The sequence below is a fragment of the Marmota flaviventris genome, chromosome 6, assembly GCF_047511675.1.
Source record: "Marmota flaviventris isolate mMarFla1 chromosome 6, mMarFla1.hap1, whole genome shotgun sequence".
NCBI classification, from domain to species: Eukaryota; Metazoa; Chordata; class Mammalia; order Rodentia; family Sciuridae; genus Marmota; species Marmota flaviventris.
Window position 1 is genome coordinate 100,882,215 of NC_092503.1, and position 144,179 is coordinate 101,026,393.

The 144,179-nt window shown below is 40.1% G+C and overlaps 1 protein-coding gene across 2 annotated transcripts; it reads left to right on the forward strand.

The window, feature by feature from the left end:
* Positions 1 to 19,417: 19,417 nt before the first annotated feature.
* Elovl5 (ELOVL fatty acid elongase 5) lies at positions 19,418 to 115,197 on the forward strand. 2 transcript variants are annotated; one of them, XM_071613309.1, is made up of 8 exons: positions 19,418 to 19,440; positions 89,634 to 89,699; positions 91,623 to 91,810; positions 106,644 to 106,721; positions 107,629 to 107,800; positions 109,628 to 109,752; positions 111,880 to 112,014; positions 113,311 to 115,197. In XM_071613309.1, the coding sequence occupies exons 2-8, from the start codon at positions 89,642 to 89,644 to the stop codon at positions 113,452 to 113,454; spliced, it is 900 nt and encodes a 299-aa protein (XP_071469410.1). In that variant the 5' UTR covers positions 19,418 to 19,440; positions 89,634 to 89,641; the 3' UTR covers positions 113,455 to 115,197. The 2 variants fall into 2 exon arrangements, with proteins under 2 accessions (XP_071469410.1, XP_027794015.2); XM_027938214.2 differs by lacking the exon at positions 19,418 to 19,440 and adding an exon at positions 28,559 to 28,731.
* Positions 115,198 to 144,179: the final 28,982 nt, after the last annotated feature.

Sequence of the window (144,179 nt, forward strand, 5' to 3'; positions counted from 1 at the left end):
AAAAGACACAGGAATTTTGTATATTTGTGCCTACAGAATCTTGAACTAAGAAGGAAAGAGGAATAAGAAAGATGAAGCTCATACGCTATACTTGAAATCTTGACTTAGTGTTTCTTTGTGAAAACATAAATGGACTTGAGCATGGTAAAATAAACTTCACCTTTGATTTAACAAGATATGAGGGCTAATCATTATAGCTAAGGGGTGGAGTGCTTGCCTAGCATGTGTGAGGTCCTGGTCCTATTCCCACTAGCAGGAGAATAAAAAAGGGCTAATCAAGTCATGCACAAAGCTCAACACAAGGTTACTTGTTTGTAGTCAAGTAGGTCTGAGTTCAAGTTTTGACTCTCCTGTTATGCTTCCATGACCTGGGAAAGCCATTAACCTCTTTGTGAACTAAAATATGGGAATGATCAATTTAACTGCTTAATAAGGTTGTGACAGAGATGAAATAAGAAACACATTAGTTAACACAGTACTCAGTATGTTGGATATGTTTAACCAATTTAGCTAATATTGATTAATAATTTGTTATTGCCACTCTTCTCTCAGAACCTTTTAAAGTAAAAGGACTCTGAGATCCATATGCTGTAAGTGATCCTAACCTGAAAAGCTTGTGTCCTCATTCTCTGACCCACTGTGATTAAGCATATCTTGAGTAGTAGGCAAACCTTGGTAAGGGTTCTGACTTAGAAAGTTTTCACACTTAGAGAACATTGACATTCTCTAAATTATTTGTCAGAAGTTGATGCACTTTTGATTCATGGCTACACAGCCAAATGTAAGTGATTAAAACAAGGAAAAATAATTAACAACATTATTTGGCCTGAATTCTTAAAATACATAATGCCTACCACGGTAACTGAGTTGATATATGAGATATGGATTTGGCAAAGATGATAGCTAACATCGTGGTAAGTTTCTGCCAACTAGATGTTCTTTGAGGGACTGAGACGAAAATGCAGTCTTTTCTGAGTTTTCAGATAGTTCTGTTTTTCCCACTGGCCCCGATAAAGCATTTGTTGTAGGGCCCACTAACTTATGGTTTCTAGAAACAAAATCAGACACTTGATACTCCAGGTCCAGGCTCCATTAAAGGAATCATGTGCAAAGTTCCAAAAAGAAAAATTGTGAAGATGGTGGAAGCTGATTCTCTCTCCTAATCCGCAACTCACTGAGTGCACTGATTTCCACCGACAGTTGTAGCCATTCATGGATCCTAGAGACCATCAAGTCATAAGTTTGGATAATTATGTCTGTGATAACTGGGGACTGTGATCACTTGATTAAATGGTAATAAATTCTTTAAAAATCGTTTTTAAAGGATTTTTGTATAGACCATTGTATGGGTATGTTTATTGGAATGGCCTCAGATAAGATCAGGTCCTACTTTCTATGTTGCATAAGAGTAATCAGACTCTGAGTTAGGCTGTTAAAATGGAAACATATGCCCTAAGATACTCTAATCAGAATGGGCAAGTGGTGTAATTCTCCCTCCTGGGCATTCATTGTATAAATGAAAAGTAGTCAAAGGTCCCATGCTGACCAGACACAAAGGTCCAGTGTCAAGTAAATGTGTAACAGAAGAAAACAAAGAGATAACTGGAATGCAAAGGATTTGTTGCTCAAAGTTAAAAAAAAAAAAAAAAATTTAGCCAGGGCAAAGTGGTGCACGTTTATAACCCCAGGGATCGGGAGGCTGAGGCAAAAGGATCGCAAATTTAAGGCCCGCTTCAGCAACTTAGTGAGACCCTGTCTCAAAATTAAAAAATGAAAAAGAGCTAGAGATGTGACGCAGTGGTAAAGTACCTCTGAGTTCAATTCCCAGTACCAATAAACAATAAATAAATAAATCATGCTCTATTAGACTCAACCAGTCATGAACTGCCAGACACCTATGAATGTGGAAGGGGTTGGACATCGACCAGTTTGCAGCAGCACAACGGCTATCCTGTATCACTTACTGTAAGAATTTACTAATGATGGTTTGGAAAAAAAGTGCTTAGTTGTTTTTATCAAACAAACAGAAAGAATTTAGTACTGAAAAATACACGAGTTTCAAAGAGATTTGTTCAAATGCTTACAAGGTTCACTGCAATGTTAAAGAAACAGCCTTACTTAATCATGTTGCCTGGGAACTAATCAGTCCACTGAAAGCCCAGGTTGTGCTCTCAGTCAGTGTCCAGTATTCACCAGAGTGTGTATGACTCAAGTCTATAATTAGAGTCTACAGTAAAATGAAGGATACCAAATTGTCTTTGCTAGTCTCTTTCAGCTGTTTTAAGGCACGAACTTCACATACATTCTCTTATGCCACCCCTTGCAAGGACTTCACTAAGATTTCCATAATATCCACTCTACTTGTATGCATACCAAGTCAACTTTTATTAGATATTTTTGAATTTAATTATTTCTATAGATATTTTTGAAGAAAATATTGTAAAAAACTTGTTTTTCTTTGGCTTTATAGGTAAGAAGAAATTAATCATACTGCTAATTTATACATCATTAATTTGTAACAGTCTTCTGTTGGAGCCAAATCCTGGTTAGTCTTGGGCAATTAAAGCATTTAACAAGTGAGTGCTAGTTCCACATGCCTCATTTATTTTCCTGGAAAACTGTGCAGTATTCATGTTTCCCCATTAAAATGGAAAGGGGTAAATGCTAGAATCATTACTGAGTTAAACTGATTGTTACTTAAGAGAGTCAGGCTAAAGTGGATCTTCTCATTTTTTCAAATAACTACCCTTAATTCCTACTTTGGCAAGGATAAACATTGCCATGGAATGCCTTAGGATATAGCGGAATACAGAAATAGCTTTCTTCCCAGAACTAACAATAAGGAGTAATATATTCTAGCAACTCAATTACTTGTAATACTTTGAAACTTATAGCAAAGTCCTGGCCATGATCAGGTCATCATACTAGCAGCTACAGATAAATTCCCATCAATGATACTACTCGACCACACAGGCGTAGTATGCAGGAATTTAAATGGTATTAAATATATAATTCACTCATCCAGGGATGAGCAGCAATGCTCTACACAGGTTGGGGCAGGAGCCAACTTTTGATAACTGTTAGAATTGTCAGACTGAGAAATAGTATCAGTCCTTCAGAGATATTTTTTAAAATGTTATACTTTAATCTAAAAATAGCAATAAAGATAATAGATCAATCAAATTATATGGTGCAAACTTTTCAACAGTTCTACCATGCTCCTAATTTCATTTGGGCAGAGAACTCTCCAGCCCTGTTTTATAGCCTTCTCCAGTACCTTTTATCCCTGGATCCAGTGCACATTCCTGAATTTGGGTCAGCACTTGCCTGGCTTATGGGTGGTTGGAAACTTCACATGAGAAGGATGTTGAACACTTGAAGATAATCATTATCTGAGAGTTACATTCTTAAAGTGGTTCATGGTACAATTTTGGAGGAGTGGGTTTCTATGTTGACATAGAAGGCATTCATAATAGATGATCCTTCAAAAGGTTTTACATGTAAGATAAAACTATTGGCTGTCTCATATCTACAATCTAAAATGTAGCTAAAATTGGGTTTACTACTGCTGGAAGTTGATTAATCAGGGAAAAGAATATAAGAAAGTCAGGAAAGTACATTAAGAAGCCTACATACGCTTGGTTCTTCCTATTTAAAAAGAAACATGACATTACAAAAAAATATGAAAATTACCCAGAGCAGGAGAAAATTATGTTCACAAAGGTATTCTTTGAATCACTATTTCTGACAATGGAAAATGGTGACTTTCCTACCTAGCAGCGGAAGAACTCCTGAGCCCCCTACTATCCTTCAATCTCAGGCTTTACCTTCAGTAAAGCAGAGAACATAGTTAATGGAAGAACTTGAGTTCAACCACTTGTTTTTTATTTCAGTAGGTTTGGTTCAAGACCTAGAAATTTTCTTTGAGCACCAATGACTAAAGCAATGATTGTGGTAGTAATCATTTAATTGACATTTTTTAAAAAAAAAAAAAAGGTTGTAGCACACAGAAAAATATTATACTTAATGGTTAAGAAAGCAGAAATGAAATTGCACAGCTGTGCAAAAGAGGTTTAAGGTAGACAAAAAGGTACAAAAGTTTTGAAAATGGTTTGATTTGTTCATCTAAAATGTCAGGAGTGAATTATTGTCTTCCTTTCATTTGAGGACTAGATACTATTTTATTGCTTAGATGATTTAAAAATCTTTCAGACCAAGCAATAGGTAGATTGGGGATTTTATGAACATTTCAGAAAAAAAAGTCAACAATGGTGGTTTCTGCCCTTCCCATAAAGACTTTTAATTAATGATAGTGAGAAAATACTTGGCTTTAAGAAAACAGCTTAAGCAAAGGAATAAGACACAATAAGAACCATCATTAGCCTCTCATAAAAAGGCAAACCCACAACTACAGCAACAACTGCCACAAATTTAGAACCCAGAAGTGCTCACATCATAATTTGGTGCACATGCATTATAACTGCATACATAAATGCCTCTGTGACTCCTAGACCCTCCCAGACATTGAAGAACTCTGACATTTATCTGACATAGGTGTTCCTAGACCCAACGTATCTTTTAATCCCTATCACCTTTAGCTGGGTGCGGTGGTGCATGCCTGTAATCCCAGTGGCTTGGGAGCCTGAGGCAAGAAGATCGTGGGTTAAAAGCCAGCCTCAGCAAAAGCGGGGCACTAAGCAACTCAGTGAGACTCTGTCTCTAAATAAAATACAAAACAGGCCTGGGGATGTGGCTTAGTGGTCAAGTGCCCCTGAGTTCAATCCCGGTACCCTTACCCCCCCCCCAAAAAAAAAGTAAAAAGAAACAAATTACATTAATTTAAAAATATTTTTATTGTGATAAATTGGGCATAACATAAAATTTACAACTTTAACCATTTTTAAGCATGCAGTTCAGTGACAATAAGTACATTGATAGTGTTATGCAACCATTACCACTATCCATTTCCAGAAACATTATTATCTTCCAGATGGAAATTCTGTTGTTAAACAATAACTTCTCATTCCTTCCTCCCCACACCCCCTTCCCTTTTTCCATTTTTTGTTAATGTGCCTTTCCTAGATAACTTATATATTATAATAAAAACATATGTGTCCTTTTGCATCTGACTTATTTCTCTTAGCATAACTTTTTCCTGGTTCATCCATGTTATACCATGTACAGGTTCAGCATCCCTGATCTGGAAATTTGAAATCTGAAATATTCCAAAATCATATACTTTTTTGGGGGGGGGGATGCTGAGGATTTAACTCAGGGAAACTCAACACTGAGCCACAACCCCAGCTCTATTTTGTATTTAGAGACAGGGTCTTACTGAGTTGCTTAGTGCCTCGCTATTGCTGAGGCTAGCTTTGAACTTGCAATCCTCCTGTCTCAACCTCCCGAGCTGCTGGGAAAATCAGAAACTTTTTGAGCATTGATATGACACTACAAGTGGAAAATTCCACACCATGATTCCTTGTTTCATGCACAAATTTATTTAAAATATTATTGTACAAACTCTGGGTGTGGTGGTGCATACATGTAATCCCCAGCTATTCAGAAGGCTAAGTAAGGCAGGAAGATTGCAAGTTCCAGGCCAGTCTGGGCAACTTAGCAAAACCCTGTCTCAAGATGAAATTTAAAAAGGTCTGGGAATGTAGTGTGATGATAGAGTGATTGCCTATCATATAAGAGACCCAGGTTTAATCTCCAGTATCACAGAAAAAGATTTAAAATTAATAAAATAAAATTACCTTTGGGTTATGTTTGTAAGGAGTTTATGAAATATAAGTGAATTTCATGTTTAGATTTGCGTCCCATCTCCAAGAAAGATATCTCATTTATGCAAATATTCACCCCCCCCAAAAAAAAAATTCAAACTCAGAAACATTTCTGGTCTCAAGCATTGTGGATAAAAGTTACTCAATCTGTATCAGAATTTCCATTGTTGTTAAGTCTGAATAGTATTCCTCTATATACTTATACCACATTTTGTTTATCTATTTATTAACTAATGGACATTTGGGTGTTACATCTTTGGGCTAATGAGTAATGTTACCACCTTTGGGCTAATGAATAATGTTATCACCTTTGGGCTAATGAATAATGAATAATGAACATTGGTGTATAAGTATCTGCTGATAGTAGGCCCGCCCTGGCCCCTGGGGACTCAACCCCCAGTTCTTTGTTATGCACGTCAATGTGGCCAGCTCACAAGGCCATGACGCAGGCTTGCGGTTCCCTGTTTATCTGCCTCGCACATATGTGTCTCTCGGGAACATCTTGACCTGTTCGAGCCTCCTGATAGGGGACGGTGACGTGATGATAACCCAAGGACGCAGTTATTACTCTTCCCTCCTCACTTTTGAGTAATTTCCCGCAGCTGTTAAAAAGATATATAAGGGGAACAAATCTGGCAATAAAGGGCGCACATGCCCCCTCCTGGATGAAGAACCTTGGTGTCCTGTGTATTTTTAACCCCGCCATCCCTCGCCGGACTCGGCTCCGTTAGCCGGACGCGGGATCTGGAGGTTCCCACCGAGATCCGGAAAGTAGGGGTAAGCGGACGGGGCTCACCTTCTAAAGGTAGAAGGGGGAGGATTGGTTTAAAGGTAATTTAAAGAGACTGCAACCGAATTCTTTGAAGTTATAGCCCAGGCTTGTCCTTGGTTTCTGACAGGAGGCTTTCTCAATAACAATGATTGGGATTTAATTTGGCAACAGCTTCGCAGGGCTGTGTTGTCAGGAGGGGATTTCTTGTTGTGGAAAAGTGAATATCATGAAAGGTGCCGCGAGCTGGCTCAGATTAACCTGATTGCGGGCCATCAACAGCGAAATGCTGAAATGTTAACAGGAACTGGGCAATATGCCACCATAGGCCAACAAATTAGTTACGACCCAGGTGTTTATGCTCAGATAGCCTCAGCTGCGGTCCATGCCTGGAAAGCCCAGCCCGTTTCTAAGACTGAAGCAAAAATTTCCAAGATCTCTCAAGGGCCCTCTGAACCTTATTCGGACTTTATAGCCCACCTAATGCAGGCGGCTGGAAAAATATTCCCTAATCTGGAACAGGCTATGCCACTTATTAGACAACTGGCATATGAAAATGCTAACACTTACTGCCAAAATGCTATTAAGTCCTCCCGGGCCAAAAGTATAGATGACATGATTCGAGCATGCAAAGATATAGATGGGCCTCATATTACTGGTCAGGTTCTGGCTGCAACCAAATAAGACTGTTTCCCTATCTTTGGTGCTATCTTAGGTGCCTTGCCTTGTCCGTCCCTACAACAATATAATTCTATGTACTTAAACATTGTTCATGTTTTCATGAAATAGTAAACAGATGTAATTAATTGTGCAAATAACAAAATATCTCTTATTGAAATGGAATAATTTGGAGAAGGAAGATGGCGGCGAGGGGAGTGCATTGTCCCCGTGTGCTGCTTCACTGTGTGGGAGTATGACAAGTCAGGACGGCTAAAGGATATTTTGTTAGGAATTTCCAGCAATAGTGGGGTGCTCCGGAACCTGGAGGAAGGATTTCCATCGCACGAGGATCGGCTACGGGGACTCAAACGCGAGAGGTTTGTCGCACGGAGGGTAACACTGCTTATTCAGCAAATCGCCCCGCGGCTAAAGTCTGGGATAGAGACGCAGGGTTACAGCGCTGCAGTTTCTGCCAGCCGCGCAAGCACCGTACTCAGAGCTGAATTCTGGGTTCGAGACGGGGGAAGGAAGCGGTCCATCTCGGTTCTCCACACCGGTCAGACCACAGAGGAGGCCAGCAGCCACCAGGTTGGTAAACTGACGTCACCACCCCTGTTTTTGACTGACCGCAGCTCATTCAGCCATAGAACAGGTAATTTCAGGCTGCAATTCGCCTGCAGCTTGCAGACAGATTGCTAGGGCTCAGCGCCTGGGTGCTTCTTAGAACCTGATCTTATCAGAGTGAATACCGAGCGCGGGGCGGCCGAGTTCCAGCTCCCGGAACTGAGCCCGCGGGGACTGCTTCTTGGAGCTTACATTTATAGGAGCTTACACCGAGCACGGAGTGGCCGAGTTCCGGCTCCCGGAACTTCCCTGGCCCGGGGCTAGGAGCCCGCGGAAACTGCTTCTCGGTCCGGGTCCTGCTGAGGGCCGGTCAGGACTCACCCGGTGCTTTGGTTGCCCGCCAAGGGGAACGAAATGCTGCCATTCGCATAGGATACCAACATGGCAGAGATCTGACGTCTGCAGAAAGCGGCGGAGGAGGGAACTTCATCAATACCAGTGGTGACATAAGCAGTTGGTCTCCTGGTAGGGGGGGTGAGGCACAGTCACCCGAGTCTCCTCAATTTGTCGTTGAGCCAGAGGGAAGGAGCCGGGCCGCCGCCAGCGCCCGGAGCAGGCCCAGCGGCTTGCCAGCGTGGTGACCGCGTGACCCCAATTGGAGAGGGGGCGGAGCGGAGCCGCCACCCGCAACCGCAAGGTGGGCAGACCCGCGACCCAGTGGTACATGGGCGTGGTAGGAGGGGCAGGGCAGAGCCGCGGTTCGCGCTTGCAAGGTAAACAGACCTGTGTCAGCCTGGCGGGTCAGGCCCAGTGGCCTGCCAGTGTGGTACACACGTCACCCCAACTGGAGTAGGGGCAGAGCAGATCCTTCTCCCACGCCCGGATCAGGCCCTGCCGGTGTGGTGGTCACGTGACCCCAATTGGAGTGGGGGCGGAGCGGAACTGCCACCCGTGCCCGCAGGGTGAGCAGACCAGTGATCAACCTGCAGATCAGGCCCAGGGGTCCGCAGGCGTGGTAGGAGGGGCAGGGCAGATCCGCCGCCCGCGCCTCCAAGGTAGGCAGACCTACAACAGACCGGCGGATCAGGCCCAGGAGCCTGCCGGCGTGGTACAAACACCACCCTAATTGGAGTAGTGGCAGAGCAGAGTCGCCGCCCGTGCCAGGAACAGGCCCAGCGTCCTGCAGGCGGGGTAGCCATGACACCCTAATTGGAATAGGGGCAGAGCAGAGCCTCCACCTGTGCCCGAAAGGTGGGCAGATCTGCGACCGACCAGCGGGACAGGCCCAGTGGCCTGCCGGTACGATAGACACGTCACCCCATTTGCAGTAGGGGCAGAGTAGAGCCGCCGCCCGTGCCTGCAGGGTAGGCAAACCTGCAACCGACCGGCGGATCAGGCCCGGTGGCCTGCCGGCGTGGTACACTCGTCACCCCAATTGGAGTAGGGGCAGAACAGAGCCGCCGCCAGCTCCCAGAACAGGCCCAGTGACCTGCCGGCGTGGTAGCCACGACACCCCAATTGGAATAAGGAGAGAGCAGAGCCGCCGCCCGCACCTGCAGGAAAGATACGCAAGCAGTATGAAAAGACAAGGAAAGAAAGGACCACAAGCAATGCAGGTCAACGCAACTTTAGAAGAGGTAACAGCTGCAGCAGATGGAATGTCAGATAAAGAATTCAGGATATACATGATTCAGATGATCTGGAGTATCAAAGAAGACATTAAACAGCAAAATCAGACAATGAAAGATCACTTCGACAACGAATTACGCAAACAAATCCAGGAAGCAAAGGATCAACTATACAGGGAGATAGAGGTTATAAAAAACAAACAAACAGAAATCCTAGAAATACAGGAAGCAATAAACCAACTTAAAAACTCAATGGAGAATACTACCAGCAGAGTAGAACACTTAGAAGATAGAACATCAGACAATGAAGACAAAGTATTTCAACTGGAAAAGAACATAGACAGCTCAGCAAGACTGTTAAGAAACCATGAGCAGAACATCCAAGAAATATGGGATAACATTAAGAGACCAAACTTAAGAGTCATTGGGATACAGGAAGGTACAGAGCTCCAAACCAAAGGAATGAGAAGTCTATTCAATGAAATAATACAAGAAAACTTCCCAGACTTGAAGAATGAGACAGAACCCCAAATCCTAGAAGCCTACAGGACGCCGAATGTGCAAAATCATAAGAGATCCACAACTAGACACATCATAATGAAGATGCCCAACATACAGAATAAGGAGAGAATTTTAAAAGCTACAAGAGAAAGGAAGCAGATTACATTTAGGGGTAAGCCAATCAGGATAACAGCTGATCTGTCAACACAGACTCTGAAAGCTAGAAGATCCTGGAATAACATATTTCAAACACTGAAAGAAAATGGGTTCCAACCAAGAATTGTGTTTCCAGTGAAATTAAGCTTCAGGATGGAGGATGAAATTAAAACCTTCCACGATAAACAAAAGTTTAAAGAATTCGCAGCTAGAAAACCATCTCTTCAAAACATCCTCGCCAAAGCATTACAGGAAGAGGAAATGGAAAATAACAATGAAAACCAACAGTGGGAGGTAGGACAGTAAAGGGGGGGGGGAATAATCAAAGAGGAAAACAAACCATGTTTAGTAACAGAAATAAACAAATATGGCTGGAAGAACAACCCATATCTCAATAATAACCCTAAATGTTAATGGCTTAAACTCACCAATTAAGAGACACAGGCTAGTAGAATGGATCACAAAACAAGACCCAACAATATGCTGCCTACAGGAGACGCATTTGATAGGAAAAGACATACATAGGCTGAAGGTGAAAGGTTGGGAAAAATCATATCACTCATATGGACTTCGGAAACAAGCAGGAGTGTCCATACTCATATCAAATAAAATAGATTTCAAGCCAAAGTTAATCAAAAGGGATAAAGAGGGACACTACATACTGCTTAAGGGAACCATACACCAACAAGACATAACAATCATAAATATTTATGCCCCAAACAATGGTGCAGCTATGTTCATCAAACAAACTCTTCTCAAGTTCAGGAGTCTAATAGACCACCATACCATAATCATGGGAGACTTCAACACACCTCTCTCGCCACTGGACAGATCTTCCAAACAAAAGTTGAATAAGGAAACTATAGAACTCAATAACACAATTAATAACCTAGACTTAATTGACATATATAGAGTATACCACCCAACATCAAGCAGTTACACTTTTTTCTCAGCAGCACATGGATCCTTCTCAAAAATAGATCATATATTATGTCACAGGGCAACTCTTAGACAATATAAAGGAGTAGAGATAATACCATGCATCTTATCTGATCATAATGGAATGAAACTGAAAATCAACGATAAAAGAAGGAAGGAAAAAGCATACATCACTTGGAGAATGAACAATAGGTTACTGAATGATCAATGGGTTATAGAAGACATCAAGGAGGAAATTAAAAAATTCTTAGAGATTAATGAAAACACAGACACAACATATCGGAATCTATGGGACACATTGAAAGCAGTTCTAAGAGGAAAATTCATTGCTTGGAGTTCATTCCTTAAAAAAAGAAAAAACCAACAAATAAATGATCTCATACTTCATCTCAAAATCCTTGAAAAAGAAGAGCAAAACAACAGCAAAAGAAGTAGAAGGCAAGAAATAATTAAAATCAGAGCTGAAATTAATGAAATCGAAACAAAAGAAACAATTGAAAAAATTGACAAAACTAAAAGTTGGTTCTTTGAAAAAATACACAAAATCGACAGACCCTTAGCGATGCTAGCGAAGAGAAGAAGAGAGAGAACTCAAATTACTAGCATACGGGATGAAAAAGGCAATATCACAACAGACACTTCAGAAATACAGAAGATAATCAAAAACTATTTTGAATCCTTATACTCCAACAAATTAGAAGATAGTGAAGGCATAGATAAATTTCTTAAGTCATATGATCTGCCCAGATTGAGTCAGGAGGATATAGAAAACCTAAACAGACCAATATCAATTGAGGAAATAGAAGAAACCATAAAAAGACTTCCAACTAAGAAAAGCCCAGGTCCAGATGGGTATACAGCAGAATTTTACAAAACCTTTAAAGAAGAAATAATACCAATACTTTTCAAGCTACTTCAGGAAATAGAAAAGGAGGGAGAACTTCCAAATTCATTCTATGAGGCCAACATCACCCTGATACCTAAACCAGACAAAGACACTTCAAAGAAAGAAAACTACAGACCAATATCTCTAATGAACCTAGATGCAAAAATCCTCAATAAAATTCTGGCGAATCGGATACAAAAACATATCAAAAAAATTGTACACCATGATCAAGTAGGATTCATCCCAGGGATGCAAGGCTGGTTCAATATACGGAAATCAATAAATGTTATTCACCACATCAATAGACTTAAAAATAAGAACCATATGATCATCTCGATAGATGCGGAAAAAGCATTTGACAAAGTACAGCATCCCTTTATGTTCAAAACTCTAGAAAAACTAGGGATAACAGGAACATACCTCAATATTGTAAAAGCAATCTATGCTAAGCCTCAGGCTAGCATCATTCTGAATGGAGAAAAACTGAAGGCATTCCCTCTAAAATCTGGAACTAGACAGGGATGCCCTCTCTCTCCACTTCTGTTCAACATAGTTCTCGAAACACTGGCCAGAGCAATTAGACAGACGAAAGAAATTAAAGGCATCAAAATAGGAAAAGAAGAACTTAAATTATCACTATTTGCAGATGATATGATTCTATACCTAGCAGACCCAAAAGGCTCTACAAAGAAACTATTAGAGCTAATAAATGAATTCAGCAAAGTGGCAGGATATAAAATCAACACGCATAAATCAAAGGCATTCCTGTATATCAGCGACAAATCCTCTGAAATGGAAATGAGGACAACCACTCCATTCAAAATATCTTCAAAAAAAATAAAATACTTGGGAATCAACCTAACAAAAGAGGTGAAAGACTTATACAATGAAAACTACAGAACCCTAAAGAGAGAAATAGAAGAAGATCTTAGAAGATGGAAAAATATACCCTGTTCATGGATAGGCAGAACTAACATCATCAAAATGGCGATATTACCAAAAGTTCTCTATAGGTTTAATGCAATGCCAATCAAAATCCCAACGGCATTTCTTGTAGAAATAGAGAAAGCAATCATGAAATTCATATGGAAAAATAAAAGACCCAGAATAGCAAAAACAATGCTAAGCATGAAGTGTGAATCAGGCGGTATAGCGATACCAGACTTCAAACTATACTACAGAGCAATAGTAACAAAAACAGCATGGTACTGGTACCAAAACAGGCGGGTGGACCAATGGTACAGAATAGAGGACACAGAAACCAATCCACAAAACTACAACTATCTTATATTTGATAAAGGGGCTAAAAGCATGCAATGGAGGAAGGATAGCATCTTCAACAAATGGTGCTGGGAAAACTGGAAATCCATATGCAACAAAATGAAACTGAATCCCTTTCTCTCGCCATGCACAAAAGTGAATTCAAAATGGATCAAGGAGCTTGATATCAAATCAGAGACACGGCGTCTGATAGAAGAAAAAGTTGGCTACGATCTACATACTGTGGGGTCGGGCTCCAAATTCCTCAATAGGACACCCATAGCACAAAAGTTAATAACTAGAATCAACAAATGGGACTTACTCAAACTAAAAAGTTTTTTCTCAGCAAAAGAAACAATAAGAGAGGTAAATAGGGAGCCTACACCCTGGGAACAAATCTTTACTCCTGACACTTCAGATAGAGCCCTAATATCCAGAGTATACAAAGAACTCAAAAAATTAGACAATAAGAAAACAAACAACCCAATCAACAAATGGGCCAAGGACCTGAACAGACACTTCTCAGAGGAGGACATACAGTCAATCAACAAGTACATGAAAAAATGCTCAACATCTCTAGCTGTCAGAGAAATGCAAATCAAAACCACCCTAAGATACCATCTCACTCCAGTAAGATTGGCAGCCATTAGGAAGTCAAACAACAACAAGTGCTGGCGAGGATGTGGGGAAAAGGGTACACTTGTACATTGCTGGTGGGACTGCAGATTGGTGCAGCCAATTTGGAAAGCAGTATGGAGATTTCGTGGAAAGCTGGGAATGGAGCCACCATTTGACCCAGCTATTCCCCTTCTTGGTCTATTCCCTAAAGACCTAAAAAGAGCATGCTACAGGGACACTGCTACATCGATGTTCATAGCAGCACAGTTCACAATAGCAAGACTGTGGAACCAACCTAGATGCCCTTCAATAGACGAATGGATAAAAAAAATGTGGCATTTATACACAATGGAGTATTACTCTGCATTAAAAAATGACAAAATCATAGAATTTACAGGGAAATGGATGGCATTAGAGCAGATTATGCTAAGTGAAGCTAGCCAATCCCTAAAAAACAAATGCCAAATGTCTTCTTTGATATAAGGAGAGTAACTAAGAACAGTGTAGGGACGAAGAGCAGGAGAAGAAGATTAACATTTAACAGGGATGAGAGGTGGGAGGGAAAGGGAGAGAGAAGGGAAATTGCATGGTAATGGAAGGAGACCCTCAGGGTTATACAGTGGAGGAGGTAGAGAGAGAGGAGGGGAGGGGAGGGGAGAGGTGGGGAGGGGGGAGGGTGGAGGATGGGAAAGGCAGTGGAGCACAACAGACACTAGTATGGCAATTTGTAAATCAATGGATGTGTAACTGATGTGATTCTGCAATCTGTGTATGGGGTGAAGGTGGGAGTTCATAACCCACTTGAATCAAAGTGTGGAATATGATATGTCAAGAAATTTGTAATGTTTTGAACAACCCACAATAAAAATTAAAAAAATAAAAAATAAAAAAAAAAAGAAATGGAATAATTTGCCTAAATTTAGAAATTTACACGGATTGGTTCAAAGTGTGAATAAAGAAGGAATTAACAGATGGGAAAGAGAAATTAGAAGGTTCTAGGTATGGATTTAATAGAGGGAAAATGTGTTTCTGGATAAGAGAGTCTATGTGATTAAGTAAATAAGAGGGTTTAAGCAAGTGATAAAGAAGGTCTGTGTATGTTGGTTATATATGTAAGTTTTTTGAGCAAGTAATCTTGAAGGAATTAAAAATTATACAACTATGGTTAAACAACAGCTGTTATTTTTCAATATTGTAATGTTGTTTATTTAGAAAGCTAACCTTGGTTAATAAAAATCATCAGTGTAATTATGGTGCTGTTAATGTGTTCATATCTTCCAGGTATACAAGTCTGTAAGGTAGAAGCTTCAAAAGAACATTGTATCAAGCTGGTGTTCTAAAGTTGTATGGTAATTTTAGGCTCAAAAGAAAAAACATGTTAGAGATTTATTTATATCATTTGTGTTCTACAACTGGACTGGGTACGGCTATACATTCTTATCGCCGTCTATCTCAGCAGCTTATAGATGTGCAGACCCTATCTGGCACTATTAGGGACCTTGTGTTGCAAATAGGATAACTCAATTCATTAAGGACCAGATTAACATTTTAACCTCCAAGCCAATACAGGTTCACTACCAACGCCTGGAGATGGACGACTCCGCCCACGAGGTGTACTTACGACCCATCCGGAGATGAGATGTAACTGGACAGGAGCCAATACCCGAGCCCTCCTATGTATGCCTGCTTTTGCCCAGGTCCCTAATTACCCTGCCGACTTGGTGCCGTCATCCCAGACCCTTACGTTCAGAAAGCTCCCTGGTCATAGCTATCCCACTGGCAAAGATGATGACTGGGATCTGCAGTTGTGTCCTGCTGGCCATGACATCCTTACTGAAAAGTGTCCGTTTACGTAGGACAAGAGCTGATCTTGTAGTACCCAGTGACGGGCAACTTCCACGCTTGCACTGCAACCTAAGCCAGGGGAATGGGGCCTCCCCAGAGACGGGTAAGCAGTGCAAGGGCGGTGGACGACCTAAGACAGGGGCTACTTGATTCCCATTGACATGCAAAAAACATAAAAGGGGGACTTGCTGATAGTAGGCCCGCCCTGGCCCCTGGGGACTCAACCCCCAGTTCTTTGTTATACATGTCAATGTGGCCAGCTCACAAGGCCATGACACAGGCTTGCGGTTCCCTGTTTATCTGCCTCGCACATATGTGTCTCTCGGGAACATCTTGACCTGTTCGAGCCTCCTGATAGGGGACGGTGACGTGATGGTAACCCAAGGACGCAGTTATTACTCTTCCCTCCTCACTTTTGAGTAATTTCCCGCAGCTGTTAAAAAGATATATAAGGGGAACAAATCTGGCAATAAAGGGCGCACATGCCCCCTCCTGGATGAAGAACCTTGGTGTCCTGTGTATTTTTAACCCCGCTGTCCCTCACCGGACTCGGCTCCGTTAGCCGGACGCGGCAAGTATCTATTTGTATACTTACTTTCAATTCTGGATAGAATATTCACCTAGAACAAATGAAATTAATTTTAATAATATTTCTTACTTAACCAATCAATGTATGCAAAAATATTAGCACTTCAACATGTAATCAATAGAAAAAATGAGATTTTTTACTTCTTTTATTTTGTATAAAATCTCAAACCCTACTACATTCACAGTGTCTCTCAATTTGGATGCTAAAACTTCACCAGAATTACTTGATCTATATTTAGATTTCATAAAATTTATAATTGGAAAAGCAAATTCACATTCACAAGTTGTTCCAAATATACTTTAGAACACACAAATTAATTACAATGTAAAATTCAGGGGCTGGAGTCATGGCTTAGTGGTAGTCATGGCTTAGTCTCACACACATTGCCTGGCATATGTGTGAGACCCTGGGTTCGATCCTCAGCACCACATATAAATAAATAAAAGATCCATTGACAATTAAAAAAATATTTTTAAAAAATTCAATTCAGTCACCTAGAATGAAATATGAAATACACAGATTATAAAGATGACTGACTGAAAGATGAGTAACTATTTAAGGCTTTTCCCTGAAACCCAGACGGGCCGAGCTGCCCACTGCACACCTTTTAAGTCACATTTCAAGGGCTCAGGAACCACACGAATTAACAGTTTCTGCCTAAAACAGCACAGGTCTCAACAACTGGGTAAAAATGCCTTTCTCTGATCCCTCACAATCTACTTCACTCAACCTGTCTCCCATTACTCCCTAACATATATCCTGGACCAACTGATCCTAGACATTAAATCAACAATCTACTGAGCATTGGCCATGTATCAAGCATTGTGTTAAGCACTGGATGTAATAGGAAACAAAACCAGGTCTTCATAGAGCACAAAAACATGTGGAATCAGCAAACATAAACACTGCCAATTGCATAAATAAATATAGGATGCATTATAAGTCCTATGGGGAAAAGGATGTGATAATAGGACAGGCAGATATAAAAGAGATAATCAATAATGACATCAATAACAGTTTCTTGTAAATTTTGATAAAAGTATGTTGGGAAGGATTTGATAAGAGTTATAGTAGTGTACCTTATTTATATGGAAAGCTTCTCAGAGGAAGCAACTTGAAGCTAAGATGAAAGGACCGATGAGATGAAAAAAGGGGTAGAGAAGGGTCAGGGTGGTAAAGTGACAAAGCAGAGGGAACAGCATGTGCAACGGGCCTGAAGAGAGAACAACTTGCGCTTCTGAGAAACAGAGATGAATAGCATAGTGCCCATGAATGGAGTGGTCCTTGGTGAAGATGGACAAGGGGGCAGGCCCTAGCTCATGTAAGCCTTACTGCATTCCTAAGGATTTTGTACAAGTGCATGTGATGAGAAACCTATTACAGGTGTTTAAGAATGTTGAGTTGGCATTTCTTTTTAAAAGCCAGTCTGTCTGCTTGTGTAGAAAAGCCCCAAGTCCTCAGCTTGGAGCCTTAAGGGACCTCCTTTCTTTTCTCTGAATTTTGACCTCTACTGTTCTAACAAAGTTCATTGCATCCACCATAATTTTTGCCTTGTACTTATCTATTGTCTCTTTATATGCTACCTTCCTCTACCAGTTATAGGTAGACTTGATCCATTGATAGACTCTACCCCAATTGTAATCTTTTTTCAGTGGACAGAAAAGTTTTCTCACCTATCTCTATGTGCCTGGAGCATTAAACATAGAGCAGATATACTTGGCCCATCTGTTCAACCAGATAGAGTTAACAGTTTGATCACAGTTTGGTACTTTCCCCCCCAAACTGTTGTCTCTAATCTCACTGATCTGTCCTCCATTTGTCACAAAGACTGAAGTCCCTAAACAAGCCTTGGGCAGCACTCCAGCATCTGGGCTGCCAATACTTAACCAAAGGGGTTTGTTTTAGGTCAGGCTGGGGTTACAAAAGGCATCAACCCATATGTAACCTGGCTTTTAAGAGCCTAAAGTAACTTTCCTTCTAACCCTCAAAGTTCTGGCATGGAAACTATGTATTTAACTGAGTTCTCAAGAAACAAATCCACCGAAGAGCTTGCACTTGGTCACAAGCTCCATCCTTACTAAGGATGCCAAGAGCATTAGATTCCCTTTCACCTTCCATTTATTGAAGACTGAAATTTCATGATCTGGAGAAGAAAGCAGGGAAAGGGCCTACATTCTGTAACTTAAATCGATGTCCTGGCTGGATGTATATGAGTTTGTTTGATCATCTAAAACTGGTGACACTTGCTCCTACAAACTTATCAGGAGGATTAAATGAGAAGTGAAAATATTTAGCAGCAGTTTATGATCAAACTATTTTCTGTGACTTTAAGATTTTTTTTTCCCCTGGGGGGAAGGGATAGGAAGGGAATGACCTTTGGCTACAACTGAAAAGCCAGTAAATTTCCTCCTATTATCCTCCCTGGTGAGGCTTTATAAAAGATAATCTAAGAAAAAGAAGCCTATTTATGAAATACACCAAGAGAAACATTTGCAATGTTATACATTTTTTGAGTTTACAAAAAACAAATTTAATGATTACTTCAGCAGCAGACTTTTTGTGTTTTATCCCCACCTTAGGCAGTCTGGACAAGCATTAACGAAGTCTACAATGCCAGTCACAGATTATAAAGATGACTGAAAGATGAGTAACTATTTAAGGCTTCTCTCCAGAGGCCTTTCCCTGAAACCAGACGGGCCGAGCTGCCCACTGCACACCTTTTCTTGCTTCCTCTTCTCCCCTCTTCTCTTTCACCCAAGTCAAGCATATCTTGAACCGAGAGCATCTTAAGCGTCAGTCTGGATGTTCTGGGCTTTGGATCCAGCCACCGGCAAACAGGGCCGCTTTGCTTTCTTGCCCCAAGGCCTCTACCAGCCTCCTATCGATCGCAGAGCTGGGCTGCCTAGACCGCACAGCTCGCTCAGCGCCACCCCCACCCGGTTCCACGTCCCCTTAGCAGGGTCATCGCCGGGACTTGGTCGGGTCATTGCCCGGGAATAACCCGGCCAGAGCGCCAGCTCGAGCCGGGAGGGGCGGAGAGCGCTCCTCGCAAGGCCCCGCCCCATCGCCAGATGCGGCGCCATTGGTACGCGGTGATTGGTGGGCGCGGCCGCCGGATGAATGGGGTGACCGAGGCGGGGAAGCGGGGCGGTGCCGCCGGGGGGCGCGGGGGCGACAGCGGCACCGCCCTACGCCGCGGGCGGTTAACGGTCCCCAGGCCCCGCGAGAAGAGAAGGGTCCAGGTGGGCGGGCTCCTGTTCTGGAGCCGCGGTCGGGCGCGGTTGTTGGGTAGGCCCTTCCGGGTTCCAGGGATCCGGAAGGTGGCCCCCGTGGGACCTCGGTCCGGATACCGGAGGGGGCGAGAGGGCTGGGTGCGAGGGAGGTTGTGTCCACCTCTGGGGCTAGCGACAAAGGGCGCCCCCACCCCTGAGGCGCCCTCCCGGTTGCTCGGTGCACGACGTGGAAAGGTGGCCTGGTTCCTTGGAGGGAGAACTAAGGTTGAAGTCCGTGGCTGGACATCCAGGCTTTTTCTATCCCTGCCGCAGTACCCCCTTTTTTATTCAGCATTTTAGTTTTAGTCATTCCAAACACACCTGTTGCGCGCGCATTGCTTATGCCAGCAGACCCTGGGGAACAAAGTCGACTATCGTTCTGAAACATTAATAATGGGGAAGATAGGGAGTAAAAATAAGCGAAACAGTGACAGATGGTGACAAGTGCTGTGAACGAAGTAGCCTAGTGGAAAGAGTAGATATCGATTATAGCTAGATTGATAGAAAAGACCTGTTTGAAAGATGTGCGAGACCTGGGAAGCGGGGAGGAGAGTGGTTTTAAGAGGATGGTGTATGGTTAGCCTTTGCAGAGGCCTGGTTGCTTCAGTGCCATGTTCCTCATCTTCTCAACATCTGAATTTCCATCACACCTTTATTATTATTATTATTACTACTACTATTATTTTTTACGTTTCCTAAAGCACAGCACTTTTCACCGTGTATTATATTATTTGAGTTACACACACATAAATACACACCAGTTCCCCCAAAGAATAGTCAGTAAATAGGTTCTTAGCATCCACTGGCTTCTAGATATTCTACTAGGTGCAGAGGGTAACTTAAAAAGTGAACAGAGCATTCATGAATGCTTTCTGAATATTGGTCCTGTCCTTTTATGCCCATCCTGTACATCCTCTGTGGCTCCCTTTATCCTTACTCCTTGGGAATTTTTCTTTAATATTTAACCACAACCCAACTTTCCAGGCTTTCTTCTGGCTTTCAGAACCTAGTTACTTAATTGGTGCATCCAATAAACTAATTGGGTCCACCCATTAGTGAAAAAAAGTACATGTATTATTCTTCCCATATGATGTTTGTGTTTGATTTTGTTTGTTTATAATAGTAACCTGCAAGGTCATAATTCACAATAATGAATGAAGTGAAAATTTGAGGCACTTGACTAGCTAAGTTGAGAAAATGTTTAATGATATTATGAATATGGACTAGAAAATGATGGTCTCTTCTAAGTCTTAAAATGAAGAAACTATTTGTTTAATGGCCTACCTTGATCTCCGCCTTATTTATTTATTTATTTATTTTGGACATTTGGCAATCAATATCTACACTTGCCACTGTTTTCCTGTGACATGAGAAGCCATATTGGGAAAGCCGAATTCTTCTAACTGGAATATTGATCTAATTATCAAAAATTAGATATACCTTGATTATTCTGAAAAGTAAGTAAACTTTAATTCAATTCTCCTGATTCTGTTTTAAAAAGTAAGAGTATTGATATTGTCTGTTCCTACATAACCAATTATCCCCAAATTTAGTGGCCTGACACACTTTTTAATTTCAAAGTTTTTGCAGGTAAGGAATCAGGGCAATTGTTTGCCTACCAGGGTTCTCTGCTTCAGAGTATCTCACAGACTGCAATGAAGTTATGGGCCAGGCTTATAATGATCTCAAGGCTTTCCTGGGGAAGGGTTCACTGTCAAGTTCTTTCATATTCATTGTCAGGATTCAGTTCTTTACAGGCTGTTAGACTGAGGACATCAGTTCCTAGCTGTCTGTTGGTAAGAGATCAACCTTAGTTCCTTGCCACATGGGTGTCTCCAATATGGATGGCACCTTGCTTGATCAAAGTGTACTGCTAAGAGGCTACAGAAAGAGTGCCAATAAGCTAGGCGTTACCTTCTTTTCTAACCTAATTAGGAAATAGGATTCCATTTTGTACCATTGCTGTATCTATTAAAAGCAAGGTACTGGGTCCAGCCCAGGTTCAGAGATTATTTGGAGCCATATCAGAAACTGTCTACCACATAAGCAAAGCACAATAAACTGATTATATGAATTTGAGGCTCTAAAAATTTTTCTTGAATGTCCTGAAACAGTCTTATTTGCTATCTTTATCATGAAGACAGTAAATGGTCTTCTGAGTGTATGGCTTAATAAACATTTGTTTTTTGCCTGCTGTGTTCTGGCACAGCACCGTGCTAGAGGTACAAAGATAAATGACACTTTTTTTTTTTTCCTGCCCTTGACTTACAGAAGAAAGATGTAAGAAACAATTACTAATTAATGTTATACATGATAAAATAAAAGCTTCACAGAGTGCTCTGGTCATAGGGAAAGGAGGAGAGAAACATTTGTTCTAGGTCACAGAGAAGTAAACAGAATAGGAAGATACGAGGAGAAAAAGGAAAAGATTATATGTGGATTAAGACTAAGTAGAAAATTAATCTTATGCATCAATAAAATATAAAAGTAATATATACTGTATTCTGTATTTTCTAGGCTTTAAACAATCTAAAATTGCCCCATTGTATGCTCATAGAGTATCTTTTACAACTTTTAAGTTTTATAACTGAATTCCTTCCATTGAAATATACCTGATAGAGCGTATCATGTCATTTTAACCACAAAAAATTAGAAAAAAGGTAGTTATTAAATGAAATAAAGCAATTATGAAGTGTATATTTTGATAACCAACACAGTAAAAAACACTTGAGACTCTGTCCTGGTTCCAATATCTTATCTTTAGCCTATTGTAGCATTTGAAGAAGTTGAGAACTGAAGCTGATTCAAATTTTAATTTTACACTAACTGGCTTTGTAGCCATGGGTAGTTCTCTCCAAATGTTCAATTTTCTCATCTCAATATGGTGTTGAAAGAATAAAATGAGAGTCTATTGGGGATTAACTTAGAACTTTATAAATAATAAAAAGGAGAAGATTTGGTTACAAATTTGATTCACTGAAATAAATATAATCACATTTTCTATTTCTAGAGGAAGTACTTCATATTCATAAGTACTTCATATTCATAATAATTGATTCACTTATATAGAGTAAGCTACCCTGAATAATACTAACTTAAGATTTAATATTTTTTTCATCATAACATCAGTTGTAAGCATGTTAACTTTTCAGATTTTAAAATATCAGCAAGTAGAAGGAGAAATTGATTATCATTGTAATAGGGAACAAAAAAGTGATACTTATATTTTTAAAATTTTAAAAATTATTGTAGTTGGTATTTTCTTTCTCTGACTTAATTTTTGACCAAATGGTACTTGAAAAAGTATATCCTGGTGATTTGCATTTCAATTTTCCATTCACTCATTTGTTCATTTATCCAATCAATAAATATTTATTTAGATCTTATCAGGTACCAGCCAATGTTCTAAGTGTTGGGGATACAATTGTGAACAAAGTCTGTGCCCTCAGTAAGCTTTTTGGGGGATGAGATAATAAATAAATATTAAAAAGGAAATCTAGGTATGTCAGACAATGATATACCCTAAAGGAGAAAATTAAGAAGAGAAAAAGGGTTTCTGAATGTGGGAAGCATAGGGAAGTGTTGCACATTTAAACAGAGTGGGTTTTTGCTCCCTAACAAGATGACATTTATGCATGAATGAATGAAACAAAAATGTAAGCCTTGGCAATTTCTGGGTTACATCATTTTAAGCATGGGGGAACAGTAAGTGCAAAGACCCTGAGGCAGTTTAGTGTTTGGTATATTCAAGGAATTAGGAGGAGGTTATTGTGGGTAGAAGGCAAGTAGCTTTAGAAAATCAGAGAAATGACAAGGCACTAAATCATGAAGGACATTATGGGCCACTGTAAGGACTTGGTTTTTCATTCTCTGGTGAGACATGATGTTGGTGGATGGTATTGAGCAAACATGTGATGTGATTTAGCTTTGGTTTTAACAGAAATCACTCTGGCAGCAGGGTTCCCAATAGACTATAAGAGACAAAGGCAGAACTAGAGGTCTAGTTAGGAGGTGCTCTGTTTTGAATAGGGCTTGTCCCTTCTGAAACACATGTTGAAATTTTTTGCTATATTGTGGTGGTGTTGGGAGGGGGGCCTTAAAGAGGTGGTTAGGTTGTTAAAAGGGATTAATGCCTTTATCACAAGAATGGGTTCTTATAAAGGGAACCCAGAACCCCTTGCTTTTCTTTTTCTTCCAAATGTGCTCACTTGCTCTTTAGCTTTTTCACCATGTTGTGGAAGAATACAAGATCCTCACTATATGCCTGATCTCCCTTCTCCAGAACCATAAGCTAAATAAACCTCTATTTATAAATCTCCCAGACTCAAGTATTCTGTGATAACCACTGAAAACAGACTAATACAGGAAACTATTGCAAAACTTTGGGGAATGATTGAGAGTAACTTAACGTAGATCATTGTAGTAGAGATAGTGAAAAGTGAACAGATTCTCAATATATTTTGAAGACTGAGTAATAAGATTTCATTGATGCATTGAGTGTAGAGGTGAGAGAGAGAGTTAAACATAACTGTAAGGGGATTGGCCTGAGAAACTTTATTGATAGAGTTATCATTTACACATCTGAGGAAGATCAGATATAGGGAGAAATCTAGAGATCATCTTTGATTACACTAAGTTTGAGGCACCTTCTAGACATTAATAGGCAGTTAAATATCTGAGTCTGGCATTCAGCTGAAAGATGTGAGCAGGAGAAATACATTTGGAAATCAGCAGTCTAGATGAATTCTGAAATTACCTTGAAGCCAATATAAACAGAGAAGACTGCAGACCCAGACCTCTTTCATTGCCAAGTCACTCCCAGAGTATTAAAAGGAAGTGGAAGTATTAAAAGGAAGCAGTATGGAGATTTCTTGGAAAGCTGGGAATGGAGCCACCATTTGACCCAGCTATTCCCCTTCTTGGTCTATTCCCTAAAGACCTAAAAAGAGCATGCTACAGGGACACTGCTACATCGATGTTCATAGCAGCACAATTCACAATAGCAAGACTGTGGAACCAACCTAGATGCCCTTCAATAGACGAATGGATTAAAAAAATGTGGCATTTATACACAATGGAGTATTACTCTGCATTAAAAAATGACAAAATCATAGAATTTGCAGGGAAATGGATGGCATTAGAGCAGATTATGCTAAGTGAAGCTAGCCAATCCCTAAAAAACAAATGCCAAATGTCTTCTTTGATATAAGGAGAGTAACTATGATCAGAGTAGGGACGAAGAGCAGGAGAAGAAGATTAACATTTAACAGGGATGAGAGGTGGGAGGGAAAGGGAGAGAGAAGGGAAATTGCATGGAACTGGAAGGAGACCCTCAGGGTTATACAGTGGAGGGGGTAGAGAGAGAGGAGGGGAGGGGAGGGGAGAGGTGGGGAGGGGGGAGGGTGGAGGATGGGAAAGGCAGCGGAGCACAACAGACACTAGTATGGCAATATGTAAATCAATGGATGTGTAACTGATGTGATTCTGCAATCTGTGTATGGGGTGAAGGTGGGAGTTCATAACCCACTTGAATCAAAGTGTGGAATATGATATGTCAAGAAATTTGTAATGTTTTGAACAACCAACAATAAAAAATTAAAATAAATAAATAAATAAATAAAAGATTAAAAAAAAAAGGAAGTGGAGAGGAAAAGGCTAGAGAATTCAGAAATAATACAAGTTGTTCATTCATTTGGTAGATATTTTTGAGCATCTGCCATTTGCCAAAAAATCCGCTGGGGAAACGACATGGCAGACCAGGTACAGGTAGGGCCTTTAAGTAACTGACATTCGTCAAGTTGAACACCAAAGGACAGGAAGAGAGATATACTATAGTACACATTGTTGAACAGAAGGAAGAGAAGGAGTGGCAAAGAAACAATGGAAGTGCAGAACAGATTCCAAGGTCTGAGAAGGAAAGGAAACTGTCTTTAATCTCCAGCTTATCCAAAGATATGCTGGGCCAATGGCAATCCCTGGCAGCAAGATAACAGAAAACAAAAATTATAAGAGAAGAAAGTAAGGTTACAGGAAGTGGCTGGGGGAAGGAGGAATGTAGGAACAACGGAGACTACATAGTGTCATCCTTAGCATAAAATAGTTTATACTTGGTCTATATTTTAGACAAACACAGGCTTAGCTCTTGTAAAAAGTTTGAAAGACAAACACAGGCTTAGCTCTTGTAAAAAGTTTCCTTACATCATGCAAATACTCCCAATAAAACAGCAGGTTTACTAAATAGATTGTATTCTAATGAAACTTTCAATTGTATTTTTTGTTGTTGTTGTTGTTCAACTGCAGCTGCTCTAACAATAGAATAATTTCCCCAGGATGATAAATACTTTCTTTCTCAAAAGCAACACTGAAGCAACCTTTAAATACACTTGGAGAAGTGTGTGCTGGAGGAGAGTTGAGCCTACTGATAAAAATTAAGAGTAAAAGGAAAAATGCTACCAGAATTTAAAAATAAGGAGAAAAAGAAAATAGTTACTTAATGAAGATAATTAACAATCATTTTCTGGGTTACTACCACAAAGATGCTATAAAGAAATAGAGAAGACTTACAGGGTTTTTTTCATTCACACTGCATCCTAGATCACATGATAGGTAGATTAAAATAACAGGGATGGCTTCAACTCTAGAATCACATGTCTTACAGTAACAAAAATACTTCCTTTGAACTCTATTATTTAGTGAGCATGGCATTAATTTGCAAAAAATGCAGTTAAAATTGAGGAGTCATTTGAATTGTCGTGTTTCTTGCAGTTTTACCCAATAATGCAAATTATGCTGAAATATGGAGTAACTCATACCATTGTCATGTTAGTTCACTCTGGTGTGTAAGATTAGTTATTGGGGCAGGGAAAATTTCCCACAAATTTCCGACTTGTGTATATTGGGAACTCTAGGTCTCTGATTAGAGGAAGAATGAGACCATGGCCTTACTAATTTATGTTCAAGAGGAACTAATAATCCTGGGATATGACTATCTGACAAAGGTTGGAACTATGGAGCAGGAAATGGAACCACCAGGGTGATGATGGAGTTGGGGAGAGGGAGTAAGAGTTAATTTACTTACCCAAAACATATTTATTGAGCTCTTATTATACACCAGGGATTATAATGTAGATCTGCAGATAAGTAACGTGCAAAATCTGAATTATTTTCCCTTCCAGTGGAGTTTACAACCTAAAGCAGTGGTCATTAAAGAGGAGTACATGTACCCCACGGACTGAGTGAGATGATATAGTCAGGAAATAGCTACAGTGAAGTGATAAATGCTGTAATGAATTCAAGGCTCATATCAGCTATCTGTGAAAGATATCTTTTAGGAGATGAGAAGAAAATATTAAAGCTTTATATCTATTTTAAAATAAAAACATTTAACACAATGTATAGTTTGATAGTTATATGATCTATAATTAAAAATAAAAAAATATATGTATTTTGATAGTATGGGCTTAAAACATGTTACTGATAGATAAAGACAAAAACAATTGAGTAGGGTGTTAAACTTGAGATTTTTGAAATCTTGTTAAATATAAGACTTATAGCCCAGCACAGAGTACATGCCTATAATCCCAGCAACTCTGGGCTAAGGCAGGAAGATCACAAGTTCAATGTCAGCCTCAGCAATTTAGCAAGGCCCTCTCTCCAAAAAAAAAAGCATATATATATGTGTATATGTATATATATATATATATATATATATATATATATATATATATATAGAGAGAGAGAGAGAGAGAGAGAGAGAGGGTGTAGCCCAATGGTAGAGTGTCTCTGGGTTTAATCTCCAGTACCACTGGAAAAAGAAAAAAAGTTTAAAAACCAGGAATTTAGTGTTACAGAAACTTAGTATGACACCTCTGGTCTTGTATTGTTGCACAGAGAGTGAAAAATACAGGAAATACCCAGAAATCTTTTATACCAACAAAATATGCCTTCAACATATCCCTTGAAAGAAACTTCTGTGTATTTGATTCCATTGTAGCATTTACCACTCTGTATTGTAGTTATTTTCTGACTCTATAATTTTAAAGGTCGGGGAATCCTTCCCCCAACCCCCCTTTTCCCCCTAATGCCTTGCGTAGTAGCTGGGAAGTTGCATTGAATGACTGTTAATAATCTCAATTATTTGTGTATGTTTGAATTACCTATTTGTAGGTAGTTTGTATACCAGTATTCCTATGGTAATGGTCCACTGTCTGAAGCACAGCTAGCAAAAGGTAATCATTAGTTTGTAAATATATAAAAGAATAAGTTTGCCTATATTAAACAATTGACTGTTTTGGGTCCTTGGACATGGAGTAGTAGAAATACAGCAAAAGGGGCACTAGAAGAAAGGCTAAATTTTGAAGGGTTGAAATGGGGGAAATTGTAGGACACTAGGATGATGAAGACCTTATATTACCCATACATCAATGAAAAACAGCCTGAGTATCTTTTAAGTGCTTAAATTTGCCCAGCTGAACAGCACCCCGCACACTACCATCATTCCTTCTTTTACAACGCCTTTGAAATAATTTTATACAGTAGACATAGGTGGCAGTACCTCTAAAAAAAAAAAAAAACTAAATCCGTAAGAAAAGCACGCAACAAATCTATCTAAAAGGAATTAAGGTTGTAACAAGAGTTTTGAATGGTTTTGTTATTGCTTTGTTAACTTCAGCCCTCTGCTCCAGTAGGTCTCCGTTGGCATTTAATTCTTTCAGCTAAAAACAAGAACTGGTTCCCATTCATAGTTGTAGAAAAGACCGTTATGAGGGTAGGCTTCTGCCGCTCAAATACTACCAAAGAATGTCACTGGCATTAAAAGAATCAGAGTTCAGGGCATTGGGAACTTCACTACTGCTATTGCGCAGACTCTGGGTTCCACGCAGGCTTATTAGGAAGAAAGAGGGCAAAATTGCCCGAAGACACGTGAACTAAGGGGGACCAACCCCGGCGTCTGCTCCCCACTGCATCAGATTCTGGAATTTACAATCACGAAAGTTCTATTGCCTGGGGATTGGCTCCGGAGCCCCATGACATCATAGCGCTTGATTCATTCTTTGGGCCCGGATTGGCTGGCCGCGCCATTGTGACGTCACTGTCAGCCCACGTTCTGATTGTAGATACCCGGCGCCTTCCTCTTCCCATCGCGGCGGATCCTCGCTACCGGCGCCTCCCTCCTACATCCTCTCTGCTTCAGCTGGCCAAGGGCTCTCCTGCCGCCGCCTTGCTGCTTCTCAAAGCTGCTGCTGTCCCTCAAGCCAAGAGGTAAGCCGTCAGCTCCAGGAAACTTCGCCGGGGCCAGCCGCTCGGCCATGACACCCTCGCGAGCGCGCGGCCGGAAAGCGGGCTGCAAACCGCTGTTAGGTCCCGAACCTAGTGCAGAGGAATAGCTGCCGGCTCGGCCAGAACTCCGCTCGCTCCGCCAGCCGGTCGCTCCTGGGGGCAGCCCGGCCCCTGGAGCGTGGACCCGGGGTGCGGGTACAGCGGTGGAGCGCACGGCAGCCCACCCAGCCACCCAGGTTGAGGTAGCGCGACTCGGGGGTTTCCACCGGGATGCTGTTGCACCTGTGTGGCCGTGCGAACCGCAGGCAGCCCCTTTTGCGTGCTGACAGACGCCGCGGAGGCTAGACACCGTGCAGGAGACCAGAGGCAGGATGGATATGTTTGTGCGCCCAGTTCTCCCTCCTTGTCAGACAGCGCTTTTCTTTAGGAGAAACAAAACCTGGATGATTCGCAGAGCCTATGCGGGGACGTGGGTCGGGTGAGCACCCTGCTGCCGGGTGCGTTTGCCCTAGCTTCGCGTGGGGCTCGCGGAGGGAGTGATGCTGATCCTCTCCGGCCTTTTTCTCTTCTTCCTTTGCCTCCGCCCCTCTGAGGAAAACCAGCTAGCTCGGGACCACTTCAGTTTTTATTAAAACCAGATAACTGCAGCCCTGGGATGAGGGTGATAGGAAAACCAGAGGGTGGGGACTCGCTGTCGACCTGGGCGGCCCTTTTAGGGAGTCCGGGCCTCGGAGAGGCGGGGAGGAAGGCGCGGGAGCGGCCCTCAGCCTGGGGAGCTGTGGGGTGCGTTTTGTTGTGAGTTATTAGGAAAAGTGCCCTTTTACTCCTTACATACCAGTGAGACTTCCCTCTTCTTTACTCGAGGTAGTAATGCCTAGAGCAAAAGTTGTTCTTTTTGAACTGTCTTGCAACCGTTCAGTGCTTTTGCACTTGGCAGTTTCCTCTCCTCCCAGTTAATTGTGAGTTAAAATCATCTTGCTCCTTGATTGCAAATTTAGAGAATGCATTTCGCCGAGTTTTGCAAGGGTCTCTGTGTGTCCTCTTTATTCGAATGTAGTGTATAACTTATGTGCTTGGCTGGATAACTGAGAGGTGTTTGATGGGGAACCAGCAGCCTTTTTTTTTTTTTTTTTTTTTTTTTTTAAAGCGGGACCCGTGGCAGGAAGCGTTTTATGGGGTTGTACGGAAAACCTAAGGTTGCTTGTTAGGTTTTGTAATTCGTTCCCCTAATTACTTGGCAGAAACCTGTTGGTTTGCACTTGTTTTGCTTGCACGTCTCAGCAGCACTTGGTGGTTCATCTACACATTCAAACAGATAGTTTTGCATTCGGTGGCTGTGTATAAACACTTTAGCTTTTATCTGCGAATGGGGACAAGTGGATCACTTTTCTAGTTAGCTCAGTCACTGACTGCTGGGGGTTCTCCAGGAAGGCTCTGCCCTTGGAAGAGAAACATTGCTCATTTTCCTTTTAGATTCTTAACCCAGTCATTGCCAGAAACTTTCTGTACTGTTACCTCTTTTTGTTTTTTCTATTCCATTCCTAACTTAAGATAAAAGGGAAAATATTATGGATATTAGATGGATAATTTTACAGAATCTGGGATAGAACTCTGCATAAAAGCGAAAGCAGAAAGCATATTAAAATTTGGTTGTCAAGATTTTTCAAGGAAAGTATCTCGTACCTTCAGACACTATCCTCATCCCTGTAACTCCATTTCTTTGTCTATCAGTGGGAGAGGGGGGTTCACATTGCATATTTATTATATGGATTTCAAGAGATGATACAAATGAAAGAGTCCAGCACAGGTCTGCCAAATGGTGATTTGATAAATGGTTCCTTTTCTTTCCTGGAGCTTTTGGTTAGAGACCTTAATTTTTGTACCGTTGATGTTTGAAAAAGTCTTTTTTTTTTTTTTTTCACTGCTTTCTCTTTTGCTCTCAGCATAATTGTTGCTTGTTCTCCTATTTTTAGAGGTGAGTACTTATCCTTGGATGTCTTAATTCTAACTTGAATTATACAAATCAAGGCAAAACTGTTTACCTTCCTTCAGGGTAACTGAGGAAGGTTGTAGAGTGTAAGTAGACACTTTTTTAAACTTTTTCCTTCCTGACATTATACTTTCCCTCTTCTGATACATTTTGTAATTATTTTTTTAAATTTCTTTGTATCTACCAATTCTTCTGTTACCAATAGTCTAACCCTCCTATTAGTTACCTATACTTTTCCTTGCATTTATTCTGTTTCTGGTACTACTGTGAAAATACTTACTAATGGTTTGTTTTCCACACATAATTTGTATAACCTCCCTGTGAGTTTTATCACCCCCCTGTTTTTCTTTTCTTCTTCTTTTTTTACACTTGAGAACTGAAGCCTAGAGATGTTAGCTGACTTTTCCATATTCACAGAACTTTGCCTCTTGCAATATACCTTCTCCTTCACCTGTCTAGGATTATTTGTTCAGTTTGCTATGTACCATTCACATACCTTGTTAAAAATCTAATTTTGGGCTTAAAGCTCCAACCTAAGCCATTCAAAATTAATATTTGTTGTCTCAGTTTTACCTAAAATCTGTTCCCCCTTTTAAAGCCCATACATGATTTCTTTTTTTATTAATCCATTAACTGTCAGTTATTTGTGTTTAGATACAAAGATGAATGACACAGTTCCTGATTCCAAAGGGCTTCCTGATTTAGCCTTTTTCACACACTTGGAACAAAGGGGTGTCAGAAGCATATTGCCTGGGGTACTTGTCTACGTGTATCTGGGAAAGCTTTATAGCAGAGCCATCCACATTAGGCATATCAGTTTCTTGAGCTGCTGAATTGGTCAGGATGCTTTTGGTGCAAGAGGTAGAAAGCCAAATTCAGTTAGGTTTAACCTCACACCTGCCCTGAAAAGTCCTTGAAGGCAGGACTTTGGCTTTGTATTTAAGAGTCCTCTTAGGTATTGGTTATGTTCTTAGGTTGATTTTATAAGATGACTGCCAGCAACTAACTGGACCTTCTTGGCATTACAGCAACACAAGAAGACTTTTCTTCCCAACATCTTCAAAGAGGGGCTTTGGCCTAGGTCTTGAAGAAACCTTTGGTTTCTTAAAGCAATAACTGGAATATATCTGATAATAGATTATCAGTAGATATCTGATAATCTGGGACCCATCCCAGAAGTGAGGTTGAATCTCACCTCACCTAGCTGGCTATTGTACCTTAAGGAAGAGCCTGAGGAAACAATAGAAAGTCAGCTACAGTGTCTTCTGTAAGGTCTTCCAGGATGTCAGTACCCAAACAGGTGACTGAATTGAATTAAACTGAAGTGAATGGACATTGAAATTTAACCTTGCATTTTGTAGAGGATCTTAGTTGGCAGGCATTGATAATGAGGACTTGTATTCTAAGCAAGAGGGAATTTGGAGAGCAAACAGGTACAGAATCATTGGGCAAGAAACAAGTAGCCCAGTTGGCTGAAGCTGAGAGGGCAGAAGTGGAAAAAAGGTTAGATAAGCAAGGTACTGGTGTAGTAATAATGGTTAACATTATTTACTGTGTGTGAGATCCTATATAGATCGTTTTGTGAGGACTTCTCAGTTATTTAATTGGTACTAGAACATTCCCACTTTACTGATGAAGATATGGAGACTCAGAAATTTTAGGTATTTGCCCAAGGTCACAAAGCATCCAGCCCAGATCATCTTGACTCCCTAGTCTGTTCCCTTTCCTGAGGTGTTTGCTAATTGAATATCACTAAACTTTTGAACCAGGAGGGTAAGTTATGAGTGGTGTGCTCCAGAAATAGGAGTTGTCAAAGTGTGTAAGATGGATCGGCAAGGACAGAGACTGGGAATGTAAAGAGGGGCAAGAGGCTGTTAGAAGTGACAAGGTCTAACCTGGAGCAATGGTCACACAGACTGTAGACAGGTGACTGTAGTAGATTGTGTTTAGGATAGGGCCTAGAGACCACTGGGACTCAAGGGCCAACCAGAGGAGGGGTATTCCAAGACTGGGTGGTGGAAGAGGCATGATATTTTAAGGATAGGAGTGACATTATAAAGACAGGAGAAAACTTTGAAACCAGATGGAAATATCCTAACAGCCCAGTTTAGATATTCAAAAAGGCCATTTCTTCTTCTTGAGTTTAGATTCCTCTTCTTTGTGGTTAGCTTCTGTCTTAAGAGGTTAGTTTTTTGGTGGTTCTTGTGTAAGTACACATTGATACTATATTTCATCAGTTCTTAAATGGTTTTCCACATTTTATCCTCTTGGTAGAGATGTAGCTTATAACCAACAGATCTTAAAATCACTGTAGGCATTTTCCAATGTTTTAATATTACTAAAAATGGGGTGCTTTTCACATCTTTGAGTTAAATGCCATTGGTGAGAAAAAGGAGAGCCCTAATATTATTGAAGTTTACACAAATAGTGTCTAGCAGAGCCAGGAGTAAGAATCAGTCTCCTGGGCTCCTTCCATCAAATGAGTTACCTCACATAATAGTCCATATAATAGATACTAAAGTACATACAGTCCCCTGATGCAGGATTACATAAAGCACATAGGTTAATCTTCTGCTTATTAAAACTGTAGTTGAAGAAGACTGCAAAACATGATTGTAGGTAGGGTGCCCTATTGTATAGAAACAGACTGTTGTTCTGGTTTCTTGTCCTAACTTGCTACCAACCATGAGAAAATCAACTCAGGGCATTGGTTTCTTTTCTTCAAAAATGGAAGATTAAAATTTCTTATTTTCATTTTCACCAAGAATAAATCCTTTGTTTCTGTTTGACGAGGGATAAAAAATGAAAATGGAGATCATTTAGGTCTTAGGTAGATGATGTCAGAGTTGGTGATGGAAATTGCAGTAGTAGAAGCAAACTGTCAATGTTTTTTACTATTAAGGGGTTAAAGCATAAGTGCTGAGGTTGATCTGGCATAGTGAAGCAAATTGTCACAGAAATATGAATCTGACCTAATTTTAAATTTCTGTAATGGGACCTCCCTACCCACCCAACCCCAATTTCAACCCATAAATGTTGCTGTTGCCAATTATTTTGGTTTCTTCTGGGCTCCCATTGACATATTTCCTCCATGGGGACATTTTTAGTTCATTTGTAGGCACTTGCTCTTAGAATTGTGTAGCCCCTAGATTTAAAATATTCATACTTGGTGATTTTTTTTTTATTTTAGAAAAACTAAGTTCCACTCTTGCCCCTTCCTCTTCCCTGCCAGTACATTTGTAATTGTTTTCAGGCAAAAGTATGTCTTAGTATTCCTTATATTTTAAGGGGCTGTGGCTGTGGCTCAGCAGTATTCCTTATATTTTAAGGTAGTCTTTTGTACCTTTTCTTTGATGTCCTTTTTTTACTGTCTGAGATTTAGGAAATTGTTTCAATTTTTAGTGCTGATACTGTTGTTTTTTCTGTAATTGAGAGAATAACTTTTTTTGGGGGGGTGGGGGGTGGGTAGTACTAGAAATGGAATGCAGAGGCACTCTACCACTGAGCTACACACCTCCTTGCCTTTTTAACATGTTTTTAAATTTCAAGAAAAGGTCTCACTAGGTTGCTGAAGCTGGCCTGGAACTTGTGATTCTCCTACCTCAGCCTCCTGAGTAGTTAGGATTACAGGCATGCACCTCTGTACTGCCTGAGAATAACCATTTTCTTGAAACATACATACAGTTTTAAACTATAATTCTTATAGTAGCTAACACACCCCTGTTAGCACATGCTGGTTATAAGTGCCATTTCTCCTAAGTTCTACCTTTGCCTTTTCCTTTTCTCCAAGTCAACAGTTTCATCCTGTCAGAACTAATCTTTTGTAAGCCCATACTAAACAGACCCTAATTAAAGCCTTGCTGCAGAATTGGCCTCTTAAGTACATATTTTTCTGAGTTTCTGAACCCCAGAGTGTACTGTTCCCCTTTTGCCTTGGCACAGCAAATGCTATTACAAAGTGATTGTTATGAATTTCTGCTTCCCCAAAGAATAGTTCTCAGGACACCAAATACAGTAATTATTCATTTGCTTCCTTGGGAGTTTGGGCAATGTGGTGTATGTCCCTAGGGGTGTGTTCAGGGTACCTCTGCTTCAGTCTGTGGCAGAAGAAACAAATTACTTTAATATTTACAGATCAGCTGTATTTGTTAGTTGATATGACCCCAGTGAGAATTTGAGTTTGCTTCTGATAGCACTTCTGAATATTTACCTGTTATGGATCTGAGTTGGATATAAGATACCAGCATCTATTCTTCTTTTAAGTAATGTAAGAAGTGGATTGAAGATGATGCCGTTCAGATTAGCAGCCACACATCTGTGTGGAGTTCCTCCTCTGCTACATAGGTCTGTGTAGACTTAGATAAATCATTCTTCTTCCTTGAGACTTCAGGCCATATCTAGAACTTGGAAATCATAGTACCTGTGCCCATTGGAGGATATTGATAGCATGAGTATTATGTATGACAGTTAAGTAGGGCATTGGCTAATTTCATTAACATGATAGAAGATACATCTTATATAAGATATTAAGTCATTATTTACAATAACGGAAGATTATAAGACTTAGAGAAGATATCCTTTAGAAGAATAAGTTGTGCTACACTTGGACAATGGAATACTTGGCAGATTTAGAAAAAAAATGAGACTGTTCTGTGGGATTCTGAATATAACTGTTCAGTGTCACATAGCAGGCACCTTTCCAAAGTACTCAACCTAAATTAATTCATTTTGTGCTCACAAAACCACATGTTGTAGGAATCACAGTTTTACAGATAAGGAAACTAAGGTGCAGAAAGGTTACATCACTTGTCCAAAGCTGCACAACTACTAAATGACAGAGTCAGGATTCAAACCCAGACAGGTGGGCTGAAGTCTGCTTATAGCCACCCTGCTCTTTTGTAGCCTGTCAGACCTAAGTAGTCATGTGCATGTGCAGCCTTGGGTTCAGAAATCAGAAGAAACAACTAAAAGTTGAGTTTCTTATTCATCATTACATTCTGAGAGGTTGATAGTACAAACAACACAGGGCTTTTGTGGATAGTAATTAAACAAACATTTAGACAAAGAGAGCTGGTAGAGAATAACATTTATGATCAGTCCTTGAAAGGGGTGACCTTTTGTTTCCTGCCTACTATTCTTTTGAATATTGTGAATATAAGCTGCCTCGTTTTTGGACATTAGAAATGCAGAGCTGGTGATATTAACTCTGTGATAGAGCACTTGCCTACCTTGTACAAAACCCTGGGTCCTATCCCCAGCACTGGGAGTGGGTGGGGGATACAAACATAGAACTCTATTGGTATGAGAAATCATGTTTAAAAGTCCTGCCTCCAGTTGAGTAGCCTATGGAATCTAGCATTGGTGTCCTTACGTGGCCCCAGCCCTATCTGGGTTTGATATATAAGGTGTGTAAAAGACCTAAGAGGTGTGGGAAGGGAGGGAAGGGTGTCCAAAGCTCCTAGGGAGAGCTTTCATCTCTAGGTCATCTAATTTCCTTTGGGTGGAGGCGTAAGTCATATGAGTATTTTGGAAACACCTACCAAGTCATTCTGATACAGACCCTGTTAAGGGCTGCCATGTTGGGCCACAGTGTTCAGGGTGTTGGATACCTTTCCTGCCTTTAGTTGTCTCAGGATTCTTAGACTCTTTCAGAACTGAGTTTTCTTTCTGGATAAGAGTAACTAGTTCTCATTAGATGGTGATGGCTAAAAATACCGTATTTTCTAAAATTAAAAAAAATTACAATATTTACATGATGTCTTATATATTAACATGGAATCTGACCAGGTGATTATACCCTGTTGACTTTAGCCACCTTGTCTAGAAAAGATGAATGTATGATTACTAGGTTGTGTTTGCTTTTAAAAAATTCCACATTTTTTTGGTACATTTTATTCATGCTTCTCCCTCCTCATTTACCTCCAGACCTAATCAACAATTATAAAATTTAAATTTTTAGATCCTGTTCAAAAAAAGAAATGTGTTTTTGTGTTATATTCCTTGTATTACACAGGCTTGAGTTAAAATCTTTTTAAGACATTTACACTGGGGGGAGGGTGCAAAACTATATATTAATTACATTTCTAAACCCTCTTTTAATTTCAGCCAAGGCTGTAATAATACTGCCTTTGTACATTTTGTTACAAATTAGTTTGGAGAACATGATAATTTATTTTGAATATTCAAGTGATCACATAGGTTATGAAACTGCAGTCAGATAAGAATTATAAGTAGCTGCCCATAGGAAAATATGTTGCTTAAAAGCCTCTTGACTATTTGTCTCCCAGCTATTTGCAGCTGCAATGTGTTGGTTCAGATGTTTAGAGTATGACGGAGATAGAGCCAGCATCTCCAAGCCAGTCTTTAAGGGAGCCATTAGAACATGTGTAGTATCTCCATGTCTATTATCTGCATTGTTTGTCAATTGTCTTCTCTACACAATGCTCCCTACAAGCAGGTAGTTGTCCTGTGAAACAGGTGGAAACTTCTCCAAAGAGCCCCATAAAGACAGAGTCTCAGGACCTCCATGTTTCTCCAGGACAATGCAGTGGTAGTTTCATTTTCAGAGCAGCTTTTGTTTGTTTGTTTCTTTTGCAAGGAGTAGGAGGGTTTGGAATGAGCTCAGTGACCCTGAAGAAAGTTGGCTCTGATTGTAGTGACAGTGAGATAGGTGATTGTCTTTTTTCTTTCTTGGTGCCAGGGATTGAACTCAGGGCTTTGTGCATTCTAGAATGGCAATGCACTTGACCACTGAGTACATCCCCAGCCTGACTAGGTGCTTTTTACTGAGCCATGGTAGAGAGTTCAGGCTTGAGTTTACCGTCTTTTTGAGAAATGAGACTGGCATATTTTAAAGGGACTCGCATAATTCAATACTAAGGTAAATAGTTGCAAAGTACAGTTGGAAGACCAAATTTCACTAGCTCTTCTGCTTACGACATCTGCAGGGTTCTATCCACTCACCCATTGTCCATATCAGATGTTTATTTCTGAGAAAGTAACCATATGTTCTTCTGAGTTCTAGATTCATAACTCCTCATTAGCTAGGTTTACCTGGATGCCCCACAGACCTTTCCTATTGGCCAACATGGTCAGGATCATCACTGTTGATCAGTTTGTTCAAACCATCATGCTGGAAGCAATGCTTTGGTCCTTTTCTTTCATCAATCATTTTCATTCTTCAAGTGAGAATGACCAGTGCTTTCATTTCCTTGATTCCTAAGAATTTGTCTGGCATGTTTATCTCTTATCTCAGTACCCACATACTGTCTAGCAGGTGGTGTAGGTATTTAGCAATTAATATGCATAATTAGTGCTCTAGATAAACATGTACCTTTCAGATATTATCGGTTTTGTAATCTGCACTAGTGGCTGTGTGAAATTGAATATGCCTTGATAGCCTGAGATATGTTATACTTCACGAGTAGCTTAACTGGGCAGTAGACTCTGGCAGGAGTTTCCATGCTTCCAGCCTGAAGGAGTAGAACGCTTTAGATTGCTAGATGCTCATTCCACCTACCCAGAAACAGAGAGTGATGTGCTTATTTGCATATTACCTTATAGAATTTTAAGGTAAAATGTGCCAGTGATAGACTACTCTGGTGGTACTATGCCCACGAAAGGAAATAAGTCAATTCTGGTGTCTAAGCACCCAAGTATTCCATGAGTAAAATAATAGTGGAAACCCACTCTTTAAATCTCATTTTGATTGAAAGCAACATTGAGCTTAAAGTAGATCACATACATGGAAAAAGCCTGTTTCAGTAGCCACTTGGCCATTAATTCATTGATGGCTTACAATTCTGTGTACTGCTTTCTGCTAAGGAACATAGATACTGCAGAGACATGACAGTACACTTAGCAACAAAAAGATGATTCAATAGAAAAGGTGACAGTTTTTACTTGAATCAGTAAATAACTAATTACTGATACTGCAGATGTTGACTATGTATGTTGCAGTTAGGTTTGGCAACAAATGATGGGGAATTCCCCAAATTAATAGTGGATCAATTATAGGATCCCCAAGTGTGTGGTAGTGTGCTGGTAAATGTTCTAGGGTTGGTTTAACCCTTCGTAAGCTGCTTCTAGCTCACTATACATCAGTCTTAGTGTGTGACTTCCATCTTACAGGTAGCAGAATGGGAAAAGAGACAGAAAGTAGAAGGAACATGAATGGCACTTCCTTAAAAGGGAAATTCCCTGAAACTCCTCCTGTGTACTTTTGCTTATGTCTTATTGGCTAGAACTTGAAAATGTGGCCACATGAAGCTGCAAGAGGCTAGAAAAATTCCATCTTTTCTTTCCCTTCTTTTTCCCTTTCTTTCCCTTTTTTTCCCCTCCTCTTTTGCAGTTCTGGGGATTGAACCTAGGACCTTTTGCATGTTAGGCAAGAGCTCTGCTACTGAGCTACATCCCCAGCTCCAAAATTTTGTCTTGATTCTGGGTATCCACGTACAGTTAACAGTTTTGCTGCTGTGTATATTGGGTAACAACCCATAGTCTGTACCACAGGCAGGGACAAGATCTGAGTCTCCACCCACCTGGAGTCTGGAGGAGGGTGCTGACAAAAGGAACAGATATGGATGATGAAGTGACTAAATTTGTGGTAGAGTAATGAGAAGTGCCATGGAGCAATCAGGAAGGATACTGCAGATTCAGGATACTGAATCTGTTTGGTGGAAAGAGGAAATGGGCAGGTGTGGGCGATTGAGGAGCACGTGAGGAACCTGACAGCCAGGGAGGAAAACAGAGAAGCAGGAGCCTTATGTAAGCATAGGGAACAACACTAAGGAGTCTGTACATTTTCCTAAGAGCCTTTAACTGGCTTTGGGCAGGTGAATAACCCAGAAATATGCTTTTGGGGTCAAAACAACAAAAGACTGAAGGCAGGAAAGATCCATTGGGATGGGAGTGTATGAATCCAATTGAGACATGATCGTAGCCTTAATTAGATAGTGTCTTTGGGGATTGAGAGAAGTAGATATAAATCCTATAAATCTCATAGATCTTAGGGACTGGGAAAGAATTTAGAAATAATTTGGTCTACCTTTTCACTTTACATATGATGAAACCAAGTTTAGAGTTTTAAATGGCTTGCTTAGGGTCACACAGCTAGCTACAGAGCAACACCAGAAACTCCTTCTCTTTCTAAAGTCTTTCCTTTACTGTCACTATCCAGTGATCTAAATTTGGGGAAGCGGCATTGTGGACATTTTGGAGAAAGCATAATTCACTTCTGGCAGGGAAAGCAAGACAGCTGTGGAAGGTGGGTGATGTTTAATTGGGATAGAATGGAGAGGGCAAATTACATGAGGATCCGTGGGGAAGAAGCTCAGGGTATTTTGGGTGCTCCTTAGATTTGTGATCTGTGTATAGTACTAGAGTACTTCTACGAAGCAGTGTAAGATAATGCTGTAGACATATTTTGAAACCGTGAAGGGCTTTACTATAACAGTAAGTGGTTAAGTGGGCTAAGGATGTACCCCAGGGGCAGAGCCCTTGCCTAGCATATGTAAGGCCCTGGGTTCAATAATCCCAGCACTGGGGGAAGCAGGGAAGAGGTAAATGATTTAAACTTAATTCTCTCTCTCTCTTTTTTTTTTTTTTTTTGGTACCGGGGATTGAACTCAGGGCACTCAACCACAGAGCCACATCCCAGCCCTATTTTGTATTTTATTTAGAGACAGGGTCTCACTGAGTTGCTTAGAGCCTTGCTGTTGCTGAGGCTGGCTTTGAACTTGCGATCCTTCCTTCTGTCTCAGACTCCCGAGCTGCAGAGCCACCGTGCCTGCCTAGACTTAATTCTTTAGCAACAGGAAGCCAGTTAATATTTGTTATGAAAGGACTAATGCAGACTTTTAAATAGTAAGATCTGTATTTATTAGGCAGTTGCCTTTCACAAGTTGGTGGCTGTGGTCATCAGAATAATCAGAATAAGCGCCCCCCCCCCCCCCCCAAGAAACCAAAAAACATACCCGTCTTCCCTAGCTTTTCTGTCTTGGAGCCAACCATAAAGAAATTCCCTGACCTGCCTCATCTGATAGCAGATCCTAAGTTGCTCATTTCCGAAGGGGTCCTGCCCCACACCTGAAAGGAAGGAATGCAGCAGAGGCAGGCCAAGAAGAATCTGAACAGACAGGCCTTGCTGGGTTTCCCCACTCAGCCTATTCACATGGACTATACTCTTTTTTGTCCAGTCACATTTCTACACTTGAAGCCTCCACAAATCCCAAAGAACAGGTTTCCAGGAGTTTTGCACAGCTGAACCCAAGGAGACTATATTATTATGTAACTAATATTATATTAATTATATTAGTCCATTTTCTGTGGCTTTATCAAAATACACAAAACTGGGTCATGTATAAAGAAAAGAGGTTTGGGGTAAGGATATATCTTAGCTTGCCTATTGTGCATGATGCTGTAGGTTTGATCCCCAGCATTATAAAAATAAGTAAAGAAAATTTAAAAGGAGAGTTTTTGTTGTTGTTGTTGTTTTTATAAGAGGTTTATTTATCTCACAGGTAGAAAATTCAAGATTGGGTGGCTACATTGGTTGTGCCTCTGGTTGAGGTTTCCCTTGGCTGCCTTGCAACATGGCACATGATATCATGGTGGGAACACATGCAAGAGGGTGAGATGAGAGGACAGAAAACCAGTTAGCAGGGAAGGGAATGCCCTGCTCTTTTTATAACAACCCATTTTCACAGGGTCCCTGAAAGAAGTGCATCAGTCCTTTCTGAAGGCAGTGCCCCCAACAACCTAATTACTTTCCCCTAGGCTTTACACTTCTCATATTGATACCCTGGAAACCAAGCTTCCAACACATGAACCCTTGGGAGACAAACCACATCCAAACCGTAGCCAATGTCTGTGTCCTAATCCCCAATACCTGTGAATGTGTCAAGTTATAGGCACAGAAAAATTAAGGCTGCATATGGAATCGTGTGTCCCCTGCCCCACATATGGATGAATTCTTGTTCACCTTCCAGTGAGCCTCCTTGGGTTCAGCTGTGCAGAAGCTCCTGGAAACCTGTTCTTTGGGATTTGTGGAGGCTTCAAGTGTAGAAATGTAATTGGACTAAAGAGTATGGTCCATATGAATAGGCTGAGTGGGGAAACCCAGCAAGACCTGTCTGTTCAGATTCTTCTTGGCCTTTCTGCATCATTCCTTCCTTCCAGGTGTGGGAGAGGACCTCTTTGTAAACTAAGGATCTGCTATCAGATGAGGCAGGTCAGGGAATTTCTTTATGGTTGGCTCCAAGACAGAAAAGCTAGGAAAGACGGGTTTGTTTTTTGGTTTCTGTGACCTGCTTTGAGAAAGAGAAATTGTCCTTGGGCAGGAAAAAAGGAACAGATGAAATGGTGTCAGGGGTGTGTCAGAGGGAGACTTTGCTTTCTGAGGCCTGAAGTGCCCCAACATTACAGCAAAAGACTGGCTGTCCTTTATCATTCTGAAGCTGCTTCAAGAACCAAGGGCAAAAAAACAAATACTTTAACCTCATTGTTCTAGTGATTTAGAAAGGGCAGTGGAACATATAAGCCAGGAATTACAGAGGAAAACCAAACTACATAGTCACAAATTGCTTAATGGTGATGCTTTTCAGAAATGCATCATTAGTGAATTATATAATTATGTGAACATCATAGAGTATACTCCCACAAACCTAGATAGTATAAGTCAATGAAGAGATACAGGAGATGTAGCCAAGAGATTGTAAGAGATGGAAGAGGCTGCTGCCAGTGTAACATAGTACATGCATTGCTTCATATTGTATGCAAAAGGGGTGTACTCTAAAATAATAAGTATAATGCAAATCTATAAACCAGTAATATAGTTATTTTCCTTACCAAGTGTTATGTACTTACATGATTGTGTGCTTTTACAAGACTGGCAGTACAGCAGGTGTGTTTATACCAGTATCAACCCAGATATGTGAGTCTAGAACTCACACATGGCACTAGGACTTTATGACAGCCATGATGTCACTGGGTGATTGGAAGTTTCTGGCTCTGTTATGTTTAGTTCCAGTATGTTCCTTTGGATGGACCCCCTTTGTATGTATGGTTTATCATTGACTGAACAACATTGTGGTAGTGCATGACTGTGTACCACAATATCACACCTACCTTTTTTCCTAGTGTTCAACCTAAATTACTTTTGCTGCAATTTTGAATTGTATACCCTTGAGCTTTTAATGCATAAAATATAGTAAGTTAATACTAATTAGTAAATTAAAATGAACTAAAAACAATTCTGTAGCTTTCCCTTGCCTATTTTTCCCAGTGCTACTGGTCTTCTTTCCAGAAACATCTCTGCTTCCAGTTCCTTTGTCACCTAGTCTCATCTGGTCACAGGCTCTGCTGAGGGTAGTGATGGTTGAAGCCCAAACTACACTTTATGGTGTACTGGAAAAGAGGAACTGGAAGCTACTTGATATAACATTTTTACATGTTTTGCAATTCCTGGGTTTTATAATTCCTTTCTTCTTCATAATTAACTTGGCTATAGTGATTAAAGTTAGACTCTGTATCCCTAGAAATGAGAAATGAAATTATTTTAGAGCAACTTTGGCACTGGAGATTTTTTTTTTTTTTTTCTGTGATGTCACCTTGCCCCTCTCCTTCTCCTACCTTTTCTTTTCTTTCATTTTTTTGGCACTGAGGTTTAAACCCAGGGAAGCTTTTCCACTGAGGTGTTTGCCAGCTCTTTTTTACATTTTTCATTTTGAGACAGGGAAGTTGCTAAGGCTGGCCTCAAGGTTGCACCCTTCCTCCTCAGCCTCTTGAGTAACCGGGATTACACCACCATGTGTGGCACTGCTTTGCCTCTCTATCTGTCTGTTGATGCTGTTTCTCTCTGTTTGATCATTGTCCTGCCTAAGGACATCTTCACCATGTAATTTGAATTTACAGGTGGAAAGGATTTTTCAGTGAAAGCTGTACTGCATGTAATTTAAAAAATTTAAATCCTATAAAGATGTGAGATATGACTAATAAATGAATGACTTCCATAGCCTTGCATGAAAACCACTTTAATTGCAATTATCTTTACTTATGTTTCACCCTCCAGGAAGGGAATAAGGATGAAACAAGAGGTCCCATTCATTCTGAGTTGACCAGCTAAACTTTCTATTCTCTTCCCTTTGACTTGTTGTGTGCTGAATTGTGGATTGTCATTTACATTAGTCACATCTCTATAAGACAAAGCCCCCAAAGCATAAGCCACATGCAGCATGACTGAGTCATGATATGGGGAGGAAAAGATGGGTCAGTTCTGTTCTTCAGTGTTTCAACTGTACTATCCACTGTGAATAGTCAAGATTGTTTTTTTTCTTTATTTAAATCAAGTTGTTTTAGATTGTATATATGGTTCATAAGCATTTCTCTGTATTGTTTTCCAATCTACAAAAGGCAAACAGAGAAAACATTTTGTAGGGAGAGACCTGCAAAAGTCTGTGTGGCTGTGACCTGATGATGAATGCTCTGAGCTCTAGTCAAAAGCACTGAGTTTCTTCATATTCAGGGGGATATGTGATTACCCTTATAGCAGGTAGGTGTGGAGCTTCATTGAAGATTTCTTCTCATTGACACTGCCCTTTTGCAAAGAAATACTTTTCCAAATCATGAAAAGTGTGCTCCAACAGGTCAAATGTTATTTTCAAATTCTTATTTTGGAGAAGGAAAAGTCATGTAATTTCCTATCTTACTTATTAATTTGTTCATTCATTCATCCATTTTTCTCCCTCTTTCCTATCTCCTGCTTTGTCCCCCTGCTATCTCTCTTCATAGGTATGTGTGGATATAAATGCTTGAGCATTTATGCAGAGATTGATAATTAAATCCATTCTATTTGTAGTACTGTCTAATGCAGTTTAGCCTCAGGAAACTTCACTGAGAGTGTCCTTATTTGGAAGGGGAGTTGGTATCATGCTTTGGCTAAAATAACTGTTTTTATGCCCACACAGTAATGTGAAACTCAGCTCACTCTTGTTTGATTGGTTCTTTCCAATTTCTCTTAATATCACACTACATATGTGATAATTTGATGAGTTAGTAGGGAACTAATTATCTCACAAATACTTTTAATTATAATGAATTTATTGTAAGTTTGATTCAATATTGCTAGCTCATTTTCAAAATGATGATTTTAACAAATTTTAAGTATTAAGTGTTCTGTTTTTAAACTGTGTACTCCAGGTTTAACTCCTGAAATATAAAGACTAATATTTTAGGTGCATTTATGATATTTATTTTTAAGTATGGAAGGTAAATTTATGTTCTTTTTAGAAACAAAATGTTTGGGGAGAAATTCTGTACATGGTTCTTAATACAACAGCTGTGAAACTTCTTGGTCTTACGACCTGTACTTTTAAAAATTATCAAGAGCTTTGGTTTATGTGGATTATATCTGCTGATATTTACCCTATTGGAAATTAATTTTAAAATTATTTTAAAATAAAAATTTTAAATAATTACCAATACATTTTAAGTAATAATCCATTATCTGATAGCATAGACAACCTATTTGTGAAAACAAGCAATGCTAGGTGTTTTTGCCTGTCCCTTGCATTTCTGGCTTAATGAAAGACAGCTGAATCCTTCATCGGCTTCTGCAAACCATTGAAATATCACACATCATGATATTTCTCTTTACATGCTCTTTTCCATGGTGTAGAGCTGAAAATAAAAAGGTAGTATTATGAAAGTTGCTTTTATCTCATCAAACTCCTGAAAAAGGCCCCAGAACCCTAAGGGTTAACTGGATTCCACTTTGAGAATCCTTCTGCACATAGGTTCTTTTCATTGTATTTTAAAAGACCACCCCCTTTTAGTTAGCTATTAAAATATCATTTTTTTTCCTTCTTATTTCAGCAGCTGTTGCTTCTTGTTTTCTTGAGTATGACATAGAATATATGTATGTCACATTTGGACTTTACCAGGTGGACTGGTTTTGGTCTTTTTATCAACATGACTGTATCTGCAGGCTACCCTACTTAGGTGGGATAATCTGTAAAAGTATATTCGTGCCTCTCACTAACACTGGTTGCTTGGTTGGGCTCTATTAGTACTACAGTGGTCAATTTTAAAAGTACAAATATGAAAGGAGTAAAGGAGACTTTTAATGTAGCCATAACAGTTTTTTAGATGTTCATTTTACTTTTTATATTCATCTCTTTCTCTTTGATATCTTTGCTTTATAATATTTGGGCTTTTGGGGTTGGCTGTCATTTGGAGTAGTTTTAAAAATAGCCAGTTTCTTTTTGGTTCATGCATGTTTTTTGTTCAATACTACTTGACCTTTTCTTCTACTGTTGGTGTTGGACAATGCCTTTGTTTTAATAAAATTTTGCTGCATCATGTCCCACATCTCCATCTTGTTTTATATAACTATTTAACTCTTAATGTGTTACAGAAGATTCCTCTAGTCTTTTTGTGTAACATCTGATGGTGTAGAGCTCTACTAGTCTCCCCTTGACTTTACTCTGGGGAATTCTTTTGAGATGTTTATAACCTTGGATTTTGTGGTAATCAAATTCAGGTGTCAGTACAGTGAGCTACTGTATTTCTAGATACTGAGATTTATAAATGGAATATATTTTTTAATTAATTTTTAAAAAATTTATATGACAGCGAGATGCATTACAATTCATATTACACATATTAGAGCACAATTTTTCATATCTCTGGTTGTATACAATGTGTATTCATATCAATTCATGTCTTCATACATGTACTTTGGATAATGATGACCATCACATTCCCCCATCATTTCTAACACAATGCCCCCTCCTTTCCCTTCCCACCCCTCTGCCTATTTAGAGTTTGTCTATAAATGGTATATATTTTGCATTGTCCTGTGTAGTGGTCACTAGTTAAATGTAGTTATTGAGCACTTGAAAAGCGGTTAAGGTAACCGAGGAACTGAATTTTTAGCTTTATTTAATTTTAGTGAATTGAAATAGCCACAGTAGCCCCTGTCAAGGGTATCTGGAAGGTTCTTATAAAAATTTTTAGTTGATACATAATAATTGTACATGTTCATGGGATACAGTGTGATAATTTGATTATGCATAACATGTAATTACATATAACATGTAATGATAAAATTGGCTAATTTGTATTTTCTTATGTTAGGAACCTTTGAACTCCTCTTTTTCTAGTTATTTTGAAATGCATAAAAAATTGTTGCACACTGTAGTCATTCTACTGTGCAATAGAACACTAGAAGATATTCCTCTTATCTAACTTGGGTACCTGTTATCTTACTTGTCTCTATCCTCTTATCCTCTACTCTTCACAACCTCTAATGACCAATATTCTGTTTTTACTTTTATGAGATGAACTTTCTTAGCTCATTCATGTGAGTAAGAACATGTGTGATACTTATCTTTCTGTATTTATTTTACTTAATGCCTTCTAATTCTATTCATTTTGCTGTGCATGACAATTTTATTCTTTATGGATGAATAATATTCTATTTTGTATATATATCATATTTTCCTTATCTGTTCATTTGTCCATGGGTACTTTGGTTAATTTCCTGTCTCGGCTGTTGTGAATGGGCATGCAGATATCTTTGACATAATGATTTTATTTTATTTTATTTTTTTGGTGGTAGTAGTGGTACTGGTCGGGATTAAATCCAGGAAGCTAAGCAGGCACTCTGTCTCAGGCCCCTTGACTGACTTTTATGTATATACTCATTAGGGGATAATATGAAAGTTCTATTTTTAGTTTTTTGAAGAACCTCAGTATTGACACCAACCGTGTTTTCTAGTAATAGCTATACTGACACCCACAGTGTATTGGAGTTCCCCTTTCTCTCCATCTTCACCAGCCTTTATTTAATAATAGCCATTCTAGCTGGGGTGAGGTGATATCTTGTTATAGTTTCCCTGATGGTTAGTGATGTTGAACATTTTGTATACTTGTTGATTATTTTCTTTTGAGAACTGTCTGTTCAAATCATTTGCCCACTTTAAAAAAAAAAATTATAGTTGCAGATGGGCAGAATGCCTTTACTTTATTTGTTTATTTTTCTGTGATACTAAAGATCAAACCCAGTGCTTCACACATGCAAGGCAAATGCTTCTCTGCTACTGAGCTATAGCCCCAGCCTGCATTTGCCCATTTTTAAACTTGGATTATTTGGTTTCTTGTTGCTGAGTTATTTGAGTTCCCTGGGTATTCTGGATATTAATCTCTTGTTAGGTGAATTGTTTGCAAACATTTTCTCTTATTTGGCTGATTGTCCTTGACAACTTTTTTTAAATGACTCATTCTGATCTGAGTTTCTTGGCAGGTTAATCTTCATCTATTCATTTTTAACAGGATTTTCTTCTCTCAGTCAATTTTATATGTATTATAGCAGGGAGGTTTTACTATCTGCTTATTGCTGGAAATGGAACTAGAAAGATATAGGAAGTGAAAAATTGGAGGCTCTTCATATTGGCTGTTTTTTTGAAATCTTGAGATCGTTCTAGATAAGATTAAGGGAACAATCAGTTCAAGAAATGAATTTCAGATTGGGGAGACTGGACCTGTTTTGTCAGTAGGAAGAAACCCCCTGTGGAGAGGCAATTGAAGGTAAAATGGGAAGTGAATAAATTCTTGAAAGAAGTAGGAAAGAATTCAGGAGAAAATAGAGTAATGGAAAGACATTCTATGAACTATCATTTGATTCAGCAGCCCCTCTACTGGATATATATCCAAAGGAAAGGAAATCAGTACGTTGAAGAGGCATTTGCACTTGTAAGTTTAATGCAGCATTATGCACAATAGTCAAGAAATGGAAACGACCTAAGTGTCCATCAACTGAGGAACAGGTAAAGAAAATATGGTAAATAGTACACAATAGAACACTATTCGGCTTTTAAAAGGAAGGAAATCCTGTCATTTGCAGCAGATTGAATGGAGGACATTTCATTAAGTGGAATAAGTCAGACAGAGAAAGACATCACAAGTTCTCATTTACATGTGGAAGCTAAAAAGTTGATCTCATAGAATGGTGGTTAACAGAGATTAGAAAGAATGTAGGAGAAAGGGAACATGGAAAAGAGAATATTTAATTACAGGGGTACAGTATATAGGAGCAATAACTTCTGATGTCTTGTATCAAAGTAAGATAACTATGTTTGACAGCAGTTAATTAAATATTTCAAAATACCTAGTAGAGAAGATTTTAATGTTCCTACACAAAGAAATGATGTGTTGGGGCTGGGGTTGTGGCTCAGTGGTAGAACACTGTGAGGCACTAGATTCGATCCTCAGCACCGTATTTAAAAAAAAAAAAAAGGTATTGTGTCCATCTACAACCAAATATATACAGAAATGATATGTTGATCTTATCATTACATATCATATACATGCAGTGAAATGTCTTACTCTACCCCATAAATATGTACAATTGCTATACGTCACTAACAAAATATATTAAAAACAAAGACACTGTAGAGGGAAGACTTTTTAAAACATTTGAATTTTTAAAATTGAAGTTCTCATAATAACCATTTTAAAGTATTCAATTCAAAAGCATTTAGTACCAGTCCATGATGTACCAGGTACTCTAATTCCAAAATGTTCCAACATCCCTGAAGAAGACCCTGTGCCCATTAGCAGACACCCTCTTTGCTCTTCTCCCCAGCTCTTGACAACCACTGCCTGCCTTCTATCTCTCTGGATTTGCCTATTATGGATTTTTATATAAATGAGATCATAACAATGTGTGATCTTTTGGCTCCTGTCACTTAGCATGTTTTTGAAGTTCATCTACTGCCCTTGCAGTGTGTAAGGAGGGATGTTTGAAAAGTAATTTTATTCATATGGACATCCTGAGTCTTGGCAGAACAGCTGTTCAGCCAATTGGATTTACTTAGGATTAAGGCTTCATGGTGCATGTGTGACATCAAGAGTATTTGTGGAATGGCTGATGGTTCAGCCCCAGCAAGGGCATCCTGTCATGGGGCTAGAGATGGGTGTGGACCCCAAAGGTCTGAATCCTGATGCTGTCATTCACCAAGAGCAGATGGAAAAGAGGAGGGTTCCAGGTATTTCAAGGAGGGAGGGGTTGTCCTTTTCAGAACCAGTGGGGTTTGAATGCATGTGGAACCAGCCAGGCACAGTGGTGCACATATGTAATCCCAGTAGCTTGGGAGGCTGAGGCAAGAGGATTTCGAGTTCAAAGCCAGCTTCAGCAACAGTGAGGTGTTAAACAACTCAGTGAAACCTGTCTCTAAATAAAATACAAAAAAGTGCTGTGGTTCAGTGGTCAAGTGCCCCTGAGTTCATTCCCTATCCTCCTCCTCCCGCCTCAGGAAAAAAAAGAATGCATGTGGAACCAAGTGCTCATTCAAAATGGGGACATCCCTTCTGTTGTACCTTAGGGCATTCACCCATGACTTAATATTACAGCAAGCAGGTGGCCACTCCCAAGTTTCTATGGAGGCAAATGATTGGGGGTAGTCTCTATATTTTGTCTGGCTGGGTAATGGCATTGCTTCAGATCTCTGGGCTTCCCACTCAGCTGGAACAGGGTGATGGAAAACAGACCTTGAGTTTCTTTCTGCTTTGATGGAGGCCTGGAAAGCTGAGCCAGCCATTCTTGTTGGTGCCTAGGGCAAAGGCCACCACAGAGCCAGCTGTCTTCTCCAACTGCCTACAGAAAAAAAGGACTTCTGGCCTTTAAGGTCTTCCCTGTTTTGTCCCCAATATGCTTTCTAGCCTCACGATCCAGCCCACTGTTCATCCTTCAGAGAGGAAATGAGCAGTCTGTGTGCCACGTGGCCGATGGTTCATGGTGCACCAGACAGGAACAGCCTTTGCCTTCATGTTAACTGCACATTAAATAGTTTGTATTTGAGTTGTGATTAGAGTGTCAACAGAGGGACATAACCTAGCCTGGGGATTTAGTGAGGAGTCAGAAGATTCTATGGAGTCAGAAGATTCTATGGAGTATACCTTTCAGCACAGTGAACATGGGAGGTAGGAAATAAGTAAATGTGTAAAGGGAGCTTTCCCTGTGTATGATCTGCCTGAGTAAAGGGTGCACTGGAGAAGGTGAAGGGAAGCAGGTGTGGTGGTAGAGGGCAATGAGAGGAAAGGGAGGTGAGGAAGGGCAGAAGTTATTGGGGAGTGGGCCTGGATGTGAAGGAACCTCTAAGCCAAGTGGGAGATTGTAGACTGCATCCAAAGAGTAGGGAGATTGAAAGGCTTTAGGCAGAAATGGCCCTGTCAGTTTTGGTTTACAGTTCTGGTGCAGCTTGTTGATGGATAGGCAGAGGTTAAGAGTGAATGCCTGGGGGCTGGGGTCGTGGCTCAGTGGTAGAGCACTTACCTAGCATGTGTGAGACACTGGGTTTGATCCTCAATGCCACATAAAAATAAACAAATAAAATAAAGGTATTGTGTCCATCTTTAACTTAAAAAAAAAAAAAAAAAGTGGATTCCTGAAAGCCAGTTTGGACTCTCCATGTGAAAGAAAATGGCCTTGGTCTGGGGTGGAAGCACAGGTGGGAAGAAGGGAATATTTATAAAGTTATTGGGTAATCACATCAACAGTATAAAAGAGAGGGATGAATTATTCTGATACCCTGCTCCTTCTTCTATTCTGTATTTCTTTTCATCTGTGCCTTCAGCTTTAAATAATCCGCCAGCATTCTGCTTCCTAAGCTCTCTGTCTGGTAAAATCCTTACCAACCTGGCCAAATGCCACTTGTATGAAGTCTTGTCTGATGCTCTGCCTGGAATTAATTCATTGAGTAAATATTTATGAAGCAGTCACATGTTTTAATGTGCTTTGAATGGTTGCCTATTTGGTTTCTGGTGAAGCGCAGTGTTAACATGCCAGTCAATTACATGGCTGCTTAATAAGCTTGAGGTGGAATTTGATACATTCTCAGAGTCACTCAGGGTGCAGTCCTTTCTGGTAGCTGTTTCCATTCCCCTTTCTTGGCCTGCTCACACCACCAGCATCCTAAGAGGCTCGGGAAGCCCTGTGTCTGGTGAAGCCCCTCCAATGTCCCAGCCCTAGCTCACTCTCCTCACTGCAGCCTTCTGGAGACCCTTGGGCTCTCCCTTTCTCTTGATGGGTGCTAGCGTGATATTAACTCTCCATGTACATGTGAGTAAACTCTTTCAGACCAATTCCATCCAGAAGAGTGCTTGTAAATAGGTAAACATCTACATGGCACATCAACTTCATACTTTCCCATAAGTGATAGGTAAGATATGGGCACTTAAAAAAAAATGACATTTTGAGCCAGGCTTGCCTGTAATCCTAATGGCTTGGGAGGCTGAGGCAGGAGGATCATAAATTTAAAGCCAGCCTCAACAACTTAGCAAGGCCCTAAGCAACTTAGCAAGTGTAGTTCATTGGTTAAGCACCCCTGGGTTCAATCCCTGGTACTCAAAATAAATAAATAAATAAATTGACATTTGGACATTAGTAACATTCTTTTGGCTTGAAGACATAGTAATGGGTCTCTTAGCTTAGACATTGTGTTTTACATTGAAGAGTAATGCCCAAATGATTCTCCTTTGCTGTATTTTCTCCTTAATTGTCCTGTCCTTGGATAGAACACTTAGATACATGCGAAGTTGGTGAGTAATGAACCCAGTGTTAAGCCCAGCATTTTGAAGGGTAAGTCATGAATCAGCCTTCCTGGAAGAACTTAGCAGTCAGATAGGGTGTTGACCCTAGAGAGTGGGCCTAGAGTGCGGGCCACACCTTGGACCAGGTGATCTTTAACATAGTGCTTTTCTACCTTGATTTAGTCTGTGTGGAACAACAGGGTTATCAGTGTCCTAAAAAAGTCCTTGGCCTCAAGTTAATCAGCTGCTGATAAGAGGTGGGGGGTGCATTTATGCAACATCTCCTCAGGCCTTTTCTACTCTTTTGCACATTTCTCTGAAAGAACTTCCTTTTGTCAGACCTCAAGCTAATCCTTCTCATTTTTGACATCTGCTTTGGAGATGAAATTCAGAATTTTTTCATTTTTATTGTGACCCATTTCACTCCTTTCTGCTTTAATCTAAAACTAGGTGTTGTCTCTAACTCACTGCCATCAGCCCATAATTTTTTCCTGTATTCTATTCATGTTTTTAAATATGCATTTTAATATAACTTACATAATTAATATCTAGATATAATTCTATAACTGATTTTCTTATATGCTGCATATTTGTATTTTAAAGGGATCTGGGAGAAACTCGTACTCATTCTGGCTCTAGAAATCAACCAGTGCCAAACACAGTAGACACTTGTTATTCCATGTCCCGTTATCCTCCAAGATACGCAGACCAGAAATTTCTGCTTGAGATTTTTCAGTTTACAGCCTCACTGAAACCAGGTTATCACTATATTTGCTTTTTGTCATTTCTAAGCAGGCCTGCTGCCCAAGAATTATATGACCTCCCTTATGCTGTTTCCAGGACATCAAAGTCTGTCTGATGATTCATTTATTTCTTTTTATTTTTGGGGGTACTGGGAATTGAATTCAGGGGCACTCGACCCCCAAGCCACATCCCCAGCCCTATTTTGTATTTTATTTAGAGACAGGGTCTCACTGGTTTGCTTAGCACTTCTCTCTCTTTTTTTTTTGCTGAGGCTGGCTTTGAACTCGCAGTCCTCCTGCTGCCTCCCAAGCTGCTGGGATTACAGGCTTGCGCCACCAAGCCCAACATGATTCATTTAAATGGGGAAGAAAAACTAAGTCATATAAGTATTGTAACTATGGGCTGACATACTAGCATTCTATCATGTGCATCATTGTCTTGATGTTAGATTGCCCTGAGCATGAATTGTTTCTCACAAAACTTCAGGTTATTACTTGAGAATCCATAGTGTGTCATGGGCATCTGTGGATTGCTTGTTTGATTCACTTTTCTATTTTTCTAGTAGAAATGATTAAATTTAGTCTCATTTGAGTGAAAGTTTAGAGTTCAGGTTATGGAGCCAGCAGCCAGGGTTTGAATCCCATTTTCTATTAGGTATAGGCTCTGTAATTTCAAGTGTGTGAGCTTCCATTTCTCCTGTGAGTGGGAACAGTAATCCTTTACAGGGCTATTTTTATATCAGATTAAATTGGAGAAGATTAAATTGAATATATGATGTTCATGCCATAATGCTTAGCACCTATTAAGTGTTCAGTGTTATCTGCTATTATGATTATTATCATTGGTGTGTTTCTATTTTTAGTGATGTTACCAACCCTGAAGCCAAGGAATCACCAAAGGAAGAACATTATGGTTTCATAATGAAATTCTCTTAACTCATTAGCAGGGCATCATAGTTTATAATGATGCAATATTTGTTTAATGCTGGGACAAATTAGGCCAAAGTTAATGCCGTCTCATCCTATTAAACCTTGGACGGCTTATCTCTGTACTTGCCAGACATTTTGCTGAGGAGAAGGTTTCCTTTCAGTGTGACTTAATTCTGGTTAGTGGGCCACTTGTCACTGTGGGGATTTTATGACCCACGTTGAAGTGACTGGTTCTAAATAGAAACTGTTCTGTCCTGCCATCTACTTATTGTGGTTGTGGTAACTGAAAAGTGTAAGCAGAGGGCTCTTCAGGGTTTCTCCCATGTGCCCTCTCACATGCATATGAAATTTCTCTGTGAGCAAGTCAGAATCTTTTCCTAACTGATCACTGAATGCTTTCACATGGGATTGGAAAAAGCAAGCTATTTTATGCTGCTTTATTTGTAATAATACTAATGATATAAACTGAATTTGACTCTCTCAGCTACTGAGTAACAAAGATGGCTTATCTTTTGTTTTTATATGCAGAATTTAAAACCAATTAGAAGTCTTTTTACTTCAAGTTCTTAAATATACAAAAATTTTGGATTTTTAAAGGTAATTTTATGACCCTCTCTCATCAGAACTGAAGTTATGCTGTCGTAAGAGGGCTCTGTTCTGATTGGGCTTGAAGATTCCATTTTTTTAAAAACAATAGTCCTCATCCTTAGACAAAATAGATAATAAATGCTTGAACTGTACTTCTTAAAAAAATACTTATTCTCAAGTATTACTATTGTTTGTATAAGGTATGATACTTCTTAGAGGTTTAAAAATAACCAGACTTAGCTCCTTGGTTTAAGGAGTAATTTTTGTGGAATACAGACAGTTGCACATACTATTTGCTAATAACCAAAGAAAAAGAAATTTCTTACAGAAATGTCCAATTAGCAATTACTAGCTTGGATTCACAGAATTAATCTTTTAGAAAGCCAAGGATACAGAATTTACTATTCATTTTTCTGATGTGTTAGCCAGAAATGACTATTTACACAAACTTTCAGTGTATATATTCAGTGTTTACTTATTCAGCTATTGGGATTTCTGTATGATTTATATTTTTTTACATGCCCACAGAACATTTTATATCAGATTGAATTGGTGAAATTATTTTCCTTCATGTGGGTTACTCCATTCTGGCCAGGGGCAGTTATATGGGTTTTTCACACAGCCTTGCTGGTGGAGATAATAGATAAAAATGTTTCGGAAAAGAGATTTCACAGTATAAATTAAGTGTAAATTAAGACCCTTTGAGCTAATTAGCCAATATCTGAGGATTTCACCCATGGAAATAATTTAGAAAACAACTAAGGTTTGATGTGCAAAGATGCTTGTTGCAATATGATTTAATAAAATAAAAACTTGGGAATGTTAAGTGGCCAATGATGGAGGAATAACTAATAGCATTTATAAAAAAAAAAAAAAAGTATTGCTCCAAAACTCCAATTAGGTGTATGAAGAAAATGATTTGCTATAGTGTTAAAATTTAATATCATAAGTATGTGCTTTTATTAGAGCACAGAAAAAGGAAGAAGAAATAAAATTATGCTTATTTATATAATAGAATAGCTGCATGCTAAATGCTCTACATGAGCCATTTTTCCTTCAAAATAAAATGTTCTTTCTGGAGTTCTAAATTTTCAAAAATAAGCATCTCTTTTTTTATATTTATTGTAACTTGAGGAGTTCTATTTTGGGTAAATATCTCCCAAAGACCTATGTTCAAAGGTTTGGTTGTCAGCTTGCAGCACTGTTGGGAGGTGGGATCTGGTGGAAGGAAGTTAGATCTTAGGGGGCATTCCCTTGAAGGGAATATTGGGACCCTAGATACTCCTCTCTCCCTTCCTCCCACCTGCCATGAGCTGAGAAACTTCTTCTGCCACACCCACCCACTACTGATGCACTGCTTCACTGTAGGTCCTAAAGCAGTGGGCGAACCAACCACAGAGTAAAATCTCTAAGCCTGTGAGCCAAAATAAACTTTTCCTTTTTTTTTTAAGTTGATCATCACAATGAAAGAAGCTGACACAGGGAGGCAGCAGGTATAGTGGTTTGAAAGAGCTTAAAAAGTTTTTTCTCTTATTAAGTTGATCATCACTGTGACAGAAGCTAACACGAAGAGGCAGTAGTAGGTACAGTGGTTTGAAATACCAGGCTCTGGAGTCAGTCGGCTTGCTCTCATTGTGACCTTGGGAAAATGATATAAGTTCTCTCTGCCTCAATCTGTGAAAGCGGGGAGGTACATCCTACAGGGCTGACATGAAGATTAAGTTAGAATATTCTTGTAAATTTATAGTAGAAAGACTGGCACATAGTACAGACTGAATTATTGTTAGTTACTATTATAATAACTGGGATCTTCAAGGAAAAGGGCTTGAAAAAATTTTTTAATTTGTCATTTGAAATGGTGATTTTGGTTAGGTTCTAAATGGTTATGATTCTCCTGGAGAGAGATGTTAATGGGATAGGAGAAGGCACTTTGGAAAGCTTTCTTGTAAGCAGTCATTAGCAGACCATTTAGTGAAGGAAATAGCAATTTGCTAAATATTTAATTCAACCTCCTAAAATGTGTAACTCATGGTTGGGCATAGCTGGCTTAACGTTTTCTTAGGACCACAGTGTAGAGGCAGTCCTTCTTATCTGTGGATTCCTCACTCTTAGATTCAACCAGTGGCAGGTTAAAAATATTCAGAAAAGAAAATTTTGTCTGTGCTAAACTTGTTCAGATTTTTGTTATATTAGGTATTGTAAATAATCTAGAGATGATTTATAGTATTTTGGAGAATGTGTGTAGGTTATTTGCAAACGCTGTTATTTTGTTATTTACTTATTTTATGAGGAATTTGAGCATCTGCAGATTTTAGTAATCTCTATGGGTCCTGGAACCAGTTCCCCACATTGATGGTAAAGAGTGATGACTGTATGTAAGTTCCTAAGAAAACAAGTGACTTAGGTCCGAGCTTACCCTTGGCCTTTTTGACACTTAACATTATTAATTCAATGCACAGTTTATCTTCTGTATTTCCCCCAAGAACGTGTCAGCACAGTGAGTTTTTACTAATTATCACTCACTAATCCAAATCATATAGTTTGCCTTTTAACTCAGCGGGCTATAAAGCATTCCCATATGATATTGTATAATGGACTTATGATTAATAAAATTAGTAGTAGAGCATTAAATTTCTAAGTGGGCAAAACTTTGTATATTCCCTTCTTCCACCCTGCTTGTCCCTGTGCTCCGTGTCCTGTTGTGTGATACCCACAGTGTGCAGAGTGAGATTGGTTCTAGGACCCCTCCACAGATAAAAAAAAAAAATCTGCAGGTGTTCAAGTTCCTTGTATAAAACAGCATGGTTTTGCAAATAACCTACACCCATGCTTTCCATATGCTTTAAATCAGAAGGCAGAAGCTTGTGCTTTCGCTTCTCTCTACCCTGTCCACCCCTGGACATCTCTTCTTTGTGGACCTTGCATCATCCCCTCCACTGCTCCCTCCACCACCACCTTAGGATGCCCTCATCTCTTGGGAACTACTGCAGTCATTTTCTGAAACACTGATCTCACCTTCTTTTCAGCTTCCTGCCCACCTCATTCTTAGCCCCCCAACTACTGTGTTGAAATCATCAGCGCCCCCTACCATCTCCTCCTGCACTGTCTTTCATTTTTATTTCCCATCCCCTGCCTGTGCCATCCCCCACTGGTCCCCATGTAGAACTGATTGCTCTCTTGATGTCCCCCTGCCCCCCCGCCCCCCATTTCCCCTAGGCAGACTTGATCACAGCACTTTGGTTACTTTATTGTAATTATTTATCGTTTCTCTTTCCCTCTGAGGATCTTAGGGGTAGCAAACACAGTTTCCCCTACTGTGCACTTACAACGCAGATCACTTTTCTGATCCCAAAGTGTGTGGGGATTATTTCCCACTGGCAAACAGGCAGTCACTTCTGTAGCAACACAGCTGACTGTTCTCTAATTCAATTCAGTTCTGACACCATCTGCCTGGAAATAGGGTTAGATCCCATAACTTGAGGGCTCAGTCCCCCAAGACACCACCACCACTACCACCACCACCACACACAAAGATACCTTACTTCAGATTCCACTTCAGATTCTGGAACTTCTGACCAACCATCTATAAATTGGGGTTACCTCGACCCCCTCCTTGGGTTCCATTAATTTCCTATATCTGCTACAGAACTCGGGACCATTATACTTACATTCACACTTTTATTTTAAGGATATTTTATTTTAAAGTATACAATTAAGTAGTCAGATGAGATACATAGGGCAAGGTCTGGAAGGGTTCCCAACACAGAACCCTGTCCCAGGAGTTGGAGTGTGCCACCTTCCCCACATGTGGATGTTCACCTTCCTGTGAACCTCTTCATATTCAACTGTCCAGAAGGTTTTGAAACCCTGTCTTTTAGGATTTACGGAGGTTTCTTTGCATAGGCATAACTGAAACATGAACAACCAGGTAGTTATATCATTGGGCAAAAGGGTATGGTCTATGCTAATAGGCTAAGTGGGGAAACCCAGCAAGGCCTGTTTGTTCAGATTCTTCTTGGTCTCTCTCTGCAGCATTCCTTCCTTCCAGGTGTGGGCCAGAACCCCTTCAGAAATGAGCAACTTAGGGTCTGCTATCAGATGAGGCAGGTCAGAGAATTTCTTTATGGTTGGCTCCAAGACAGAAGGGCTAGGGAAGATAGGTGTATTTCAGGTTTCTGTGACCTGTCTTGGGGAAGAGAAATTGCTGTTTCTGTGGTGCCCTTGGGCAGGAAAAGGAGCAATGAAATGGGGTCAGGGGTGTGTCAGAGGGAGAAACTTTGCTTTCTGAGGCCTGAAGTGTCCTAACATTACAACAGAAGACTGGCTATCCTTTATCACTCTGAAGCTGTTCTGAAGCTGCTTCAGAACTGAAGATTAAAAATGACAGAACATACTTGAACAAAAGATACGCTTATTGTTCTAGGCATTTAGGCAGTGACCAGTTAAGGGAGTTATGAGCTGGCAACCATGAAGGAACACACACTCTCCCTTTCCCCTTCTATCCCTCCCCCTCCCCCTCCTAATAACACACTCCCTTGCTAGACTGCAAACCTCTTTGAAAGCAGTTTTATTTTCTTTTGGAAATTTTCCCCCATGCATATGATATAAGTGTATGTTTGATAAATGTTTACGAAAAATAATAAAAATAGCCACTTTGAGTTTAGGTGTTTATGCATTGAGCCAAGTGTTTCCTATAATCTTATTTAATCCTTACAGCAAACCTGTGAGGTATAAAATTTATCCTCCTCATGCTTATGGATCAGGAAATGTAGCTCTGTGTGGTTTAGCAGCTTGTTGAAGTTCTTATTTCAATATGTACTATTACAGTATAGTGTCAAAGCCCAGAGGACTCTACTCAAATTATACATATTACAGGTTGCATTTTCTCTTAGGAATAATGAGAATCTATAGTCCTGTCATTACCACTTGATTATGAATTAAATAGTTTAGGACTGGTCTGGACTTCTGTCAACCATTGACAGCTAGATTCTTTACTCAAGTACTGAAGACTCCTAGGATTTTGAGGACTCTATAAATCTCAGTTGGTTTTTATCCAAATTCTCTCATTTGGGATAGAGAACAGGTCTCCTTTGCTTTATTCAGAATTTCATAATTGGTGTGGGACCCACAAAGGGTTAAGAACTTTTTAATATTATTTCTATGAAAAAAATCATTTTCCAAGGCTAACTGACTAATTTACAAATCAACATCTGGAATATAGCCTTTTCATAAAGGGGAGATTACATGTTTTTTATTAACTTGATTGAAGGAAATGTATTTACCTGAAGTTTTTTTTTTTTAAAAGCAGTAATTTTCTTTAGACACTGTAAACAGGTCATTCCTTTTACCTCTTAAGTAGAAGATATCTCTGTGTTGTGGGCTAGATCTTTGGGTTCTTTTCGCTCCATTCCTAACCCAATGCCCTAACCTACAATGGGATGGTATTAGGAGGGAGGGGCCTTTGGGAAATAATTGTTTAGATGAAGTCATGAGGCTGGAATCCCCATCATAGGAATTAGGGTCTTTATAAGAAGAAGAAGAGAGACCAATGACCCTCCCCAAGTAAGGATACAGTCATATGCTGGGCTATTGTTAATTTGTGATGAATTTCTATATTTTGAAATGAAATGAAAATATGGATTCCAACTGGATGACAGCTAGATTTCTGAGCTTTGGGAAAAAGATCACCTTGTCAGTCCCCATCACCTGCCATTACTGCCTTGAGTACATTTGGTGCTCAATATAGGCATGTTAAACCATTTTACAATCTAAATTTTTTTTTCCCTAAAATTTTTACCTGATTGACTTCTCCAGGAGAGAATTTTTACAGCTTCTATACACAAAAAGGGGTTTGTTGTTGTTATTTCATTTTCTTGTTTTGTTTTTTCTTTTTAACTGTGTCCTTAATTTTCATTCTGGGACCTGTTGGTGTTTCTCCCTTTGTGTTCTGGCTGTGGTTGGGCATCTAATTGACTTCAAGTTAATTTGATCACTAGCTTTTGTCTTCGTTTCATTACAGCAAAATGGCTTTTATGACAGCTTTGTGTTGAATATTGGTGCTTGGGGAGATCTGAAATGAAGGAAAAAAATCTTACTAGCCAGTCAGACTATTCAGTTACATTAATATAACTTGCTCATATCCTTGCAGTTCTACCAAATTGAAATCACCTTTGGGCCTAATAACTCACCTATTTCACTTTTAATGGTTGTCAGGGAGGTTCTGAACATGATGGCACACATGTTCAAAGTAGCCCTTGTTAAAAAGAGGAAAAGCATTGTCAGGAAGAAGTCTAATCTTGCTGGAGAATTTTCAGAGATGGTTACAGAAGTCACCTCAGCCTTTTCTGGAGAGCATCCACAGAGCTTTGGAGAGCTGTGGGAGTTGAGTGACTCCTTCCTGTCGTCAGGTAGCAAAAAGCCCAGTGCAAAGTGTGACCCCTGCACATATGGCTAACCCCCGTAAACTGCAGTCACATAGTAACAGGACTTCTCCATGTTACAAAAATGCTTCTTAACCACCTTTTTTTTTATTATTCAGTGGATTATTGGTCAGAAAATTGTCCAAAAGATAGAAGAAAACACAGTTTTTATAATGCAGTAAAATTTTATTAATATGTTTTCATTTTATCAGAAACTCCTGGATTTTATGAGCTAAAAATTGGTGAAGTTTTCGGTGTTCCATATCCAAAAAAGGGAAGTAGCAAGGAAACTGAAAGCAGGAACTTCTTACCTAAAGTCAGAGTCATAATACTACATAGATTTATTTTAGTTGCTATGTCTGTTCATCTACAATCCTATAAGTGATATTTGCATTTATATTTCTGACTCAAATATTTCAAGATCACAGAATACCTCTGAATCATTAAAGATAATGTTTTGTTCAGGGAGATTTTATTTGGCATTTCTCGCTGATTTTCTTTCTCTTTGAAAACTCTGTGTGAGACGTATGATCCCTTGAAGTGAATCAGAACTTTAGGCTTCTCACAAGGGTGTTCCTGTCACCTGAGTGGTCTGGATAGGTTAGTGTGGACTGGGAAGCAAGTTGAAATGCTGTGAAGATAAGGGCAGTTAAAACAGCAGCATTTGGGTAAAGACTTAACCTCTGGGGAATGGAGTCACACTTCAAAGTTCCCTTTCTAACACATATCTTCCTTTACAGTTGCAGATGCCCCCAAAGTCACCACTGTGTGGATTGGGTGACGGACACTGGTTGCATATTTATTTATTTATCTTTATGTATTTTTTTGTTGTTGTTGCGGATTGAACCCAGGGCCTTGTGCATGCGAGTGGTTGCATTTTTAAAAGTCAAATGCTTGGGGCTGGGGTTATGGCTCAGGTAGAGCGCTCGCCTCGCCACATGCAAGGTCCTGGGTTCAATCCTCAGCACCACATAAAAATAAATAAATAAAACGTATTGTGTACAACTACAAAAAATAAATTTTTTTTTTTAAAAAGTCAAATGCTTAATCTTATTTGTTGGCCCTTTTTCCTCACTGTTGTGAATTTTTTTTCATGGAACTTTTTGAGACATGTAGATTTGTAGGCAGTTTAAGAAACACTAGAGAACCCTAATCCCTTTACCCAGTTTACTCTGCTGGGAACATTCTGCAGAACTGCAGCACAGCATCACAATCAGGACACTAGAACAATACAGAATGATTCTTGTCCGCACATGTCACATACTGCCACTTCCCTCCTGCCCTCATGCCATTTCTAACCTTGGTAACTGCCAGTCTCTTCCCCATATTTGTAATTTTTTTCATTTCAAAAATGTTATATAAGTGGATTGGCTCTCTTTCTGTTCAGCTTAAGGTGGTTGTGTATAGCAATAGTTTGTTCTTTTTTACTGCTGAGTACTGTTCCTTGTGTGGATGTACCAGTCTGTTTAACTACCCACCTGTTGAAGAACATCTTGGTGTTCTGGTTTTAGACTACTATAAATAAAGCTGCTATGAATGTTTTTGTGTGAACATATGTTTTCATTTCTCCAGAATAAATGTTCAATAACTTCATTTTAATGATAGCATAATATTTGTCTGCCTGTGCTATAATTTTTATAGCTGGTTGATTTGCAGATGGATGTTTAATGATTACTCCCTCTCCCCCAGTTTTTATGCAATTATAAATATCACTGATGACAGTCTTTAGGTAAATATTAACCACATCTGCTTTTATTTCTTCAGTATATATAAAAGTGGGCTTGAGGATCAAAAATTTTAAGCTGCATTTTTAGTTATCTCTTTTTAAAAGTTTATTCTTAAGTGTGTATAATTCTAAAGCATTTTAATCACACACAAAAAGAAACACTATACATACATCAGTCACTGCATTCTCCCTCCCCTTTCACCAGCCTCTGGCATCTACTACTCTGCTTTCTTCCATCCAAATATTAACCAGGCCCTACCCCTGCTTAGCTTCCAAGGTCAGACAAGATCGGGCACGTGCAGGTGGTATGGCCATGGACTGTCCTTGCTTTTTCTATGATAATTTTCCTATTCAAGACATTTGATGGAAATGGAATTATGCAGCCTGTGGTCTTTTGTGCCTGCGTCTTTCACTTCCCAAGATGTTTTTGAGGCTTGCACACAGTGTAGTTAGAATAAGTATTTCATTCTTTTTTATGGGTGACTCACATTCCATTGTATGGTTATACCACATTGTTGTTCATTGATTAGCAAATGGAATTGGGGGTTGTTACAAATAAAGTTGCTGTGAATATTTTTGTATGTTTTTTATATGAACATATGTTTTAATTTCTCTTAGATGTATACCTAGGAGTGAAATTGATGTTTCATGTGGAAGCTTTGTTTCACTTTTAGAGGGTCTGTCAAATGATTTTAATAGCAGATATACCATTTGATAATCCCACCAGCAATTAATATGGATATCACTGCCATCATTTCCTATTGTCTGTTTTTATGAGTATAGCTATTAAAGTGGCTATTACACAGGTCTTTTTAAAACAAAGGGCCACTGTCTTGCTGACCCACTATGTGACCATCATAGGAACACTGCTTATGTTGTGGTGTCAGCAATTTCAGGACTTCTGAAGAAGAGAAAGTTTTGTAACAGCTGGTCCCTCCTTCCAGAGCACCCAACTTTGTATGAAGATTTGGGAGTTGCCCACCCACTCATTCATCATCTCTTCAAGCCATACTGGAGGCCTACTGAGACCCAGGGGTTGTTATTTGTATCCTTTGGATTCCCTTGTTATTTGAAACAGAAATTTTTGGAATTTTTTAAAAATATATATATTTTGTAGATGAACACAATACCTTTATTTTATTTATTTATTTTTATGTGGTGCTAAGGATCAAACCCAGTGCCTCACATATGCTAGGCAAGTGCTCTACCACTGAGCCACAACCCCAGCTCCAGTTTGTTGAATCTTAAGATGAAAATTTCTATGCTACTATATATTATAAGAATAGCAATTGTTTCACTTCAACAGAAAATAGATCCAATAGTATCTTTGGTATAGTGTGATTAAAAGCTAGAGAGGTTTTTGGTTTTCATTTTATTTTATTTTTTTTTAATTTTTTATTGTTGACTGTTCAAAACATTACATAGTTCTGGATATATCATATTTCACACTTTGATTCAAGTGGGTTATGAGCTCCCATTTTTACCCCATATACAGATTGCAGAATCACATCAGTTACACATCCATTGATTTACATATTGCCATACTAGTGTCTGTTGTGTTCTGCTGCCTTTCCTATCCTCTACTATCCCCCCTCCCCTCCCCTCCCCTCCCCTCTTCTCTCTCTGCCCCCTCTACTGACGTTCATTTGTCCCCCTTGTATTATTTTTCCCTTTCCCCTCACTTCCTCTTGTATGTACTTTTGTATAACTCTGAGGGTCTCCTTCCATTTCCATGCAATTTCCCTTCTCTCTCCCTTTCCCTCCCACCTCTCATCCCTGTTTAATGTTAATCTTCTTCTCATGCTCTTCGACCCTACTCTGTTCTTAGTTACTCTCCTTATATCAAAGAAGACATTTGGCATTTGTTTTTTAGGGATTGGCTAGCTTCACTTAGCATAATCTGCTCTAATGCCATCCATTTCCCTGTAAATTCTATGATTTTGTCATTTTTTAATGCAGAGTAATACTCCATTGTGTATAAATGCCACATTTTTTTTATCCATTCATCTATTGAAGGGCATCTAGGTTGGTTCCACAGTCTTGCTATTGTGAATTGTGCTGCTATGAACATCGATGTAGCAGTGTCCCTGTAGCATGCTCTTTTTAGGTCTTTAGGGAATAGACCGAGAAGGGGAATAGCTGGGTCAAATGGTGGCTCCATTCCCAGCTTTCCAAGAAATCTCCATACTGCTTTCCAAATTGGCTGCACCAATTTGCAGTCCCACCAGCAATGTACAAGTGTACCCTTTTCCCCACAGCCTCGCCAGCACTTGTTGTTTGACTTCATAATGGCTGCCAATCTAACTGGAGTGAGATGGTATCTTAGGGTGGTTTTGATTTGCATTTCTCTGACTGCTAGAGATGGTGAGCATTTTTTCATGTACTTGTTGATTGATTGTATGTCCTCCTCTGAGAAGTGTCTGTTCAGGTCCTTGGCCCATTTGTTGATTGGGTTGTTTGTTCTCTTATTGTCTAATTTTTTGAGTTCTTTGTATACTCTGGATATTAGGGCTCTATCTGAAGGGTGAGGAGTAAAGATTTGTTCCCAGGATGTAGGCTCTCTATTTACCTCTCTTATTGTTTCTTTTGCTGAGAAAAAAACTTTTTAGTTTGAGTAAGTCCCATTTGTTGATTCTAGTTATTAACTTTTGTGCTATGGGTGTCCTATTGAGGAATTTGGAGCCCGACCCCACAGTATGTAGATCGTAGCCAACTTTTTCTTCTATCAGACGGCGTGTCTCTGATTTGGTATCAAGCTCCTTGATCCATTTTGAATTCACTTTTGTGCATGGCGAGAGAAAGGGATTCAGTTTCATTTTGTTGCATATGGATTTCCAGTTTTCCCAGCACCATTTGTTGAAGATGCTATCCTTCCTCCATTGCATGCTTTTAGCCCCTTTATCAAATATAAGGTAGTTGTAGTTTTGTGGATTGGTTTCTGTGTCCTCTATTCTGTACCATTGGTCCACCCGCCTGTTTTGGTACCAGTACCATGCTGTTTTTGTTACTATTGCTCTGTAGTATAGTTTGAAGTCTGGTATCGCTATACTGCCTGATTCACACTTCCTGCTTAGCATTGTTTTTGCTATTCTGGGTCGTTTATTTTTCCATATGAATTTCATGATTGCTTTCTCTATTTCTACACGAAATGCCGTTGGGATTTTGATTGGCATTGCATTAAACCTATAGAGAACTTTTGGTAATATCGCCATTTTGATGATGTTAGTTCTGCCTATCCATGAACAGGGTATATTTTTCCATCTTCTAAGATCTTCTTCTATTTCTCTCTTTAGGGTTCTGTAGTTTTCATTGTATAAGTCTTTCACCTCTTTTGTTAGGTTGATTCCCAAGTATTTTATTTTTTTTTGAAGATATTTTGAATGGAGTGGTTGTCCTCATTTCCATTTCAGAGGATTTGTCGCTGATATACAGGAATGCCTTTGATTTATGCGTGTTGATTTTATATCCTGCCACTTTGCTGAATTCATTTATTAGCTCTAATAGTTTCTTTGTAGAGCCTTTTGGGTCTGCTAGGTATAGAATCATATCATCTGCAAATAGTGATAATTTAAGTTCTTCTTTTCCTATTTTGATGCCTTTAATTTCTTTCGTCTGTCTAATTGCTCTGGCCAGTGTTTCGAGAACTATATTGAACAGAAGTGGTGATAGAGGGCATCCCTGTCTTGTTCCAGATTTTAGAGGGAATACCTTCAGTTTTTCTCCATTCAGAATGATGCTAGCCTGAGGCTTAGCATAGATTGCTTTTACAATATTGAGGTATGTTCCTGTTATCCCTAGTTTTTCTAGAGTTTTAAACATAAAGGGATGCTGTACTTTGTCGAATGCTTTTTCCGCATCTATCGAGATGATCATATGGTTCTTATTTTTAAGTCTATTGATGTGGTGAATAACATTTATTGATTTCCGTATATTGAACCAGCCTTGCATCCCAGGGATGAATCCTACTTGATCATGGTGCACAATTTTTTTGATATGTTTTTGTATCCGAGTGGCCAGAATTTTATTGAGGATTTTTGCATCTAGGTTCATTAGAGATATTGGTCTGTAGTTTTCTTTCTTTGAAGTGTCTTTGTCTGGTTTAGGTATCAGGGTGATGTTGGCCTCGTAGAATGAATTTGGAAGTTCTCCCTCTTTTTCTATTTCCCGAAGTAGCTTGAAAAGTATTGGTATTAGTTCCTCTTTAAAGGTTTTGTAAAACTCTGCTGTATACCCATCCGGTCCTGGGCTTTTCTTAGTTGGTAGTCTTTTGATGGTTTCTTCTATTTCCTCAATTGATATTGGTCTGTTTAGGTTGTCTATATCCTCCTGACTCAATCTGGGCAGATCATATGACTTTAGAAATTTATCGATGCCTTCACTATCTTCTAATTTATTGGAGTATAAGGATTCAAAATAATTTTTGATTATCTTCTGTATATCTGAAGTGTCTGTTGTGATATTGCCTTTTTCATCCCGTATGCTAGTAATTTGAGTTCTCTCTCTTCTTCTCTTCGCTAGCATCGCTAAGGGTCTGTCGATTTTGTTTATTTTTTCAAAGAACCAACTTTTAGTTTTGTCAATTTTTTCAATTGTTTCTTTTGTTTCAATTTCATTAATTTCAGCTCTGATTTTAATTATTTCTTGCCTTCTACTTCTTTTGCTGTTGTTTTGCTCTTCTTTTTCTAGGATTTTGAGATGAAGTATGAGATCATTTATTTGTTGGTTTTTTTCTTTTTTTAAGGAATGAACTCCAAGCAATGAATTTTCCTCTTAGAACTGCTTTCAATGTGTCCCATAGATTCCGATATGTTGTGTCTGTGTTTTCATTAATCTCTAAGAATTTTTTAATTTCCTCCTTGATGTCTTCTATAACCCATTGATCATTCAGTAACCTATTGTTCATTCTCCAAGTGATGTATTCTTTTTCCTTCCTTCTTTTATCGTTGATTTTCAGTTCCATTCCATTATGATCAGATAGGATGCATGGTATTATCTCTACTCCTTTATATTGTCTAAGAGTTGCCCTGTGACATAATATATGTTCTATTTTTGAGAAGGATCCATGTGCTGCTGAGAAAAAAGTGTAACTGCTTGATATTGGGTGGTATATTCTATATATGTCAATTAAGTCTAGGTTATTAATTGTGTTATTGAGTTCTATAGTTTCCTTATTCAACTTTTGTTTGGAAGATCTGTCCAGTGGTGAGAGAGGTGTGTTGAAGTCTCCCATGATTATTGTATGGTGGTCTATTAGACTCTTGAACTTGAGAAGAGTTTGATGAACATAGCTGCACCATTGTTTGGGATATATATAGTTATGATTGTTATGTCTTGTTGGTGTATGGTTCCCTTAAGCAGTATGTAGTGTCCCTCTTTATCCCTTTTGATTAACTTTGGCTTGAAATCTATTTTATTTGATATGAGTATGGACACTCCTGCTTGTTTCCGAAGTCCATATGAGTGATATGATTTTTCCCAACCTTTCACCTTCAGCCTATGTATGTCTTTTCCTATCAAATGCGTCTCCTGTAGGCAGCATATTGTTGGGTCTTGTTTTGTGATCCATTCTACTAGCCTGTGTCTCTTGATTGGTGAGTTTAAGCCATTGACATTTAGGGTTATTATTGAGATATGGGTTGTTCTTCCAGCCATATTTGTTTATTCATGTTACTAAACATGGTTTGTTTTCCTCTTTGATTATTTTTCCCCCCTTTACTGTCCTACCTCCCACTGTTGGTTTTCATTGTTATTTTCCATTTCCTCTTCCTGTAATGTTTTGCCAAGGATGTTTTGAAGAGATGGTTTTCTAGCTGCAAATTCTTTTAACTTTTGTTTATCGTGGAAGGTTTTAATTTCATCTTCCATCCTGAAGCTTAATTTCGCTGGAAACACAATTCTTGGTTGGAACCCATTTTCTTTCAGTGTTTGAAATATGTTATTCCAGGATCTTCTAGCTTTCAGAGTCTTTGTTGAAAGATCAGCTGTTATCCTGATTGGCTTACCCCTAAATGTAATCTGCTTCCTTTCTCTTGTAGCTTTTAAAATTCTCTCCTTATTCTGTATGTTGGGCCTCTTCATTATAATGTGTCTAGGTGTGGGTCTCTTATGATTTTGCACATTCGGCGTCCTGTAGGCTTCTAGGATTTGGGATTCTGTCTCTTCAAGTCTGGGAAGTTTTATCGTATTATTTCATTGAATAGATTGCTCATTCCTTTGGTTTGAAACTCTGTCCCTTCCTGTATCCCAATGACTCTTAAATTTGGTCTCTTGATGTTATCCTATATTTCTTGGATGTTCTGCTCATGGTTTCTTAACAGTCTTGCTGAGCTGTCTATGTTCTTTTCAAGTTGAAATACTTTATCTTCATTGTCTGATGTTCTATCTTCTAAGTGTTCTACTCTGCTGGTAGTATTCTCAATTGAGTTTTTAAGTTGGTTTATTGCTTCCTGCATTTCTAGGATTTCTGTTTGTTTTTTATAACCTCTATCTCCCTGTATAGTTGATCTTTTGCTTCTTGGATTTGTTTATGTAATTCATTGTTGAAGTGATCTTTCATTGTCTGATTTTGCTGTCTGATGTCTTCTTTGAGACTCCAGATCATCTGAAGCATGTATATCCTGAATTCTTTATCTGACATTCCATCTGCTGCAGCTATTACCTCTTCTAACGTTGAGTTGACCTGCATTGCTTGTGGTCCTTTCTTTCCTTGTCTCTTCATACTGTTCGTGTTCCTTTTTACTTGGTGAAACTGTTGTGCTATTGAATTTTCCCCCTATATATTTATATTGGTCTTGTATAGTTGCAAAGTCTCCCTCGCAGGCGCGGGCGGCGGCTCTGCCCCTCCTCCAATTGGGGCAATGTGCCTACCACGCCGGCAGGCCGCTGGGCCTGCTCTGCCGGTCGGTAGCAGGTCCGCCTACCTTGCAGGCGCGGGCGGCGGCTCTGTCCCTCTGCGGGCCGCTAGGCTTGTTCTGTCGGTGGTCGCAGTTCTGCCTACTTTGCAGGCGCAGGCAGCGGCACTGCCCCTCTGCAGGCCTCTGGGGCTGTTCTGCCAGTGGGTCGCAGGTCCGCCTACCTTGCAGGCGCCGGGGGGGGGGCGGCTGTACCCTTCCTCAGGCCACTGGGCCTGTTCTGTCTGTCGGTTGCACATCTGGCCTGTTCTGATGGTGGTCACAGTTCCGTCTACCTTGCAGGCGCGGGGGGAGTGGGCGGCTCTGCCTCTCAGCAGGCCGCTGCTCCTCTTCTGCCGGTGGGTCGCAGGCCCGCCTACCTTGCAGGAGTGATTGGAAGCTCTGCCCCTCCGCGGGCCACTGGGCCTTTTCTGTCGGTGGTCACAGTTCCGCCTACCTGGCAGGCGCGGGGGGTGGGGGGCGGCTCTGCCCCTCAGCAGGCCGCTGGGCCTGCTCTGTGGGTGGTCACAGTTCCCTCTACCTTGCAGGCGCGGGGGGAGGGGGCGGCTCTGCCTCTCAGTAGGCCGCTGCTCGTCTTCTGCCGGTGGGTCGCAGGCCCGCCTACCTTGCAGGAGTGATTGGAAGCTCTGTCCCGCCGCGGGCCACTGGGCCTTTTCTGTTGGTGGTCACAGTTCCGCCTACCTGGCAGGCGCGGGGGTGGGGGGCGGCTCTGCCTCTCAGCAGGCCGGTGCTCCTCTTCTTCTGGTGGGTTGCAGGCCCGCCTACCTTGCAGGAGTGATTGGAAGCTCTATCCCACCGCGGGCCACTGGGCCTTTTCTGTCGGTGGTCACAGTTCCACCTACCTGGCAGGCGCGGGGGGTGGGGGGCGGCTCTGCCCCTCAGCAGGCCACTGGGCCTGCTCTGTGGGTGGTCACAGTTCCCTCTACCTTGCCGGCGCAGGGGGAGGGGGCGGCTCTGCCTCTCAGCAGGCTGCTGCTCCTCTTCTGCCGGTCGGTCGCAGGCCTGCCTACCTTGCAGGAGTGATTGGAAGCTCTGTCCCGCCGCGGGCCACTGGGCCTTTTCTGTCGGTGGTCACAGTTCCGCCTACCTGGCAGGCGCGGGGAGTGGGGGGCGGCTCTGCCCCTCAGCAGGCTGCTGGGCCTGCTCTGTGGGTGGTCACAGTTCCCTCTGGTTTTCATTTTAATAGCAGGTAATATTTCAAAATTCATTGTGGATCATAATCTGCCTAATGATAGCTATAAGATGGACTTTAAAAAATCAGCTGTGTGGTGATTTGGACTAACCCCAAAGTAACACCTTTCTGATCTACTGAGAAGTAAGGTGACCCAGTGCTTCCTGTGGTGTCTGAAAATTTCCTGGTTTAGCACTGTAAGTCTTGCTTCCAGGAAACCCCCAAAACTGAGACAGTTGTCTACCCTGGAGTTAACTGAATGGCTCTATTTGTTTGTTGTTTGACTGAGTTACTTAAAATTCTTGAGCTTTAGTTTCGTTACCTAGACAATGACGATAATTTCTTACTGAGTCTGAAAAAACTGAGTTCATGGTAGATAACTCAATATGTTAGGTCCCTTGTCTCAGGCTGCCACAGTCTGGCTGGGCACGATTCAGGAACCACTTGTCAAAAGAAACGAACTTTATTTTTAGAACCACACACGCCAAACAAAAAAGCTCCTCAGGAAAACCTTCAGAGCCCAACTGCCACCACCGGCTTCCCACAAGCCTCTCCACCTCCCCCACTCCTCCTGCTCTTGAGGCCGATTGGCTGGGTCGCATGGGCGGAGCCAAAAAAGTCCCCCAATGAGCAGCTCCGTGGTCTGAAAAGGGCAGGGAAACAGCCCAATGAGCATCACCGCAGAGGAGCCAATCAGCTAGATGTTGCTGGGGCCGCTGTGAGCCAATCATCAGCTGGCAGTCTGAAAGGGCAGGGAAACAGCCCAATGAGCATCACCACAGAGGAGCCAATCAGCTAGATGTTGCTGGGGCGCTGTGAGCCAATCATCAGCTGGCAGTCTGAAAGTTTGCTGTGGCCCCTTCGGCTGTGGCTCTCAACATCTCCCCCTCTCTGTTTAAACAACAAGGGGGGGTGAGGTTCTTTGCCTCATCTCTGTTCGCCCCCAAATTTTAGCTGAACGACCATGACAAGCAGAAGGGAGGAAGATACACCAAGCCAATTGATGGCTCCTTTTGGAAAAATTGTACCACCGATGACATCATCAGTAAAAATACCCCAACACTACCACAAGTCGCTGCACCAACAGATAGTTCACAATGCATACAAGTGAGTTCACAATGCAAGAAAACAATTTTCTTTTTTCTTTTTAGAAAACAATTTTCTTAACAATGTACCTTATCTTCAACAGAATTATTAAATATAATGAAAAAGAAAGGTGAAAGTAAACAAACAGATCTGTTAACCTCCTTTTTTGTTCATATATTAAAACAATCCTCAACAACTGTTTACCCAATTTAAATTAAACCATTTAAATCACGTGGAAAAAAAATATTTGGATCCATTTTTTCATGAGCGCTCATCATATATGATTTATGGACATACGTACATTCAAACATATAACACAAAACACAAGTGTGCACACATAATATAATACATACAACACGTAACATAATAGTAAAGGCCTTACAACTTTTTGCAGGTGAAATCTCCATTGCAATGTTTAAAAACTCTATAGTCAAAAAAATAGAACTGATCAGCAAAACATTAACCTAGGTCTGTATGAGCTCAAAAAACAAAATAGAACTTCATGATATGGCAAAGGGCAATAATAAAATAGATATTGAAAAAAGCATCCTGGTTCTGTCGCAGATGTAAGAATAGCCAAACTGGAGTTTTGGATATCAGTTGTTATGGATTTGAGCCAAATCATCTTCTTTTTGGTCTGTAGAAATCGCTTTAGTTAATCTTTCTGGAATCCAAATCGGCTGCTGTTCTCCCTGTGGAAACACATAAACAGACCCCCGACTGCAGACAATCACTGGGTCAGGACCTTAATTAATCTTTCTGGAATCCAAATCGGTTGCTGTTCTCCCTGTGGAAACACACAAACAGACCCCCGACTCCAGACAATTACTGGGTCAGGACCTTTCCATTGTCCTGTTAGAATATCCTTCCAAAGTACCTTGGGCTTATGTACATTTTTTGGACACATATGCCTTTCCGCAGCACTAAGTCCTGATGAATCCAAATTTTAAAAGTTTAGAGTAAAAAGGGTTATTTTAAGTTTATCTTTGGGGAATATATACCCCTTCCCAATTCCTTCTTTTTGCTTTAATAAGTACATTTTAATAGTTTGATGAGCTCTTTCAACTATGCCTTGTCCCTGTGGATTGTATGGGATTCCTGTTATATGAGTAATGCCAAATGTTGAGCAAAATTGTTTAAAAGAGGTAGAAGTATAACCAGGGGCATTATCTGTTTTTAACTGTTTTGGAACACCCACAGTGGCAAAATTTTGTAAGCAATGAGCTATAACATCTTTAGTTTTTTCTCCGGCATGAAGGGAGCCCATCAAAAATCCAGAAAAAGTATCAACTGTAACATGCAAATATTTTAATTTTCCAAATTCTGGCAAGTGTGTGACGTCCATCTGCCAAATATGGTTAGGTATCAATCCTCTAGGATTGACTCCAAGATTAACTTGTGGTAAAAAGGTCACACAATTTTGACATTGTTTTATTATTTGTCTAGCTTGTTCCTTAGTTATTTTAAAACGCTTTTGTAAAGTATTAGCATTGACATGGAACTTTTTATGAAAATTTATAGCTTCTTCTAGTGTAGAGAAAATATGTATGTCATGTGTAGTTTTATCTGCCATATCATTGTCCAAACTAAGGGCTCCAGGCAATCCTGTATGTGCCCTGATATGTCCTATAAAGAATGGATCTTTTCTGTCCCAGATTAGACTTTGTATAGTGGAAAGCAAAGAGAAAACAGTAGAGGAAGGGGAAATCGTACCAGCATCTTCAAGGGATACTATAGCATTAACTATATACTGACTATCGGAAAATAAATTAAATACAGAATCTTTAAACATCACAAAAGCTTGTAATACTGCATTAAGCTCTACCTTTTGAGCTGATTGTTTGGGTACTAAAAATGTAAAAGTTTGATCAGGTATAACTATTGCTGCTGTACCATTATTTGACCCATCAGTGAATATATTTGGAGCATTCATGATAGGTGTTTTTCTTGTCATTTTTGGAAAAATTACAGGATGCAAAGACCAAAAAGACAATAAAGGATTAGATGGTAAGTGGTTATCAAATGAAACATTAGATTTGCACATGATTATTGCCCAAGTATTTAACTCATTAGCTAACTCATCAATTTGATTCATAGTATATGGAGTAATAATTTTATTGGGAGAAATTCCAAACACTCCCTTTGCTGCTTTTATTCCTTTGAGTATTAATTGTCCTACAGCCTCAGGATACCTAGTAAGAATAGTGTTAGGAGAATAAGATAAATGTATCCATAATAATGGACCTTCTTGCCAAAATACTCCTGTAGGAATATTTTTTGTTGGTAGTACAATAAATAATAAAGGCAAACTTATATCAATTCTATCCAAATGCATATTTTCCATATATGTTTCAATGATTTTTAATGCCTTTCTTGCTTCAGGCGTTAACATTCAGGGTGAATTTGGATCTGATGGACCTTTTAGGATATCAAATAAAGGTCCCAACTCTCCTGTTGGTATACCTAGATAAGGCCTTATCCAATTTATGTCTCCTAATAACTTTTGAAAGTCATTAAGTGATTTGAATTGATCTACTCGTATTTGAATTTTTGGTGGACGGACCATGGTTGAGGATAATAGAACTCCTAAATAATTAATTGGAAAATTTAATTGTACTTTATCTATTGCTATCTCTAGATTATAATTTTTTAATAAGTTTGTAAGTGTGGCATAACATTCTAGCAATGTGTTTTTATCTTTGTGTACTAATAATACATCATCCATATAGTGAAATATTTGTAGTTCAGGATTTTGATTTCTAAGTGGCTGGATTACTTTGTTAATATAAATTTGACATATAGTTGGGCTGTTAGCCATCCCTTGAGGGAGTACTTTCCATTCATATCTCTGATCAGGACCTTCATGATTCAGTGCAGGGATAGTAAATGCAAAACGTGGACTATCCTCAGGATGAATTGGAATTGAAAAAAAACAATCTTTAATATCTATAACTAAAACATACCAGGTTTTTGGCAAAGCAGACAATTGAGGAATCCCCGATTGAGCAGGTCCCATAATGACCATTTCATTATTAATGGCTCTTAAATCTTGCAGTAATCTCCATTTACCAGATTTCTTTTTGATGACAAAAATGGGAGTATTATGGGGAGATACAGAAGGTTGTATATGTCCTTCCGCTAATTGTTGTTTGACCAGGTCATGGGCTGCTTGTATCTTTTCTTTAGTCAGGGGCCACTGAGAAACCTATACTGGTCTTTCTGATTTCCAAGTAATTTTTATTGTCTCAGTGGCCCTTTCTGAAAATCCAACCCATGTCTGTCTGTTCCTTGATCTATTTGTATTGGTGCTGCTATACCTTGTTCTTGTTTTTCTAATCTTTTTCCTTTCCTAAAACCTTGTCTAGTCATAATGGTGCATTTTGGTTGATGTTATTTGTTAATGTCAAACCTAATTGATCTAGGACATCTCGTCCCCATAAATTTACGGGAAGATGATCCAATACATATGGCTGTATAGTTCCTTCACATCCTTCAGGATCCTTCCAATCTAATACCATTGCACTTCTATGGGGATTAGTCGCCACTCCTAGGCCTCGAAGCATTTGAGTGGCTTGTTGTAATGGCCAATGTTTTGGCCATTCTTGACGAGAGATGATGCTAAGGTCTGCACCTGTATCCAGTAGCCCATTGAATTCATGTCCTTGAATATTTAGTTTTAGCATGGGGCGAGAATCTAAATTTAAAGAAAGCATAGCCCAATCTACACCTGTGGAGCCTAATCCCTTGGAACCTCTTTCTACAGCACGACTGGAAAATTTATCATGTAGGCTGGGTATTATTAGTAACTGTGCTGTTCTATCTCCTGGTGAAATTACTGATATACCCTTTGGAGAACTGTCTATAATTTTTATTTCACCTTCATAGTCAGGATCAATTACCCCAGGACTTATCATAAGTCCTTTTAGAGTAGAAGAGCTGCGTCCCAATAATAAGCCCACTGTTCCTTTGGGAAGAGGTCCTTTTACCCCTGAGGGAATGATTTGAACTCCCATTTCTGGAGTTAGTACTGCTCTGGCGGAGGCGCAGATGTCCAACCCTGCACTCCCTCTGGTTTGTCTGATGAGGGATCTGATGGACAATGTGTCCTGGGCACTACCCTGATGGGGTTGCTGGGTTCCTCCAGTGCTCCGTATATTTGTGGTTTGGGGCCCTGGAGCATTGGGCCCCCCTGTCCATTTTTTGGCAACGGAGCCTGATGCCTTTCTCCACGATATCGTGGATAAACACCTGGTCCTTGTTCGTTTTTTGATAATGGAGTACCCTCTATGGTGGTTTGAGAATGGCATTCATTAGCCCAATGTCTCCCTCTACGGCATCGTGGGCAAATATCCGGTATTCTACTCCTTTGATACCTAGTTTTGTGAAACCCTCCTCCTATGGGGCAATTCCTTTTAAAATGTCCTGTTTGTTCACAATTGTAGCATGTTCTTGGCCTGGCATCTAAAGCCTGTTTTACTGCAGCTGCCACAATTTGCCCTTGTTCATTAATGTCTCTGGCATCTAAAGCCTGTTTTACTGCAGCTGCCACGACTTGCTCTTGTTCATTAATGTCTCTACATAATTTAATATATGTGTTTAAATCTTCATGTTTCCATGGTCTAATGATATCTCTGCACCAACGATTTGCTTGGTCATAAGCCAGTTGTTTTATTAATGTCATTGCTTGTTCTGTATTCCCAAAAACTCTGGTAGCTGTTTGAATAGGCCTATCTACAAATTCAGCATAAGATTCATTAGCTCCTTGTATTACCTTAGATAATTGACCTTGTAAACCTCCATGTCCTTGTAAAGTCTTCCATGCCTTAATTGCATCTGCAGCAATTTGTGCATATACGCCAGGATCATATGCAATTTGTTGCTGCTGATCCTCATAAGGTCCCTTTCCTAACAACATATCTAGATTTCTCTGAGGATAACCAGCTGCTGCATTTCGCCTAGCCGTCTCCTTGCAAAATTCCTCATTGGCAACCTTCCATAACAGGTATTGTCCTCCATTTAGCACAGCTTTACACATATTAGCCCAATCTGCTGGCGTCATGTTCAAGTTGTTAATGGATTCGACCATGCTTACAGTGAAGGGTGCTTGAGGACCATAGGTTGTTACAGCCTCTTTTGTGTTGCTTCACTTTTGTTTTAAGTTGCCTGTCCCTGGAGATGTGTAAGATGGAAGAAAAACCACTCACATCTGAGGAACAGATAGGGAGAAAGGACGGATGGACATTTCAGGAGGATAGAAAAGCTATTATAATGATTTTCTGTTGTTCCACTTGTGTTTCATTCTGGCTCAGTTTTGTTTGGTGTTATCTTCTTGGGTTGTATTATAGTTATAGTAGAAATATTCAAGTAAAAGAGAAGGTCTCTCGAGCTAGTCAGACAGAGAAAAAAATTCAAGTAAAAAAGAAGGTCTCTCGAGCTAGTCAGACAGAGGAAAAAATTCAATTAAAAGAGAAGGTCTCTCGAACTAGTCAGACAGAGGAAAAAATTCAATTAAAAGAGAAGGTCTCTCGAACTAGTCAGACAGAGGAAAAAATTCAAGTAAAAGAGAAGGCCTCTCAAGCTAGTCAGACAGAGAAAGAAAGTGTAAAGCAGAAAAAGCCATCAGGGGGAAAGTTACAACAGGAGATTGCTACTAACACCTTTCTATCACCAGAGTGTGTAAGTGTCCAACCAACAGCACCACCTCTACAGGAGACTGCTACTAATACCTTTCTATCACCAGAGGACGTAAGTGTCCAACTAACAAGGCCACCTCCATATGCTGGGAGGCCTCCAACCCCCGCAGTCGATAGTTGGGATCCTGAGACAGGATCTCAAATATTAACATGCCCTGTATTTGAGGCAGGAGGGCAGGCTAGTGATACTGAGTCTGAAAAACTGAGTTCATGGTAGATAACTCAATATGTTAGGTCCCTTGTCTCAGGCTAGTGATAAAAGTGTTATTTTCACAACCACATTCTATACTTTAGATAACAAGTTTTTCATTTCTCTTCCCACTTCTAGTTAAATGATGGTGGTGGGGTGTATTTATATTTCATTTGACTACGCTTGTGTTTGGTGGTATGTAGTAACTTAGGAAGGCCAGCAAGGCAAAGGAAAGTTGTTGACTCTTAAGAATTTCTTCCTCCAGTCCCCTAACTTCAAAATTTCTAAGCCTTTTATCTATTACTGAGTAAAAAAAAAAAAAAATATCCCCTACAAACATTTATTGTCCTGAACAGTTTCTGAGGGTTGAGAATCCTGGAGTGCTTAACTGGGTGGTTCCAGCTTAGGGTCTTTCTTAAGGGTGCAGCCCCAGCTGCAGTTATCTTAAACTGCCTGGAGCCTCAGGACCTGCATCTAAGCTCACTTGGTGGCTGTTGGCAGAAGGCCTGTTTCTTGCCACATTGACTTCTCTGCAGGACTGTCCCCACCATGACAACTGGTGTCTCAGAGCCAGTGACGGAGAAACAGAAACACAGCGCTGACCAAGACAGAAACCACAGCATTCAATCCCCTAATGCCAAAGGTGATCTATATTCCTTTGCTGTGTTCTGTTGGTCACATATACAACCCAGGGTCAAGAGGAGAAGTCACTGGGGAGTATCACAAAGGCAGCCTTCCATGGATACCAGGTTCACATGAAGAAAGCCAGAGCTCATCCAGTCCAGGTAATGAAACAGCATAATAGCGGGTGGCTCAGCTTAGGACGGATGGAAACAGCCCGAATCCATGTGTGTCAGCCAGTGTCCAGATTCTTCCTCCTATTGTCTACCTTGTCTCCATCCAATAGTGTACACAATTGGACTATGACCAACCATGTACCATTGGTGGTGGCAGCCCAGCAGTGTCCCATCCTGCCCCAGTTTAGTATGATTAAACAAGTAGTTACTGAATTCCTTCTGCGTACCAGGAACAGCTGCTGGGAATTAACAGAGAGCAAGATCGATAGGTTCCCTGCCTTCCCAGAGCTTTACAGACATGACTACCACTGATGCCTGTCTCAGGAGGTGGTGACAGGTGTTAGAGGTCCCCCCTTCTCACAGTGGTATTTTTACAACATTCCAAAACAGAGGAAGACCTGGCACTAGAGTCTTAATGGACGCTGTTTACATGTGATGTGTACCATGTGACTCAGTGTTTGAAAAGTATGAGAATTGGTCTCTACCTTGACAGGGTTTTATTTCATATTGAGGGATGGTTTGAAAAGAAATGATTCCCTTTCACTCTCAGCTGGTGAAGTTAGAGCATTGTCCTTTTGACCATGCTCCTAGTATAGACTGGAGTTATAGTATAACATGGACACTGTCTAGATAACAGAACTTCAAGAGCTGCAGGGGATTTTGTTTGAATGCAAAAGCCCAAATATATACATATATATCTCAGTGGTTCCCAAAGCAGGTTGTGCCTCAGAATTACCTGAGGAACTTTAAAAACAAACAAATTTCTCAGCCTTTAGATATTAAATCAAAGGTTCTAGGGGTGGGCTACAGAAATCTATGTATTTTAAAGCTCCTAGGTGATTCTGAGATGTAACCACATCTGAAAACCATTGATATGAAACTCTAGAAAGCTGTGAAGGCATTCATTCACTCTTCATTCACTTGTGGTTTCAATCAGAATGCACAATGTCATGTACAGTTCCATGCTCTCTGGAGATACAAATGGGAATGCCAGAAGTGCCCCATTGAAGAGCTTGGAGCCTAATGGGGGTTGTGGATAAAGGACAGATAATTGCAGTATAACTTATAATCACAACACTTAAAGCTAATAAGCCTGGAATTTTATCACTGATTGAGATATAGTAAAAGTGAAGGTGGGAGTATGAAAATGAGACCTTTTTCCTCCTAATTAGGTCTTGGTTACAGAGATTTCTAAAGCTTCTATTACTATTTTAGGTGAACACAACTGGTTTTTGTTTTGTATGGTTTAAAAGCCGCCTGGTAATGTTATTTTAAATTATGCTGATCTCTCTCAAAGGTAAAGCTCTTTGTATTCAAATAATACTAATACATATTGTTACCATCTTAACAAAATATACATGAAGACATGCCCTTGAAAACTGCAGGGGCTATTTTAAGAGTGGTAAATTGTAGAGGAGGAGACCTAGGTTCATATTGTGGGTGAGTGGATACTGGTGTGCACTTGCACTCAAAGAGAATTCAGCATCCCCTTAACATTCTAGAATTTTTCTAGAGTTTCTTTCAAATCCCATGCCTCACAAGCATCATGATAGCATGTGCTTCCATGTAGACGAACAGGCTATGACATATGGATATCGGCAAGCTTCAGTTGCCCTTGCCCTTGTATAGAACTCCAATTTATGGCCTAGCAAAACACTTCATAAAATATGAATGTGAAATTGATCAATTCAAAAATATTTGTGGTGATGATGATGATGATATGTTTTTTCAGCACTTACTGTGTGGAATGCAATATTCTAATCATTTTACATATATTAAGTCATTTAGTCACTTGAAGAAGGTACTACAATACCCTCATCTTACAAACTAGGAAACTATGGCACAAAAAGATTAAATAATTTGCCCAAGGTCACACAGCTGGAAGTGGTGGGGTAGGGATCTGAACTCAGGCTAGCCAGCTCCAGACTGTATGCTTCTAACCAGTACTATTCAAATATGATTGACTCAGGTATCTTTGTACATTGCTTACTACTACAAGTTACAGGAGAGCAGGGGTCATGTCCTTATGTGGTAGTCACTCATTAAATATTTGTTAACTTTTTGAGTCAACTGCCTTTTAAAAGTAGCATGAAAAGCAGTCATTCTAGAAATCATTGAGAACACAGAAAATAAAATCAGTCACAGGGATGACTGGATCCCCACTCTGGAAGCATCTTTTACCTTATTTCACTGCAGCCTTACAGGCGTTAATTAGTTACTGTCAGCAAAGTTATGTAGGAGCCAAGTTCTAAGTCCAGTCTCACTCTCCAGCAGAGAGCATTCTGTGTGTCTTTTTCCAAACAGGACAGAATGTGCTGCTTTGTCTAGCAAAAAATTATCACTAGTTTTTAATTCTTTGGTTTCAAATGAAAATTAAACTGGTACTTTTATGATAAGTAATTTTGTCCAGTAACAACCCTCCCCGCCCCAGTTATTAGTTGACTAGCTTGTTTTGTTGGGAGTCCATGTTCTAAAGGCTAAACCCTGCTAAGAGTTAGGGGAAAACTTTGAACTTGAAGGTACATTCTGTACTTTAGCTATGAATAAAAATTCCCCTAGAATAATGTTATAATAATATCAGTATCCCCATTCCATTGCTGAAAAAAATTCTCTTGAGTTTCTTAGATCAGGTGTATTTATATATTGCCTTTAAAGACTAGGAAAGAAAAATCTCTCTTTGAGTTGGAAAGATGTTCCCTTGAATTTTGAGGGGTGTGTTTTTCTTCATAGTTTTTAATTGTTTCACACTTTGTAAAATGCCTTTGCTGGTCATGTAGTAGATAAGAGCATTTTAGATCCCTAGCATTGAGGATGTTCTACCTGAGCAAATCTCTCTATAACTAGGATTTAGTCCTATAACTAGGATTTAGTTTTAGGAAGCTACATTGTAGGTTAGGTGTGCTGTTTTCCTCCTTTTTATTTTGAAATAGCAGTTGTATGCCTGCATTTGTATTATCACCCATGGACAATTACTATACTCAGAACAGTTAGGAGCCCTGACCCTTGACAAGTTTGGACTTTAATCAAGGAGGGTGTAGAGTATGTTCCCTAATACCTGAATCAGAAGTATCCGGGTCACATCAGAGTGGAAGTTGCTGTGGGCCAGATGAATGGTCCAGGCAGCACAGCTACAAGAGGACACAGAAATGGGGCTATGTCACTCCTAATGTGCCCTTGGAGAAAGGTTGGAAGTGAAGACAGCAGAAAGGACGGACCACAGATGATTTAGTTAAGAACAAAATTACTAGAGTGACTCTCAATTGCTTTAAAATAACATCCTTCTCCAGTGAAAGTTGAGATAGTTTTTTTGTTTTGTTTTGTTTTTTATTTTTTTGTCATTATTGAAGTGCTGAGGATCAAACCCAGGGCTGCACACATACTAGGAAAGCACTCTACAGCTGAGCTACACCCCCAGCCCCTGAAATAGTACTTTTTAGTTAGTGGTAGCCAAGGAGCAGGTATTAGAGGCTTCTCTTTTGACCTGTTTAATCTCACTTTGGTACAAGGGAATACTGATGGTTGCAACATATAAAACTTTCCCCCAAATCATCCATTATAGAATAAGAAGTTGTACCTTTTTACCCTTGGGTTGACTTGTGGCAGTGCTTTGAAGAACATATCATTGGTGTCCCCACTTTTGCATTTACTTTATATGAGACCTCAAAGAAGACTTTTTCTCCATGTATAATGTAGGGTAGGTAAAAAAGACTTCATCAAAGCATTAATGAGAGTTTTTTATGCCCTTGGAATGGAGGTTAGGACATTTAAGAATTCTACAGGGGGAAAAAAGATAAGCAGAGGTTCATAGATTATTGGAATGACCGTAGAATATCTGAGGTACCACTGTTGATACAGCAGTTATTTTCTGGAGCCAAGATTTGATCCAGCATTATCATTTATTTAAATGCCAGCATTTTAGAGGGATATCTGAAAACTCATTAGTACGTGTATGTTCTTTCTCTTACAGTCTTTTGTATTCCAACATTTCTGAGCAAGGTGGTTATTTTTCTCCTTTTACTTGAGAGCTGATTTTCCCCAACCTAGAAAACCCTTTTAAATTCAAGAAACAGGGTTGTGACTACCAAGTTAAAGTACCATTTAATTTTTTGTTATTCTGTGTAATTGGCAGCCAACTTGAAAAGTGTTCCCATGCCTGCTTAACAAGTTGACTGTTAAAAGGGATGGATAGGCATGAGAAAAGAGAACCGGCAGGACATTACAGGCTGTCTTCTTCCAGCTCCTGGGTTTGTAAGCTCAGCTCAGCTGACTCATTTTTTAGACCAAATCTTACGATTCAATAAAATAACAAAGCCTCCAATGGGAAGTTATGCTTAGACAATAGACTTCTATTTTTAAAACAAAAGAAATGTGACTTGACTGATTTCACAGGAAGAGAAGCTTTCAAAGCTGATTCACTTCCACCTGCTAGTGTTGCCTTTGCAGCCAGATGAACCAAGGCCTGACCCCAAACACCATCACTGGATTCGAGACAGCAATTGGCTTTGTTGTGGATTTAGGAAGTTACCTTTCTTTATTATGATTCATATAACAACTCTTTCACACACACACACACACACACACACATATGTATACATGTGTTTTTATAAACAGATTTACCTCAGGATCCCAGTACTTTTCATTTGCAGGGTTGGGGCAGCCTTCTCACTTTTCCCTGCACCAGATAGAAATAGCCAGGAGGCTCAGCATTTGCATTCTCATGGAGACAGATGCTTCATGTTGAGAACTGCTAGGGCAGTAACTCACTCTGTCCTGTCCTGTCATTCACCCCATCTCCTCACTATTTTGTTGTCCTTGGAAGCTCACAAGAAGAAAAGAGGAGGAGACTGACTGGCTATAAAGCTTATTGTGCTGTAGTGTGGTTTTTCAAGCATGCTTCCAGTAACGCGTTTGGTATTACTTGGGAGTGAATGCTGGCATTTATTTAACCTCCTACATGATTCACTTAGGCATATACTGCACTTGGAGGGGCAGTCGGTGGGTGCATGGAGGGTGGGCACAGGTGATAGATTTTCCACTCAAGCAGGGCTGTCTGGGGGATTTGTTTTTGCCCTTTTGTGTTCAGTATTTCCAGGTTCCTGTTTTTCATGCTGTTTTTCAGTCACCATACAGAATCACAGTGGTGATTCTGATCTTTCTCTCTAGTTCAGTCTTAAAGATCCTCAAATTCTAAGATAATACATGTCTCAGGAACTTGGTGGAGGCCACAGAACGAGTAGATGATGAGGTTGACTTAGGTGAAGGTGTGCTGAACCCTTTCATTCTCCCCTCCTTATTCAGCTGTTCTTTAAATATAAGGTAGTTTATAAGGCAGTGGCTAGTCTCAATCCTAATTTTCTATAGTGAGATACTGAAACAAGACACAATTATAATATAGTTGCAGAGTTACTCCGAATTTTATAGTGGGAAGTGGCTCTCAACAAAGAGTGTCTTTTGGGAAAATAGGTAAAAAAAAAAAAAAGGAATTCTATTCTAGTTTGCCTGCCCTTACTCTGTTTTCTTTATCATCATTTTCTGTGTGTGGTTTTTGAACTAGTGAATAGCTTTGGGATGCTATTATAGTTGGAGTCTTTAAAAATGGATCTTGTTACTCCCTGTTGTGACCTATAATTCTGGGAAACTCCTTAGATTGAATGAAGGTCGGGGACTCTTGGTTCAAAAGGATAGGAAGTGATACGTGAGCTTTGTGTCAGCAGGGTCCAGTGCTGACCTCCCTCAGTCATGCTCTCTTTTCCTGTCAGTTTGTGGAGAACTAGCCAGAGCAAAGAATGGCCTATTCTGCTGCTGCATATAGGACCAAAGCTCCTTTTCCAGCTCAGTGCTTGGGTTTGGTCCCTGTTGGAACAATTGTACAGAGCCAGCTGTGTTCCCACTTAGCTCAGAGCACTCAGGCTGCCTGTAGGGTGAGAAGGGTTTTTGAGAAGTGATGTCACAAACCCTCACAGCCTGCCTGTGGCAGTCAGGCAGGCTGCACACCTGGCATTGTGATTGGGCATCTTGTGCTAAGCGGGCTGTGCTGTTCTCACAGTTCAAGATTACTAGGCAAAGCGTCAAGGACTTTGCAGGGCTCTTTGCCTCCCATGCCTTTAGAAAAATACAGAAGAGTATAGGTTAACCCACAGGCCACTCAGCAAGTGCCCAATTTACCCAGCAGAGCAGGCCAGCCCAGCCTAGCTATGAAGAATTCATTTGCCTAGACCTTTTGTACTGTTCATGTGGCACAACAGATGACACTCAGCAAGGGAGATGAGAATGGAAAGGGCATGTTGTTGGCAGGCAGGCTGTAGCCAGGAGAGTGAGGAGCAGAGGCAATGTGAGCAGTTAAGGATTGGCACTCTCTTCTGTTCCTAGCCCATGGGCCATGTGCTTTTTGCAGGGTGTGGTCTGCTACTGTCCACTGCTGAGTAAGCAGAGCCCCCACCCCTGTTGTGGCCAAGCATGCCCTGGCCTCAGGGCCATTGCGCTCATACATCCCCCTGAATGGATTACGCTTTCTCTTAATAGACACATGGCTTCTCTTGCCATTCAGGTCTTTGCTCTGTTCCCACCTTCTCTGGTCAACCTTCTGTAACCACACTTTCTAAAATAAATACCTACTCCCTGATTCATTTCATTCCCTTTACCCTGCTTTATTTTTCTTACTAGCAGTTATTTCACATGTATGTGTGTGTTTCTGTCTATAAATAATATAGCAAGTCCCCCCTTTTCCACAGGAGAGACATTCCAAGACCTAAATGACCTGAAGCTACATATAGTGTGAAATATTATAGATGCTGTTTTTTCCTATGCATATATACTAGGATAAACTTTCACCTTTTCACTTAAAGGAGGAACTTTATGGCTTCTGTTTTTTATATTCAGACTGCTAGCATTTCTATTTTTAGGGCCATTATTACAAAGGACTACTTCAACACAAAGCACCATGATAATTTGACAGTCAATATGATATCCGAGAGGGCTACCAAGTGACTAATGGGCAGGTAGCATATACAGCATGGATACCCCGAACAAAAGGTGATTCACATCCTATCCTGGATAGGGGAAATGGTATGAGATTTTTATCATGCTACTCATCATTCATGTAATTTAAAATTTAGGAATTGTTTCTAGAATTTTGTATTTAATATTTTTGGACTATGATTAACTGTAACTGAAATTGTGTGTGGGGGGGTACTGTATATTTTTTTTTTCTTCTTTCTGTGTATTTCTTCTCCTTCCAGCCTTAATTTTGATTTGTTGCCTGCTGTATCTCTCAGGGCCTTAGGGTCTCAATCCTGTTATATGGTGTAGGCACTTGGAAAGTGTTGGTATGAATGAAAAAGTGAAGACCTATTGTTGAGATCTGTGACTGCTGGACAAAAACATGATATTGTGCTGGGTAAATGATAACAAGAGAAACCTTTAGTGAAGGTATCTTTTGGTAACTTGTATAAAAACAAACAACCTTGCCTGAGAAGAATATAGTACATTTGCAGTTGAAGGCATATAGCAGGGAGAGTTTGGAGAAAAATTTTGTTGTTGTTGTTGTTGGTAGTGGGGATTGAACCCAGAGCCTCATGAATGCTAGGCAAGCACTGTACCACTGAGCTACATCCCCAGTCCCTGGAGAAAATATTTAACATATCCATGTCCAGCCCAGAATCAGGCCTGTGGTTCATGGATGAAGATGCTACTAATTAGGGGCCTGTGTTCCAAGGACCATCATCACCCACCTTTCTCCCTTTGCATCATGGACCATTTCAGGAACAATAAGCAGCTCTAAAAATTATTGTTGTTTTTTTCTACATATCTTTTCTTTTAAAGAATGTTTCACTGCTTTTTCAAGATGTTCCTAAACTTGATTTTGAAAAGTTCTGCAAATCCAAGAGAATTCTCACACTGAGAAGAAATGCAGTCTAAGAACAGATTTGCTGTTTCTGGCAAAGTCGTCTCTTGCATGTGCTTTTGTAGTAAAGACATTCCACTTTATAAAGACAAAAAACTGCTCCTGTGTTCACTGGCTTCTGCAGGGCCTCTATTCAAGATGGATTTAGACTCAGATTATTCAGGACAGATGGCTTGTCACAGGACTGTTCAATATCTCCAAATACTAAATTCCACAGTCTCTTGGGATTGCCTGCTGCTAGGTCCAGTGCTCTTGGACTGAAGTTTTAGCTTATGTTTAATCAAGCTGCTTTTCTGGAGGCATGATGTTAGCCTAAATTCTCAAACTGGTCTCTGTCCTAGGCTGCTGTCCTTGTAATAGTGGGTCATTGTGTAGCAATTCCTGGGCCTTAATTTTGTCCCAGTCCACTAATGTTCTTCTACCTGTCTCCCAAGCCAAATTCCATTATTTTCAAACATTTCTTCCCTCTTATTTCCAGCTTTTCTATATTCTCCTTATGTGTATTTCTCCATACATAGAAACTGAAACTGGTTGCAACCCTCTGAAAGGCCCCCTTAGTTAAAAAATGCAATGAATGACGCCCTTATTATTTTTGTTAGGTATATTCCTGGCATTAGATTCCAAAGTACTGTTATTTGAATTTATTCTTACAGCATGGTATTAAATGCAGATATGCAGTTTCTATTCTTTTAGATCATTGTAATATCTACTCATTTTACAAACTGGATTTTGCTTTTGATTTATGGCTTCGGCTTCTCTTCTGAACCTCTCACTTGTTCTAGGAGGTCAGGTATGCTCGTTTGTGTTTATCCCTATTTGGCAATCCTTTGAAATACACAGTAGATGCTTGACATTTACATGTGTAATTAGTGTATTCATTTTAGCCCTGCCGTTCATGTTTAGTGAATGTCTCTTTCTGGCAAATTTCTTTTCTGAGATATTAACAGCTCCCCTTACCTTCCATTGCTGTTTCCCTAGGAGTGTGTTAAGATTTAGAAGTGTATATTGTGGGTTGTCATAAGATGGGGGTTCACTGGTGCCATGTAATGGAAATTGACCAGGGACAAGTTAACCATCCATAGTGCACAGGATAATGATTTCAGCTCAGAATGCCAGCCAGCAGGGCTGCCACGGATGGCTGACGGTGTTCATCATGGAGTTGGTCCTGTAGCAGATGTTCAGTAAGAAACACAGGCTTAATATATGCCAGGCACCACTTTAAAGGTCTTATTGTATTAAATCATTTGATCATCTTAATCTTGGAGACAGTCACTGTTTTCCATATTTTACAGATAGGAGTTTAAATAACTTGTCCAAAGCCACATTGCTAGTAAGTAGGAAAAAAACAGGTTTCAAAGCCTAGCTGTCAGATAAAGGTCCCAGCATGAAACCACTCATCTGCCAGCTAGTTATACCTTTGTTCCTGCTTAACACCCATCCGGCCTTAATGCCTGACTATTGTACCTGCAGTGTGACCCATTATTAAACAGAACTACCTACCAGGTAATAAGATCTAGATTTAAAACCTCTTAGAAGAAGGTAAATCTGTCTCCAGCAAGGAGCTCACCTGCCAGTTATCCAGTCCAGTACTCATGGCCTTTATTTCAGAAGGGACCAAGTGTATAACTATGAGGGACAAAGGTGACTGCCCTGGGTGTGTGGGAGCTGGTGCTTTCTTGGATTCTGGCCACAGCGTGAGGGAGTCACAACCTCCCGAGGTCCCTTCAAGACAGAACCCAGGTAGCTGTTGCTTTCACAGTGACATCCCTGTTTCCCCTCTCTCTGCATCCCATCCAGGCTGGATTGGCTTAATTGTAAATTACTAAAACCACCAGATAATTTCATGAATATTAAAGTAGTTTATTTTGAAATTATCCAAAAATACATGTGCTTCATTGTTGCAAGCCAAGGAAGAGAAGTATCACTAAATGATTAACAGTTTAGTTGAAAAAAACAAAAACAAAACAAAAAAACTGATTTTTTTATATATAAAAAAATCATATACCTTTACCCTTGAAAGTTATAGTATTGGTGGTTGTTGTATAAGAGGAATGGCCGAGAAATTTGAATATGCATGCTTCCTAAATTTAATAAAGACAATCTAAGCAAATCCTAAATGTAATAAAGACAGTCTAAGCAATATGCACATGAAGATGCTTGGCTACTCTCTAAATGTAAATCCTAAGTAGGAAGAAAATGCAAGAATTACAGAATCTTAGGAAGATGGAGGTAGATATACAACTACTATCTCCATGATATTTTACCAAGCAAAAACAAAAACAAGTAGTATATACAGTTCTATAGACAACAGTGCTTTTCTAAGTTTGTTAAACTGTGACCTCCCCATAGTAAGAATATATTTTACATCACAATTGAATATGTGACACTTAAAAGTTTGACACAGTAAAACTAAAGTTTTATGAGATAATATTTATTCATTCTCACTAAGGGAAAAGCATTTTGGTTCTCTGTTATGATCAGATTATTTTTAATTCTAAGTCGATTTGGTCATCTGCTAAGGGTTGCAGCCAAAAATTATAAAAACACCCATTTAGCATGACCCATTTGCTCAAAAAGGGAACTGTCTCTGGAAGCTGTTCTGACTGGAGCGGAGGGATTAGGTTGAAGGAAAGTGATGAGATTTTTAACCATCTTTTTCAGTGTTTAATATTTTTATTTTTTTACTGTGACAAGTGAGGACACTGCCCCTCCACACCTCTTTTCCCTGTGGCATTCCATTCCCGGGCAAGCCTTCCTGTCCCTGTTGTGTGAGCACAGGCTCCTGCCCAGACAGATCTGGATGTCTCTGTCTGCCACCTTTAAATTCATTTCCACTCTTTTCTCCACTGAAATTTCAGCTTCACGGGAAGAGTTTTTATGGAACCGAGAAAAGTTCAGAAAACTGGCGCTTCATTTATAAAGTGAATTCACGAGATTGTGTCTTTCCTTTTGATTTTCAAATTAGAACTAACACATAAGTTTCTTTTGGGTGTTAAAAAGAAAACTCTTGTTTTAACATGGGAAATTTAACCTTGTCCATCACATAGTCTTTGAAAATAATTTGTTCTTCTTCTTTTATGAGAAACTGCTATACAAAAAGCATTTTGAGGAGAGACTGATCAATGACTTTTTTTTCTCCTTCTTAATAGGTTTTAAAATGGAACATTTTGATGCATCACTCAGTACCTATTTCAAGGCTTTGCTGGGCCCCCGAGGTAAGGTGGTTTTGATTTTGGTCCCCTACCTGACCCCTGTGCCCATTATAGCCACTTGTAAATATTGCATGAGGTAATTCTAGAAAACGTTAGCATTTTCTGTAAAAGACCAAACTTTAGCCTGGGTAGCAAGGGGCTTGGCGAAGTCCTCAGCATTTGTGGAAGTTTCTCTGACTCCAGGGGCAGATACAGCTGCTGTGGGTGGCCTTCTGCTGCTTCAGCTGGAGATCAAATTAGGTTACAAAGCTTATAGCTTGAGAACACTACAGTTTTCACCACTACGGGAGTATGCTGCTCTCAGTTCTTGTGAATCTCTAAAAGAACTCGTTTCCAAAATGCACTGCTGCAGTAGGGGGTTAAAACTCTTCTGCTTTCACAATTTTAAGGGTGGTTCATTTATTTATTGAGGCTAAGCTGGCCTTGAACTCCTGGTATCAAGTGATCCTTGTGCCTTAACTTCTCCTGAGTGCTAGGACCACAGGCATGTGCCACTGCACCAAACACACACACACACTATTGATCAAACCTAGGACCTTTGCTTGCTAGGCAAACACTATGTCACTGAGCTACATCCATGGCCCTTAAGGTCTTTTCATGTTCTTTCACTTTGTCAGAGGAGAGTACATGCAGTCGAATTCACTTGTTAGACTCCTTAGCCTTCGTTATCTTTTAGACAGTAAATCAATTTTATATTGCCTTCTTTTAATGTTATCTATAATCCCCTATTTTAATGTCTCTTATTTCTGAACCCTTTAGGTTCACATAAAGATTTACATAAAGAAAAACCATAAATAGGCTGGCGCATTGGTGCAACCCTGTAATCCCAGCTGTTCTGGAGGCTGAGGTGTTAACAGTTCCCTTATAGAGGTCTCTGGGGCCTGCCTCCTCTGAAGGTCTTCTCTGAACCACCACTTCTGTAGTCCTGACACTAACCCCTCAACCCTCCTAGCATAACTATTGGGGGGATGTGGAGGGAGCATCTCTGAGAAGCATGAGAGAAACACTGGGAAGGTACAGGGTGTCTGCAGGAGAGAAAGCTTAGCAATTAGTTCCCTGTCCAGCCATCAGCCCCTTTGTTGTGGGTAGCTACTTGGGCCTGGTTTTCTTTTTCCTCCCTGTTCTAGCCTGGGAATCAGGGTAGAAGAGGGAGAGGTCTCTCCTATTTCAGTAGCTCCCTTGAATCAGTGTAGGTCTTCTCTCTCAAGCTCCTCCTCAAATAGCTCCTTAAATATCTTAAATAGCCCTCATCTGATCATGGCTGCATCACCAGCATGTTTCCTGTGTTTTTCATCTTTGTCCACTCCTTTGACCACTGTGTTAATGGCAGGTGCTGCCTTTCTAATCAGGGGCAGTGTCACTACTCTAGCTAAATGGCTTGTTTTCTGGGTCTGCACATAATGGGGCATTCTTGCTGACACGAAGAACTGGAGTTCAGACTGCCATTTCTTGGATTTTTTGATTCCATGTGTAATTCTACAAATATAGCTAATCCAGTCAATGGGAAATATGGTATTCTCCGAGTTTTCTTTTAGATTTTTTTGCAAAGCATATTTTTATAATTATTTGACTTAGCAAAAAAACCCACAAAACATGCACCTTATTATTCAGAACATATAACAAGGAGCTTCACCTTGTATATATTGAAAATTCATGCTTCCTTTTTGCTTTGTCAGGATTGGGGGCATTATTAATATTAGGTGACTTTGGGTTGGGGATGTAACTAAGTAGGAGGCACTTGCCTAGCATGCACAAGGCCTGACGTCAATTCCCAGCATGCCCCAAAAAAACAAAAGTAGTGTATGTGTGTATGGGTTGGGGTGACTTATAGAATTGTGGTTAGAGTTTTTTTTTAATGTTTTGAAAGTTGCAGTTATTTTTATATCTACCTTATTAACCACTAAATATTTTTCTTTTGTTTTTCAGATACCAGAGTAAAAGGATGGTTTCTTCTGGACAATTACATACCTACCTTTGTCTGCACTGTCATTTATTTACTAATTGTATGGTTGGGACCAAAATACATGAAGAATAAACAGCCATTCTCTTGCCGGGGAATCTTAGTGGTGTATAACCTTGGACTCACGTTGCTGTCTCTCTACATGTTCTGTGAGGTAGGTCAAAGGTTGATACGGGCTTCCTTTCACTTGTATTGCTATTCTGAGTTGTATCCTTAAATAGGTGATAGGGAGAGAACCAGCCAGCAAGTCTATTAATGCATTCTGAATATTCTTTAAAATTGATTTTTCAAAATGCCAGAGTTGTTTATCCGGATGTCTTCTAAAATACATAAAATGGAAGCCTTTGCTATTGTTTCTTTCATTGTTTATGTTTCATGTGATATTCAGAGGTAAAATAAATATTTTCAAAAATACTCTCAGGCAAGCAAAAAATAGTGGAAAATTAACAAAATGTGAAATCAGATCTATGTGCATTTTATTATTAAGCCCTTAAGTGCTTGTTTATGTGGAGATGGAGGAGGAAGGAAGTGGGTGGTACTTTTGTTTGATAAGTTTTGTTGCAGTTCAGCCTCTGTTGTGATCTGATAGCTTCTCAAATCTCAGGTTTTTTTGTTTGTTTGTTTTTAAGTGCTCAGAAAAGTGGATGATCACATCCATGTTTAGGTTTTGAATGGTCTGTGAGTTCAGGCCCTGTTATTTCTTTTACACGACTGGAATGTTGAAAATCAGACCTGATGGTCCACAAGGTAAATGTTGTAGCTTACCCATCAATACTTCAGTTCTCCATATTTTTCAAGGGATAATAATTCAGCCTGTAAAGCTAAAGTGGGGAAGATAACTGACCCTCCAGCGGTAAGCACAATTTGTGAACACTTTTTTTAGAAGAGGCTTCCACACTTTTCAGCTTATAACACTAACCTATTACTAAGTTCTCTTGGGTGGAGAATAAAGCCGTACATACATAGAAGAAACACATTCACTCCAGTCTTTAAAGTTTAAAGTCTTTAAGCTTTTATTATGGCTTTAATTCTCTAAGGAGTACTGAAGAGGAGGATAGGGTGGGTGCAGGTGGAGGAGCTAGTGGGAAACACTGTATTTGATCATCAGAGGTGCCACAGCTGTGAGATCCATGGTTCCTTCTCCCACGTATTTCATAAGGTATAGATTTTTCAACTAGAATGGTAGATGGCTACTAGCATTGCTTTTTTGCTTGACACTCCCAAGAAATGCTTACAACCCCTTTTCTGCTTTTTTCTGTCCTATTCTAGAATGAAGGCAGTTTAATTAGCCTCCAGGATGGAGATGGCAGGATTGGAGGCAGGGGAAGTGCACAGGAGCGACTCCTGGCCCCAGCGCTGGGCACAGCTCTCAGTGCTCAAGGGACAAAACCACAGCAAGCCCTCAGGTTCTTCAGAGCAAACTGTTTACTCTCCTGTAATTGATGATAGCTACTTCTTTAAGAGAGTTTTATAAAGTTTATTCTTATGCATACAATATTCTGGAGAAAAAATATTTAAGACGATTAAATCTTAGAGAACTTACATGTTTGCCTTAGATTTCTCAAGCCCTGGTGATATAGCTGTAACTGCATAATTTAACCTCTTTCAAACAGATGCTTCCCTGGTATATAAATTACTGCTGTATGCAGCTGAGTAGACTGGGGTGTTCTGAAAATTTTCTAATAGAAAATTCAGATTTTCCTCTGGCATCCTAGCAAGAACCATAGAAGATTTTGAGCAGTGTCTAAGTACTGAATATACAGATTTTTTTTAAGTGTACAGAGAAAAAAAAATCACACTTTTAACTCTAAAATAATTTAGAGTCCATAAAAGGGTAATAGATAAGCAATAGTTCCTTATATTAAAATCAAGTTTATAAAAACATATCCTGATCAAATATGCCTGGGTTGAAAGTAAACCCTGCTTCTCCAAGTTAGATGATAATTACTTTTGATTTTTGTCTGACTTTGTATTTATACATACATAAACACATCAGTAATGCCATCGTAGTGCGGCCTTTGTCAAATTTTGAATTTCATTTTAGCTCCACATGCTTCTGTTTTCACTTGGCATTTCTGCTACATTACTACTAAGATGTGGAAGGGAAGTCATGGAGTTTTAAAACCGAATGAACTGAAGAGATTAGGAAGCCAGTTGGGTCCCTCATTTTTGAGAAATGTCCCAGGAGGTAGAGCCACCCGTGTGTGGGATCATGACTATCAGTCTTTATTTGTCTTCCTGCATCTCTTCATATTTTCAGTGTAAATAAGTATTCATTGGTATTTTTGTTTGTTTAACTCTGTGGCATAAATTCATAGCGGCCTTGACAATATCTGGGTTAAATAAAAGGAAAATGAGCAGTCATTTAAAGGGGACAGAAAGAAGTCTTGAAAGAAAGGAGGAAGGAAAAGGAAAGGAGAAACACCAAAACATTAAAATTTGGTGAAAGGAAGGAACTAAATTTTACTTTTTTTATAACTTAATTTTGTTTATTTTTTTAATGTGGTGCTGAGGATTAAACCCAGTGCCTCACACTTGCTAGGCAAGTGCTGTACCACTGAGCTACAATTCCAGCCCTAAATCTCACTTTTAAAACTGTGAAAGTGAGTTTAAAATGTAGAACTAATATGGACTTGTTCATATTGGCATATACATTAATGCAAATCAAAAGAAAAAAAGTATTTTAATTATCTCATTTACTCTTACTGTTTATTTTCAGGAAAAATCCACAAATCTCTGATATGAAGTGTATTTGAATAATAGTATGCTTTAGTTTGTAAGTGTAGGCTTTTATGGCAAGCATTTTAAAAAACATTTGCTTATTAACTTAGTAGGTGTTACCTTATGTCACAGTCAGCGGTGGAGATTCAGAAATAAAATTCCAAGTTACAGAAGAGAAACTTGGTTTGTATTACTCAGCCTTATAAGAGTAAATCTGTGCTCTTACAGCAGATGTAACAATCTCATGTACCTTCTGCCCCTGAGATTAGGCACATTTCACATGAATAGAAGTCCAGGTGTTTTTTCAAATTATCTGTATGTTTTCCCTCTTATCCCCAAGATGCAAGGTAAGAACCCCTGCATCTGTGGTGCTGAATTCTGGCTTTTCCTTATTCTATAATATCTACCAGGCTGACCTGCACACACAGACACACACACACACCCCTTACCAATACTGGCTAGCACGTGCACACAACTCAGCAAGCTATTTATCAAAGCTACTTCTAATCCTTTGTTAGGGTTTTACACCTGCTTTTCCCTCTCAGGCAGCTGCTGTGCCCTGACATGGAACCTTTCTGATGTGTCTGCTCTTCTCCCACTGTGCTTCTGACCTCTTAGCCCTAGTCAGAGAGGATCTAATTGCTTGATTTCGAAAGAGAACATCTCTGTTGATCAGCCTGTGCCTCATGAGCTGATCCTTGGACTCATCAGCAACTTCCAGGGAGGCGGGGTCAGTGCTGTGCCGCCTGTGTGGCTTTGATCAGCCCAGGGACGCTGTGCTGGGAGGACTGCTGCTCCTCTCAGGAGGGAGGCTCCCTGGGTTTTCTTAATCTGTTTTGTCAGCTCTTCTCAAACCCCAACACTTGGCTTTTTCATTCTCCTCTGCCTCTATACCTTAGAAACTTCTGTACCCTCTTCTCAGACCTGAGACTTCCTGTCTGGCAGTCTCCACATCAATTTTGGGGATTTCATTCCAGAACCCCCATGCCACTAAAGTTCAGAACATGGAGGGAGAGGACTCAACTCCAGAGTGGCGATTTTTCCCCCCTCTTTTTGTAAGCCTCTTTGACCTCCCTCTTTTTCCAGAGGAATATGACTCTCCTTCCAATTGAAGTGTTTTTATGATGTACCTTATGACATCCTGTCCCTCCCCTCACCTAGACTCACAGATCACTGCCTTATGAGACCCTATAATGGAAAAATTTTTTCCACATCTTTTCCTTTCCATTATGAATATGAATGAGTGCTCCACCACACCCTGAATTAGATTAGGAAAAAGGCAAAGGCCAGAGCCATATCTTCATGTTAAATAACCAAAGGTAAATCATAGGTTACAAAAAAATTAGTTTTTGAGTATTTATATATGTTTTTTCCTTTGCATTTAGAACTGTATGTTATAAAATACTCTGAGAGAATTATCTTTCAGATATTCAGAACATTTAAAATATAATTTTTAAAGGGGCTGGGATGTAACTCAATGGTTGAACACTTGCCTAGCATGTGTGAGGATCTGGGTTCAATACCTAGCACTGCAAAAAAATTGTGTGTGTGTGTGTGTGTGTGTGAGTACGCATGTGCAGGCACAAAATTTTGAAACAAAAGATGAATAGCTGGATAGATGGATCTGGTTTGACATAAATCTAAACTTATTCTTTCTTCCACTTTGCAATTTTTATTATAAATTGTGATTTTTGAGCTGTTTAAAAAAATTTAAAAGCCATGTAAATGATACCTTAATCTGTTTTGTCAGCTCTTAATGTTGATATTTTATTGGCTTGATTTTGGTTTTGCTTTTATTTAAAAAAGAAAAGATGGGGCTATGGATGTAGCTGAGTGGTATATGTGCTCATCACACATGAGACCTGGGTTTAATCCCCAGCACTGAGAAAGGAAGGGAGGGAGGAAGGAAAGAAGGAATGAATTAAATAAATAAGAGATCTTTATAAAAATGCATCTAAAGTGTAGTATTTTTACAGTTAACAGCTTTTTTCAAATTTCATGTTTCTTTCTGGATATGATTTTTTTATATTTTTGCTACATATGTATGTATACATGGCAACATATAATATGTTCTGAGGTGTTTTTTAAGTTTCATGAGTAGTATACTGTATATGCTTTTAAATAGCTTTTTTCAGTCAACATTACATTTTGAGATGAATTCATGTTGTCTTATGGACTCAAATCTATTCATTCTGTTTATTTTAGTGCTAGAATTTATTATGCTGTTTCATCCATGTTTCTTTGGATGGAAAGGCATACTATTTATGTAGGTTTTTGCAACTAACAGTTCTGCATTTAATGAACTTAGACCTGTATCCTTGTACAAATGTGACCTTTTTTTTTTTTTTTTTGGAAAGGGATATACCTAGAAGTTTAATGACTGAATATAACAGTGTCTTGTCTTTTAATGGGGAAATTCAATCCATTTTCATTTAATGTAATTGTTATTTTGGAGTAAGTTCTTTAACTTTTTTTTTTTTTTTTTTTTGAGTGAATGTTTTCTTTGTCCTTTTTTCCTCCTTTCCTGTTTCCTGTTGAAGTTTTATGTTCTAGTGATTGGAAAGTTATTCATTCCAGGTCTGTTATTTGAATGGTAACCCATGCAATTTTAACATGCATCCTTGATTTCATAAAACCTAAGGTGAATCAATATTTCTGTTCTCCTGAAGAGTACAAGGACCTTAAGAGATTTTAGCTCTGATCCACCCATTTTCCCTGTCTCCTTATCAGGTGTTCAGGTCCACCTTTTTGTGAGGTCCTAAACAGTCACCACCATTGCCATAGATGCTTACCTGGTTGTTTTCACTCACTGTTGACCTGTCACCCTTCTCTCCTTTAAGGTTCAGTCTTTTTATTCTGAAGTCCTTTCTTTTGTGAGGAATGAATGCTTAGCTTCTGTTTGAGCACCATTGTATTTGCCTTTACACTTAATATTTTATCAAAACATAGAATTCTAGATAAGTATTTTTTTTTTCCCAGCACATTGAAGTTTCCAGAGAAGTCTGTTACATTCCCCTTTTTATTCATTTGTAGTTTATCTTTTGTTATGTTTTTCTTTCCAGGTGCTTTTTTTTTTAACATTTTTCTAATTGACTATTTTACATTCCCCTTTTTATTCATTTGTAGTTTATCTTTTGTTATGTTTTTCTTTCCAGGTGCTTTTTTTTTAAACATTTTTCTAATTGTGTTTATTTTATCCATCTGTTGTGTTTTGGTTTAAGTGACCATAATATTATATCTTCTACTTCTGAAAGTTCACTATTTGTTCTTTTTTCATTCTAAAACACAGAAACATTGTTGTTTTTTTTTTAATTTCAAGATAAATATCTACCCAAACTTAATGATTACTCTAATATTGCTCTTTTTAATATTTATTTTTTAGGTGGATACAATATCTTTATTCTATTTTTATGTCGTGCTGAGGATTGAACCAGTGTCTCATGCTAGCGAGGCGAGCACTGTACCACTGAGCCACATCCCCAGCCCTCTAATATTGCTTTTTAAAGTATACTTTAAAAACTTTATGTTACCTCTGTGATTTCATACCTTTGAAATAATGATTAAGTCTGTTAAATTTCTTTGCACATTTAAAACGAAAACAAAGGTCTGTTGAATGTCCTGGTTAAGCTTCTCAAACTAGTATTACTGGGATCATCTTAGATAAATATGTTTTCCCCCAAACAAGAAAGGTTTTGAAAGGACTTGAATGTACACTGACCTCCTCCTTCCTGCAGAAAGATTTTTTGAAGCAGAAAAGCCCCTTTGTTAGGTAGGGGTCCTCGGTGTTGGAGTCTGATTGTGTCTTATGTAGCATGTTGTTTATTGTGGAGTTGGTTCTGCTTTTGCTCACTTCACCATGTCAAAACCAGAAGTCAGTATTGCTTTTTCTTTGAATCATCCTTTGAAGATTTCTGATGCTTCTTTATGGGAAAGATGAAAGAAGTTGAGCATTTGATGGGTTGGACGTTATGCATGTGCTTTCTAACCTCTGTAATTATGGGGCTGTTAAAGCAACTCCCCAGGCACCTGGCAGGCACCTCTCTGGGCTCAGCCTGGAAGGTCCTCTAATGGAACCGCAGAGCAGTTGCTTTAGAAGCATTATTTTTAAACTCGTTTTTCTTTTGCTTCAGGCTTTCCTAAAATACTGTGTTATTTTAGGAAAATAGGATTTGGAAAAACATTTGAATAACCTGGCAATTTATTATTGAATTTTATAAAATAATTGTTTGTTTACCAAAATACTTTGGAAAAAAAATACTTGTTCTTCTCCTTTTGCCCATTTAACAGAGGTAAAGAGAAGTTGAGACATCCCTTACTTAGCCTAAAATACTTGTCACTTTTAGTTCCCTTACAACTGAAATCCCTTGCTCAGAAAGAAACTTTCAGGGATGAGAGGGCAGTTTACTTGGCCTTCTGTTTATCTGACACTGCCCTGAGAGAATGCCTCTTAGTGGGGAGAAGGAAGAAGATACAGCCCACACTCCCTTCCCCCTCATTCACACCCAGGGAGAGAGAAAGAATGCCTTCCCTAGAGAGGAAGCTTTGGGGTTGGCCCAAAGCCAGGCCACACTCCTCCAAACTGACTCTGGACCTTTGGTTACTTGGCTTTGCAGCTGGTGTGAAAAAGGTGCACATCACACTTCAGATCTTCTACTAAAACAGACTTAACTCTGCAAAGCAAGACTCAGTAGGTGGGCTAGAGACCTTTCTTTAAATTAAACAAGGAATTCTTTGATGAGGGCTTCCTTACAGTTGGAGCAGCACCACTTCAGACCTAGTTATGGGCCCTTTTGCTAGAATCATATCAAAGACTTACATAGTGGCTACCTTATGCCAGTTACTAGACTTATTCCCTTAATGTTCATTTCACTTTCTACTGGGGGGAAAGTTCCAAGAAGTCTGGACAGTAAGAAAAAAAGACCTACAGCATAAAAGGGCAGGGCCTGGGACTTGAAGATGCTAGATATACCTGTTTCAGGTTGGCCTGAGGACAAATTATTTCTTTGTGCATTGTTCTAAAGACTTCTCAAATGTACAGAACCTGTCTGACTTAACCAAGAGGATGCCATTCATCTGGAACATAAAGAGAAGGAAGAAGCACTTATGGAGAGCTTAGATGCTAATTTATCTTAATGGACTTGGGACATGAGAGATTTGAAATTCAAAGCCATGTTCTTTGGCTTGACTGTGTTCTATAATGGCACTGCCAAAATTGGTCAGCTAAACCACTAGAGGATATAGGTGCTTTTAATTTTGTAATAGCTTATAGTTAAAATGTTTTTCCTAGTACTGGGTATCAAACCTAGGGCCTCCTGTATGCTAGGCAAGTGCTCCACCACTGAGCTATATCCCCAGCCCCTGGTAGTTAATTTTAAACCAAAAGTCTGCTCAGGATGAAGATATAGCTAAAGGTCTACTTTTCTCCAGAATTATGCAGGGATAATGTATCCCCGTCATGCCCTTAACTAAGAATTCAGAAACAGACAAGGAAGGTCAGAGGAGCTTGGAACTTCTGTCTGAGTTGCACTTGGACTGGGTCAGAATTCCTGTGTCCTAGTCCCAAGGTGCCAACCACCAAGAAGCTGTGTGGCCTCAGGCTACCCATATCACTTCTTCAACTCCGTTTTCTCATTTAAAACATGTGCTTGTACCAGATCTAAAAATTATATACTTGGGAACTCACAAAAATGATCAAAGCTATGAAAAATGTCAGCTCTGCTTGCTCTTAATGGTGTTGCTTAGCAAAGTGCCTCAGGCCCTGTGATGCAGTTGAATTCAAGTATGGAGAGTGTTTTTATTACCTGTCATTCCATTCTGTTTAGAGGACAGTCTCCAGATCATCTAGCTAGCTCTTATCACTAAAAGAGCCATCCCCTTTGGAAAGGAGTGATCTTATTTCTCTGAGATCTTGGAATGTTAGGGTGAAGGTCTGATAAGGGCCACCAGGGTGATATTTTTCTACTTAGTCTTTAAGTGTTTCAAATGACTTTATTTCCTGAGGTGCTTTGGTAGCATTCCAGAAAGTGCCCTGCTAAAGGTTATACTTCATTTGTGGTTAAATGTGATGTTAACTGGGAAAAGTCAGTTCTCCCCACTAAAAATGATTGAGTCCACAACTTTTAACATCCAGGCTCAGCTGTGATACTTGCCTAAATTTTCTTCATTTGTTGAAAAGATGTACTAAACCACCTTTGGTTATTGAATTTGTCTCCTAAGGAGGAAAAAAAGCTTCTGTGTTTTAATTATAGCCCTTCACATGCTCCTTGCCTAATTAAAGTTTGCATTACTCCAGGGAAGGAGAAAGCACATAAGGTTTTACAGTGGTACTGCTTATATCTTGGTTACTTGGAAAAAGCCATGTAAATAATGCTTCCTGGGTTGTTCCTGGAGTAGCTGGTGGTATGGAGAGTTGGGAATGTGGCAGGTGATTTGGTATGGCCTGCTTTTTCACACTAGCATGGTCCTGCCCTCTTTTGAGCTTATATATAGAAGCCCAAGGTAGCCAACTGCTCTTACTTTCAGTGTCTCGCTTGTCCATCTCTGGGTCCCTCTGCCCCTGCAGTATCTCTTAGGTGCAGCATGATGAATTTTCCAGCATTATCCAAGGAAACTTGTTGGCGAGAAGCCAGGCCTGAGCCCTAAAAGGAAATAGTGGCTAATATGACTTTGATTGAAGCCCCATCTCCACTGGTGTGTTCCTAGTGGTCTGGAGGGAAGATCAGTCCTATGCTTTGAGAGCTTCTGGGATCCACTACCCATGGGCACATTGTGTCCTCTCACAAGGATGGAGGGAGCCTCTATACTGCCCCCATTTCATGGAGGTTTGATAGTCTTAGATGAACACACTTGTAACACAGGTCCTTGGTCAGTGTGGGTTAAATTCCTTCTCTTCTGAAATCAAGGATATTTGAAAATTTCAATATCCCCAGAATGAATGTTGATATGGAATTGTTTTCCTTTTATAAACAGAATTCAGATGTCCATTATCATATTCAAGCCTTATTGAAGTACTTTCTGGCATTTTAATTTCTCCATTTGCAAAGTAAAAATGAAGTAAAGCTTTTTTTCTGCAAATGAAACATTAGGCATGGATTTTGGTAAAAGCAATGCAGTGTCTTAAACTTTTGTCATTAGTTTTGCAAATATTTGTTTAGCACCTCCTGTTTACTTTCTGTACTGAACCTATTGATGTGGGAGTCACAGTCACCACCCTCCAGAAAGCTTACAGAAGAGCTTAAAGCAGAGCACAAAGGCTGAAAGGAGCATGTGATCAAATAACTACAAGTCGTAGCAGGGTGAATCTAGAGGAAGGGAAATAAACTCCAGTGTGCAGTCCTCAAGGGAGAAATCATGAAGAAAATAGAAGTTTGAACTTTGAAAGAGGATTTTGAGAGCTGGAGATTGAGGGTACTTGGGTACAGAGAACATTCTAGTTGAAGGGAAATAATGGTTATTGCCAGCATTTGTTATACTTATCCTATATACCATGTGGGTAAGATAAACATGACATATTTTTTTCTCACTGACTTCTAATCACATCCTTTTGAGGTAAAAGCATATATTCCATTTGAAGAGTAAGGAACTTGAAGCTTAAAGAGATTAGAATACCTTGGTCCCAAGGTTCCTGGCTCAGCATGCAGAAGCTAGGATATAATGGCCTAATGCCCAACCTACAATTTTCCCCTTCTATTAGTAGTTAAGTACAGGGTGTTTGGAAAATAGAAAGAGGTCTGGTTTGACTATAGGTAGGAAGTAGTGAAAGGTAAGCTTAGGGTTAATTATAGAATAACATGAATACCTGAACACTGTGCCTAGGATTTGGGGTTTCATTCTGAAGGCAATGATGAATTTCTGCAGGGTTTTAAACATGGAATTAATGGTTTGAGAGGCACTGTAGCCCCAGGAGAATGGTAAGTGGCAACGGCAGTGGAAAGAGCATTGCAGTGAAGCTTCAGGCCTCCACAGGGGCTGTACAGGTAGAGGAGGAATGCTCAGCCCTGGCCAAGAGAAAGACCACAGAATGAGTAGCCTCCTGGGTGTGCAGCTAGTTCATGCTTCAATAGCCAAGGAATTCACCACCCAGTGTGGGCTTGAGTTTCTTCACCTTTGCAGTGTTTTATCTAGGGACTCCCCCCCCCCCCACCCCATTTATCAGGGGCAGTGGAGAAGGGCAAATGGAAATTTAGCTTAATTAGCTTAAAGAAGCAAGGCAGTAACACCTATATTCTGGAAGACAAAAGAAAGGAAGCAGATGTCAGGAGAGTCCCATCTGCTGAGTTAACAAGAGCCCCTTAATCAGCACCCATACTGAAGATTAAGGCACCTACAGAATTAAAAGGGAAGATTTGTTCTCTTATTCTCCGGAGAGTGCCTTGATTTTCCCCACCCTGCTGGACTGAACATGGCATCCATGAATGCAGTCATATGTACCTGTACATTCATGTGCACACACTACCCATCCAGTTACAAGTTGACAAAAGAAAAATCAACTTACAACATCTCAGGACACTACAAACCAAAATAGTAGTTGGAAGAAAGATAACAGTAGGTCCCAGGATATAATATTTTTAAGATGATAGAAGTTCAAAAGTTAAATCTAACGAAGACAATCATGTTAGTAAATTTTTAATTGTACAAAATTATCTTCATGAAAACTTCACTGCGTTATTAAGTGAATATTTCAATAGAAAGTGTGTTTGCCCTTTCTGTGCCCTCAACCCACAGAAGTGGCTCATCAGTTCCCTCATGAGGAGTAGAATAAAGGCAGAAAAGAAAAGAGTGCCTGGGCAGTACTTCCTCTCTCCATTCAGGTCTCCTCAGGACTCCACACCCTCCTCCTATCCACTCATTTGTATCTTGAATCTCAGAACTTCTGAAAAGTCTGCATGTGACCTACTTAACTGGTGATGACTTTGGGAGGTATAAGACCAAAAAAGTGTGTAGGTACTGATCTTTCAGAGAGAACATAGAATATTGTGCAGTCTGTTTTTAAAGTCCTAATGGAGAATTGAAGAATAGAATTGAGAACCATTAGAGATAATTTAGTCCACCCTCATCTCTGACAGTGAAAATGACAAGGGCCTGTGGGAATTGGCCATTTTGCCTCAGGTGCTGGTCTCCCACTCAAGCCTCCTCCTAATCCACAGAGCTTGTCATTATAAAATGATGCTTCCCTACGTGAGTCCAGTAGCACAGAATCCCAGTGCTGTTCTTTAGCCACAGTAACTGTGTTAACTCTTAATGCTTTTTTGTGTGTAGAAGATGATGAAGCAGAAGGAAAACAGCACAAAGGATGTTAGAAGAAAAATCAGATACTAAGCCAAGTGTTCAGTGTGAGTTCAGTGGCTACACCCACGCCTGGCATTTATTTTTGAGGTCAGACTGGATGGAATTACAGCAGTATGTGTTCAGACCCTTGTCTGAACCTGCTGTACTTGGAGGGAATCTGCGTTTTTCACCAGGCTAAACTCCTGTGCTCAAGGGCAGTGGGGGTGTAGCTGGAGTGTCTGGGTTCTGTACTCTTTTTCCCAAAACACTCTTGGTAGGCAAACCATTTCCTACTTTAAGTTCAATAATTTGAAACCTTTGGTTCCCAGCCCTGGTTACATGCTGGAATTACCTTGAAGACTGTAGGATCCTGGTTTCATGGGTTGGGGTGAGGCCAGGCACTGGTCATTTTTTTAAAGCTCCCCAGGTAGTCCTGCTGTGCAGCTAGAATGGGAACCACAGCTTTAAGCTAATGGTTTTCAAATCTTAACTGCACTGGGGGTGTGGTAGTGCACACCTGTAATCCCAGTGGCTTGGGAGGCTGAGGCAGGAGGATTCTGAATTCAAAGCCAGGCTCAGCAACAGAGAGGCACTAAGCAACTAATTGAGAACCCTGTCTCTAAATAAAGTACAAAATAGGGCTGGGGATGTGGCTCAGTGGTCAAGTGCCCCTGAATTTAATCCCCAGTACCACCACGTTCCCTGCCAAAAAAAACTTCGTCAAAATCACCTATTAAAGCATGCCACTGGACCAGTCATGGTGGCACACATCTGTAATCCCAGCTATTCAGGAGGCTAAGACAGGAGGAGCTCAGGTTCAAGGACAACATGGGAAATTTAGCAAGACCCTGTCTCAAAAGTAAGTAAAATTAAAAGGGCTGGGAATGTAGCTCCATGGTAGAGTGCTTGCTTAGCATGGACAAGGCCCTGAGTTCCAATCCTAGCACCACAATAAACGGCAGGGGGCTTTATACCCAGAAGTTTTTGGTTTGCAAGATCTAGAGTGGGGCCTGAGACTGCTTCTGACAAGTTCCTGGCGGGGGGACTGGGGGTGTGGGACTATACTTTGAAAACCACAGCATGAGGTTCTCAAAGGGGTCTGTGATCCAGGACTCTGAGGCCTAGCCTTGGTGGTTTACCCCAGAGTTTTAGATTCTGAAGGTATGGAGATGGGTTCAAGAATTTACACTTCTTTTTTTTTCCTCCACATTTTTAAAATTGGTACATTATAGTTATACATAATGATGGGATTCATTATTACATTATTACATATTCATGCATGCACACATAACAATATAATTTGGACAATATCACTCCCTAGCACTTCTCCTAACCCCCATTATCCCTTTCCTTTACTGATCTCCCTTTGATTTTCATGAGATTCCCACCCCCATCTTTCTTTTCCTTTCCTGTGTAGCATCTACATATAAGAGAAAACATGCAATTCTTAAGTTTTGTATATTTTATATGTGGAAGCTAGAGTTTGGCTTATTTTGCTTGACATAATGATCTTGAGTTCCATCCATTTTTCATGAAAATGACAATTTTATGTTTCTTTATGGCTGAATAAAATTTCATTGTATATATATTCCGTTATCTTTAACCATTTATCTGTTGATGGACACCTAGGCTGGTTCTGTAGTTTGACTGTTGTGAATTGTGCTGCTGCAAATATTGTATGCACGTATCACTGTAGTGCAGTGACTTTAATTCTTTAGGATAAATTCCGAGCAGTGGGATAGCCGAGTTATATAGTGGTTCTACCGCTAGTCTTTTGAGGAACCCCCATATTGATTTCTAGAGTGGTTAAACTGATTTACAATCCCACCAGCAGTGTAGAAGTGTTCTTTTTTCTTCTCATCCTCTTCAGCACTTTATTATTGTCTGTGTTCTTGATGACTGCCGAGAAGTTTGCATTTCTTACAAGTTCCTGTGTGATGCTGATGTTGCTGGTTGTGGGGGTAACTTTGAAAACCTGTGGCCTTCCTGAACTGGGTACTGAACGGGATCTGGCTCAAGGCAGGTCATCTCAGATTTCTCCCCTGCTGGCAGCAGCTGGTCACCAGGAAAACTCAAGGTTGCTCTGGGCTTCAGGAGAAAGCTCAAAAGGAGCAGTGAGCTACAGTTTACATAGACAAACTGTAGCATCTCATGGTATTAGCCTGGAACTTGGTGGATGGACAGCGTGAAATGGTCAAGTTAAACTTTCTGTGTCAGCTGTTAAGGTCATTTCTTCTCTTGTGTCCAGGAGTAAACAGCTCCTTTGGTGAGGTAGGGATAATTGCAGGATGGTAACACAGAGATTGCACCCTAGTTCTGGGGTCCTTCCTTTGACACCACACTGCTAACTGCTACAGGTGAATTATGAGATACAGGTGCAGTCTGCAGAAGTCTAATTCATAGGTCCAGAGGATGACACAGCAACAGGAAATGATGAGGAAAATAAAATTGAACTGAGTTTTCCCAAGACCTGTACCAGTGAATTTCAAATTGTGTTCCCCAAAAATCATCCTCAGTACCACTTGGGAACTTGGTAAAATTACAGATTCTTGGATCCCATGCCAGACTACTAGGTCAGAAATGCCTCACCCTGACCCTGTGATTCTTGTCTGATTTGTAATTTCGATGCTCTGCCTTGGTGCAGGGAAAGTCATTGGAAGCAGCTGGCGTGGGATGGTGGGCTAGGTCCAAGCTGGTGATGAACTGAGGATTCTTTAGAGAGACAACCAGATAAAGGAGGTTCTCTGCAGGCAGCAGCCTGGAAATGACTCCCAGGTTCCCACTTAATCTGCCAAAGTGCCCACACTTTGTGAAATGAAGGTTCAAGTATTTCATGTTTTCTCTTCCTTCAGACTTCCCCATGGTTGCTTATTCTTAGAGCAGTTGCCTCAGCACAGCCCAAAGTAAATCTTCACAGATTATGAAATCAAAGAAATTTAATCGCATAGTGCTTTACATGGTTCTGATACTGTGGGTGATTTTTCCCCCCTCTTTTTTAGTTGGTGACAGGAGTGTGGCAAGGCAGCTACAACTTCTTTTGTCAGGGCACACGCAGTGCGGGAGAATCAGACATGAAGGTACTGTATCTCATAAATAATATTGATTAGATAAGTGTTGTTTGGTTTATACAAAAGCCAGAATTGACCATAACCTCCCCTCTCAGATAATCCTTGTTGATATTTTTAAAAGAGTCAGAAAAGCAATGTGTATACATGGTATGAAAATTTGAACATGCAAGGTATAAAGTGAAAACTAAAACCACCATCTCTATAAAAATAACTCCTGTTATCAGTTGACAGGGAAAAATCACAGACATTTATCAGGTTTTTTATTTACATAAGTGGGATCATAAGGATAATAAAATTAAAATCCCTCTTAGAAGTACCTTCTCCATTAATGGTTTTAAAGATAGAATTCTCCTTCTACTCTGAGATTTTGTTTTTCAAATAAAAGGCTAACAGTTGAAGCTTAGTATGAGCAGGCATTTCCTTTGAATAGCTATTGGACATGTTAATTGGTCAGTGACCAGACGTTGCAAGTTCTGGTTCCTTTACCATATATTATGTCACCTGCCCGTGTCAGCCCCTGAAATCAAACTCATCTTTTTAGCAGTTTTTTCTCTACTAACAGCTCTGCAGACTACGTCCAGAGGCAGTAAATCATCTTCAGAGTTTTAAGTCTTGCACTTCTTATTCTTATTAGAGTGTTGAAGAGGGTCAGGGGCCCTTTGAAGACTTTCCCTGTTGTCATTTCAATTCCCCGTCGTCCCCCCATCCTCCCACCCACCACTATGTCCTTTGGTTCAAGGCATTCACAGTGACCAGAGCTACCAGGGTGACACCTGAGAGGTGTTAGAAGCTAGTGGAGCACTTGGGCATCTCTGGGTTGGTATTGGATTCTGGGATGTCAGTGGAACATGTCAGAGGCAATATTCCAGAGCAGCATCAAAGATAAACCTTTACTCCTTTGACCCCTTTCTCTCAGATCATCCACGTCCTTTGGTGGTATTACTTCTCTAAACTCATAGAATTCATGGACACATTTTTCTTCATCCTGCGCAAGAACAACCACCAGATCACAGTCCTGCATGTCTACCACCACGCCACCATGTTCAACATCTGGTGGTTTGTGATGAACTGGGTACCATGTGGCCACTGTAAGTATTAGAGAGGGGGGAGGCTTTGGGAACAGGTGTGAACAGAGTCTGAATTGAAACTAAGATTTTTTCAGAGAAGATGCTGTTTCTGTAGATCCCTAGGTCAAGCTTTTGAATTTTGTGTCCAAGTAGATTTTAATGACAGTTTATATGGCCTATGCGCACACAACCTTTTTCTAGCTTAGTGAACATCCTGTGCTGATGGAGTGAGATGAGGGGGATACCACCCTAGGACCAATTAAGGGATGGAGACAGCATTCATCAGAGGCAACTGTTCCTGGTTCTCTCAAAATATTGGTTCTCTACAGTGTAGAAAGTGTTTTGCCTGACAGCCACACCAGGAAAATGGAGTCAGAACACCGAGTGCATGCCAGGAAGCAGGCTGGCCGTACATCAGGTCTCCACATGTTCTAATAAAGTGTGGTCTTCTGGTCATCAGAAGCATGTTTTCTGACTTATGTCAAATATGATAGAAGTATGCTAAGGTCTCAATTTCCAGAAATTAAATTGTTGCCTTCAAGTTCAACTTGAGAGTTTTAACAGATGTCTGGATCACAATTTTTATCATTCTAACACTGAAGAATTTGAGGAACTTTAGATCTATTCATGGATTTTCTTCCCCTCTAGGATTGCACTTCCCTTGATTAGCTCAGTCCACCAAGCTCCATAGAGCATTAAAGTTTTAGAACCAGAATGGACATTGCAAATACAGCTCCTTTGGGCTTGGGAGGCAATCGAGACCTTGGAAGGGTTGGTTTAGCTCCCTGCTTCCCTAGTGTTTCCCCACTCAGACCTCATGACTGACCAACATTCTAATAGAGACAGCCCTTATTTACATTTAGAGGACATCACATTAGTGGGGCTTGATGGCATATGCCAATAATCCCAGCTACTTTAGAGGCTGAGGCAGGAAGATCATAGATTCAAGCCCAGCCTAGGCAAGTTAGCAAGATCCTATCTCCATAAAAATTAAAAGGGCTAGGGATGTAGCTCAGTTGGTAGAGTGTCCCTGGGTTCAATTCCCAGCATAGAAAAAAAGGACTTTTAATTTTCAAATTTTAAATCCCACCTGGTCAGTAAGAAACTGAACCAAGAGAGTGGACTTGACTCGTCCAAGGTCACAGGCCAATTCCTGTCATAGCCAGTAGAAGCTCATTCCCTAGCACCTACTTTGTCCATCTCCAGCTGCACAAGGAAGTGCTGGTGCCGTTGTTTCATTGTTCACTGTCAAGGAGGACAGATAGTCTGAAAACCCGTGGTCCTACTGGAAATTGGAGGTCATGTGATGAGATGGATCTTTCATCCCTAAGGAACTGACACTGGACTCTGTTATTAATAAAAACCATGACTTCAGCATTGCAATACTGGGGAATAATTAGAAGGTGACTTCAAAGGCCTCTCCAGACCTCAGCAAATGTGTGGAAATAGCTTGTTTTGAGCATGTCACCCGTCAGCTGTCTGCCCCCGACCTTCAGAATAACACATCTGAGGCAGTTGGGCATGGAAAAAAAAGCAGCTGCCTCTGGGAGTTTGGGGTGTCTGGCAGCCAAGCCTGCAGGTGCCAGAGCATGGCACATGGAATGACGGCTTCTGTGTCAGATGGCTACCTTGAGACTCCAGCTGACCCCTGCTGGGGCTTAAGGCTTCTTGATGGCTGCCTGCCCTACTGGGGATTGCACTCTCCTTACACATCCATGCAGTGCTTGCTGCTGCTTCTGCTCAAAAGCAGCTCTCTTTCTGGCTCAGAATGTATGTTGGATTTTTTTTTCACCTGTTATTCATAAAATGCTAATACATCCTCCTCCCAAATCCCCCCTGTACCTGCAGCTTATTTCGGTGCCACACTTAATAGCTTCATCCACGTCCTCATGTACTCGTACTATGGCTTGTCATCTGTACCCTCCATGCGCCCATACCTCTGGTGGAAGAAGTACATCACTCAGGGACAGCTGGTGAGTGACTCGGCCCATTTCCCCCAGGACTTGCTCCCTGCTAGACACAGACCTCTTCCCATCCTTATGGTTTACTAGCATTTCAGATATTTCTTCCCCACCCTTTTCATTTAATCCAGTGAAACAGGCAGATCAGGGAATGTTCTTATTTTTAATCAGTGGAGAAACTGCCATGGACATGCAGCTAATTGAATTGTAGGATGAGGGAAGGCAGGCTTAATCCAATTTCTCAACCTCACATTCAGTTCTTCACTCTTGGTTTGTATACACAAACACACATGTATGCACATGTGTGTATTACTTGGGTTTTCTAATTACAGTCCAAAATCCACAGTGGAAACTGTGTTCTCAGGAGTTTCAGATGGAGCTGTGGAGTATTGTGCATCTGGGGTGCCTATAGCTTGTTAGACAGTGAGGATATTTGCCAGCTGACCTCTCAGCCCCCAAGTAGCAGAGCACCTGTTGGTGAGAATGGCTCCTGCTCAACTTCCGACAACAGTCCCTTCCCAAGACTTATCCTGCCAGAACAGGCCAGAACTCTGTGCACTCGATAGTTATTTTTCACCAAACTTTCTTAAGCCTTCCCCAGTTGTCAGTGTATTATAAACCCCAGTTCTCTCCCCTTGTGAATTATTTGAACTATTTATTAATACTGCAACTACTCCTACAAATGTTAAATACTGTCAGTCACTCGTGCTAACTAAATTAATGATTTTACATGGATTGTTCAAGTAGCCTGACTATATTTTTTGTTCCCATTTTGTAGATGAGGACATGGAGGCAGTGGGCCAAAGCTGGCTGACCAAGGGGTATAGACATCACACCCTCAGGCCTTGTCGTACCTTATTCACACATTTTTCCAAACCAACCAAGCTGATTCAGATCCCTCCCTGTCATTTGTGGTTTTTCAATATAACAATCTTGAGAAAACCTTCTGAGCTACTCCAGTGTTTGACATTTCATTAACACCTCTGCCAGCTGCTATACAGTTCTTGTTAATTTTTTCTCACCACCTGGAAGGGGGATAATTGTTCGTTAGCCTCCTTGTTACACCTGAGGAGAAGAGATGCGGAGATTGATTGGTGATGCACAATTATGGCTATGGCAGAAGCAGAACTTGAAAGAACAAACTGAAGATGTTGGTTTCCCTTTAGGCTCTGTACTTTAAAGTAGAAGATTGTGCTCATGAATCTGTTTAGATTTATGTTAAACACCACTCCCACTCCCAACTACTCCTCAACCTAGAGCACTAACCTTAAAAAAAGAGTATAATGGGTATAGTGTCAAACACCTGTAATCCCAGTGATTCAGGAGGCTAATGCAGGAGGATCACAAGTTTGAGGCCAGCCTGGGCAAGTTAGCAAGACTGTCTCAAAAAATAAAAAGGACTTGGGATGTAGCACAGTGGTAGAGCACCCCTGGGTTCAATCCCCAGTACCAAAAAAAAAAGAGAGAAGGAGGGGGAACAATTATATATTCTCTCTATTGAAGCATTGCAAACTTCCAGAAATCTAGTGGGCAGATCCTTATCCTCTGTTGTTTTTCCTGTAGGTGTACTTCAGTAGCCCATACACCTTTTTAACCCTTTTATACTGTGTCTTCAAGCAGTACCATGTGCTTTCAGGGTTTGCTCGTTAGCAGTCATCTGTAGACTTAGCATTATTTGCCAAGAATTTAAATCTGCTCATCAGTCTTCACCAAACCAAAGGGTACATGGGTAAAGAAGAGAAAGAATGTCCAGTTGGATTGTTTATAATGCAGTAACATCACCAGTTCCCTTTAAACACCCCCCCACCCCACCCCATATCCTTCCCTCCTGTCTTTAAGGGGAAAAAAAAGGTAAAAAAGTTGTTTTTGTTTTTTGGGGGGTTTTTTGACACTGCATCCTTGAATTTTGAAGAAAATGTTTCAAGGAGCTTGGAGGGGAGAGGGAGAACGTAGAAAGCTCACACACAGCATTTAGGACAAATGTAGTATGTGCATTGTGTTCGTGAAGTACCTGTCGTACATACAGAAATGTTAGCAAATGTTGATTCAGAAACCTGGGGATGCTGGGTACCCAGTGCATCTGGCATGGGACCTCTTCTGTGCTGTGACTGCTCATCTATGTCCTTTTTCTTCCTCCAGGTTCAGTTTGTGCTGACAATCATTCAGACCAGCTGTGGGGTCATCTGGCCATGTGCGTTCCCTCTTGGCTGGCTATATTTCCAGATTGCATACATGATTTCCCTGATTGCTCTCTTCACAAACTTTTACATTGAGGTAAATCACACTGTTCACTGGAACTTGACATTTGGGATCTTTCCAACAAAAGCCTTCATCCCATCTTTTAACAAGGTCATGTGGAACCACTTCTGGGTGCCAGAAGTGCTCCATTCGTGCTCTAATGGAGCCTTTGTTGGGTTGGAGAGTAGCTGAAATCTGTTCTAGATTCTGGGAAAGGGGGTCTTGCAATCCAAATGGAAAGCACAGAACTGTTAACAAATGCTGAACTGCTTGTCTCTGATCTCCAGCAGAGATAGGAGGAGAGATGATATTTCAATCACAAGTCTTAGGCTGCTACCTAGAATGTCATGACTAAATGAATCTTTAGAATAAATTTTCATCACAGTTCTCAGATATAGATAGAAAGCTGCTCCTTTTGTCTGTCTGCTTACATATCCACCGATACGTGGATTTGTTTACAAGTGGATATGTGGATATGCTCAAGTTTGAGGGTTTAATTAATTTCCAAGCACATGATTAGGTTTTTGCTCACAGAAGGATCCATTTTGGACAGATTACCTCCTAGGGAGACTGACCACTTGGCGGACACCATTGAATCTTCTTTAGCCTATCACCCTTGGATTATGTGTGTTCTTGACTTTGTAGTCTGTGTATGGTAGTTGTACTGCACACTGACTTGGGGAAGGAGGACACAGGAGGTCTGGAGCCAAGGGGTAGAGGCCATGCATGGGTCCTGAGTCAGGAAAATCCTGTAGTGTGAGCAGCCACTGGGGGCTCAGCCACTTCTCTTCTCTGACCCATGCATAACTTGTTACATTTTTACTCTGCTGGGCTTGATAGTTTATGACTACACTGTGGAACATACCAGATACATAGATGGTTAAAGGTTAGGGTCTTTGCCTCATTGCTTTCAGAAACATAGCACTTTGTACAAAGGGCAGAAATAATTGCTGAGGTAGTGAGAAAATTTTAAGAAAGGGACATGGGTTTCTGGAGAGCTACTTCCTAGCAAAAGAAACTAATTTGGCCACATAAGCCATATCGTCTGCCATTCAGAATCAGATACTAAAAAGACAGAGTGAAGGGTAGAATTTTCTTTGACGGTTTGAACAGTATTTCTACTGTAGCCTGTGATTCAGGGAACTTAAACTCAGCCTAAGCCTCAGAACAATGGAAGAGTGATTAAACCAGAGCAAAAAGCTGGCACAGGGTTACTTGACCTCAAGAGTTATCTCTTACTAAAGGAAACTAGGCCTAGTGTCAGGGATGCAATTCCTAGTAAAGAAAACCTCCCCATGGTCACGTGGCTGTCATTGTCCTTTTGCATTTCAGACTTACAACAAGAAAGGAGCCTCTCGGAGGAGAGGCTACCAAAAGGACCACCAGAATGGGTCTGTGGCTGCTGTGAATGGACACACCAACAGCTTTTCTTCCCTGGAAAACAACGTGAAGCCAAGGAAGCAACGGAAGGATTGAAGTGGCAGAGTCAAACACCTCCAGACATGCCATGCGATTGTAAGCACAATGATTTGTGCCCGACGCTCGTTAACAGCTGCTGTAACTAGTCCGGCCTACAATAGTGTGATTTGTGTAGGACCTCCTTCATCAGTTCAAAACCCCTAGAATACGTATACAGATTATACAAGTAGGCATAAGATTTCTCACATTTCCGGGCTCTTGTCGACCCCTGCGCTAGACTATGGAAAAGGGAGTGTTACCGTAGTACTCGACACTGCTGTTGCCTTATTAGTTATAACATGATAGGTGCTGAATTGTGATTCACAATTTAAAACACTGTAATCCAAATTTTTTTTTTAAACTGTAGATCATGCATGTGATTGTAAATGTAAATTTGTACAGTGTTGTTACAGTAGAGAAACACACATGCCTTAAAATTTAAAAAGCAGGGCCCAAAGCTTATTAGTTTAAATTAGGATATGTTTCCAGTTTGTATTCATTTGTAATAGCTCTGTTTAGAAAAATCAAAGACCATGATTTATGAAACGAGCGTGTAACGCGTCATTTTAAGTGACTGGCTAGATGTGAAATCAGAAACGGCACCTTCAGTTTTATAATATTGGCTTTCAATCAAGCAGGCTCAAATCTAGTGGAACAGTCAGTTTAACTTTTTAACAGATCTTATTTTTTTATTTTGAGTGCCACTAATAATAATGTAAAAAAATTAAAAATTGGGGGTGGGGAGCTCTAAAGAAGTCATGATGAAACTTAAATATATATTCTTTGTCCTCAAGATTTTAGGAAGAGTGTAGGGTAAGTAGGCCATTTTTAATTTCTGAAGTGCTAAGTGTTTTTATATAAGAAACAAAGGTCCATTTTGCTTTACCCAGTGAGAGAGAGGTTGGTATTTTTTAAGAGATGATTGAATATTTACCATTTGACAGAGTCCCATAGATGAACTGGTTGCTAGGGTCCAAATTTGGATTGGTTTCTGTACTGCTATCTGTTTTGACAGACTTCCTTTTAAATGTGCCTGGTTTACCAAAATTAACAAAGGAGAGGAACCTTAAAAAAATTAAGGTAAAATTAAACAGATAGCTACAGCATAAGAGAACTGGGAAATTGGATGGAGAGATAACCTGTTTAATGTAAATCTAATAGCATCTGTGATTTTTTTTTTCTACTTAGAATTTAAAGATTTGTTTAGAACCACTTGTTTAAAAACAATAGACTGCTTATCTAAAATCATGTCTTACACTTCAAATTGAGGCAGTGGTCAAACAGATAAGGACTTTTATGTGTCATTTAAAAGTGTTGGAGTTTAGCCTCTGAGTACTTTCTCCATTTGGAAAAAAAAAAAAAAATTCATTGAACCACTCATGACACATCTTAGAAGGTCATTGACAATGTATAAACTAATTGTGGGTTTGATATTTATGTAAATATCAGTTTACCATGCTTTAATTTTGCACATTCATACTGAAGGGATCCGTTTGGTTCTCTTATTAATCTTGTGGGTTTTCTGTTTGGAAGGAGTCACAGCATCTGTTTACATTTACCTTATCAAATCTAGAATGTGTATATTTGTAAATGTATGTCTTCATTCCTAGGTACTAGTTTGCAAATGTCTTTACATATTTCAATACAGAAACTATAACATTCAATAGTGTGCTTGTCAAAGTGTGCTTAGCTCATCTGGATATACCCACACTGTTAAATAATGTCTAAACATTAATCATTAAAACATTTTTGATTACCGGTGCTTGTGTTTTACGTTGTTTATGTGCTACTAATTTTGAAAGATGAGAAGAAGAAAAAAAAAACCACTTTCTTCACCCTCTCGGAATTTACTAAGTGGATGTAATTCAGTATCGAAGGTTATGTCATTGCTCACTTCACAAGGGAAAGGACCTTGCATGGTAAGGCATAAGAGGTGTTTCCACCTTAGTTTGTTTTCTGTCATCTTTGGTTCCCACTAGAGGTCCCAGCTCCAAGCACACTTCTTTGTCCTTATTTCCTTTGATCCCTTGCTCTCCCTTCACCTGCAGGCTGTTTGAGTCACTTTCCTAAGTCTAGACCACAGGTCCAAAAATTCTTTTCCGTAAAGAACCAGATAGAAAAAAACTTTACGCTTCACAGACCAAATGATCTGTCAGGTCTCTGTTGCAGCTCTTCAACCATGGAAGGCAGGAGCAGCCATAGGTCATAGGCATTATATGAGTGGCCATGGTTGTGTTCTAATAAAACTATTTGCAAAACAGAAGACTTTCTAGCCTGCTGACCTCTAATCTGAAGCAATAAAGTTTTTTCTTAGACTGAAAGCTCTATAATTTACTTTATCAAAGGTCATTTGAGGTCCCAGATCCTTCCCCTTCCAGCCCACCCCAGTCCATTGACTTCAGTCTATCCACGTATCTATGATGGGAGGGATGGCATAAATATCCATCTTCCTTCTGTTCTCTCCATACCATACAATCCCAATTCAGGTTTAATTCTGGCTTTTTGGGTATCTTTGAGTTTGTAAATATAAACTCAAAATGTTACTTGAAACTGAATTTAGTATTTGGGATATTATCAAATGCAAGAGTTGGGAAGTTAATTGTAATAATCATATTCTGTCCTTCCAAGTCCAGAACAAATTGGAAAAAAAAAATAGACACAAATCAAAGCAACAGAAATCAAAATAGCACATCTTTCCTGAAAAGACTGGATTGGAAAAAGTCAGGTCACAATATAGTTCCCTCCATCCTCACTAAAAACCCTGCTGAACTAATCTCACCCAAGCTGGGAGTGGGACACCAAAGGTGATTCTGATTCTTGGTCCGGTAATAAACTGTTTATTTGGAAAGGCAGCCTTATGATTGCATGAGCTGCCCTTATAGTTACAATTTCTATCCTCTTGACCTTATCACACCAAGATGGTATGTTCATTTGCATCTCCATGTTACTAATCAATGGAAATGAGTTCACTCTCCTGTGCCCAAAAAGGGGAGGATTCTTGTTTCCCCTGTTTAGCAGTTCGTTCTTCATATGGAAAGACAATGTAGCTTAATTTAAGAAACACAACTTGGGGACTACATTGTCTGGCTTTAAATCCTTCCTACAGGAACTTTAGGCAAATTGTTTGAACTTTACTTCAATTTTTTTCATCTGCCAAACAAATAATGTTTATTCCCTACACAGTAGCGTCATTTTGAGGATTACATAGGTTATAGCGTATATGAAGCTCTTGGAGCCACATCTAGCATGGTATATGTAAATTTGTAAAGATTCCCATAAGAAGAGATTATGGGAGATTCCCATAAACCCAATGACTGAGAGACCAGGGAGGGGGGGAAACTTTCTAGCAAGGGTCATCAAGAAGAACTCTGAAGGAGCTGGCTTTAATCTGAGCTTTCAGAGACCACTGATTTTCTTCTTTTTCTTCCACCTTTTTTGAATTGATGCATTGAAGTTGTACATATTGATGTGATTTGTTGGTTATTACATATTCATACATATACACATTATATAATTTAACCAATGTCACTCTGTAGCACTCCCCCTTTACCCCCACTTGCCTCCCACTCTTGGTCCCTTTTCTCTTCTGATCTCCCTTTGATTTTTAGGAGATCCACCCCCACTTTGTTTTGCTTTTTCCTCTCTAGCTTCTGCATATGAGAGAAGCCATGACCCTTAGCCTTCTGAGTTTGACTTATTTCACTTAACATGGTCTCTAGTTCCATTTTCCTGCAAATGCCATAATTTCATTTTTTTTTATGGCCAAATTGAACTCCATTGTGTATCTATACCACAATTTCTTTATCCATTCATCCATAGTTTGGCTATTGTGAGTTGTGCTGCTATAAACATGGGTATGCATGTATCACTGTAATAAGATGACTTTAATTCTTCAGGATAAATACCAAGGAGTGATATAGCTGGGTCATACAGTGGTTCTGTGCCTAGAAGACCACCGGATTTCAATAGATGGATCCTGGAGGTCATCTGGGAGGATGTGTTTTGAGTACAGAAACCAGCATCAACCAATGTGTAGAAGGCTGAGACAGTTTGATTCACTGAGTTATTGGATGTGTGGGTGAAGCTGCTTGTTTTTTAAGTTAAAAGAGTGGGAAGAGGGTGGAGTTGAGCATTCTCATGGATGAAATGTGTAGAATCTTGCTCAGCCTTTCCAAGAGGAAATAGTAATTATACCATTAAAGACTCATTCGGAGCTGTGCCTACTGTAGATTGCTTTGCTGCCCCCATTGCCTCTCCCTGCTCCCCTCAACCTGCAGAGAAAGGGAGGAGCATGGAAGTGAATTAGGTAACAAGAATTAGGACTCAATTCTGTCTCAGTTATAAACTGACCAGAAGTCTTATGTCAGGGCCAGGAAATTCCTCCTAACCAAAAAGATGGCATTTAAACTCTGAAAACGTGGGGCACCCCAAGGATGGGTTATGTTGACCAATAAATAAAAATATTCTTAAGCTACTATGTTAACATACTCCCGGCATACTTTGTTCAAACAACAAACACAGATATAGATTTCCCTTGATGGATGAATAGAACCAAGCTAGCACTTTTCAGCAAATTGTGTGTCTTCCCTTGAAAATGTTCCCATCAAATGGGGTGCCCAATTTGTAGCAAAGCCCCAGCAACTGCTTCCAACAACCTGGAGGACTGACTCCCTGCTCTCTCCTGAATCGAGGTCTAGGGCTCAGTCCCGGAGGAAGGAAGACTGTGTAGACCTCCCCTGCCTGCTCCTTATGCCGTCCATGCAGAGCTCTGGCACACTGCTCTAAGAGTACTGGACTAAAGGTATTTTAAGACCAAGGCCAAAAGTCACACCATATCCTTCCAAGGAAGGATGGGAAACCAAATCCTCAGTGCAAAGCTGTCTTTTTAAGGGTGGTGGAAGTACATATCCCAGGGCACAGAGCACTCCTGTCCTGCTAGAATTGGGTCCACATATGTTTGGTAGTAGTTAGCATGTCCATCAGGACAGAGGCTGTGCTCCTTACCTCTGTGTGATGACAGCTCTCTTTCTGAACCCTCAGTTCCCTCTACTGTTACAGAAAGATGGATGCCTAGCTCAGATGGCCAAGGCTAAATATGGAAATATAAAACCTCACACACAGCTTTACAGTAGCAGTCCCTCAGTTTTAAGAATACTTGTTAACAAGTAGAATAGAGAAAGAAGACACACATTGGTTGATTACTCATCAGACTTAAAATTCTATTAGTCTACATGTATTATTTGCACTAAATTATCCTTGGTTGAAGCTCAGTTAATATTAGCTGTTAATAAAGAAACTGAAATTTGTTAACAACATCAAAAAAAAGGACAAATAGTATCTTAAATTTAGTTGACTCAGAAAATGATGTTAATATGAGAATTGTCTAATTATAAGTGGTCACTCAAAAACAAAGATCCTATGTTCTTGCACTAACTGGCATGGAATTCTGGAAAGGCACATCATGACTCTTGGGGTATCTCATCTAGACGTGAGGGGATTGGAGGAGTGTTCGAGTTCTTTGCATATGGAATGTTCTGTAATTCCAAAGCAGGATTCCAACATAGCCCTAATTTGCTTCTTGCTCTTTTCCTTTTCAGAATGAGATAAGGCATGCATCCATGAGGATAAACTTTAAGCACAATATGTCATACAAGGACTCCTGTACACAGTGAGCCCCCTGGGCTCTATGGGTCTGTGGGCAGTGGCTCCTTCTCACCTGAAAGTCAATAACCAAAAATGTGAAATTGGGGACCTCCTCATATATTTAGTATCTCAAACTTTTATTTGACCTTTTAGATCAGTCTCTAAAGTTTAGACAGTACACTTGATTAAAAAGAAAAAAGGTTTATGTAATTTGTTATAGCGTATTTTAAATTTACCACAATACTGTTTACTCTTATAAATTTATTTGATGCTTGGGAGGAAAGATATTAGAAGGGAAGGGAAGAAGTCACTAAAGAGAATGAGAGTAGGCAGGTAGAATTCAAGGAAGGGGGAATAAGAAAATTGAAAAGAAATGAAAAGACAAAAGAAACAAAAAAAAAATAGAAAATAAAGAGAAAAAAAAATTTTACAAAAATAATAATGATAATAAAAAAATGAAAATTAAAACTTAAAAAATAATAATAATAAAATAAAATAATTTTAAAAAGTTAAAGAACAACAACAAAAAAATGAAAATGAAAGAAAAAGAAAAAATAATAATAATAATAATAAATGCAGAACAGAGCAAGGAGGAAGAGCAGGAAGAAAAGATTAACATTAAACAGATACATGAGGTGGGAGGGAAAGGGAGAGAAAAGGGAAATTGCATGGTAATGGAGGTAGACCCTCATTGTTATACAAAATTACATATAAGAGGTTGTGAGGGGAATGGGAAAATAAACAAGGAGAGAAATGAATTACAGTAGATGGGGTAGAGAGAGAAGATGGGAGGGGAGGGGAGGGGGGATAGTAGAGGATAGTAAAGGTAGCAGAATACAACAGTTACTAATAGGGCATTATGTAAAAATGTGGATGTATAACCGATGTGATTCTGCAATCTGTATTTGGGGTAAAATTGGGAGTTCATAACCAACTTGAATCTAATGTATAAAATATGATATGTCAAGAGCTTTGTAATGTTTTGAACAACCAATAAAAAAAAGAAAAAAAAATTTACCACAATACAAAAGAGAATTGGTAGGAGATGAAATTTAAATGCAGTTATTCTTGAAATGAGGTCAAGGAATTAAGTAACCTCTCAAGTGTCCACATAGGTCCAAGATCCAAGTTAGTGTGGACTGTCTAGAACTTGTGGGATTTGAAAACAGAGGCAGGACTAGAGTAGATGAAATTATGGAGTTTGGATGAAAGCAGAGAGAGCAAGCACACTATTGAAGGAATACAAACACCAGAGGAGTGTGGTTCTAGAGAGACAGAGCTAAATAGCACTGATGCTCCCAGCAACCTTCCGAATTGCTGTTGGTGCTCACCACTGGTTGGGAAGATTTTCTAGAAGGAATTCCTTTGGGGACCACATGCCTCCTGAGAGTGAGATGCAGGTGTTTTTCCTGTGTCTAGGTCCTGCTGGCCTTCTTCCCTATCTTACAGATAAGGAAATAACCTGCTCAAGTAAGCATGATGCCAGAGTTCAGTCGGGCTCTATCTGTTGCTGGCCATTAGAGCTGCTGAGCAGGAAGATGGTGTGGAAAGACCAGCTCCTCCAAGCCCATTAAGCTATGTGTACTCAAATTGTGTCAGCAGACTTGCTTTTAACCAGAGTGACAGACTGCCTACGAGGGACATCAATGTGATTTTAAATTATTTGGAAAATCCACATTGTCTAATGAGGATGTCCAGTCTGTGGATAAGGGAAGAGATGTGGGGAGAATCATTCCAAGAAATCCCCAAATATTAAAATATTTGACTTAAAGCTTTGATTTCTTTCTTTTTTTTTTTTTTTTTTTTTTTTTTTTTTGGTGGTGCTGGGATGAACCTTGTGCATGTGAGGCAAGCATTCTGCCAACCGACCTATACTCCCAGCCCTGAAATATTTTTTATTGGGACATAATATTTGTGTATCTTTAGAAAGTACATTATGAAAACTCAAAGTAGGTATATGATATATAATGGTCGAATCAGAGTAATAAGTACTTCTATCTCTTCAAACACTGGTCTTATTTTTGCTCCCCTTGGCAGTACTGAGGATTAATCCAGGGCCTCCTGCATGCTAGGCAATTACTCTATCACTGACATTCTTTTCTTTTTGTTTTTTTCTTTTCTTTTTTCTTTTTTTTTCTTTTTTCTTTTTTTTTTTGAGACAGGGGCCTCCTAAATTGCCCAGGCTGGCTCCTGTTTTAGCCTCCTGAGTAGATGGCATTATAGGCCTGTGCCACTACCCCCTGCTGTTTGGAAAATTTTACATTTCTTTTCTACTTATTGTGTAATATAATATAAATTGTTGTAACCAAAAGTGACCCAGAACCAAGTCCTCTCCTGTGTTTTGGTGTCCATCCACCCATCAGCCTCTAGGGGACATTCTTCTGTGAGATGCACTTTTTAAGTTCCCCCAAATTAATGAGAACATGGTATTTGTCATTTTATCTAGCTTATTTCACTGAACTTAATGTCCTCCTGTTCCATCTATGTTGCTACAAGTGATAGGATTTTATTCTTGTTAATGACTGAATAATGTTCCATTGTGTAGATATACCACATTTTCCTTATCCATTCATCTGTTCATGAACATCTTGGTTACTCCATTGTGATCAGTCCCATGATAAATGTGGGTATGCAGATACCTCTTTGATATGCCGATTACATTTCCTTTGACTCTGTATGCAGCAGTGGGATTTCAGGATTATATTATAGTTCTGTTTTCCATAATGGCTATACTAATTTACATTCCTTGTTAATAGTGTATAAGTGTTTCCCTTTCTCTGTATCTTTGCCAACATTTGATTGGTATGTATTTTTGATAATATCCATTCTAACTGGGGTGAGATGATATCTTACTGTTTAGATATCATCTCACTTATTATCAAGGCATTCACATTTCCTTGATAATTTGTGATATTGAACATTTTTTTTCAAATACTCAGCCCTTCCTATGACCTCTGATGGGAAGTGTCTATTGAGATAGTTCATTTTTAAATTGGATTATTTGGGGTGTTTTCGTGTTCTGTTTTGTGAGTTCCTTATATATTCTGGATAATAACCCTCTATTAAATAAGTAGCTGGAAAATATTTTCTCCCTTTCTGCAAATTGTCTCTTAACTCTATTAATTGTTTCCTTTGCTGTGCAGAAGCTTTTTCATTTAATAAAATCCTATTTATCTATTTGTATTCTTACTGTGTATGCCTTTGGCTTCTATCAAAAAATTCTTTACTTACACCAATGGCTTGACATGTTTCCCCAATGTTTTCTTGTAATAATTCCCTAGTTTCAGGTCTTACATTTAGGTATTAGATCCATTTTGAACTGGTTTTTTGTGTATCATGAGAGGAATGGATCTAATTTCTTTCTTCTGCAAATGCATATACAATTTTGCCAGCACCATTTATTGAAGAAATTGTCTTTTCTCCATTGTTTGTTCTTGGTACCTTGGTCAAAAATCAGTTGGCTATATGTACATTATTAACTTCTGGGATCTCTATTCTGCTTTATTGATCTATGTATCAATTCTTGTGCCACTCTTGCTGTTTGAGTTACTATGGCTTTGTGGTATGTTTGTTTGTTTGTTTTTAAAGATTATTTTTAGTTTTGATAGACCTTTATTTCTTTATATGCAGAGTGAGAAACAAACCCATTGCCTCACACATGCCAAGCAAGTATGCTACTGCTGAGCCCCAGCCCCAGCCCCTGTAGTATGTTTTGAAGGCAAATAATATACCACCTCCAGCTTTCTTGTTTGTTTGTTTGTTTTCAATTTCTTGCTCAGGATTGCTTTGGCTAATAGTGGTCTTCTGAAGTTCCGTATGAATTTTAGAATTGTTTTTGTTATTTCTGTGAAGAAAGTCATTGTGAATTGCATTGATTCTATAGATTGCTTTGGGTAGTAGGTAATTCTAACAATATTAATTCTACTAATCCATGAATGCAGGATATCTTTCTATTTTTGTATCCTCTATAATTTCTTTTATCAATGCTATTTGTATACACATATACACAGACATATATATGTGTGTGTGTGTGTGTGTGTGTGTGTGTATATCTTTTTTTGTACTGAGGATCAAATTTAGGGTGGTCTACTACTGAACTACACCCACAGCACTTTGTATTTTTTATTTTGAGGCAGAGTCTCAAAATAAGTTGCCAAGGCTGGTCTCAAACTTGTGATCCTCCAGCCTCAGCCTCCAGAGCTGCTGGGATTACAGTCATGCACCACCATGCTCTACTAATACTTTGTAATTTCTGGTGTAGAAATAGTTCACTTTTTTGGTTAAATTTACTCCTAAATTTTTTTTTTTAGTTGTTCTGAGTGATTTTATTTTCAGCAAGTCATTATCAGGACGTAAAAATATATTTTTTTCCTCTGTGTATGTTGACAATGTGCCTACAACTCACTAAATTCATTTATTCTAACAATAAATTTTTGAAATATTTAAAGGGCTTTATATTCATTATAGTATTCCCTTCATTTTATGGTGTCACTGAATAAAAAAAAGCTTAAAAGTCACAAAAGTTGGCACAAATAATATCCATAAATCTAATAATCTATTTTTTTGAAAAAAATCACATAGCATATCTATAATTTTATTTTTAAAAAGCTAATGGTAGCATGTATTTGTTTATACATACATGCTACTGTAGGGAGGCTGAGATAGAAGGATCAAGAGTTCAAAGGCAGACTCAGCAATTTAGCGAGGCCTTGAACAACTCAGTGAGATCCTGTCTCTAAATAAAACACAGAAAAGGGCTGGAGATGTGGCCCAGTGGTTGAGTGCTCCTAGGTTCAATCCCTGGTACCAAAAAGAACAAAAACAAAACAAACAAACAAAAAAAAACTATTGAGTCTAAGTTCCTTCCTGACACTAAAGAAAGTCAGCTGGAAATCGTTTTGGCAAAGGGTTGGTCTATAGCATCCAGAAACAACAAGGTTCACCAAGTGCTGCCTCTATTCCAGGAATCTTTCCACCTGCTGGGGAAACAACAATGAGAAGGTAACCTTATCTGTGGAAGACAGAGGAAGCCTGGTAATTGCTGAAGGAACAACCAGGTGCTGATGCTGAAAATATTTTCTTAGGCTCTTGTACAGATGATTTTTGAAGTTTGCCTTTATTAGTTTGGTGCCTTTGGGATGGAACCCAGAGCCCCATGCATGCTAAGCACACAACCCAGCATTGAGCTACACCCCCAGCTTCAATGCTATAGTTTTTGTCTTGTTGTTGTTTGTTTTGGTGCTGGGGATTGAACCCAGGGGCACTTAACTACTGAGCCACACCGCCAGCCCTTTTTTTTCATTTTGAGACTAGGTCTTGCTAAATTGCTTACAGCCTCACTTAGTTGCTGAGGTTGGCTTTAAGCTTGGGATCCTCCTGCCTCAGCCTCCCTAGTCACTGGGGTTACGGGTGTGTGCCACCGCACCCAGCCAGATACTGCAGTTTTTATGTGTGTTGTTAAATTTGTAGTTCATATTTTCCTCAACCAAAGGAAATGTCACTGGAAGTTTCACATCTCTAGAAAGTTATCCAGAAGCTTCTAATAGTGCTATCTGCTCTCTACCTCATTGATAGTCCTTCACTATGCTTGAGTCAATTCTACCCCAGTCCTGATGATTCTGGGGGTGCTCAGAGACTTGAACACTCCTGCCACCCTCCATTGGGTTGTACCATGTGATAGCTTGTCTCCTACATTGATTACTCTTTATGTTAACCCTACATTTGTAGTGTGATTTCTTTGAAGGTGTTTCTTTGGTTGGTTGGTACCGGGGATTGAACTCAGAGGTACTTTCTCACTGAGCTACATCCCCAGCCCTTTTTATTTTTTTATTTTGAGACAGGGTCTCACTAAGTTGCTCAAGGGGTTCTTGAACTTGCAATTCTCTGGCCTTAGCCTCCTGAGTTGCTAGGATTACACCGACAATTAAGGGCCCAAATTTACATGAATTCTACCTAATTGTGGCACCACTGTCAATTTAAAGCAAATGCACAATTTTCACACAGGCAATGACTGATGCAGACAATGACAGATAGATCATATCCTGCCTGGCTGCTGGCAAAGTTCTTAATTGAGAAGGAGAAGACAAATCTCTATTCCAGAAAATCTAAAATGATGTGTAGTGAAGAGGAGGTACCCCAGATTTAATCTCACTCCATCTGGGAGGTTTAGTACAGATTTTAGACAACCTATTCAATTCCAAGACACTTGAGGGCAAGAACTGTCTCTTATTCATTTCTGCAACTTTGGTGTGCCCAGCATGGCACTGAACAGATCACAGATGTTGAATAAATGTTTTGATGAATGAATAGAAGCACTTGGGAAGTATTACATAATGTGGTGCATAGTGGGAAAAATAGGCTTTCCAGTCAGTTAGATTTGAGTGCAAATCCCTTCATGGCTCAATAACCATGTGACCTCGTCAAGATTCTTAACCTCTTAAATTTCATCATGGATCTCTGGGATTTGAGAAAATTATATATAGATCACAATGTCTACAGGGTAGGACTCAAGCACATTATGAGCCGCATGTAACAGTACATGAGTTCATAAACCTGCTGGTGGCACAGCAGGAATGAAGTCTACTTCCATTAAAAATAGCCTCTGCTTTATGGAGAACTAGGGTGCTGGAGAGGCTTCTCTGAATTGTAAAATCTCCAAGAGGGTGGCCTGAGAACCACAGGGACCACTGCAGAGGACCTAGGGTATTTCCCCAGAATTCCTAACTAAATGCCTCCAGTTTACGGTTTGGACATGAAGTCCCCCCAAAAGCTCCTGTGTTAATACAGGATTATTCAGGGGTGGAGTGATTAGATTATGAGAACTGCAATCCAACCAGTCCATCCTAGTTTGAATGGACCAATGGGGTAGTAACTGTAGGCAGGTGGGGGGAAGAGGTGGGTCACTGGGCGTGCCCTGGAAAGGTGCATCTTCCTTTTGGCCCCTTCCTTCTCCCCTCTCTCTGCCTCCTGGCCACTGTGAATGGAGCAGACCTCCATGATTCACATCTACCATGATGTGCTGCCTCCCCTTGGGCCCAGAGCAATGGACTCTGCCAACCATGGACTAAATCTCTAAGACCATTAGACAAAATAAACTTTCCCTTCTCTAAGTTGATTTTAATCACAGTGATACAAAGCTGACTAATACAGAAACCAAGGTTGTTACTACTGGGTCAGGACCTGTGAGAGTCTGGAGTGAACTAGCTATTAGCATAGAGTCTGGTAGAACAGACTAAGGTCCCCTTGCCTTGGGGCCACCACTAGACGGTTGTGTCACAGTGAATAAGATCCTCTGTATCTCCTGCCACAGGGGCTCCTGCTCTGGCCCCTCAGGTCTACCTTCCTCACCCTCATTCACCACATTCAGCCACACTTACCTTCTGTCTGGTTGCCTAGAGGAGCCACTTCCTTCTCCAGGAACATTGTCCTGCTCATCCCTAGCTATTTATTTGCACCATCTATCTCTGCACTTAAATATCACCTGTCTGAAGAGGCCTGTCCTTACTACCAGATCTAAAATACCACCCCTCTGCTCCCCACACCCCATTTTTACTTGCTTTCATTTTTCTTTGTGACTTTATCCTGACATTATATATTTGATTATTTGTCTCTCTCCTAGAAGACCAGAGCTTTTTTTCTTGCCTGGTGCATAGAGAAGTTCTAAATATTTGAAGAAGTGAATTTGTAAATGAACAAGCATGAGATGATTAGTGTAGATGTGGCCCACAACCTCCCTCGAGGTGTAGGGGACAGACAAGGCAAGGCACCAAAGATAGAAGGAAACAGTTTCATTTGGCTGCAACCAGGTTCAGAGGGCACAGCTTTTGCTGTAATCAGTTAATCCCCAGAACCCCGAGTTCAGGTAATCTCAGAACTTTATACCCAGCATGTAAGGGGAGGGGCTCAGAAGTTCAGTCTGCAGAAGTTCACATAAAAGCACTTTTTCTTTCACTGTTCTGGCCAAGTTAACCCTTCAAGGACAGCACCTGAGAAGGGGAGAGCTTCTTCTCCCCTTTCTCTCCTCCCCCTGCCAGCTGTTACCATGAGGCCAATTGGTAACTTCTCTTAGAAATGTAGACATCTCTGGGAAGCTCCAGCTCAAGGCCAGAGGCCTTGTTAAAAGGTTTGTCTTTTTATTATCCCATTTTTGCATTTGCAAACACACTTCTACAAACTACTATACTGAAAAAATGTTTGTGAAAAACTAGTAAAACTTGGAGTGCTGATTTCTTCTAGGCCAGTGGCCAAGTAAAATAGAGCAACAGGAAAAATAAGAAGTTTACCTACATTGAACTCTTTTGTAGAGACTCTTTTGCTGATAGTCCTAAAATCAATTATGGTGAAGATTTCTGGAGAAGCTTAGTTAAGATTTTCTGTGGAGGAAAGGGTGACACTACAGCGGAAGCTGTTGACTTTCTCACATGTGAAGGGTGCTGCATTATCAGTGAGGTGATCAATGAGTGTTTATCAAAGAGTGGACCCAGATATATTTTGGAATGGAGCATAGGATGACGAACAATGGAATCCCACCACGTAAGAATCAATGAGCTTTTTGTTCTACTTTCTCTTCTCCTATAAGCTATGTATAAATTTTGCTGCCCTGTGCCATTCAGATTTAAAACTGAAGACAAATGTCATTGTGAAGGTGAAGGACAGCATTGAAAACTATTTTGAGAACCCTAAAACAAATGAGATTTAAAAAAAAAAAAAAACACCTCTCAGTTGAGTCTTATTTGATTTTTAAAAACTCTCATCTGTTTCTTAAATTCTGTCTTGAGAATAGGGATCGGCCTAACTTTTTAATTAGAACCAACAAACAGATATTCCCTGATAAGAAAGGAAGGGAGAGATAGTAACTCAGTCCAGCAAAGAAATAAAAGAAATCCATAGGTCACATCATTGTTAATACCTTTTAAACTTATTACCACTTCCCGTGGTCAGTTTTAGCTAGGTTGCAGGCAGGTGCCCATGGGTGCTATGCTTTGTCACAGAATGGTGCTATGGTTTGTCAAAGAGCTTCATGGGCACCATCTCAGATACTGTGACAAGAATCCTTCATTTCTGCCCTTATTAATAAGTGTTCAGGCCATATATGGTGGCACATGCCTGGAATCCCTGACACAGGGGCCTGTAGCAGGAGGATTGCAAGTTTGAAGTCAGCCTGGGCACAACTTAACAAGGAACCTGTCTCAAAAAAAAGAGAGAATTAAAGATGTAGTTCAATGCAAGATCACCCCTGGGTTCAATCCCCAGTTCTCAAGAGAGAGAAAGAAAAAGCTTTTCACCCTTGAAGATACTGCTCTGGGTTGCTAAATCACAGTTTTGTAGAAAAAGAACACTTTGATTTTAGAGAGAGCTTTGACTCTGTGATACTGCACAAATCATTAAATATTTGATGACTGACAATCCCTGGGGGATGAGAAAAGACACAAAGCAGAGGTCCAAGTTTACCGTCGGCCACTTGCTGCTCTTGACACCTGGGGCAAGTCAGTTCTCTGAAAGGCAGTTTCCCCCTCTGTAAAGAGCAGAGCGTGGTCACTCTCTGATGACCTAACAAGATGATTCTTGAGTCTGAAAACCCACGTTCCATGGGAGGTAAGATAAAGCTGCTTTCTCAGGGTTGCAGTTAGATTTTATTTTATTTATTTTTTTTTTTTTACATAGTATCTTTTACTACAAGGCCAGAAAAGAGGCTAGTTTAGAAAAATAAATCCTTGCAAGGAGCAACCTGCCAGAGACAGCAGCGAGTCACCCCGCCTGACTGAGGTGAAAAGCGGAGGCGGCAGGAAGCATTATCAGAAGGAAGCCCACCCAGGTCTGAGACAGGAGGCAAGTTCAGACTTCCCAAAACACAGTGTGGGCTTTACACCTAGATGTTTTGACTGACTTCCCCTGGCACTATCAGTTCCCAGCCAGCCTGGTTTCCAAAGAATCTCTCTTCCATGAGAAGAGAGTGGGGAGAACAGGATTTCAGCTCCACTCGGCAAACACTGTCACCTCAGGGTCACAGCCAGGCAACCTGGCCAGGCTGTTAGCACTTGACATCAATATGACCAAGTTCCCTTTTTCATTATTATTTTTTTGTCTTCCTTTGGACCTGTATTATATGTTCTCCCTTTATTTGGTTGTAAAACACTTTTTAGTAGTCATTTACCCACTAATAAAAATTTAGGTCCCTAAGTGTCCTCTACCAGTAGCATTTTAAGCTCCCCTCCCTGCCATGTTGGTGATTGAACCCAAGGGTGCTCAACAACTGAGATACATCCACCTTTTTTATTTTAAGACAGGATCTCATTAAGTTGCTGAGGCTGGTCTCAAACTTTTGCCTCAAGACTCTCAATCACGGGGATAACCGGCATGTGCCACCACACTCAGCTACAGTTGGTTCTTAATGCAATGTTCATGGACTCTGCTTTGGGAAAGATGATACAAAACTGGGAAAGTTGTGGAAATGGATAATTTGCAGTGTTGAGATCTTTCTCTAAACCTCCAAAGATCAGAATAAAATACAAACTCTTCATATGGGCCTGGAACCACACATGATCTGGTCCTGTCACCTCCCGAGTCATCTCCACCACATCCCCTGCTCTCTCTATTCCAGCCACACAGGGCATCTTCCTCACAAGCCAAACACATTGGGAAGCTTTTCTGGAGTGCTTTTCACTTGCTGTCCCCTTGCCTGGAATGCATGCTCTGCTCATTTATGGGCCTCATAGGAACACAAGATAAAATTCAGAACATCAAGTTACCATTTGTATTTCAGATAAATGATGAATGCCTTTTTAGTACAGAAATGTCCCAAGTATTGCATGGGACATACCTATACTGGAAAAAAAAAAAAAGCATTCCTCTTTTATCTAAAGCTCAAATTTAACTGGGTATACAAGTTTGCATTTACCACATTGGGTGACCCTACATAGGAAGCCTTTCTTGATCACCTCATTCAGCTCCATCTCCCTCTCCCTCTCTCTCTCTCTCTGGTATTGGGGATTGAATCCAGGAGTGCTTTACTACTGAATTACATCCCCAGGCTATTTTTTTTTCCAAACAGGGCCTCACTAAGTTGCTTACAGCCTCATTAAGTCGCCCAGGCAGGCCTGGAACTTGGGATCCTCCTGCCTCTGCCTCCTGAGTCACCAGGATTACAGATGTTTGCCCCCTTGCATGGCTCTTTCTCTCTTTTCTCCTCACCATTTTTTCAAGGCACCTACTGTTCATGAAATTATTAGTTCACTGTTAGTCACACTTACTAGCTTGGAAAAGTTTCATGCAGATGGAAACCTTGTCTGTCTTCTTTCCAACGATCCTGCACTTTCATCCATTGCCCATCCATCCATCCATCCATCCATCCATCCATCCATCCATCCATCCATCCATATGGAATTATATTTACTCCATGTTCCAGGTCAATAGGCAGGAATAAGGCAGACAAGGTCTCTATCTGCATGGAATTTTCTAAGCCAGCAGGTTTTAAAACCCTTCCTTTTCCCAACTCTCTTCATTTGAAGGAAGAGCTTTCAGTGTTCTTTTTGCTTCCTTAGCTTCCCCTGCCTCCATCATCCACTGGATACCTGAATAGTGACCCCTTTCCTTTCTTTCTGAAAATGCCAGTCTGCTTTATGTTAATGTTCCTACCCACCACCCACACTCTTGCCCCCAGAGCAAGCTCAACCTGGTACCCATCTTCCCTGATGCTGGAAAATGCAAAGAATGATTACTTTGGTTTTAAGGCATCAAATGCAGATGGTCCTAGATGATAGCAGTTTGTCCTTTCTTCACCGTGCTGAGGGATTTATCATATCTCTTCCCAGGAACAGGTTTCAGTTTCAATAAAGAAGGAAGGAAGAAAAAAATCACTGCAGGGCCCAGTGGTAGCTTTAAGTAGCTTAGACAGGATGAAGGGGTTCTTTAAGGTGGAATTAGAGGGGTAAACTCTCATTTTGTTTAGGCCTGTGATCTGTCAGTGTCCACACGGCTCAGACTGGGCTTCCTAAGGATTATTGGCAACCCTAACACAGTCCTACGCATCAGTCCTCAGAGGAGTGCTGGTTAGCAGTGGACGGTTTGTGGGAGACCTTAGGTGAGCGTGAGCATCTCCTTACTGCTCTGGAAACCTGGCCCCACTCAGGGCCTGACTCACCTGTTTGTTCTTAATGCAAGCACTCCATGAACCCACATGACAGAGCATTGCAGCAGCTGCAAGGTGAAGCCTGTGCTCCTCTGGCCAATCACAGCCGCTCCAGTGGAACCTCCTGATTGATTCAGGGCATTTTGGTGTCTGACTTTGAATTCCTGTCTCATATTTGGGTCAGAGCAATGGGAGGGACACATGACTTGCTTTAAAATTAGCCTCAAAACTCATTGTATAACAGTTCTCATTTTCACTAAGCAGAATAGGTTCTTTAGAGGTCACACATAGCATTTGTGATTTGTCTGGTGGAGAAAATCCTTTGTCATCTTGGAGAAAATCCTTTAGATTCACTAAGTCTCAGTGTTTCCACCTGAAAAATGGGACATAGATTTACTTGGAGAATAGAAGTAAGAAGATGGGCTAGGGACATAGCTCCAGTGGTACAGTGCTTGCCTGGCCTGTGGGAGGCCCTGGGTTTGTTCCTGAGTGCTGCAAAACCAAAATAAACAAACAAACAAACAACAACAACAAAAAAAAAACAGAATAGAAGTAAGGGTTACAAAATTAAAGCAACCATCTCATCCAGACCCTAACACACACACACCCTCTTTTGGATTTGCCAACAGATCAAGAACAATCCATTCTAGTTCCCAAAAGACAGGATAAAACTAGAAGAAAAAAATGAAACGCTTGCTTTTTAAACCATGCTGTCCCCAGAGTCTACGGTTGATATTCTGATAGTTTAGTGAGCTCAGAGGACATATTTTAAGCCTTAAAAAAATAAACTCTTAAAATATTTCCCTTGAGACCGTGAGATAGTCCTTATACAAATTCAAAATCAGCAAACATATCCAACAGAAACAAACCATCTTGACTGTTGTCCTTCTTCAAGGACAAATAGTTTCCCAGATTTCTGATTCATCTTGGCAATATCTGCAAATAAACCCAAATGACCTAGAGGCAGAATAGATGCAAAGAACTTTGCATAACTGTTTTATCAAAAATGTTTCTTTATAGCAGGGAAACCATTTCCCTGTGACCCAATAGTTAAAAGAACAGTTGGTTGCGGTTTATGCCTCACTTTTGAGGCAGTGGTAAAGAGCTGAGGTTCAGAGAAGATGCTTACAGAACTGGACTTCTCATTGTATAGGGAGACAGAGAGCATGTGTGAGTTGGCTAGGATCCATCAGGCATGGGTTGGTGCTACAGCAGAACACATGACCAGGCAGAGAGGCTTCACTGGGTGCTTCAGGCAGATCTTTGGGTTTATACAGACCTGGGTGGGAATCCCAGCTCAGTTGCTTACTAGCTATGTGGCCTTGGGCAGGCTATTTGGCCTCTTTGAATCTCAATTTCATCATGGGTTAATTGGAGCTAATGATAGCACCTATGTCATGAGGCAGTTGGGAGATTTAAATAAGATAATGCTTGTAAAAGGCCTTAGCAGAGGGCCTGGCAAATAACCCCAGGCCTAGTAAATGCTCATCGTTATTAGTAATTGTCATAATTAGCCTCAGTTTCCTACAGCTGCCATAACAAATTACCACAAACCTGGTGGCTTGAAATAACAAAAACCTATTCTTTCGTGTCCTGGGGGCCAGAAGTCCATATGCAACACACGGGCAGGACCCCGCACTCTCAGAGGCACTGGGTCAAGAGGTGCTGCCTCTTCCAGTCTCTGCCTTATGTTTACCTGGCCTTCTCTTCCCCCATCCCTCCTCTCTTTTCATGGATCATACATACCTGTATGTAGGACATGTCACAACATGTAGGGGCATGCTGCAACATGTGGGGCATGTTGCATCAGAAAAGAGGAAGTCTTACTTGCTGGCTGCTATCTGCTTCTCAGTCCTGGGGCCACATGTAGCTAAGATGGCGCCTGGCGATCAGGCAGGAGGCGGTGCTGTGGGTGGTGACCATCAGACCATCTCTAGGATAGGCTCAGAACTCTCCCTACCCTGCTGACCTTTATCCTGATTGGCTCCTATACATTATATTAGCTGTGTGTATTTTCTCATTAAACGAGATCCTGTCTTGACTGGTCTCCCTGGTGTATCTGATTGTCCTCTGTTGAGGGAGGGCTGGGAGTAGGTGGCCAGTCAACCTTTGCCTTTCTTGGCTCATCCTGGTGGGGGCGTGCTTTCCCCATCTCTCCCGCAGGTCAGGAGGAAATGAGGGGCTAAGAATCCCTGTAAAAGGTCCTTTTTCCAAAAAAGGTGGTCTCTGTGGCCCCAGGGATTAGGATGTGGACATATCCTTTTGGGGACCACCATTTAACACACTATAATTATGTTTGTGTAGTTATTTAGTAAGTAGTACAGTATTGGCCTCAAACTGGGCCAGGAGGCACCCTGGCCCCTCACTTTAGATGGCTTGTGTTGCTTATCATTCAGCTCTGGCTCAGAGCAGACTGAATCCTGGGCAATATCACCACTAACACTGTTCAGATCCCAGGGGACCTCCAGGGCTTTGGCCCTATGTTCTCCAAATGCAAAGTAGCCATACCCAAAGCCCCAAAAGTTTGTACAGTGCTCCTGCTGACCACTGACAGAAGCTGCCTTGGACAGTGAGGAAGATGTAAGAGCCAAGACTGTCAGCTCTCCAAAGTCTTCACTCTGATTGGCTGAGAGCAACAGACTCTTGCTTCGTGTTCTAATTTATGTCTCTGGAATTATGCATGAAATATCAGAATATTTACAAGAATTTATGTCATTGTCTGCCCCTTGCTTTTATTTTTTGGTACCAGGTATTGAACCCAGAGGTGCTTAACCACAGAGCCACATCCCTTTTGGTTTTTTATTTGGGACAGAGTCTCACTAAGTTCCTTAAGGCCTTGCTAAGTTGCTGAGGCTGGCTTTGAACTTGTGATCCTGCTGCCTCAGCTTTCTGAGCTGTTGGGATTGCAGGCATATACCACCATGCCCAGCCCTACTTTTTTTTTTTTTTTTTTTTTTAAGACAGGGTGCCACTTTGTTGTCCAGGCTGACCTTGAACTTCTGGCTCTAGGAATCCTCCAACCCCAGTCTCCTGAGTAGCTGGGACTACAAACTATTTCACTCTTAAATGTACATATAGTAGGTTCAACATAATATGCATGAAGCATGATATCAACTCCTTACAAAACTACATGGGTCTAGATATTTAAAAGACATTATTTTAAAAGATTATGAAAATTGTGATGTAAATGATAGTGATTTATAGGATAAAATTAAAATATTTTGCAACAATGTCTATGATCTCATATGTAATTCAACTACAATAGAAACTACATGTAAAATTCATGATTCATTCCCAAATTGAAGAATTGTTTTAATAGACTGACAAGCACAGATGTTTCTTCAACATACTGATTTCATTTCCTTTGGATATACCCAGCAGCAGGATTGCTGGATCAGATGGTAGCTCTAATTCTAACTTTTGAGGAATCTCTGCACTGTTTTCTGTAATGGCTATGCTAATCAACATTCCCACTACAGTGTATCAGATTTCCCCTTTCTCCTCATCCTTGCCAGCATTTGTAACTTTTTTATTCTGTGTTTTGTTTTGATTTCGGGGTGGGGGGGTCATACCAATGATTGAACTCAGAGCCTTGTGCATACTAGGCAAGGGGTCTACCACTGAACTCAACACTCCTTTTTATTTTGAGGTGGGGTCTCATTAAGTTGCTGAGGCTGAACAATTCTCCTGCTTCAGCCTCCTGAACTACTAGAATTACAGACATTGCACCACTACAGTTAACTTCATTTGCTTATTTTTAAATAGGATTATTTATTCTTCTGCTGTTGAATTGTTTGAGTTTCTCACTTATTCTGGATATTAACCCCTTGTTAGATGAACAGTTTTCAAGTATTTTCTCCAATTCTGTAGGTAGTCTCTTCCTTTTGTTGTTTCTTTTGCTGTTTAGTTTGATGTACTTGAAGCTGTTTAGTTTGATGTAGTCCCATTTGTCAGTTTTGGCTTGCCTATACTTTTGGAGAAATGAAACCAGTATGTTGAAAAAAACAATTGCACTTACTTGTTGATTGCAGCATTCTTCACAAGGGGCAAGACATGGAATGGTCCATCAGTGGGCAAATAGATAAAGAAAATGCAGTATATATGTACAATGGAATATTATTTAGCCAGAAAAAGGGAATAAAATTCTGTCATTTGCAACAACATGGGTGCAACTGGAAGATACTATATATTGGCAAGTGGAATAAATTAGGCACAGAAAGATAAATACATGTGGAAGCTAAAGTTGATGTAGAGAATAAGAAAGTGGCCACTAGATCCTGGGAACGGTGTGGGGAAGAGGGAGGTGGAGAGGATATATAAAGGCAGAGGGGTGTATTTAGACAGGAAGAATAACTTTTAATGTTCTGTAGTACTATAGGACAAGTATGGTTGACAATTAATTGTTTATTTTAAAATAGCTAGTAGAAATGAGTTTTTAATGTTATCAACACAAAGAAATGACAAATGTCTGCAGTGATGGATACAATAATTTCCCTGATCTGATCATTACACATCACATACATGTATTGCAATGTCACACTGCACCCCATAAATATATATAATTACTATGTTCCAGTTGAAAATAAAAAAGGGTGTAAGCTGGGAATGTAGTTCAGTGGTAGAGGACTTCCTTAGTAAATGTGAGGTCCTGGGTTTTATTTCTAGCAAACACACATAGACACACACAAATTGAAATTATGTTTACAAAAGAATTTTATTGATGATGAATAAATACAGAGTGGTGCACACCTGTAATCCCAGAAACTTGGGAGGCTGAGGCTGGAGGATGGCAAGTTTGAGGCCAGCACTCAGCAACTTAGCAAGTCCCTAAGTAATTCAGCAAGACCCTTTCTCAAAATAAAATATAAGATGGACTGGGGTTGTGACTCAGTGTTTAAGCATCCCAAGTTTAATTCCTTACACACACATAAAAAAAGAAAGAAAGTATTGACAATTTCAGTTTCTGTTCCCTCTTTGTAACAGAGCAAATTTTCTCTAAATTGAATTCTTTGAAAAAACAACTAAGATTCAAAAAAAGGTAAACTAGTTTATTAGCATTACAGGCAATATTATTTCATAAATTATGTGAAATATTATTATAACAACATAGTGACTTTCCTGAAATGGAACAAGACGTTAATTTTATGAATAAATATGTAACACATGAACTGTGTGTGTTTTTACTATGCATTCAAACGTAACCCTTAGAAGTGTACAATTTCTTCTTAGCTTTATGCACTTTCAGTCATATAGAAGCCATAAATTTTTATATTCCCCTCATTTTATTACTATGAAGGTATATTTGCCAAGCTACAAGGAAGAAACAAAGTGTATTTAAACACTGGATATTTGATGTGTAGACCTCCATTCACACTGTTTCCCAGGATCTGACCATGTTAGGTTGGTCTCTTATGTGACTCAAGGTTTCCATCTGTAACATGGGGAGACATCAGCAGTGATGAGTGTCTGACTTACAGTCTCCTCTCTGTCCCTCGACAGGATGGTACCTGGTCCATCTAGTCTTCCAAAGTCATCAAACGAAAGTTCTACATACAACATCCAATGCGTAGGAATCTTGCAGTGGATCATGATTTATTTTGTATCGCATCTCCTGAACCAGATGTGTTTAACAGTCTTAAGCCATCTGTGTTATCTGTGTTCTGTTTCCTGTTTACTTTTTGTTTGTTTTTTGCAGTACTGGTGATTGAACCTAGGGGCACTCTACAACTGAGCCAATCCCTGTCTTTTTTTATATTTTAAAAGAGTGTCCCTAAGTTGCCCAGAAGGCTGACTTTGAACTTGAAATCCTTCTGTCTCCGCCTTCTGGGTCACTAGGATTACAGGTGTGCACCACCATGCGGATACCACCTGTGTTTTAAACTTAAGAAGGCTTTAGAGGTCTGTTCTCACTTGCAAAAGTGAACTCTCTTGTTTATCTTTGAAGCCTCCTCACCACCTGTGTCCTAAATTTTTAAATGAAGAGACTTGTTTGGTCAGACACAAAGGTAACTAGATTCAACCTCTTCTATATGTTCATTATGGGTTTTCCTCCCTTAGAATATTTTAAATCACCTTATACTCATTCCTTCAGAATATTATTGCCTTTGTTATCTGACCCTGTGTTGGATTAAAATTATGACTCTGCAGGTAAGAAAGTCTGGTACTATTTTGGTGCCAATACCATGCTGTTTTTGTTACTATTGCTCTATAGTATAGTTTAAGGTCTGGTATAGTGATGCCACCTGCTTCACTCTTCTTGCTAAGGATTGCTTTAGCTATTCTGGGTCTCTTATTTTTCCAGATGAATTTCATGACTGCTTTTCATATTTCTATGAGGAATGCCATTGGGATTTTGATTGAAATTGCATTAAATCTGAATAGTGCTTTTGTAGTATGGTCATTTTGACAATATTAATTCTGTCTATCCAAGATCAAGGTAGATCATTCCATATTCTAAGATCTTTTTTGATTTCTTTCTTTAGCATTCTGTAGTTTTCACTGTAGAGGTCTTTCACCTCTTTCATTAGGTTGATTCCCAAGTATTTAATTAATTTATGTATGTATGTATGTATGTATTTTTGAGGCTATTGTAAATGGGATAGTTTCCTTTTCAGAGGATTTATCACTGATATACAGAAATGCCTTTGATTTATGGATGTTGATTTTATATCCTGTTACTTTACAGAATTCATTTACTAGTTCTAAAAGTTTTCTGGTGAAATTTTTTGGGCCTTCTAGGTATAGAATCTTATCATCAGCAAATAGTGCCAATTTGAGCTCTTCTTATCCTATCCGTATCCCTTTAATTTCTTTCCTCTAATTGCTCTGGCCAGTGTTTCAAGAACTATGTTAAATAAAAGTGGTGAAAGAGGGCATCCTTGCCTTATTCCAGTTTTTAAAGGGAATGCTTTCAATTTTTCTCCATTTAGAATGATGTTGGCCTGGGACTTAGCATAGATAGCTTTTACAATATTGAGATATGCTCCTATGATCCCTATTTTTTCTAGTGTTTTGAATATGGAGGAGTGCTCTCTAGGGTATATAAAAAATTCAAAAAGCTAACCACAAAAAACAAATAACTCAATCAATAAGTGCGCCAAGGAACTGAACAGATACTTCTCAGAAGATAAATCAACAAATATATGAAAAAAGTTGATATCTCTAGCAATTAGAGAAATGCAAATCAAAACTACCCAAAGATTTCATCTCACTCCAATAAGAATGGCAGCCATTATGAAGACAAACAACAATAAGTGTTGGCGAGGATGTGGGGGAAAAGACTCACTCATACACTGCTGGTGGGACTGCAAATTGGTACAGCCAATATGGAAAGCAGTATAGAGATTCCTTAGAAAACTGGGAATGGAACCACCATTTGACCCAGCTATCCCACTCCTTGGTCTATACCCAAAGGACTTAAAAACAGCATACTACAGAGACACACAGCCACATCAATGTTTATAGCAGCACAATTCACAATAGCTAAACTGTGGAACCAACCTAGATGCCCTGCAGTAGATGAATGGATAAAGAAAATGTGATATATATATATATATATATATATATATATATATATATATATATATGCATATATATACATACAATGGAATATTACTCAGCAATAAATGAGAATAAAATCATGGCATTTGCAGATAAATGGATGGGGTTGGAGAATATAATGCTAAGTGAAGTTAGCAAATCACACACACAAAAAAAATTGCCTAATGTTTTCTCTGATGTAAGGAGGCTGATTCATAGTGGAATAGGGAGGGGGAACATGAGAGGATTAGACAAACTCTAGATAGGTCAAAGGGGTGAGAGAGGAAGGGAGGGGGCATGGAAGTAGAAAAGATGGTGGAATGAGATGGACATCATTACCCTAAGTACATGTATGAAGACATGAATGGTGTGAATATACTTTGTATACAACCAGAGATATTAAAAATTGTTCTCTATATGTGTAATATGAATTGTAGTGAATTATGCTCATATATAACAAATTAGAATAAAAATAAATAAAAATAAAAAGAAGAAAGTCTGATACTGAGATAGGGATTTAGGATACAGAAAAAGATATAGTGAATCTTAAAGGAAATGCCCATGAGCATTGAGATGGAGAAAGCACAGTTGTAAATCTTGAGCAATGGCCCATGCCCTTGGCCCATGCCCTTGTAAAATGAGAGAGACAAGCAAATACAAGGAAAACTGACATGGAATTATGCAGTTCCACCCTGGCTCCACCCCCAGTCTGGCCCCTGACACAGCCATTCTATAAATATTGGACCCCCAGCCCAAGGCAGGGCCTCTCTCAAGGTATCCCACATTCTCCTTTGAATGTGTATCTACCTTCAAAATAAACCTCTGTCTATGCCTTCGTCTGGCTTGCGTTGAAATTATTTTCGGTCATGTATGACAAGAACTCTACTAGTCCTGAGTGGAATTCCCTCCTCTCTGGGAACTCTTTGGCCTCTTCTCTGGAGATATTGCTTCTCCCGTGACAGTAAGTCTCACAGCTGGGGGTGCCTACATGTTGCATCTCCTTACCCAGGTTTGCCTGTGTAAAGCTCTATGTTACCTGGTATGTAAGATGCAGTATGTATGACAGAGGCTTGGCCCTGCAGGGGCTCCAATGCAGGTCACCAGGCTGGGTGGGGTGACATGCAGCTCTGCACCCCCCACGGGGCTGGAGATTCCACACCCTCTGCCCTTTTGGCCCTTCTCCCAGCCCACCCCCAGGAGACACCCTTTTCTAATTCATCCATCTAGGTGCACACCTTTTCTAGTTCATGTTGTTATAGTTTGTAAAGGACAATGACATGGGAACCAATAACACAGCAGGGTCACAAGATTTCTAGGTATTGCCTCTAATGAACAATCAAGTAACTGATAGAACCACAGGTGTGCTAACCCTGAGCATGAACATCTGGAAACAAAGGAAGTCAATTAAGAAATAAGTCAAGAAAGAAAGATCAATAGGCCTAACTCTTGGCAGGGTCCACTGAAGTCATTGCAAAGTTAGGATTTATGGCCACAGGTTTCTCAATCTATTTTGGAAGGGAAATTTCATTAACAGTGCAGGTGCACTAACACGAAGTCTTGCCAGTCACTGACCACAGCACCTGCATTACATAGGATTGACTTGAAGAGGAACCTCCCACATCCCATGGGATGGTCACCATGACAGTTCTGGAGAGGACCATCTAGGGTCAAAAACTCCCCTGCCCAATGTGAAGGAGGAGGTCAACATTGGATTGGTGAGGACTGCAGAGGGTGAACCCTAGTTTTCCTGAAAAACATCAAATAGCAATGACTTTGGAGGCTGCCTTGTTTCATTTGTCATTTTCTTCTTGCAGATAACCCATTCCCCATTCTCTCTCTCTCTCTCTCTCTCTCTCTCTCTCTCTCTCTCTCTCTTCTCTCTCCTTGAGTCTTACTATATTTTCACTCATTATAAAATTCCCTTGCATGGCTTTCGGTGTCTGACTTTAAATTTTCTTTTGTCACAATGCAAAAAAAATGAGGTTTGGATCTTCAGTTCCCAACTCTCCTGTGACAGTGTGCGACAGCGTGACAATGTTTATAGGCTGGAGGTGGCCTCACTTGCATGGAATGTCTTCCCTGTCCGCTTTTTCTCCCTGATCTACAAATCAGGGGTCAGGAGGACAGGCAGGCAGTTAACCCAGAGGAAGTGAAACAACAGTGTAAGATCATAGGTCCCAAGCTGTTGACATTGCAAATGAGCATAGCCACTGCCCGAGTGATCTGACCTTAAAAACCTGTGCTTGCATAAGAAACAGACACCAGAGTGCAACCTCTGAATGAATTACACTTGGGTTCTCCAGCCCAACAGCCTGCCCCGCCCAGCTCAGAGACCAATATTCAAACTGGCTGGACATTCCTGGTGGCTCCCTGCTGGCCCACCAGCTCCAGCAAAAGGCTGCAGAGGAGGCCCCTCAGGTTCTCTCAGTGTCAGGGAAGGTCTCCTGGCTCTGGCTGCACCTCCTGGCCCACTGCTTCCCTGGACTCTTCTCAACAGTATTGATTTTGCCCCACTGGGACATTTGATGATGCCTGGAGACATTTTCAGTTGTCACAACCTGGGGAAGGAATGCCACCAACATCAGATGGGTAGAGTCCAGCGACACTGCTAACTTTCCCATGATGCACAGGACAGACTCACACAACAAATCGCAGGGTCCTACCTGTCAATAGAGTCAAGGTTGAGGGCACACATTTCATTCAGATCCTGTTACTTGCATCTAGTTCTTACTCTGTGACTGACCCTTAGACAGTGTATCACCACCTGTGGCCCTAAGCCCCTCCCACTCTGAATACAGATGATGTGCTCCTTTTTGTTTCACCACCTGAAGTTCTCACCTCTGAGGCTCTTCCTCCCACTTCCCAACCTGAAAATTGAACAAATCCCCTAGGGACAAGTTTAGCAAATAAGTTTGGTTAATAATCCTTATTTTTATGAATAGTGTGCTTTGAAGAGAAGAGAGGAGGCTTTATTCATCAGTCTTTTGTTGCTATAGTAACTGCCCGAGATAGGCTAACTTATAAAGTAAGAGGTCTAATTAGGACACATTTTTGGAGGCTGAAAGTCCAAGCAACATAGCCCCATGGCCAATGGCAGAGCACATGTAAGAGGAAGTATCATACTTTGGACCAGGAAGTAGAGATTGAGGAACCAGGCTCGCTCCTTTTATAACCACCCTCTTGTGAGAACCATCTAGATGTCACATAAGAAACACCTTAATCCTTTTTGATGACGTGCCCCCAAAGACTCAAGAACTTCCCATTAGACCTCATAAAGTTTCTACCACTTTCCATACCACCACCCAGGAGACTAAACCTTTAACCCATGGGCCCTTGGGGGATGCACAACCCCACTCAAACCGTGGTAGAGACCATGAGCCAAAGAATATAGGCAACCTCTGAAGCTGGAAAGGGTAAGAATCCCCCTTTCTGATTCAAGAAAGGAACATGGCCTAGTAGACACCTTGGTTTGAAGTCAGGGAGACCTGTGGCAGACTCAGACCTCCCAAACTGTAAGATAACAAATGTGTTATTGTTTTCTAAGCCCCCAAATTTGTGGTAATTATTGCAGCTGCAATAGAAAACTAATGAAGTCAGGCATGGTACTCATCCCTATAATCCCAGCAGCTCTGGAGGCTGAAGGCTGGCAGGTTCAAAGCCAGCCGCAGCAATTTCGCGAGGCTGTAAGCAACCTAGTGAGACCCTGTCTCAAAATAATAAATAAAAAGGGCTGGGGCTGGGTATGTAGCTCAGTGGTTAAGTGCCCCTGGGCTCAGTGGTTAAGTGCCCCTGGCACCAAAAAAAAAAAAAAAAAAACCTAATGCCACCCCATATTTCCCATCCTTCCTATTCATCAAGGTATTTTTTTTTCCCTTAAAACTATCATTGACTTCTACAAGTTTCTTTTACCTTTAATCTTTTTTTTCTTATTTCCTTTCTGTCCAATTAGCAAAGATTTATTCAGACATGCCATCTTGATTTTTCCACAAGCTGTGAAGTTGGTTTGTTGGGATACATCCTGGTGATTGCCTACAGATCTCATTTTGCAAATAAGAACAGGAGACTCCAGAGAATCTGAGGGGCCTGTCAAGTTTGTACGGTTACCCGACAGAAGACAAGCACCACACCCCAGCCCTGACTCACCAGCTGCTCTTATTTTCATTTCCTTCCCCTTATAAAAATAGGACTCTCCCACCGTTTAAAAAGAAAGTATGTGGTTTTCCCCTCATATGGGAGCTCTGAAAATGTACTGATGGTTGACAATGTGTATATCAAAGTTTCCTGGCAAAAGTCCCATGAATTGAGTTCAGGGAGAAGCTCTAGAAAGCTTTTTAATAAGTTTGGGAAATGCAGCATGTTTATCCCTGTTTTGGAAAGTCATTATACATACATACATACACACACACACACACACACACACACAACCATATATGCATAAGAGAACTTCACAGTTCTATAGTTAAGAAACAAGTTCTAAACCAGGTGCAGTGGCACATGCCTGTAATTCCAGCAGCTCAGGAGGCTGAGGCAGGAGGATTGAAAGTTCAAAGCCAGCCTCAGCAACTTAACAAGGTCTTAAGCAACTCAGCAAGACCCTGTCTCTAAATAAAATATAAAAAGGGTTGGGGATGTGGCACAGTGGTGAACGCCCCTGGGTTCAATCCCAATCAATCCATCAATCAATAAATAAATAAATGAAAAGAAACAAGTTCTAATCCAGAGTTTGCCCTTTTCACATAATACCTGCTGACACGTAGCAAAAAATATTGCTGCAGTCTCTCCAAGTCTTTTCTTTACTTCTGTGGTTGCTTCAGTACTGTAGTTGGACATGAGCATGCCAGGTGAGAGCCTTCAAGAGTAGAACCTTCTAATTACCACCCATTCTCACGCTCTTCCTCATTAACCAACGGTCTTGCTATGTTGCTCTAGAACTCCTGGGCTCAAACAATCCTCTTGCCTCAGCCTCCCAAGGAACTGGGACTCCAGGTATGGACCATGCCCAGCTAATAACTCAAGCCTATTTTGTTTGAGTTGATGAATGCTGAGTTAAAGCAACTTGATTTCTCAGGTTATCTTGAAGCTAGATGTGGCTATGTGACATAGTTTAGGCAAAGGAAATTGGAACAGAAGTCCATAGAGAGTCTTCCAAAAAAGCTCATACACACATTTCCTCTCTGTCTTTCCTCTTAGAGAGCAGAGATAAACCCTGCAGCAGTCATCTTGTGACCATGAGGCCAATAGCTATTTGCCAAGAACAGCGGCACAGAAACCTAGCTGAAGTATGGGCCTCTGATGACATGGAATTGCCTTACCAGTCTGGGACAGCTTTAGAGAATGTGAGAAAAATTAAGTGCTTTGTGACTAATCTACTTTAGGCAAGTTTCTATTCCATGCAGCCAAATGTCTTTCCAACCAAAATAATGTTTCAACATTT

Coding starts and splice junctions, on each gene's coding strand:
- Elovl5 (XM_071613309.1), top strand. CDS start 89,642: ATGGAACATTTTGATGCATCACTCAGTACCTATTTCAAGGCTTTGCTG. Junction 89,700..91,622: donor GGCTTTGCTGGGCCCCCGAG/GTAAGGTGGTTT, acceptor TTTGTTTTTCAG/ATACCAGAGTAAAAGGATGG. Junction 112,015..113,310: donor TCACAAACTTTTACATTGAG/GTAAATCACACT, acceptor TTTGCATTTCAG/ACTTACAACAAGAAAGGAGC.